The following is a 110,031-nucleotide window of genomic DNA, read 5'->3' as shown; positions in this document are numbered from 1 at the left end:
CCCTTGTTTGTCAGTAGCCTGCTTCGATTGAAAAACTTACCATAAGCAGAACAAGGTCTTGCGTATCGAATCAGTTGAGATATATGAACACCATATGCAGGTGCTAATGAAATATTGCTACATAAATATGGGAAGTTGACAATGGAGAAGCTGAAATCATCCCGTTTGTTGTAAAGTTGAGTTGTTGGTTTGCGGTTAATATCTACTTTCAATAAAATATCTAAGTATGAAGCAGAAGTGGACGACTCTGTGGGATACCAATAAAAGTTTATCTAATACTCTCTTGAGAAAGAGAGAGAGAGGGGGGGGGGCAGTAAAACGTGAAAAGTGAGGACAAATTTCAACCGATGGACAGAAGTTGTGAGGACAGAATTGCACTATGAGGACAAAAAAAATGTCCTCACAATTACGTCCTCATAAATATGACCCAGAACATGTGAAAGGTGTAGACACAAAATATTAGCTTAGTGAGGACAAATGATGTGAAGACATGTCCTTACTAATAACCCTTCTTTCATAATTCGAAACATCGTCGGAAACCCACGGTCGGTCGCTCTACGATTACCTAGGTAATCATAGAGCCAGTCAAATTAAAATCAGATCTTCTCTAACCTTTACATTGGAGCAGTGTAAATGTTAGAGAAGGTCTGATTTTAATTAGATTGTAGAGAGAGAGAGAGAGAGACTGTGTGTGTGTGTGTGTGTGTGTGTGTGTGTGTGTGTGTGTGTTCTACGACATTCCTGGAATACCAACGCACGTGGGATGAAATTCCAGGGGCAATCACTCGCACCCGTCAGAGATCATCGGAGTCCTAAATGTAACACTGATTGTTCAGCACACCAGTGTAACCGTAATAAGTTCCTGACACCCAATCAATCTAATAGTGTGATATGATATTATGTATATTATTTTTCCCCATTAGGTTTGGGTGTACATAATGCAATTTACAAATGCGAACAAGTCACGGATGGAGATAGAAAAGTAGTACTAATTACAGATTGGTTTTGCACGGATGATAAAAAATGTCCGTGCATCTCCGTGAATTTAACACAAATATTGCGTGACTGGTTTATTGAGGAAATAGTTAGTCATTTTTATTCAAGAAAACTTCTCATAAAGAATTTTATAATTATACATGTCACTTACAATCAATATGACTGAATCCATTTGCCATGCCAATGCTAGGCCGAACAGAACACCGCCAAATCCGACTTTTACCGTCAATGAAAATTGCCTTTACAAAGAACTCGCATCTAGAATGTGTATATCAACATTAATCAAATAAGAGTCAAAATTCTTATCGAATAAAAGGTTATCAAAAATAAATCAAAACATCAAAATTTTCACACTGACACATAAATACGTGTATCAAGATTATTGAATATAAAGCAAGATTCATCGAATATAAATCAAAATTTATTAATATGAATAGCAATATAATCGAATATAAATATCAAGATTGTCGAATATAAATTAAGATTTATCACATATGAATCAAGATTTATCGTATGTAAATCAAAATGTGCGCATATAGATACGTGTACCGGTATCACGATTCTCGAATACATATCAAATTTTTTGCATATAAATATCAAGGGTATTGAATATAAATCAATATTTTCGCACATGAATAACAAAATTATCGAATATGAATCAAGATTTGTATTATGGCAACGTTTTTCACGCCACAGACTGCAGTGCGTAAATTCAGCATAAAATGGTGTTCCTGTAGTAACTCAAAACTCTCCTATTATTCAGTTATTGATATCTTCATAGACAATAAACAGTTATATGTCTATGATATCATGAATTCTGTTGAAGATAGCAATATCTAAATTTTCGCTATCTTTAATCAAGGTAGGTCCATCCTCATGTGATGTCATAGTTCTTGCAAAATCATGAAAATTTGTCTATGATAAAAATATATCTTTTGGGAAAATTTTAATCGCCGTGTATAATAATAATAAAAAAGAATTAGTAAGCTATTTGATAATGAAAAGGTTTATATTTTCTATAGATAATCAATTATAAAATGGTGTCAAGGGCAATAACTCCTAAGCTTGTATATCTCTGTTGTGTGTCTATCATATACAATGATTTCTTCATATCCACAATCAATTCATATAATTCTTGATTGAATTAATATGCGCAATAATTGAATTAAAACTATCTTGAAATAATCATAGTGGAGTCAATGTGTGAACTGATATTGGAAAGACTTAAACAGGGTGGGTTGAGAGGTTTTCCCCTCAGAATGTACAGAGAACAATTTTGAAAATTCAATAATAATTCCTGTCATTTTCGGAACATAATTTCTAAGTAAGTCACTACTAAATAGAAAAAGTCCCCCTCCTTCTAACGATAAAATCATTACGAAACTAATGCAAAGTACATGTATACAAAAGATGTGAAATAAAAGCATTTAAATTGAAAAAGAAAAAAGGGCATGGTAATATCACGACTTTTTAAATTTCATTTTGACGTTATACCATCATGTAGGTCATGATCCATGCCGTTTCAATTAGTCTTTACGCAACATGTTGACTTTCAAATGACAATATGTTGTGTTTTGACACTGTGCTTTACTTAGAGAGCAACAAATCCACCTATATTTATCTAATCATTGCGATATACAACGTTATAACCAGGTAACTAAGACGTTATAACGAGATAACTAAGACGTTATAACGAGGTAATTAAGACGTTATAATGAGATAACTAAGACGTTATAACGAGATAATTAAGACGTTATAACGAGGTAATTAAGACGTTATAATGAGATAACTAAGACGTTATAACGAGATAATTAAGACGTTATAACGAGGTAACTAAGACGTTATAACGAGGTAACTAAGACGTTATAATGAGATAACTAAGATGTTATAACGATATAACTAAGATGGTTATAACGAGGTAATTAAGACGTTATAACGAGATGACTAAGACGTTATAACGAGGTAACTAAGATGTTATAACGAGATAACTAAGACGTTATTCAAGAAATATTTACATTTGCGAGTGTTTCCTAGTATGATAATACTATCGAGATTGACATTCAGTTTTTGATGACATGAAGACTTTCTTGTGGATGAATACAATCACCGTTTCAGTATTTGGGTTATAAATGTACTACATTCACCTGGTTTCTTGCTTGTACGCAATTCGCGTAATGACGTCATAACAGAAACAAAATGAAAACACGCATCAGAATATCTATAATGAGTTTGTTTTGTGAACAGACAAGAATTTCAACTGGAGTATATAAGGTAAGGTAAGTTTTGGCTGGACAGGGAATCGAACCCGGGACCCCTGCGATACTAGTCAGGTGTTCTAACCACTGAGCTATCCAGGCCGATACTCACAGTAAAGCGAAGAAATGGAGGAAGAGTTGTAAGGCTATTTTATGATGATTCCGGGCAACAGCCATCACGGACATGAGCGAGACTGGTTTTGAGATGTTATAGGATTTTGATCACGCGATCAACTCAATTTCATGTCCCAATGAAACTCAAAAAATCATATTCTATTTTTTAAATTGCCGTTTATACCCTTGTTATTTCTGATATTTACATTCTACTTTCATTTCTTCAAAATTCCCAGCTGTCAAAATAAACGTAATATATTCATAAAGATTTATACGCACATTGTTAACATCTGCATCGCATTCATGGGGAAATTGTTATCATTTCAATTGATAAAGATATCAACGACGTAAAGATTGGAAGACAGGCGTTATAACGAGAAAGGTGAAAATAACGAACAGTGATCAATCTCATAACTCCCACAAAAAATACAAAATGTAGAGTTGGGCAAACACGCACCCCTGGACACACCAGAAGTGGGATCAGATGCCTAGGAGGAGAAAGAACCCCCTATCGACCGGTCACACCCGCCGTGAGCCCTATATCTTCATCAGGTAATCCGTAGTCAAATCAGTGTACCAAAAACGGCCTAACAATCGGTAGGAAGTGCATCAGACAGCAATTGACCCAATTATAGGTTGGGAATTAGAACGTTGTACGTAACGAGATCCGCAGTTAAATTAAAAGATAACTAATGCGTTACAAAATCGTCAGGAATATTTACATTTTCATCGTTTTTGCCTTCGACATCTTTACCAATTGAAATAATAATCGTTTCCTCATAAATGTGAGCAATGTACGCTAGAATCTTGATATATATTGTACGACTATTTCAAAGGCTGGAAATTTGGGAAATGAAAGTAAAATGTATAGATAAAAAATAAGTTTAATTTTGGAAAATACATGAGGGTGTGAACGGAAGTTTACGTTTCACAGCAGCATACTTTTCACTGAGTGCTAATGCTTCATGTGTGTACTAACAAAATGTCACAGTTCTTAAAGTGTTTTGAAAGCGTCTATATTATCTGTTTTATTTCATGTCCATATGCCTTTACATCGTTGGAAATCCACGGTCAGGCTTCTCTTCTCTGGGAGACAGACCGCGGGTTTCCGACGATGACGTCAGTGTGACCTTCAGAAACAAATCTAAGGTCAAGTTGTACCCTGCTGGCAACTATTCATTCATAAGGTTTAATTCCCCCATTGTTTGGCATTGCTAAGTTCATATATATGTGCAGCGGTCTTTTTTTTAAATACAGGTCATATGTTTACAACACATGTATACCTTTTTCATCAATTTTGTTTTATCTGAGTCTGGTAATGCTTCATTAAATTTACGGTTATTGTACTATGCTATTTTCTATATGCTACATGTATCCCAATGTTCGACTCAGGAACAATTTCTTTTTGTTTCAAGTGCTTGATGGCACTCGGAATCGAACCCCGGTCTGTCCACTTATAAATAACGATCCGCCTTTAACACGTGAAGTCTTATATACATGCACATTTAATACCAATTTTACATCCGGCTGTCGCGCAGGAAGAGGGAAGTTTTAAAGATATAAATTCACTTTTGTATCATTGTACTGTTAGTAACAGCAAGGACACCTTCACTCTGTTGTAAGTTGACATTCTGCTTGGGTAAGAAAAAATTTTATTTTCTTTTTTTTTTATTCTATTTTATTTTTGAGTTTGAGATCTTTTCGAAAAATCCAAGCCAAGACATGTCAAAAATATTTAGAGAGAGAAAAAAATCAGTGAATGAACGTGTACCTTTTTTTCAATATGAGGATACAAACACGCTTTAATAACTTTATAAACCATCAAAAGCTTACAGCAATATTCATAGATCGTTTAACAGCTAATGTTCCGTTGCTAACGTCAGAAAAATTTAAGAAATGAAGAGCTGGGTACGGCAAGCATCAAAATCGGCCCTGTTTGCATGAGAGGAAAACCGTTATCATTTGTTAAGAACTCCTGTGTATGGATATAACTTTTGTTTTGGGAAATGCACGTGCGTCTATATATGTAGAATCCGAAACTGAGTGATAATCCGGATTTTCATAGAATTTTATGGTTTTGCCACATTTAAATAAAGTTTTCTGTGCAGCCACATCCAGGTAGGTATATCAAACTTTCACGAATACTATTTTTTGGTGCCGATTTAGAATGACACATAAAAATCCCCAACAAACATTTCTATTGTTTGTTGGGTTTTTTTTTTGGGGGGGGGGGGGTTCAAATGTGAAAAGTCAAAAACACGAACGTAATAATTGTAATAAAGGAAAGTAGAAACTTTGTGTATGGACTTGTGATCAATCTCACAACTCCTATAAGCAGTACAAAATAGATAGTTTGGCAAACACGGACCCCTGGACACACCAGAGGTGGGATCAGGTGCTTAGGAGGAGTAAGCATCCCGTCTAATTATCAATGCACGTGTCATTTTTTTCTGCGATATGTTTGTACTATAATGGTGTTTTAAAACATTACTTTCATCGTAAATTCAAGCAAAAATAAATAGATTTAAACTTAGTAGTGTTACACAAAGCTGTGAAAGCCGATCAGGATCACTTATAAAGAAAACAAAAAAAATTTAAAGGCGTGATAATGAGAATCAATGGCGTTCTAAAGCAAAATAAAGGCATAATAACGCGATCAAAGGCGTAATACAGCGAATGAAAGGTGTAATAACGCGATCAAAGGCGTAATAATGCAAAACGAATGCGTGGTAATGCAAAAGGAAGGCATACTTAAATCTAATTAAAGACGTAATAATGCATATAGCAAATGCGTTATATAACGCGAAAGAAAGACGTATTGACGCAAATGAAAAACGTAATACCGCAAATAAAAGGCTTGATAACGCGGAGTAAAATTGAGTTAAATACACATATAGGATCTCCCAAGGTTTGTAGCTGGATACGATTACTATCCAACTCGCTGTGTGTTTTCTATCTCCGAGCCTTTTTTATCTTAACAGAACTTTCCATAACACTTGTAATAGATATAACATACATTGTATAAGGAAATAATATGTTCTAACAATAACGCATTATGGACTTAAATATTTTATGTTGAAGACTGGACCGATTTTGATGCTTATCGTATTTTTAAAATGACGTGAGGGCGTGAACAGCGACGCTTCACGCCAGCAGGTTGTATGAATTACGCGTGCGCTTCACGCCAGCAGGTTGTATGAATTACGCGTGCGCTTCACGCCAGCAGGTTGTATGAATTACGCGTGTGCTTTACGCCAGCAGGTTGTATGAATTACGCGTGCGCTTCACACCAGCAGGCTGTATGAATTACGCGTGCGCTTCACGCCAGCAGGTTGTATGAATTACGCGTGCGCTTCACGCCAGCAGGTTGTATGAATTACGCGTGTGCTTTACGCCAGCAGGTTGTATGAATTACGTGTGCGCTTCACGCCAGCAGGCTGTATGAATTACGCGTGCGCTTCACGCCAACAGGTTGTATGAATTACGCGTGCGCTTCACGCCATTAGGTTGTATGAATTACGCGTGCGCTTCACGCCAGTAGGTTGTATGAATTACGTGTGCGCTTCACGCCAGCAGGTTGTATGAATTACGCGTGCGCTTCACGCCAGCAGGTTGTATGAATTACGCGCTTCATGAAAAATATGTTGGTTTGAAATGTTTTAATTGATACTCTCATGTACATCTTCACAACTGAAGTTTATTTCTCTATAATCAATTGATTTGTGTGCGATATGAAAAAACGCATTAACTCAGTTAACATCCTGGTTGGTCGTATATTGTTTAATGTCCCACAAGAGAAGGCGTCGACATCCTGAAAGATTTGGTTAAATAGGAGGAAAAACTTTTTACACTCGTACTGCGCATGTGTAAGCATCGCTCTCGTTGTATTTATTGCTTGATCCAACACTATTTATTCTACAGAATTATTTCGTTTTTCCTTTGTCACACAAATGTGTTTGTAAGTATGAAAAATATAAAATTTTATCAGTGTTATCTTTTGCATGAAAATTATTTTGAATACAAACCATACAGCTTTAATGCCCGATGGATATAATTTTACAAAATCAGGTTTGAATCAACATGCATGGGCGTAGAAAATTTTGGCAGAGATAGCAATGTGACCATTTATAGGAGACTGGTCCATATTGAAAATGCAGGTGACAAACCGCATGCAGAGGTCTGCGACCAGGGAAGGCGGAGCGCGATCATTAATCGAAGTTGTCAACGATGTTCAAAACGATGTACAGCTGCGCAAATCCATGAAAAACGACAAGTCGCTATTCATATTTAAGAGACAATGTTGCATCAGAAAAACAGCGATATGTTTGACAGATAACAAATATCCTTTTACGAGATATTGAACAGATAATGGATATCCTTTGCATATTTTTCTTTTCCTGTGCGTCTGCTGTAATATAAAACAGACTAGCACACACACGTGTGTATATATATATATATATATATATATATATATATATATATATATATTGATGCGATTATTTAGTGCTTTATATATTAATTAATTGATTATCACATGTATCGTTTAGATCCTAGGGGTAAACGTAAGGTTGGGTGTTATAATTGTTTGTTTGTGCTTTATATTAAATATTCTATACAATTACATCGAGAGATCCACTCTCCTTATAAAATATCTTAAACACTGAATGACACAGCGACTGTGTGAGATTACATCAGTGTGTATAAGTAGCGCTTTAGGAGCATAACAAAACTTCCTTTTTAGGGAAGTTGTTGTGGCCGAGTGGACTTACGCACTGGTTTGACAATCTTGCTAGGCGGTGGGTGCCGTACGTCGCTGGTTCGACCCCGGGCTGGGGCGGAAATTTTCAGTACCTAGTTGTGATTATTTAGTGCTATATATATATATATATATAGATCTCTCTCTATATATATATAAGCATATCTCTCTCTATATATATATTCAATAAATTCTTTTTTCTTGGTATCGGGGTAGAATAAAGTCAAAAAATAAAATCCATTACTCAAACAACTTGGTAAGGTGTATTACAATCAAGATTTTCAAAGGAATTTATCTTGGAAGGAATCAAAATAGTTTTGGAAAATAATCATTTCTTTTTTGATAACAAATACTTTCTTCAAACAAAAGGAACGCCCCAACTTACGCAACTTTAGTTTTGGGTTTTCTTGAGGAGAAACTTTTTACAGAATGCAAATCAGTTTTTGGAGAAGAATTTGACCTGTATATTGAGAAAAACTGGAAACGCTATTTGGATGATTGCTTTATTTTTTGGACCAAATCTTTACAAGATCTACAACACTTCCACAACATGCTGAATCACCTACACAATATACGATTTACAATGGAAATTCACGAAAATGAATTACCTTTCTTAGACATCCTGATTGTAAAGGAGGGGGTGAAAATCATAACAGATCTCTACTACAAGAATACAGATTCCCATCAATATTTGAAGTTTAACTCATGTCATCCATCTCACACCAAACGAAACATCTCTTTTAACATTGCCCGGAGAATTTGCACAATAGTAATAGATGAGGATCGCAGAAATACAAGATTATCTGAGCTTAAAATATTTTTATGCAGACAGAAATATCCACCAAAATTAATTGAAACAGCTATACAAAAGGCTAAAGAAACTTCCATCACAGAATTGCGAACTATTAAACAACATGAAGAAACCAACAACAAAATTCCTTTCGTTCTTACACACAACCCGAGAAATCACAACATATTCAAAACAGCCAAGCAGTTATTCCCTATTCTTCAACAATCAGAAACATTAAATGACCTCATTCAGCCCACGGATATACTCCACAGCAGACGTCAACCACCAAATTTGAAAAAAATTCTCACTAAAGCCAAATTTACATCAAACCCCGAAAAACCAGCAATCTTCAAATGCGAGGATCTACGATGCGGTACTCGCCAATTTATACAAACCGACAACTCCATAACTTTCAAAAACGGAATGAATTTCAATGTAAATTCAACTATGACGTGTAAATCTAAAAATCTACTTTATTGTATGATGTGCCCTACATGTGGAGAAAACTATATAGGTCAAACAGGAACCAAATTGGCTGACCGTGTTCGTGTACATAAACAACAGATCAGAGATCCTACAATAAGAAACACACCGTGTAGCGGACATTTTGATTCGTGCGGGGAAAGCGCAATAGATAAAAGTTTGAGTATTGGATTTTATTTTTTGACTTTATATATATATTTATATAGCTAATAAATAGTCCAATATAAAATCTGCGTAAAATCTAGAGAATGTTAGCGTTCAATATCCTGAGAATTTATTGAACGCTAACTTTGCATTGCGTAAATTGTATGCGCCCGAAACATTCCGAATATGAGCGTTCAATATTGGCGTTACCGTAACGACGTAAACAAGCCAAAATGGCAGACGACGTTCCTCCGAATCTGACAGAGCCGGTATTTGATATTTACTTAAGCAAAATGTTTTACTGTACATAAATTACTAGTATGATGTCCCCATTTACAAAATCAGTTTGCTTCATGCATTAATGACGGGTTAAATATTGAACAGCTAGGAAATGCATGCTGTTTTTGTACACTGCCAATATTGATGAATTCTCGTCTATTTTGGAGTAGTTTGATTGAAAAGGGATATAATTTAACAACTAAATACTTTAGATATATAATAAAAGGGTTATTGAAGGAGAATATTGGCACTCGTTGGTTGTCAAAATGCACTCGCAAGCTCGTGCATTTTTACAGCCAATTCGTGCCAATATTCACCCATATAAGTTCAATAACCCTATAATATATATATATATATATATATATATATATATATATATATATATTATAGGATTAAACATTCTTTTTGAAGAATTTATCGATGTGTAAACTCCGGACATTTTACTCACAAACTGAATAAAAGTGCGAAGCACTTTTATGTTAAGTTTGTGAGTAAAATGGCCGGAGTTTACACATCGATGAATTCTTCAAAAAGAATGTTTGATTCTTATAATTCCAATTCATTCACTTAATTAACAATTGCAAATTTGAATAGTTTCCCCGCACTATGTTATTTGTTTTCAGGCGTGTATGAATACATCGCGATTTCGGATTTATTGATGTATAAACTCTTGTTCAGCTTTATTTTTGTCCAATCAAAACACTTGTAATAAATAACATTGGAATTATATATATATATATATATATATATATATATATATATATATATAAAGCACTAAGTAATCACAACTAGGTACTGAAAATTTTCGCCCCAGCCCGGGGTCGAACCAGCAACGTACGGCACCCACCGCCTAGCAAGATTGTCAAACCAGTGATATTTTATAAGGAGAGTGGATCTCTCGATGCAATTGTATAGAATATATAACACCCAACCTTACGTTTACCCCTAGGATCTAAACGATACATGTGATAATCAATTAATTAATTAATATATATATATATATATATTGTTAAATTATGTAGACATATTGGAATCAGTTGCTTGAAGTAAATTTCTTTTATTAGACACGTATTCAATTTTAGACAGGCATTTCAATACACTATAGGACTTGGAATTCAATAATTACTTTGACCTAATATTGTCATCATTGGTCAGCTTATAATCGAAGTTATGTAACATTAATAATTTATTGTATAGGGATTCTCTTTCTTGTTCATAACATTTACACAACCATAGGAAGTGAGTTTCATTTTCTATGTTATTACTATTGCACAGTTTACAAATTCTATTATTATGCTCAACTCCAATATGTCTTCCTCTTTCAATTTCTAAATTGTGTGAACTCAGTCTAAGCTTTGCCAATGCAGACCTATCTGATTTATATGTAAGGATATCAACATAAGCAGACCTTGAGTTCATTTCATATACATTTCTGAAGAATATAAGTTAATTTGAAACAGATATTTTTGAGTTTTGATATTGTAATACTTGGTCATTAATGCGTTGTGAAATCATATTGATAACAGGTTTTAATGAATTATGAGGTAAAAGTTCAGTCAAAGCAGGAAATCTCAAATTTTCTAAGCAGTGCTTGATATTCATAGCCCATGGATTAGAATCCCATGTATAAATCAAGATCTCATGAGCTAGGGAACTTTTTTGACTCAATTAGATGATTAAGAAATTTCATGGATTGTATCATTAATGATACAATCCATGAAATTAATGCTATAATCCATTTCTGCCACAACACATTAATGACCAAGTATTACAATATCAAAACTCAAAAATATCTGTTTCAAATAATGCACTGCCACTATCAAAAAATATAATTATATTTTTTGATAGTGGCAGTGCATTATTTGATGCATGTATATTCTCTCTTTCCACCTTCTCTTCTTTTTCTATTTTTAAATCTTTCTTACCCCTTCCCCTTCTCTCTTTCTTCCATCCCTCTTTTCTCTTTCCACCTTATCTTTCTTTTTAAATCTCTTTTACCCCTTCTCTCTTTCTTCCATCTCTTTTCTCTCTTACCATTCCCTTTCTCTCTTTCTTTCATCCCTCTTCTCTCCATCCCCTCTCCCCTCACTATCTCTCCCTCCACCCGCCCATTTCTACCCGCCAAACCATAATGATTAAATATGAAATGCACCCTTCTTACACACCTATTAGATAGAGTCAATCTCTGTGTAATGATTCTTATAAGATACGTATGTTGGATATAACTGAAACAGCATGCAGTGATTATACAAATATTTGATAACTGTCAGTTTTTCATTTCAGAACTCAAAAGTCAATGCCATACCAGATAGGTTTGCATACGAACTATGTGAGTGGATCAAAGAATCTAATTTTAAATAAATTGTACATGAGAACACTTTTGAAGATTCATTAGGGATGAAGTAAGGATTCCACTCCTTCCCACCTACTCCCACCCCCACTCGCTCTTTTTTCTCCTTCCACAACCCTTTTCTCTCTTCTATCCTTCCCTCCCATCTTCACTTCCTTCACTCCCTCCCCGCCCATTTCTTCACTCCCTCCCTGCCCATTTCTTCACCTTCCTTCCTTCACTCCCTCCCCGCCCATTTCTTCACCTTCCTTCACTCCCTCCCCGCCCATTTCTTCACCTTCCTTCACTCCCTCCCCGCCCATTTCTTCACCTTCCTTAACTCCATCCCCGCCCATTTCTTCATCTTCCTTCACTCCCTCCCCGCCCATTTCTTCACTCCCTCCCTGCCCATTTCTTCACCTTCCTTCCTTCACTCCCTCCCCGCCCATTTCTTCACCTTCCTTCACTCCCTCCCCGCCCATTTCTTCACTCCCTCCCCGCCCATTTCTTCACTCCCTCCCCGCCCATTTCTTCACCTTCCTTCCTTCACTCCCTCCCCGCCCATTTCTTCACCTTCCCTAACTCCCTCCCCCGCCCATTTCTTCACTCCCTCCCCCGCCCATTTCTTCACTCTCCTTTACTCTTTACCACCACCTTGATAATTAGATATGAATTATACAACCCTTAACACTTCTTAGATGTTTCGAAATTTTTATTCTGTGCGTCATCTTAGCTAATTGTATTGTGCTGGCGCTGGCAGAACATCTACCAAACAATGATAAAACAAAGAGAACCATGGAGCTGGTAAGATTTAGACACCGCACGAATTTACTTTATTTATCATGGTTACACATATCTAAATGTATATAGTGCCTTACATGATTGGAATGTACTTTACAAGCTGATGCAGAAGAACCACGTGAACATCTGAATATACATGTAAATAATGATATTGTGAACATAGGCAATGGAGATAGGAAATGTCTGATAAAGAATGAGAGAAACACAAGAGAAAATATGAGGAAACTTAACCTTGTATAGGACTTTTAATTCGCTTTCACTCTTTTCAGGAGAAATCAGAGGTGTATTTTCTGTCCATTTTTACCGTTGAAGCTGCACTGAAAATAATTTCGCAAGGTTTCATAATCGGGAAGACTGCTTATCTAAAGGACCACTGGAACAAACTTGATTTTTTGCTGGTAATTTTGGGGTATGTCCATACTTACACCGATATTTAAAGCTATTGTATTGTATTGAAATGTGTTGTCTGTAGCGAAGCATTACATCATATTTCATATTTTGTTTAACAGCCTTTTGGAATATTGTGTGAATATTATGCTGAAATTCAATTTTACGCTGCTGAGATTGACTCGAGTCCTGCGGGCTATTAGATTTGTATCTAAAATCCAAAGTAAGATTTGCTTTATTTTCAGCCTAGTTCACTTTAAAAATATCTCATGTGATCCGTTCAAACATCGAATCACCATGAAATACACCAGAAACTACTAAAATTCGATGTTTGGATCCGCTCCACGCTACGCCATGCGTTTGCGGCACTTTGTACCATAGTTTGGCGTGCTTTCTTTTGTTAAAAGTGTGAGTTATCTGTACATAACCAACAATATTATATGGGGTAACTACTACACGTACGATGGTAAATTCATCGTATTTATAAACAACGGTGCCGTTTAAGCCCTTTGATATGAATTTTAAAAAAAACCAAGATCCTCGATACTGACTTTTCGGTTTTGAAAAGAATATTGCACAGAAAATATTCATCTCAACACGTCCAATCTTATTGTGAATATTCCATACTTTAAGTGTAAATAATTGTAAAAAGCTCTTGCAAAATAAATCTTGTAAAAATTAATACTTTTCAATTGTGCAGTACGGCGTGTAGTTGTTTGGACATATTTCAGAGATGAGGGGAGTGGCCATGACTATTTTTCGGAGCGTGTCTCTACTAGTGCCAGTATTCGTCTTGGTTATCATGACAATGATAATTTTTGCCATTTTGGGCATGAACTACTACAAGGGTGCGTTCAACAGAACCTGCTTTAATAGTGACTATGAAATGCAATGTCACGGTAAGTATTCGATAAACACATCAAAACAAAGCCATATCCATAACACTTTCCTCGCCTGTTGCATTAACACAGTTGTCAAATTGAAAAAAAAGCCTAATATCTACACCTTGGCGCAAGGCCGAATTCGTCACTGCGATATCTTGCAGAGAGATAAAAGAGTAAAATGCAAGATAACCTAAAACAATTGTTACATAATTCTGTAAAACTTTTCGTAAAGGTTTTAATATTGCTAAAACCCCATATATACCATGAAATTTCGTACGAAACCACCTTTATTTTTGTATTATTCACAAATCTTTGCTTGAAAATTCAATGGAAAACATTGCCTACAATTGAATCCCTTATAAAACGTCTTTTTATTGGTGCATTTCGTAAAATGACCAATTTACATTATTGTTCGATCATATAACAGAAAATCTCACGTAAGCACAACGTATGATACCCAAGGTTTGGATACCACGGAAGAAGTAGGATTTTGTTGTGTTTACGTGAGATTTTCTATTATTTGATCAAACAACAATTTAAAATCGGTCATTGGTACATGAAATATTCCATTAAAAAGACGTTTCTGAAGGATTTTTGGATCATGTTTTCCAATGAATGTACCAGAAGGTATTTGTGAATATTTACAAATAGTTTAACAAAATTCTATAACAAATATGTGGTTATCCCATGTCTTTGAATACGCATTGCAAATAAATGGCATTGATTTAGTGTATGTGATATGCATTATAATTTACGTCTGTTAAATACGGAAACATATCTTTGTGTAAGAAAATAGAATAATGTTTTGAACAGAAAAAAAATGCCATCCTAAGATGGTGGAATCGCGGCCTTGTCAAGAAGACAGAGAGGGCACTGGCCACCACTGCACTGAAAACAGTACGTGTAGCCGTTACTGGGTGGGGCCTAACGAAGGTATTACTAGTTTCAACAACATCGGTGTTGCCCTGCTGACAGTCTTCCAGTGCCTAACCATGGAAGGATGGACCGACTTGTACTACTTTGTAAGTCAACAATCACGAGACATAAACACGAGATAAATTGATGTTTTAGAAGTAGATTTATATCAAAAGTGTCATTGAAAATTATAAAATCTGTTATCAAATACTAAGTGTAATATGTTGTACGGTGTGACCGTTAAGACGAGCGAATTAAGCCCATTAACATCTTGCAACACGACTTATAGACATTTTATCCGCCTCCCCATTTAACGCAGGAAATATAACGCGGTGGATGTAAACAGTTACATTGTGACGTCATATTAGGTGCAATGTTTTCCCCCTTTTAAAACACGTTCCCCTCCAAACTAAGCAAAAACAAAACGTACGAAGCTATGAGAAAGCTAACGTTTATGGTACTTTCTAAACAATTTGATTATTTTAATTTCGGGTGGTCAATGAAGTATACCACAGTGACGGCGACATTTTCCCAGAAGGTCCTCAGTACTCCTTGCTTGTCGTAAAAGGCGACTAAATGGGGCGGTCCTTCGGCGGATGAGACCGCAAAACAGAGGCCCTGTGTCACAGCAGGTGTGGCACGATAAAGATCCCTCCCTGCTCAAATGCCATAAGTGCCGAGCATAGGCCTAAATTTTGCAGCCCTTCACCGGCAATGGTGACGTCTCCATATAAGTGAACAATTCTCGAGTTTATGGAGCACCAATCATCAATTCAATCATTGATCTCTTTAATGGAATTAATGCACGCATTAAATCAATTATTGCTCTCATCAAATGAATTAATGCGCGCTTCAATTCAATTATTGCTCTCATCAATTGAATTAATGTGCGCATCAATTGACTTAATGGGAGCAATAATAGATTTGATGCGCGCATTAATACAATTAAATGCTCTCTTTAATTCAATTGATAAGAGCATCAATTTCGTAGAAATATTGCTCGCAATATATGATTTAGAGCTCGGTATAAATAATTTGATGATATCTTTACTTCACATGAAGATATCTTTAATTGTTTACAATGATTTTGTATAAGGAATTAATCCGCACATCAATTCTATTAAAGAGAGCAACAATTCAATTAAAGAGATAATTAATTCAATTGTGGATATGTTGAATTGAAGATATTTTTAATTATATAGTTGCTCTCTCTAAAAGAATTATTGCTCTCTTCAAATGAATTAAAGATATCATTAATTCAATTGAAGAGAGCAATAATTGAATTAATGCGCGCATTAAATCATTTATTGCTCTCATCAAATGAAATAATGCGCGCATCAACTCAATTATTGCTCTCATCAATTGATTTAATTGATGAGAATTTATTTCAATTATTGCTCTCTTCAATGGAATGTAGCGCGCATCAATTTAATTGTTGATATAATTAATTCAATTAAAGCGTGCATCAATTCAGCTGAAGAATTAATGCTATCATCAATCCAATTAATGCGCGCAATAATTTAGAATTGAAGATATCATTAATTATTTGAAGAGATCTTTAATTAAATTGTTGCGCGCATCAAATGATTTGATGCTATCTTCAAATAATTGAAGATATCTACAATGATTTGAGTTTATTTTATTTGGCTCTCCATACGAGTTGGACATTAAACAATATTTAATCAATCAATTATGGTAGACATTGGCCCGATAAAGAATTCTCACTACTACGTCCATAAACGCCATGCATAGGTGAAAATCTATGGAGCTTCACTTACAGCTTCTTACGAAAATACATTTTTCACATCAGTTCTTGAATCCAAATGACCATTGCTTTTTCGTACAAAGTGGCAAGTATTTGGTATTTGTCCATGATATAAATGTGAATAGGGTTCAAGTTCTGCGTCCGTGTAATGGAATGTTGTGGGTTGAGAAGAAATGGAGTTGTTGCTTTCAAAATTCATTTGGCATAAGAGAGGGACTTCCCATAGACATATGATTTTAGATGTTTCAGACAGAATTTTGGAGGTAAAATTTCTTCTGGGTCTTCACGGTAACGTCATATGCATCGTAATATACGATGACGATGCAATTTCATGTTCGATTATATACAGAATATCCCCTCAATGTCCGTCATTCGTTCGGCCATGTTGTGTACGAATAACGAATAAGTTTCATAACTACTATTAAAAAGGTGAAGATAGCGAACAGTGGTCAATCTCATGAATCCCATAAAAAATTAAGAGTAGAGCAAATACGGACCCCCTGAGATACCAGAGGTGGGATCAAAAACATCCTCTGTTGACCGGTCACACACGCCGTAGTCCCTCTATCTTAATCAGGTGAACGGAGTTATCCGTAGTCAAAACCAGTCGGTCTAACAATTGGGATGACAACATTCGACTTAATGACATTTTGTATTTGAATAAGATCATTATAACGACAATATAATTTGCAAAATGTTGACTTTAAACGAGACTGTTGAAACCCCTGTAAATTCAACTTATTTGTCAATATCAATATCGATTAAAAATTGATCATACACAGAACTTGTCGTTATAATGCTCTTGCGTTCCAAATCCGTTGAGAGACATAAACACCATATGTAGATAGAAGTAATCCTTTTTGATCTGGGAATATAATCTCGCATTATCACAAGTGTGAGATTGACTTTATCTATGTGAGACACCCATGTGAGATTTTTCTGTCTGACACGGCATATGTTCTATAATTTACGTTACACGATGACGTAAAGTTCTTTAAATTTAATGTGATATAGCTCTCTGGTGGACAGCCTTGGGTATTTTTTATAGTGTAAGCCATTTTCGGGTATGCTCTTTCTGCCTGTCTAATTAACTTTTGCATTGAAGTTCAAATAAGCCTTTTGATGATTTTGAATTTTCTCAAAGCTCCTGAATTTATGCACCACACTGTAGGTAAAATGTGAGAGAAATAATCTTTTATTATTTACTCGTGTGGGATAGGGAAATTGTTAATGAAATCTCCACCTTTAAGGACAAAATTTAGATTTTCTGTATTACGTCATTCTAACACAATATCATCAGGTTCTTGCATACACTGTTCTAAACGAACCTCGTTTCTTTAATCAACAAAGGAAAATCGTTTCATAAAGAGGTTTGCACCTGAGATTTAGAGTAATGTTAATTTTTTGGAAAGTGTATTTTTTAATTGGGGTCACATTGCTTGTCATTGTTCTAAACATGACATATTGCACTTAAAATTGACTCGACATTTATTCACATGATTTGTCTGTTGGTGTCAACACAACATAAGCAACATAAATAAATCATTACATAGATACATAATCATGTCTCCTAACACTACAGATAAAAAGTTTGATACACGTATTGGAAATAAATGACATTTTTGCCCTTGATATACGAAAAAATTCATGATATCAAATATAAGAGTTTAAAGGGACATATTAGGAATAGTTTCAATTTCTAAAATTTCACATAATTTTCAAGGTCTTGTCTTAAAATTTAAAAAGTAGTGGGGCTACATATCAATTTTTAGAAATTATTGGCGAAAATGATTTTTTATACAAAATTTCGAGTAAATTAATTTAAACTTTAAGAATCGGTATTCTGCTTGGGAAAATGTATCAACCAAATTAATAAATTACAATATTTGACCTAGTTCCAAGTTTGAACTACTTGTATCATAAGTTATAAAACTGAAATACACGTATAGGAGTATAAAAAGAAATATTGGATGAAAATATAAACTACAATATCATGCAAATTTAGATCTCTTTGATTAACTAATCCTTCCGCCACAAAATATAGTCCCTGCCAAACCCTTTCAAGCTTTGAATGACACATTTTTTTCCAACTGGATAGGATTCAGTACTAGATGTTTAATATGTTTGCACCAATGGGATCAGTATTGAAGCAGTAAATACTTAGTTGTAACATCCTGCGCGGTTGTGCCCAAAAGCTCAGGCCTGGATTTCTCAAAAAGAACTTAATTCGAAACGTGGACTTAAGTTTTGACCGTTCAAATAAAAGAAAACCCAATCTTCAGTTTGATATTTCTTCGAGAAATCCAAGCCAGGAGCTAACTTCCTTAAAACCACAACATTGGTACACATTAAGGCATTTCTGCTGAGACTCCTTTCATTTGAAGCTCTATGTTATTTTGAGTTCATTCAGTGACCGTGGTTAGGGATTGCAGACGCTGTAGTGTAAGAACTTCCGCTGAAAAAAAGCCAATGGGTTGAGGTCTGGTGAGTGAGGATACCATACTGTGGCCATTGGGTAGGATATAAATCTGTCACAAAACGCTTCCTTCAACCAGTTTAAATCTGCAAACAAATTGTGGACTGTCGCTCTATCCTGTTAAAACAATGGTTTGTAGATATATTTTCTAAGCAAGCTAGGTAAGAATTTTGTTCTCAGCGATCGGTATTAATGCTTTGAGTTTAACCGTTGTTGTTTCTCCGTTCTACTCAAAAGAGAAAGGTCCGTCATGCCAAGAGACTGAATCAAATGACCAGTCATCGTAGGCTAATGAGTATCCGATGGCAAGACAAAATACAAGACATCGAGGTTTTATCTCGTGCAAAATAGCCCTCGATATACGTTCCCCTTCACTCTCAAGTTCGTTAGAATGGCCATATTTACAGAATGCTAGACACAAGAATCGCTAAACAACTTGTTTGGAGAGTTATCTTGCGGAACTAGGATGGGGGGGGGGGGGCAGTACAAACATTTCAAAGACTGTCTCAAAACCAATCTGAAGACACTTGGCATCAGCACTGAATCCTTGGAAAACCTGTCAAAAGAATGCACTCCTTGGTGAATTGACACTGTACGGAGCTTGATTCAAGATTTGGTAGTTAATTCTGAAGTAGATGATAAAATGAAGATAACGAACACTTAAACCATGAAAATGTATCATACATCATGAAACGCCCTGCACTCTGTGACTCGTCATCTTCATCGTCTTCCTCCATATTGTTGTCGCTCTGTAACTCGTCATCTTCATCGTCTTCCTCCATATTGTTGTCGCTCTGTGACTCGTCATCTTCATCGTCTTCCTCCATATTGTTGTCGCTCTGTGACTCGTCATCTTCATCGTCTTCCTCCATATTGTTGTCGCTCTGTAACTCGTCATCTTCATCGTCTTCCTCCATATTGTTGTCGCTCTGCATCCTCGAAATTCTCGTCGTCTTCCTCGAAGAGATGCCAGTACTTGGCCAGTTTCATCCTTAATAATGATTTTATTACATACTGCTGACAATGTTATATTTGTTGCTACTTTTGCTGCTGGTCTCACTCTTTCGATGGTGAAATCATACTCCATATGAGATAAATCAACGAACCATTAAATAAAATTTTGGTGAAGCGATCCATACGTCCAAGGAGTCCATGTCTATCTCCTTATTTTATATTCCATGGGGTTATGAGATTCGTTATCTTCGCTGTTCCAACAATGGGAATTAGTCACGGATACTGTTATTCAATCAGTATGATTGGACTGTCAAGTGATTACAGTGTCGGGGGTTCCGTCACATGATTAATTAATGAGGACAATCTGAGTTGAAATTCTTGGACAACTCTAACCACACTGAATACTCCCTATACTGCTGTGATATCCGTCATCATTATAGTAAAGTACTAATGACTGTCGTCAGTTCACTATATTCACAACATTTACTATTCCAGACTAATGACGCTAAGGGGATTTCCTGGAACTGGCTCTATTTCATACCTCTTGTGGTGTTCTGTGCATTTTTCATGATGAATATTGTTCTTGGAATATTGAAAGGGTAAGCTTGTTGATAACCAAAAAAAAAAAAAAAAAAAAAATATAAAAAAAAAAAAACACCCCAAAACAAAACAAAAACGAACAAACAACAAGTCAAAAGCCGGTGATACATAGCTCTACAGTGGGGATGTTTCACACACATTTCAGAGTATTTACGAGAGAACGAGAAAAGATGGAACGAGAACAGAAGACTGAAAAAACGGAATATCTGAACGAAAAACGGCAGATGCAGAACTGCTTTAAATGGATAAATAAAGGGGGTAAGCTGCAATGCATCATATACATGTACCTGATGAACAAAAATGAACTTTTTAAAGAGTAAGGTTTGTGAGGTTTTACTATGTGTGTATTTACAACATTTGATTGGACAACGCTAATGAAGAAAATATGAAGTAAGAACCAAGTTTCAGTTAATTTTGACAAAAATTAAAACAAAAAATAATACCCTAAAAGTGTTTTAACAAAATGTCCCTGGTTTTTTTTTTTTTTTTTTTTTTTGTTTTTTTTTTTTGTTTTTTTTTTTTTTTGCAGAGGAAATCGAGTGTCGAGAACAATCTGCTTTACCAAGACAGTTACCTCGAAACGTTTTAAAAGGTGTGTTTTGAAGATTTCGCTTCAAATTCTCATTTATTTTAAACTTTTATTTTACTTTTTTTCCAAAAGAGAGACTGAAAACATTGTTCCTTTCTTTAGATATCGACAAAAAGATATCGGAAGTCAGGTAGCGAAGTATATTACATTGCATTCATTCTTCCACGTACATCTTCATGATATTAAAACCAAATGAAGGTTATCCGAGCCATGACCCTACGGATGTCCACACTTTTCCATTTTTCTATCAGATTTCTACGCGTGAGACGGTTAGTGGAGTCGGAGTGTTTTTTCTGGGCTACCATGATGTGTGTGTTTGCAAACACGGTGATTGCGGCAACAGAACACTACAATCAGCCTCAATGGTTGGAGAGTGTACAATGTAGGTTTACAGTATAAGTTTACAGTATACGTTTACAGTGTAACGTAAAGTATGCAAATGTCCGTTTCATAGAAGAACACAACTAAAGGAAATACAGAATAATTCGTGTGAAATACAATTGAAATATTGGTAAAACTTGTTCATAAGAATATTCACTGTCTCTAGATTACATGGAAATCGTCTTCGTGGCTCTATATGCAATAGAAATACTACTGAGAATATGTGCGCATGGATGCAGACAGTATTTCTTCTCCAAATTCAACATTTTCGACACGGTGGTAAGCGCATGTTTCTTACATTTAATGGTTTGTATTTGATGACGTAGTTCGTCACTGCGGGCCTTGGATAGAACATGATATGTAGATTTTCATATTCAACGTTAGTCCGATATATTTGGATTTTTGATATTGTTACAACCATTTATCAACGTCTACCCTGTTATTCTAATTCATCTTATAGCAGAAATCGAAATTCATTGAAATTTTGTAAGAAAAAGACAAATTACTTGCATTATTTAGAGGAACTTGTGTCCAAAGTTTATGTTGCACTAAGCAAAAGTAAAAAAAAAAAAATATATTAAGTGACCATGCATGGTGGTGATGCTCCTGACGCTGTGTTTTTTTGTTGTTGTCTTCCCTTATAAACACCCAAGCATGGGGCAAAGTGTTTGACAATCATCATACAAGTATTTTACATGACACGTATGCATTCAGGTTTTGTTGGCCAGTATCCTTGAATTAGCAATACGAATCCTGTGCGCACGCAAACATGGACTGAAATGCAGTGTCTTCAGGGCTATGAGATTGTTACAAGTCTTCAAGAAAACCAAGTGTGTATCATGTTAACAACTTACCTATCAAAATAACACAAAAATGTATTTATATGTCTTGTGTATGAATTATCTCTGTATGCATACACGAACAGTTCTAATGTAACCATTTTATCTTGGAGAAATGCTACCTTTTAAAATGGCAAACAATATCATCTATGCATGTAACATTTTTGACGTTTTTTGCTGTGGACGAGAACCTTAATTTTGCATAGCAGAAGTCAATGTAGTGAAATATTCACTCTCATGACCAACTGTTCCGGGCCAGAGTAGAAGTCAATGTAGTGAAATATTCACTCTCATAACCAACTGTTCTGGGCCAGAATTCATTACGCAAAAATTAAAATCAGTTGAAAATTTGAGTTTTTCTAGTCTTTCATAATTTATCACAATGTAAATAAAATATTAAACCCAAGGAGATATTTTGCGAGAATTGTATTTCGTGCTAGATTTTTTTAAAGTGATATTTTACAATGACTGTGATTTTACTGTGATATTTTACAGTGATATTCACTGTGAATTTTCTGTGATATTTACTGGGATATTTTACAGTGATATTTTACAGTGATATTCAATGTGATATTTTACAGTGATATTTTACAGTGATATCTACTGTGATATTTACTGGGATATTTTATTGTGATATTTTACAGGTATAATGACGACATAGAAAAACTGCTTCAGGTGCTAATCGGAAGTATATCCTACGTGTTAAGTTTGATGTTTATTCTCTTCCTGTTCCTCTTCATGTTCGCGCTGTTCGGGATGGAGTTGTTTGGCGGGAGGTAACGTCTTAGTTTGATAGTCATGCTCCCCCTCTTCTTTATGTTCGCGCTGTTCCAGATGCAGCTGTTTGGTGGGAAGTAATGTCTGTCGCATACAATGTTTTGCTTGAAGCTTTTTACCATCTTTAAAACATGGAATTTGTATTTCGTAGGTTTAATTTCAATGAAGGCAGACCGGAAGCTCATTTTGATTCCTTCACTAAAGCAATGCTAACAGTATTCCAGGTTAGTGTAACTTTCTTTTGTAGAACACTTCTGTTTCACGAGACCTCAATTTATCCATCTAACCTTGTCAGATGTATTATCGAGACTTAAATTTTGCGAATTTTCAATTTGTTAAGGATGTACTTTACATCGTCATAATGGCTGACTATCTTTTAAAATATGAATGAAAATATAAATATCAGCAATATTTGTCTATTCATTTCAAATATCATTGCATAGCTGAGTAGTTTATGATCAGTAGGTTAGCATATCGACTGCTGAACTGTATGTAGATCACGGGTTCGAGTTCAGCAGGGGTTTTATTTTTTTCCAGATTGCTTTCTATTAAAATTGCCTTTTTTCCTACTTAAAGTAACGAAAATTTTCAATTCAAAATATCATTGTATGTATCCTCCACGTTTCATTAATATCAAATTTCTCTGGGTAGCATTCCTCCTTAATTACATACTATATATCAAAATTTATTAATGGGAAAAATTTACAATAGATGTCGAATTACGTCAAACAACCTAGCAAGTGCACGCGATGAAAAAGTTTCGCACGCACACAGACACAAACTCAAACACGCGCACGCGTTTTTTGTGATTCATGATGTAATATCGAATGTAACATTTCTTTTTAAATCGAAGCAGGCTACTGACAAGACAAACAAGTTGATGGTGCAGGGGTTCCAACAGTCCCGCTTAAAGTCAGCATTTCGCAAATTCTATGGTCGTTACAACGATCTACATGAAGTTTGCCAATACAACCTATCATTGGGTCAAATGCTGTCTGACGTGTTTAATACCGATTGTTGGGCCGTTCTTGGCACACTGATTTTGACTACGGATAACTCCGTTTACCTGATCAAGATATTGGGCTCACGGCGGGTGTAACCGGTCGACAGGGAATGCTTACTCCTCTGAGGCACCTGATCCCACCTTTGGTATGTCCAGAAGTCCGTGTTTGCCCAACTCTCTATATTTTTGGGGGTATTGCTTGTAGGAGTTATGAGATTGATCACTGTTCGTTATCTTCACCTTTCACTGTAGATTTGACGGGAGAGGTTTCTTTCTACTGTAGATATTGACGGGAGAGGATTGGAATGTAGTTATGTACAACGGCGTGAAGGCGCATGGTGGTATTGACGGAATAGGCGCTCTCGTGGTGTTCTACTTCATCACCATCGTTCTCTTTGGAAATTGTATCTTTTGTGCTTCTCAGGGTCAATCAATCAATCTAATCGTAGAACCAGATAGGTCTTTTAGATATCACAAAGCAGGTTGGTTTTTGCAGAGAAAAATGTGATAGAATTGACAAGAATATATTTCGTAAAAATTATATTCACTTATTTGTATTTTGTCCCAGTTTTGTAAAAGTAAAAAAATGCGAATTATTCTGTGAATTGAACTTTGCTCAACTTCCTTAGGCCATCACGAACTGCGCGGATGAATTCATTGCATAGGAATTTGGTGTGGGCCTCTTCACACCCTCGTTTTGTTTGAAATAACGTATATCCCAGCAAACCTTCTCCAAGCAACACAATCCTATATTCAAAAGCTATAATCTCAACAAAGAGAGCTTACACAACCCTATATTCAAAAGCTATAATCTAAAACAAAGAGAGCTTACTTCAAATCATAAAATACTATATAAACAGATATGTTCATTTTACAAAATGATGGGAAAAGGTCAATTTACGTGAGCTTTTTTCATTTGTATTTTTAAACGAACATTGCGCGTTAAGCACTATATATTAACGGTAAACTAACAACTCAACTTTATGACAAACGGGATGATTTCACCTTCTCCATCGTCAACTTCTCATATTCATGCAGCAATATTCCATTGTCACCTGCACATGGTGTTTATATATCTCAACTGGTTCGATATGCAAAAGCTTGTTCTGTGTATGGTCAGTTTTAAAATCGAGGCAGGCTACTGAAAAATAAGTTGATGGTGCAGGGGTGTTAGCGGTCTCGTTTAAAGTAAGCATTTCGCAAATTCTATGGTCGTTATAACGATCTTGTTTGTCAATACAACAATGCTGTTTGACTTGTTTCATACCGATTGTTAAGCCGTTCTTGGCACATTGATTTTGACTACGAATAATTTCGTTTACCTGATCAAGATATAGGGCTCACGACGGTTGTGACCGGTCGACAGGGGATGTTTACTCCTAGGCACCCGATCCTACGTCAGGTGTGTCCAGGGGCCCGTGTTTACCCAACTCTCTTCTTTGTGTTGCATGTAGAAGTTATGAAATTGATCACTGTTCGTTATCTTCATCTTTCATATAGAGGAGTTCATTGCTGATTAGAGGAGGTTGAAGGTAAAGGTATACTCTATAAAACGTCTGAGTGTTTGCATATAGTAAATAAATAAATATAAAAAAAAATCATTAAACCAATATTCACTGCGTAAATTAAGTGAAAATAAATCAATAGTAAATTCGTTAGAATATACCAACATAATTACTTTGATATATACAGTAATTGATTATTTTCTTTCTATACATTATCATGGGTTGTATCTGTTAAATTTGATATAACACCTAATGAATATAGATAGAGCAACAAAATACGCTACAAAAATATGTTGGTCTACGACATGACTCGCGATTATGAATGTAATCCCCTTTGCAGATCCTTGAATATTACCTAATATGCGATCTTATAAAAAAGGCACCGCCGCGGTGGTCTAGAGGTAGAGCATTTGCCCTGCATGCGGAAGGTCGGGGTTTGAATCCCAGCCGCACGAAAGACATATATATAAGTCGTTTAAAGGGACTGGTTCACGTTTTTCGAATGAAATGTTTTTCATTTTTGATGTTAAAAATTAATAATATAGCTCATTTAATGTTGACAACCAAAATTTGGACCGTCTGAATGCAAGGATAAGAGCAATATTTTAGCTTTGATTCTGTGTTATGTAAACAAAGACTCGAGTCTTTTTATGTAAACAAAAAAACTAGTGAAACGTTAATTTTGTAATTTAAAGCATCTTCATAAAGTACAATTACAAATTTTAACTTTTAAATGACACATTTTACCTAAAGAATACTTGAGATATGATATATAATAAACTTGGATGAATACCCATTTATTTTGAAAACCCCGTAAACAATAACACCTCAATTTTTGTTTACAAAATAAATAGTAAACTATCTATAATGAGCTTCTGTCATGATGAATAACCTCAATTTTTTAGTGAAACCTTCTAAACATAGTAGACTGTAGATTTTGATTACTTAAAGTGAAGAACAAAATTTGGAAAAAAATCGTGAATCAGTCCCTTTAAACAGGTAGTGACAGTTTCATCGCCAAACGCTCGGCATCAGGTGTGAATGTCACGGATCCTCGGATATGACCTTAAGTGCGGCACGCTAAAGAATCTTCACTGCTCAATGGCAGTAAGCGCCGAGCATATGCCTAAATTTGAAGCCCTTCACCGGTCTTGGTGACGTTTCCATATGAGTGAAAAATTCTCGAGAGGGGCATTAAACAAAATACAATCAATCACATAAAAAAGACATCAAATATTTATATCATTTGCATAATTGAATTCTTTAAACTCCTTCAGACATGCTGCTGAACATTTTGTTCGCTATTGCTGTTGATAGTCTCGCTGAGGCAAAAAGGATCTCTGATTCAGAGAAGACAAAGGTTTGTATAAGATTTTTCTATCCGCTGAAATACAGGTATTTGAAATTGCAATTTTGTATGCACATGAAAGGTAAATTGTTGGAATGTAAAATGCCAGAAACATGTTGTTTTGCGATGACAGATGCATGTCTATAAAGTAACGACAATGAGAGTCTTTCTGCGTTTAGATAAAAGAGATGAAAGGATCCACCGTAATGGACAAAGAAGCTGCTCACGAGAAATGGTAGGGGTATAGCTACTTTTGGTTTTAGCTATAAATATCACATGGATTCTAGCAAAGACAAGTGATATATTGTATTTTTTTTGTTTCATTTAAATCCAGCCGTTCCAGTTGTAACATAAATCCAGACCGAAACCTTCTCGTCTTCGGAAAAAACAACAAGTGAGTATTCATGAGGTTTAAACGTCTGCTTTGGCTTGAAATGAGAAAAAGATCAAATTCGTTCAACGAAAATTCTCCTATTTCGAAACTCTAGTTTAAATAGGTTGAATATATGCAATATATTCACTTGATAATTTTCATTTCTATTTAGATAGAAGGATTTGAGAGTGATCACAGTTCGCTATTTTCACGTTTTTCAAATATATGACAATATAACCAGGCGCCGATGATTTAGTTTTAAAATGCTCGCTCATAAGAATGGAAGTCGTACGAAAATTTTCCAAGTACTTTTCTATCGTGTAAGCCTGGTTTTCACTTGCCAGGGTGCCCTTTCGATTTTATGTACGCTTTTCCGTGCAATTTTATATACCCTTTTCCATGCGATTTTATGTACGCTTTTCCATGCGATTTTATGTACGCTTTTCCGTGCGATTTTCAGGGCATTGTAGGCGGCTTCGGGTTATGACATTTTTCTGGATATCGTACCATTTCTGCACGAGTTCTCGGACAGAAGTCGGATTAAATCAATATGATTGCTGTGCAGAAACTGTTTGAACACCACGGAATATGCAATTTCCGCGATATCCGCTCTTCTGCGATGGAGGTACATTTTGTATTCGCGAATGTATATGAGTTACCGTACCTATACTGGATTTCTAACCTTCACGGAAACCCTTACAAACAAAGATAAATTGCTGGATTCAGTAAATGTTCTACCAAGCCCTATTTATTGATCCTCACGAAAATATTAACAGCTGTGAAGGAGAAACTTCGAACATTTTGTGCCACAACATATGACAGGAGTGATGTGAATCAAATAAGGATTCTAAAAATAATTCTACAGAACGCTTGGTAAAATTGAAATCACAAAACTTTTCTCAAATCAACAACAAAAGATGTGACTTTTCAACACTTTACACGACCATTCCTCACGATAAATTAAAGACTAGAGTTTTTGACATCATAAACAGTTCCTTTTTGAACAAAAAATGGAAAAAGGAAATTTTCATTTCTATTGATCAGTCATTAAAAAAATTACTAAACGTGAAACCCCACTCTGATTTTACACACAAGTACGTTGAAGTTGATATTAAAAAGATGTTGGAGTTCCTTATTGACAATATCTTCGTAGTATTTCGTGATCAGGTCTTTCAACAGTGTGTTGGAAAATCGTATGGGACGAATTGTGCTCCTTTAATAGCTGACCTGTTGTTATGTTCTTACGAGGCAGAATTTATTCAAAACCTTCTACACGAGAAGGAAAAATCTTTTTGCTTTGGATTTCAATTTGACATTTAGATTTATCTATAAACAATCATTTTCATCCATATGTGGATTCGACGGGTGTTTGCATAGCAGCTGGTGAACATCCTTTCAACAATATTTGAACGCAGTGATATGCAATTGTATCCACCACGGTTGGACGATAATATTTTGCACCTCAGGTACGTAAGAGTTCAAGGGAAGCACTACAGGGTAACTCAGAAATTGCGTATTATCTGGTAATCCCCGCGCGATCTTCGGAAAACGTATGGAGGTCTTGCCGCCTCTACTAACGTGATAGAATCGTATTCTTTATCGTTGTTAGTACAGTATAAAATCAGAGGTGTCTGAATGAAATCTAATCACGTTGCCTTGAGACTTTTGATAACATGGCTTCTTCAGAACTTGACCTGTCCTTTAACCTTTTCATGGATTGATCAATAAAATCAGGTCGTTTAAATTACAATAACGTTAGTAGGGATGTTGCAATAGCTGTGCGAAAGCCTTTCGAATGCCCCACGAGACTGCAATCTCTGTAGACTAGTTTTTGCCCATATGTCTTACCGTGCATTTACTGTCCGATGATCGCACTTCTTTCGCGAAATAACCATGTGGAAATCGTGCAATACCTTGTACGACATGAGCACAAACTGCGGGTTGACGATCTTAAGAATGTACTCTACATCGTCATAATGGCTGACTTCCTTTTAAAAACATGGAGGAAAAATTCAATATGAGCAATATTTGACTTTTCCTTTTTAATTTAAATACCTAGCTGAGTAGCTCATTAGGTGAGCATACCGACTGCTAAACTGTAGGTCGCAGGTTCAAGTCCAGCAAGGGTTTTAAATTTTTTTCAGATTACCCTATACTAAAACTGTATTTTTTGACAAAATAAAGTAGATTTGAAAAATTTCAACTTCAAAATATTGTTGTACATATCCTCCACTTTTCACCTACATCAAATTTCTCTGGTGCAAAATACCTCCTTAAAAGGATTAATCCAGGATAACAACAGAAAAGACCCATAGGGGAGAACATTTTTTTTTCCGAAAAAAATATCATTCTTATATCAACTTTCATTGGCATTTTAGCCGAATATATGGTTGAAATTATATAGTCTGTCCTTAATGAAATTATGATATTTCGATGGGTTGCAATCTTTAAAACAATTTAGAAATACGATGCATTGGTGATACTCCTGTCCTGGGATCGAATTTCACACAAAACTTCAGAATGTTTTTAGGGACCATGTTCCTTGACTACCTGGTTCATATCTCGAAATCAGCGTACACCGCTGTCACTGTATGCGGAGGTTCCTTTTAATGTATCTCAATATGCTAACCGCTGTCACTGTATGCTGAGGTTCCTTTTAGTGTGTCTCAGTACGCTACACCGCTGTCACTGTATTCTGAGGTTCCTTTTAGTGTACCTCAGTACGCTACACCGCTGTCACTGTATGCTGAGGTTCCTTTTAATGTACCTCAGTACGCTACACCGCTGTCACTGTACGCTGAGGTTCCTTTTAGTGCACCTCAGTACGCTACACCGCTGTCACTGTATTATGAGGTTCTTTTTAGTGTACCTCAGTACGCTACACCGCTGTCACTGTATGCTGAGGTTCCTTTTAGTGTGTCTCAGTACGCTACACCGCTGTCACTGTATTCTGAGGTTCCTTTTAGTGTACCTCAGTACGCTACACCGCTGTCACTGTATGCTGAGGTTCCTTTTAATGTACCTCAGTACGCTACACCGCTGTCACTGTACGCTGAGGTTCCTTTTAGTGCACCTCAGTACGCTACACCGCTGTCACTGTATTCTGAGGTTCCTTTTAGTGCACCTCAGTACGCTACACCGCTGTCACTGTATTCTGAGGTTCCTTTTAGTGTACTTCAGTACGCTACACCGCTGTCACTGTATTCTGAGGTTCTTTTTAGTGTACCTCAGTACGCTACACCGCTGTCACTGTATGCTGAGGTTCCTTTTAGTGTACCTCAGTACGCTACACCGCTGTCACTGTATGCTGAGGTTCCTTTTAGTGTACCTCAGTACGCTACACCGCTGTCACTGTATGCCGAGGTTCATTTCTTAAAATGTATATATTTTGAAAAATGTAGTTTAAAAGCTGGTTCATTCTTTTTATAAGAGGCATTTAAGTGAAAGCAAATTGTACATTTCCTCTACACAGTCTAATATTGTCATGAATATTTTGGAAAAAAGTAAATAAAAATACCAACCAAAAAACAACAACAAAAAACAAAAAACCGCACACACAAACACACACAGAATAATAGAGAAAATTGTATAAACTTCTTGTCGAAATTGCTGACGTTAGATTTCATACTGCTGTGATATTGTTAACATCCCCGAATTGTTACAGCTATAAATGAACGTCAGCATACTTTATGAATTTAATAGAATGCTTAATGTTACTATTGTCGAATGAAGTGTATTTTTTTTTAATTTTTTTTTTTTAATTTTTTTTTTTTATAATTTATTTATCCCCCCCCCCCCCCCCCACAAATATTGACATAAGACAAACGAACAGATGACATTTTATCTAACCACTTTCACACACTTTCATACTCACACTCATACTTCTGTTGGTAAGTGCTTGCATTTTTAATATAATTGTAGAAGACAAAAAATGATAATAATACTAAATAAATAAATAAAAGTAGCTTCAATAGTAGGGGGGGGGATGCTTAGAACAGCAAAATTATGATTTTTTTATGTTGTCAAAAAGTGTTTTCAATACATGGCAGGTATTTTCAAATTTTGTATTTCTAAGTTCTGATACGCAATACATTTTTCAACCATGTATTTGTTGTATAGATAGAACAATAATTCCAAAAATGTTGGCAATTTGTTGTTTTTTAAACAAGAAAAAATGTATTATTGAATATATGATAAGGAAATTTACAATTCTGTTGCCTTTATACAATGGGAGTTCACCTAACAAAATCTTAAGTACATTGAAACCTATTCTTTTGGAAGTTGTTTAATTAATGTGCGCGCTGAGATTGCTCCATAATATAGATACTTTTTCAAAGCCAATGAAAACATGTTGAATTGCCTCAACTTCATCATTACAAAAGGTACAACAATCAAAAGACACAACATTGATTTTTTAAAGATAATAATTGACAGGCAGAATTCTATGAAGTATTCTATATTGTACCCATTGGATAGTGGAGTCCTTGGTAATCTTAAAACATACAGTAAAAGCATCCTTAACACATATTTCTATTCCATAAGCTACCAGATCTAAATTCCACTTTGAAAGAGAAGTAGGTGTATCATGGTTTACATTTAACTGTTTGTAAACAGATTTAGTACATTTGGTTTGCAAAATCAAAGGTTTATAATATAATTGAATATCAGGTGTAAACGATCTATTGATTAAACCTTTGTTTTCAAACAATTTCAGATGAGTTGATATTGCACTCAATACACTGTTATATTGTAATATACAAACTTGGATATCAAATTTTTGTTGAAAAAAGTTATGTGATAAAAGATTACCTTTGTCATCTGGGAAATCGTCAATGAGTTTCACACCTTTTTTATACCAGCTTTTGTCAAAGGATTCTATTACATGGAGCAGAGAATTAAAAACATCTTGCCAAAAATATTGTTTTCTGGAATAACACAATCAGAGATAAATGCATCTCCAAAATCAAGTAATTTGTGAACAAAATCATGACCATTTCTTGCTTCAAAAATATCTACCCAGGATTTTTCCCCACCAATAACCTTTTCAACCATGAACATTTTAAAGACATGATGAAATTCTTGATATCCTTCATTTTTAGACCTCCATGTTGGTGATCTTGAGTTACAATAGAAGTTTTACTTTGTCACATTTTCCATTCCAAATAAATTCTAAAATATCATTACTAAATGATTTAATTATCTCCTTTTTCGGTGTTAATAGTGATAAAAATAAATGGTTTATTTTCGGATTAATTAATGTTTTAACCACTGTAACCCGACCAATTGGTGTTAGAACTCGTCTTTTCCAATGTTGTAGCATGCTCTTTATTTTAGGAAGCTCTATGTTGTAGTTTGAATCTATAATTTGTTGTATGATTGATTGATTGTATCTTGCTTAACGTCTCGCTCGAGAATTTTTCACTCATATGGAGACGTCACCAAGACCGGTGAAAGGCTTCAAATTTAGGCCTATGCTCGGTGCTTGCGGGCATTGAGCAGTGAGGGCTCTTTAGCGTGCCACATCTTCTGTGACACGGATCATCCGTTTATAAGGTCATCTCTGAGGGCCCGTGATATCCACACCTGATGCCGAGCGTTTAAGAATCTTCACCCGAATTACTAATCAGAATATGTATCTAAAATGAAATATCAAAAACATACTGTAACTTGCTTACCAATATTTAAAGTGTGTTACCCCGAACTCCTATCAAGGGCTCAATCATATAAGCTAAGCCTGTTGACCAATTCCATCAATTTATTGAATAAATATTGATTAAATTATGAACCTATCATTGGGCCAAATGCTGTCTGATGTATTTCATACCGATTGTTAGGCCGTTCTTGGCACACTAATTTTGACTATGGATAACTGCGTTTACCTAACCAAGATATAGGGCTCAAGGCGGGTGTGACCGGTCGACAGGGATGCTTACTCCTCCTGGGCACCTGATCCCACCTCTGGTATATCCAGAGGTCCATGTTTGCCCAACTCTCTATTTTTTGTATTGATTATAGGAGTTATGAGATTAATCACTGTTCGTTATCATCACCTTTCATGAATAGTCTCTCCAAATATCGTGCAGTAGTAGTTGATCATATTGGTGGACTCCTTTCAATATTGGGCTTGTCTGTTGTTGTTAGTTGGTTGTATATTGTTTATTATCACGCCTCAGACAAAATTGTTGAAATCTGATTGGTCAGATCTTGGTCACATGACGCCGTGAAAAAAACCGTATCATGCGAGTAAAATCCGTATTGGGCGAGTAATTTTATTTATCGTCGGGTTCGACTTGCAGCCGTTTCAAAAGGAAAGACATTTGACTAAGTTGTATGATATAGACCCCCACATATACAGTTAGAGGTCTTCGACGTGATAAATTCGTTACACAGTCAGTTAGTGACCTGATACGGAAAAATACATGGTGTGAAAAGAAAACCCGTATCGGGCTCGGCTTCGCCTCGCCCGATACGGGTTTTCTTTTCACACCATGTATTTTTCCGTATCAGGTCACTAACTAACTGTGTAACTAATAACGTCCCGCTTGAGAATTTTTCACTCATATCAAGACGTCACTGTTGCCGGTGTCTGGTGTACAGTAAAATTTAGATAACATGCAAACAACAAACTATTACCTTGAATTACTAGTACCTTTACCGTAACCTTTGAAGTGATGCTCATATTCCAGTCACTAGTTGTTCAAGATGTGACTTGTTTATTTCATTAAAGTTTCATTTCATGCCGATTTTCAAAACTTCCCATGCATTTTGTTTCATTTACATGTATATCTAGGCTTTGTGCAGGTCATGTTAAAACAAGAATATTATTGTCTGCTTTCCAGGGCTGCGTTCAAGATCGTAACGGTTAGCTATGTATGGTGGCTGATTGTGCCATTTCATAATTTATCATCTTTTCGTTATTTTGAGGCGAAAAGCAGTTAATATTATCAATTTGTTGTTTTTTCTACATTTCGGGACGAAAAGTCGCTGAATATTATTTTGTTTTCTCTCATATCTACGTATGTAAGATACATATATTCTATTTCATATCACGTGACGTTTATCTTACATATCCCGTGACGTCATAATCAATACACAACTAGCTTGCAACTTACCTCACCTCGATTGACAAACACTAGCGTCTGCAAAGCTCTTGTACAAAAAATGACAGATTGTAATGTCCCTGATAATCTCCAGGTGTATGTGACCGGACACAAATATACACATTCCTTGAACAATTACTGCACACTCAACAACAGTCACAAATTCCTCGTACACCTATGTCATCCGGTGCATTATGCCAGTTCACAGAAACCTAGCCCACACGGTCTATTAGTTCTAGGCCTACCTCCACATTCACTCTGTCAACGTCTACTGTCCGTGTCTCAGGTGAAATAAGTGCCTTCAATGTCCATGAGACTCGAGTCCTTGCACGCGTGGAAAACAAAAGTCTAGTCATGCCCATATTCACCAACAAAAACCACTTGGAATCTCTCTTCACACACTCATCATTAAATAACTGCTCAATTAATATCAATATCAATGCTCCTCTAAGAAAAAAAAACCCCGTGGAGTTGTGGCTTCTTATTCTGATTTGGTCTGTCAAAATGTTTCGCGCTGATGGACTGTCGAGTTACGTCACGCATCACCCTGATTATTGATTTATTCAAAGAGGAATAACTCTAATACAATTCACTTATACACTCGTCGGCCGATTTTTTGTCGGCAACTTAGTTACCAAAATGAAGGTCGTAGAATTCGATTCTGGTGTTATTTTTAATGTACAGCGAAAAATTAATTAATTGGAAAATTCTCAAAATGGCGTCGCTGGGCACAAAGAAAACGGAAAACTCTAGAAATATGAGAGAAAAATACTCTCTTATGAGTTGCCATGAAATATTAAGGTGATTCCACCCTCGGGGTTGCAAAAAAGCGGTAAAACTCTCGGCAAACCCTCGGGTTTCACAGCTTTTTTGCAACCCTCGGGTGGAATCACCTTATATTTCATGGCTACTCATAAGAGAGTCTTATAATCTTTTCGCCTCGAAAGAAATAGACGATAAAGTGTAAATTGGTACAAATCAGTATCCACACCTAGCCCCTAGACTAGCCGCTACGATCTCGAACGCAGTCCTGGCATTACACTGGAATTCTGATAAACATTGTAAATATCATAAGACCTGCATAATTTGATGCACAAGTGTGAGTTGCATAGACCATTTAATGAATCTCATTACCATTATACACAGAGACATAAAAGAAACAAAGAGTTGTTACATACTATTATCAAGTAATGCATGAGTGAAAAAGAGTACGTGTAAAGGGGGAAAATCGCCTTATTTTAAAAATAAAGCGGTTTCCTTTAAAAATAATAATGATGAAATTTAGTGTTTGTTGTTAGACATAATTTGTTTAATAGTAAAGATATTTTGAATCCTATTTGTTTAGTTGAAAAACATTGCATTACTAATACGTTTTATATTTAGATTTCGAAAAAAAGTCCACAAGCTGGTCATCCATGATAGGTTCGAGAAATTGGTGTTGATCTGTATCATATTGAGTAGCATAACCCTGGCTTTAGAAGATCCTACTAAGGAGCACAACTCAGTCCGTAATGAAATCCTGTTTTGGGTGGACGCTGTTTTTGCCTTCATTTTTACAATCGAAATGATACTTAAGGTTTGTGTTCGTATTAAAATATAATTATGTAACTAAAATACACATCAACTTGCGTGAAGAAATATATATATATATATGTGCACGAAAACCCAACAACCTCTATTTTCTTAGTGTTGTATCTATGTTCATCATTCTTGTTAACAATGTAGACGATTAAAAAGACGCGGGTAACGTCCAAAATTTGAATTTTAAATAAACAACAATGTCGTGGTGGCCTTTTCAGTGCTCTTATATATATATATATATCTATATATATATACTACTCAAAATTTGATAAGGATCATAGATATTTTTCTGTTTAAAAAACTAATAACTGCATAACTGGCAATATTGTGTCCAAGTGAAATCAAAAACGTCTTCAACAAACTTGCACGTGCATTTCATGCCATGGGAAATGCGTTTCTCATCACAGTTTATGTTTTTTCTACCATTCCACGATTTTCACTCAGGCATCGGTGTCTGATTCTTTCTAAATTTTCAAACTCAATTGAGTGTTTACACTATGTTTATCAACACAATGCCCCCTCAACGTGTAAGGCGTCGCCTGACGACAGAACAACTGGGCAGAATGCTTGACGCTGGCTATTCACAACGTGACGTTGCAAGTGCACTAAACGTCAGCCAGAGCGTTGTAAACAGGGCCTGGAACCGACAGCAAACTTTTGGTACAGCAGCACACCGACATGGGGGTGGTCGTCAGAGGTCGACAACCAAACGCCAAGACCATTTTGTGGCTCTTCAGGCACGACACCATCCCTTCTGGATAGCAACCAGCCTACGTAACGATCTCCTTAACGCCTCGGGGGTGAATGTGTCCACTCAGACGATACGGAATCGGCTTCACAATGCAGGTCTCAACTCGAGAAGGGCATGTGTTCGAGTCCCTCTGACTGTTCGACACTGGCGGGAGCGATTGGACTGGGCTGAAGATCATGTCACTTGGACACAGAACGATTGGGTTCAAGTTCTGTTCACCGATGAGTCCAGGTATTGTTTGGACTTTACAGACAGGAGGCACCGAGTGTGGCGACGACAACGTGAACGTTTCCATGATGCCAACATCAATGAACATGACCGTTATGGTGGTGGTTCCATTATGGTCTGGGGTGGAATCAGCAGGGATGGAAGAACAGATCTTCATGTCCTGGAGAGAGGAACAATGACGGGGGTGCGGTACGGGGATGAGATCCTCGATGTTTACGTCAGACCCTACGCTGGTGCTGTTGGCCCTGAGTTCATCCTGATGGATGATAACGCCCGTCCTCATCGCTCCAGGGTGGTGGAGCAGTACCTTCAGCAGGAGTCCGTATGGACTGGCCAGCGCGCTCGCCGGACTTGAACCCGATTGAGCATGTATGGAACATGCTGCAGGTTGCCCTTTCACGCCGTAGAGCACAACCCACGACTTTGGCAGAGCTCGGAAACGCCCTCGTGGAAGAGTGGAACAACCTTCCCATTGGAAACATCCGGGTGCTTATTGACAACATGGCTCGACGTTGTCAAGCCGTCATTGATGCAAGGGGAGGCCATACCCGGTATTGACACTTCATCGACTAAGTGTAATGATGGACTATCCCCAAAAACTGTGTAATTCTTTCTCTGGTTTGCTGTTAACTTTTTGTAATGAAATGCCTTTTGGTGTTGTTATCAGATTTCAAGCATTCCGTATTGATAAAAGTTCATGCCGTTCATGAATTTTCATTCATAACCTGAGTAAACACGTTTCTGAGTCAAATTTATGTCTTTTGTTATGTTAGTGGTAAATTACACACATATAACCTAGTGATCCATATCAAATTTTGAGTGGTATATATATATATATATATATATATATCCATATATATTTAGCTATAATATATATATATATATAAATATATATATAGCCATGGAACCACTAAATGAAATACATTTGGTACAATTTCACATTTTTCGTAAAGTTGATAGACATAGGACTGGTGCTTCATAAAGGATCCTATTTACGAGACAGATGGAATTTTATGGATGGTGTTATTGTTATTGCTTCCATTGCGTCCTTATTCATAAGGTAAAGAACCGTGAATTACTGTAAGACACCATCATTGCTATTGTTTATTTGATATTTAAGATTTGAAATACACGAGGGTTTGAACTGCAACACGACACGCCGACATAATATTCTTCTTTAAGAAGAGTGTTAAGGTTTGCATGTATCTTTAAAAGTGAAATTTATTTTTCAGATTTCCATTCTACTTTCATTTCTGTTGAAATTCTTAGCCCTTAAAATGGACGTACTATATTTATCAAGATTCATACGTTTATTGTTCATAACTGCAACGCATTCATGAGGAAATGATTATCGATACAATTTGTAAAGATATCAAAGGCAAACGTATATAAATATAGATTTTGGTATATGACACATTATTATACTTCATTCTCTACATCCAGATCATGAATAGAAACATGCTGTACACAGTACATGTAAATTTCAGCGACTCGAGTGCAAAAACATTGAAGGTCTTCCGAGTGTTACGAGTATTAAGAATTTTAAGAACCATTAAAAGATTTCCAGGATTAAAGGTAATCAATCTCTTTTTTCTTATCACATCAATGTTATAAGTCGACATAAAATGGCACTGAATTGCAATTTACAAATTTGAACATTTATATAATGAGAGGTGAAGATAACGAACAGTGATCAATCTCATAACTCCTATAATCAATAAAAAACACAAGAGTTGGGCAAACACGGACCCCTGGACACACCAGAGTTGGGATCGGGTGCCTAGGAGGAGTAAGCATCCCCTGACGACCGGTCACACTTGCTGTGAGCCCTATATCTTGATCAGTTAAAAGGGGTTCTACGTAGTTAAAATCATTGTGCAAAGAATGGCCTAACAATCGGTATGAAACACGTCAGACAGCATTTTACCCAATAATAGGTTGTACAGGCAAACTAGATCGTTATAACGACCATAGAATTTGTGAAATGCTGACTTTGAACGACACTGTTGAAATTATGCGTTGATGTTTTTTACTTCCTACAGAAAGCGTGTGTGATGTTTCTAAAGTCGATACAGAGCGTAGGTCCCTTAATTTCGATCTATGTGCTATTGCATGTCACATTCTCCATTATGGCGGTTCAGCTAATGAACGGGAGGCTCTTTTATTGTACTGACCTCACAAAAATGACACGTGATCAATGCAGGTAATGTCAATTATTAAGATTATAAAGTAGCTACATGTATATTCATTTTCATAACTTTTAACTAAACTTTATAATTAGGGTGATGTTCGGTACTGATTGCTAAGTTTATTTACAGAGGGACGTTTTTCCAGTATACAGAAGCAAATTTTATGACACCGAAAATCTCAAAGAGGGAGTGGAAGAGACGAGATTTTCACTTTGACAATGTTGGAGCTGCAATATCAACCCTTTTTGTCATAACCTCTGGAGAGGGATGGCCATAGTAAGGATATGTTCTCTCTTTCTCTCCAGATTTACATTTGATTGTGGCCATAGAGTCATCTCAAATGTTTTGAAAATCTTTAAGAGAAAGAGACACAGTGGTTATTAGCTGAGTGTCATGTGATTAACAAATATGAATAAGTTTTGATTTTGTTTCAGTATTGTACACACCGCGGTGTCAAGCACCGGGGTGGACAAGGGACCTAAAGACGAAGTCAATCCAGAGATTTCCGTCTTCTTTGTGGTGTACATGACTATTGCCCCCTTCTTCTTTCTGAATGTTTTCATTGCCATGATCACAGTGGCATTTCAAACAGAAGACACCAACAAGAACATCTGTGGTTTAACAACAAGTCAGGTATCGTACGTTATAGGTTTCATTTTTCTATTGAGAGGAAAGTGTTAGAAACTCGTTCTTTTAACAAATATTGATCCTGACTTGAAAATGGGTATCTACAAATAGCTCAGATGAGCTATAAGCTCAAGTGAGCCTTTCTGATCACCCGGAGTGCGTTCGAGGTCGCCGTTCCCGTTGTTCTCGTGCTCCGTTCTTAGAGTCGAAAACAACGAGAACATGTGCTCACGAGCGTGTTCTTTGTTCTTGACCACACTACCTACAAAGGTGGTGTAAGTTCTTGCACTTCGAACCACTTCTCGGATTGCGTACTCGGCGTTCGGGATCGACAAGAATTTGTACTCGTGCGAAGAACGGCGATATCAAACGCACTTCCAATGTCCATAGCCCGTCTGTCTGTAAAGGTTACGCATTTTCGACTTCTCTAGAACCACCGGTCCAATTTCTACCTAACTTGGCAAAAACATCCTTGGGTAAAGGCAATTGAAAATTGTTCAAATGATGCTTCCTGACAAGGGGATAGAATTAAGAAAGGGCAAAACTAGGGTGGAGTCGCATGAAAATCTCCCCATGAACTACTGGGCTAGAAAAGTGAGATTTATGGGAAACCTTCCTGACATTGTGTAGATTTAAGAAATAATTATCGCGTTTTCGTGAATGTTGCAGGATAACCGAGGTCGAGAAATGTTGTTTTGAAATATAAATGCCGAGGCGTTAGTCGAGACTTTTATATTTCTAAGAACATTTCTCGACCAAGGAGGTTTTCCTACAACATTCACGAAAACAAAAACTTTATTTCTATTTTAGTACGACTCAGAAATATACAGCCGTTTGTTTTCCTATAAAGCTACGAATTAAGTCACTGTGACGTCATGACCGATTCCGAAACGGTCTACATAGTTTTGTGTTGACAAAAAAGATGAGATGGTAGGGATATTCTAAAAAAAAAAAGCATTTAGTTTGATTTTAACGGATTATATCAATTGCTTTGAATACAGTTCAAGAAAAACTTGTCAGTGCATCGCCATACATTGTCTATATATGCATCGCTCTCGAAATGCAGGCGATTGATTTATACTGAATGACAAATGTTCTTCAGTCATTTATGAATTTGTTTTACAACATATATCGATTGATATTTATGATTATAAAATTTGATTATCAGTCATCAACTTTACTGTTGTATTAGCAAAACTCGAATTGCAAGCTAAATGCGTATCAATTTTCTCATAATCATTAATACGTATGAAGGTATATCATAGAATAATGACCGCAGCATAGCTTTGATCTTTTAATAACCGTGGTAGAATCTAAATTATTCACTTCATTTACGTCCATCATTCACTAGTCCCACAGTACATCGTCGATCCGTGTAGGAAGTGTGTAATGTCCCACAGTTTTGTATCTTTTTTGCAGGAGAATTGTATACGGTACGTCGTCGAAGCTGAACCAGTTCAAATGAGATTTATTTCGAAAGATGCCTCGAAGCTTCGAAAGTTACTATGGAAAGTTATCATATCCGATCACTTCGAAAATGTTGTCATACTTTTCGTTATCCTCAACACGATATGCTTGGCAATGGAGGTATGTTTTAAAATAGGTCGTGGTATTTATGAAAATTTTTGTGTGTGGCCCTAAGAATTTAAGCATTTTAGTTCTTTCTTTTGTAAGTGTATATGTTTTTATAGCATGCATACTGAAAACATCGTGACTGGAGCTGATTTTCATTTCAGTATCAGGATCAGTCTGAGGCTTACACATTCTCCCTGCAGTACTCCAATCTGGTGTTCGTGGTTGCCTTTGTTCTTGAAACAGTGCTGAAAATGTTTGTTCTACGCAAGGTAGGGATATTCACTGCAATTGTTTAACATTAAGCATTGTTAAATAGCAGTTTATATGAAAGGTGAAGATAACGAAAAGTGATCAATCTCATAACTCCTATAAGCAATACAAAATAGATAGTTGGGCAAATAAATATAAGGACCATGCGAGGTTTGGCACACTGGTGATCTCAGATTTTGATGAAATGTTACACATTACTCAATATAAATGATTAAAGTGGACAGGCAATGTAAAAGAGTCATACAGGAATGGTTGTTATGGAAAAACGTTGATTGCAGTTTTCATAGCAATCGTTCTGAAAAAAATGATGCATAGCTCAAAAAACGCTCAAGGTTATCAGAATAAGAGTAAAAACTCAATCACACGTTTTCAGAAGATTTATACTATTCATTTGAATTTATGAAGTAAAAATATTTTATAGAAATAATTCAACTAATTGACAGCAAGTCAATGCAAGCAAGGTTTCAAATTTTGCAGAAACACATAATTTTTAAATTTCATCTATTGGAAAGGTACCAAAGCACCTCATTTATTTATTGAAAATAGTCAATATCTATCATTTGCGGGAAAAAAGATCCAAAAGAGTCAGAAACTTAATACATTCTAGTTGCTAAGCAACTATTTAACAATCTAGTTTTCGTTTATCAAAATACTATATAATGATATATTTTGTATTGCTTGTAGGAGTTATGAGATTAATCACTGTTCGTTATCTTCACCTTGCATATTTCAAATTTCTTGTTAACACAGAAATACTTCTCGGACAATTGGAACCGTATGGACCTATTCTTGGTTTTGGGTAGTGTTGTCGACACCACATTAGATCTTCTGAAGGTACTGTGTAAACTTATTCTTGGTTTTGGATAGTGTTGTCGACAACACATTAGATCTTCTGAAGGTACTGAGTAAACTTATTCTTGGTTTTGGGTAGTGTTGTCGACACAACATTAGATCTTCTAAAGGTACTGTACCATTGGAGCATTGTAAAATCAGTAATTCTTTTTCAAAGTATCATACAGTAATTGACTAAATTATTCTGAATTAATAAAAATCTATTTATAGATTCAAGGCATCAACTTCCGGGTGTTCAGGGCAATTCGAGTTCTTAAACTATTGAAAAAAGTCAGATCCCTTAGATTCTTGCTATGGAGCTTCTATCTGTCCTTAAAGGTATTCTTTCTAATTTTAGAGTAACTGATATTTCTTTTGATTTCCCTTTGCGGGAGCAAAACAGTGCTTCCAAAATCCTTTCTTTGTGAATACAATCGAGTTGAACCATTTACCCTACTCTGTTATGCATGCCAGCTGGATCAGTTGAGACCTTTAATGGACCCTAAAGGAGCATCTCTCTCTCTTTCTCTCTCTCTCTCTCTCTCTCTCTCTCTCTCTCTCTCTCTCTCTCTCTCTCTCGTTTAAACAATATTTATTCGTAAATAATTCGATAATGTTACAATGTCTTATACATGAAATAGATTGAGAAACAAGCCAAAAGACTTATATTAATCTCTCTCTCTCTCTCTCTCTCTCTCTCTCTCTCTCTCTCTCTCTCTCTCTCTCTCTCTCTCTTTCTCTCTCCGTAAAAGCCAAATTGTAAAATTGATATACATTTAGTGTTTCATTGATTGTTAATTAACAGATATTGAAAATTAACGTTATTATAAGGGGCATTTGTTTAGGAAAAACACCCTTAACACGTTCATTCAATTTGACAAACTTGGTTTAGCATTTAATAAAGGAGTTTCATCAGTAGTAAACTATAAATTACAGATTGTCAACTGCAATCAATGTTCTGTAAACTATAATTAACAAATTGTCAACTACAATCAATGTTCTGTAAACTATAACAAATTGTCAACTGCAATCAATGTTCTGTAAACTATAACAAATAGTCAACTACAATCAATGTTCTGTAAACTATAACAAATAGTCAACTGCAATCAATGTTCTGTAAACTATAACAAATAGTCAACTACAATCAATGTTCTGTAAACTATAATTAACAAATTGTCAACTACAATCAATGTTCTGTAAACTATAACAAATAGTCAACTACAATCAATGTTCTGTAAACTATAACAAATAGTCAACTACAATCAATGTTCTGTAAACTATAACAAATTGTCAACTACAATCAATGTTCTGTAAACTATAACAAATAGTCAACTACAATCAATGTTCTGTAAACTATAACAAATTGTCAACTACAATCAGTGTTGTGTAAACTATAACAAATAGTCAACTACAATCAATGTTTTGTAAACTATAACAATTTGTCAACTACAATCAATGTTCTGTAAACTATGATTAACAAATTGTCAACTACAATCAATATTCTGTAAACTATAAAAATTGTCAACTACAATCAATGTTCTGTAAACTATAACAAATAGTCAACTACAATCAATATTCTGTAAACTATAACAAATTGTCAACTACAATCAATGTTCTGTAAACTATAACAAATGGTCAACTGCAATCAATGTTCTGTAAACTATAACAAATTGTCAACTACAATCAATGTTCTGTAAACTATAACAAATAGTCAACTGCAATCAATGTTCTGTAAACTATAACAAATAGTCAACTACAATCAATGTTCTGTAAACTATAAAAATTGTCAACTACAATCAATGTTCTGTAAACTATAAAAATTGTCAACTACAATCAATGTTCTGTAAACTATAATTAACAAATTGTCAACTGTGATCAATGTTCTGTAAACTATAATTAACAAATTGTCAACTACAATCAATGTTCTGTAAACTATGATTAACAAATTGTCAACTACAATCAATGTTCTGTAAACTGTAATTAACAAATAGTCAACTACAATCAATGTTCTGTAAACTGTAATTAAAAAATAGTCAACTACAATCAATGTTCTGTAAACTGTAATTAACAAATAGTCAACTACAATCAATGTTCTGTAAACTATAATTAACAAATTGTCAACTACAATCAATGTTCTGTAAACTGTAATTAACAAATAGTCAACTACAATCAATGTTCTGTAAACTATAACAAATAGTCAACTGCAATCAATGTTCTGTAAGCTATAACAAATGGTCAACTACAATCAATGTTCTGTAAACTATAAAAATTGTCAGCTACAGTCAATATTCTGTAAATTATAGTTTACGCTTGATAAACTTAAACTGTTTCTCTCATTTTGTTAACTCAATTCTTAGACATTCATGAACTATAATTCTCAATCTTAAACTATACGATAAAACATGGAAATTATAATATGTATCAAAGGTAGTTTGGCGTCACGGTTAAGCATTGTTTATACAATTAATGTACACTATCAGTAACTATAGTTTGTATCTGTGAACTTACATCTAACGGGTCAAATTATTGTTTGTCAAATATAAAATTATCTACCACTCGTTTTTGTGAAAAAGGCGTGCCAAACATTCTGCCTTCAAGTTAAATATTTTCACTGTAGAGATAACCCGCTAATTGTTTGAAATCAACATTTATATAGAATGGACAAAGAACATAAGCCTGCAAGAAACAGTGAAAATCTTAAGCAGGAACGAATATAAACTAGTAACGCAATATTTACATGTATGCAAACTTTCCTTTCATTTCAGTCGCTGCCATATGTTATCATTCTCAACTTGTTATTGTTCTACGTGTTCGCAGTTCTTGGGATGCAGGTTTAGTTATTTTCTCACCGGGTTCAACGCAACAATTGGAGAAGGTGGGGGAGGGGGGAGATGTTTGGAGCGAGGGTTCAGAATTTTTCTATTGTAATCGCTTTTGCGGGTAATTATATAAGAAATATTCACCTAAATATTCCAGATATCAGAAAAAGGTGTTCACAGGTAACGTATAGTCTTTCTTCCCATGCTAACAATGAAAGAAATATGTAATCAATGATAATTTAAGATCATTCGTGGATATTTGGGGTACTATCCTCTTCAGTCGTATAGGTTCTTGATTTTCTCATTAGAATCATTAGTTTTGTCCTTGTGATTTGGTGGGTCTTTTTAATAATAGAAATTATACAACTACTCTGAACAACTTCCTTGTACATTGTATGCTCAACTTCCTTGGAAAGCCCATGTTGTTGTCAGGGTTCGGTTCAGAGATGGTACGGGAATTCGATGCCTTTATATATTTTTTTTAAGTTTAAGCCAGATTTTTAAAAGGTTAAACGAGTTCTGCGGTTGGTAGGTTGGAGACATAATATAGATTAGCACATGTTGATATGGGAATATAGAGGGGAACCTTTTATAAAAATATTTTTGTCAAGAGCAACAGCATGATTATGACCTCTCCTAAGTGAGCTTGTCTGATCATCTGCTCTCCGGCGTCTGTCCGTCCGTCCGTCCGTCCACCCGTCTGTAAACTTTACATATTTTTCACTTCTTCTCCTGAAGCACTGGAACAATTTCAACCACACTTACCATAAAGCATCGTTTGGTAAACGGAATTCAAATTTTAGAAGAAAAGGATCACACCCTTTTCAAAGGGGAGATGATTAAAAAATAGTGAAAATTAGGTGGTAATCTTCTCTAGTACCACTGAACCAGAACTGACTAAATATATGTGAAAACTTCCTTAATGGGCAGAGATTCAAATATGTTCATTGTTCAAATCATGGTCTCCAAGGATAGAGTGGGACCACATTAGGAAATTAAATTTGCATATGGACTTATATATATATAGGAAAAAATATTTTAAAATATCCTTAAGAACAGCAGGGCCATGATAAATCATTAATATGCAATCGTTCTTGGTTAGAGTACTTTTAATTTTTTTTTCTTAAAATCACGGTCGCAAGGGTAGGTTGGAGCCACATTGGAGGATCAAAGTTATATGTATGGGATTATATAGGAGAAAAACTTGAATTTTGAAATATTTTCCTGAAAGATACTCTTCCGCAAAGCAATTTTAGTGGGAAAATACCGAACCATCGCTCAAGCAACGTTGAACCCCCAATGTTGTGTTGAACGTAGTGTTTCTGCTTATTTACAATCAATTTGATTGTATTATTCCAAACTTTAAGAAAAATGAATTATTTATACCTGCATGCAATTTTTGTTTCTACAGATCTTCGGGAACATCGGAGTAGATGACGAGACGTCCATAACTAAATACAACAACTTCGGCAATATTCTGACATCATTGCTAGTCTTATTTCGGTGAGAACACACGTGGAAATAAGACATCATACTACTCTGAATTATATATATATATATATATATATATATATATATATATATATATATCATATACTTTCAATTTCATCTCTTCTGTTTTCTTTAAAAGTTTGCGGGCATATATCACACGATATATGCCCGGAAACATTCCGGCCCGCAAACAATACGTCACAATCAATACCAAGCAAATTACTACGTCGTTAATTTTCAATTTTTTCGTGTTTTTCATCTTTTACTCAGTTAAACCAATAATGAAATTGTTAAAAATAAATCATTGTTAGTTTCTAAATGAAATTGAAAGTATATAATAAAAAGGTTATAGACTTTGTATGGGAAAATATGACCTCGTTTTTTGTCGCGAATTTGCATATGGACTTATATATATATAGGAAAAAATATTTTAAAATATCCTTAAGAACAGCAGGGCCATGATAAATCATTAATATGCAATCGTTCTTGGTTAGAGTACTTTTAATTTTTTTTCCTTAAAATCACGGTCGCAAGGGTAGGATGGAGCCACATTGGAGGATCAAAGTTATATGTATGGGATTATATAGGAGAAAAACTTGAATTTTGAAATATTTTCCTGAAAGATACTCTTCCGCAAAGCAATTTTAGTCAATAAGGCGCCAAAAATAAAGCAATGACTTGAAATGTAACATCCAAGTTATAATAATTAATTTACATTTGGTTTGAATAACTTTACAAAATAGTCCTCTTTTGCTCTTTGACTTTAACTTGCGCCAATTTAGTATGCTGCCTTTGTGACGTCATAATAACGACGTCTTAACTACAATGTCATAACAAGTACATTGTACTCTTTTTGTAAAACTTGTTACACTCTGAAGAGCCGAACTAAACGGCGAAAGCGCTAAGTGTAATTAATTAAATGTGGATCATGTGTACTTAGTCATCGTTGGATATATTTTTTCTACTTATTATCTATACCATGGACATTTTGCGCAATTTTAATATATATATATATATATATATATATATATATATATATATAGTTTGTAAAAGGAATTCAGTATTTGATACAGTAGATATATCCAATAATAAAAGTCAAGAAACACAAAACTCGAAAAACAATTACTAAGTAACACACACACACACCCACACACATATATATATATATATAATTAAGAAATGAAACTTATGATTCTTTATTTGATGCATGTATCAAACGAAACCTTGGACGGAAAACTTCATCAATGCGCGTAGTGCATTGATGAAAAAGTTTTCCGTCCAATGTTTCGTTTGATACATTCATCAAACAAAGAATTATAAGTTTTATTTGTTATCATTTAATTATGTTTTTAAGATAGAAAAACAGATAGTTTCTCCCATCAAAAAGCTTGAATTAACGTTTTTGAAATGGCGCGTAGGAATACATATATGTAAGAATGAATCAAAAACAAAACGACATGGCTGTGCGTTTAGGTCAGGAACCGTTACTGTGCAGATTTAAATGGATTATACGCCAAATTAAAGGTGCAATGGTTAAAAGCTGAATTAAATATAAAGGAAGATAACAAGTGGTGACTGGATTTATGCTGCATTGTGTTGGAGGAGACGTTGAACACTGGTTGTGTCGTTGGAACGGTGGAATGCAACTCGGCTCCATTTCAATATCGAGTAAAAAGTTCAACACCTCTTCATCTAAAACGCACTCGTTGACTGAGCCCCATATAACGCAGTTCAATTTCATTAATATTTACCAGATCAGAAGTCGCCACTTGCTCCGTAATGTTATCGATCTCGTAAAGCAGACGATTCATACCGGGAACTCGTGTAATCTGTCTACTTCTACCAGTATGTGGTCTACGTCATCAAGTTGACTATTCTGTCACGTCATCGCTTATGTATGTTCTTTCTTTAAATTAATTTGTATTGTATTCATATCTTTAGTTGTGCTTATTTTTGATAGCAATGAAAAACAAAAATCAAACGAATGCATGTCGTTCTATAAATGCTTGTGTGGAAATCCCGTTCTGTAAATAGCGCTAGAATTAGAACGGGGAAAACGCATTCCAGAGAAAAGTAGTCCCGCGTGCTTAGTGCAGATGAACTCCGAACGAAATTTTGACAGAGAAATCAAACGAATTTTTCAATCAATCAGCATCGTTGATAAGTCATCACTTTAAAAGTTATTAAATGATTTTCAAATAAAGGTAAGGAATCGATACATTTGATAGGTGTGCCACTGGTGAAAACTGGCAGAATGTGATGCTGGATTGCCTGAGTGGTCGGCCTTGTGAGAGTGGTGGCGCTTCCTGCGGCACGGACGGGGCCTACTTCTACTTCATTGTATTTATTTGTTTATCGTCGTTTTTGGTGAGTGAAAGACTTTCTCTCTTACTGAAATATCAACTGACGTCCTTGTAATTTAATATGTGTGTGCATTGATTTTGGATGAATGATGATGTCGATGAAATATATTTACAGTTAGCTATAGGATGTCAAAAAATCTTTCAGTGTTCAGATTTTTAAAAAATTCATTAGAAAATTTAAACACGTTTTTGGAAGTTTAATAGTTTTTAATACACAATTAAGACTCTTGCACTTTCAGAACAAACGAACATGATCAGACATATCACTAACTCCTGTGGAAAAGTAGTCATTCACATTTTTTTCATTTTACTCAAGTAAAATCATCATCCTTTCTTTCTAGTCCCTTACCTACGGAGCCGAAGGGGACTTTATGTCTACACTCCGTCCGCCAGTCCGTCTGTCTGTCAGTCCGGCAAATCAGTTTTCCGCACTTTCTTTTTTTTTGGAAACGCTCGCATATATATATATATATATATATATATATATATATATATATATTCATTTGATATTTCGTACATTGCTTTACTGTGTCAAGTTCCAGATTAATTAAGTTTGGAATTTGTTTTTCGTATTTTGAATTCTAAGGAATTCTAGGAATCTTGGAGATACCAGTACACTGTAAGTAATTTGTATTAATACCTTTAATGGTGGATGGATGTTGTTTATTTTCTGCACCATTTCAGAGTTCTTAATTTGTTACTATCTTGATTTACAACTTGTGACAAAATGGAATTTGAATCCGTCAGTGACCGTCATGTATGTTCTTATTTAATGGGACCTGGTTATTCCTGTGCATTAGCTGTTGAGGTATTTTTATACACGTAGAATATTACACACACGATATGACTTGGGACCGGACAAATATTGCTATATGCAATACTTACAGAATGCTTGTTTAGACGTAATTGAAGTGCCACAAGTTTTGTCTAAGAAAATTGGATAATCTGCTGATATCAAAAGAATGAATGTTAAACTAGAATCCTCCCAGTGGACACATAAATAAAGATCCAATATTGGAACAGCGTTGAAACTTGGGTTGGTCTAAAATTTGAAATGACGTTGAAATTCTGACATTGAAAGAACGTTGGTTGTTTTTAAAACGTTGCAGTCACGGCGATGGTAGATCGAAATTACATAAGGTATTATGAACAATCAGTTGTTATATTTGGCCGTAAGTATTTTCCCAAAGTCAATTTCCTCTATGTAAAACTTATACGGTACCAATTTTGATGCACCAGATGCGCATTTCGACAAATAATGTCTCTTCAGTGATGCTCAACCGAAATATTTGAAATCCGAAATAACAATGAAGTTTTAGAGCTATTATAGGGGTAAAGAGTGTGCCCAAAAAAAAAAAGTGGAGTCAAATTCGTCTAAGGATAAGAGTTATGCGTGAGGGAGATAATCCTTAATTTTGAAATGAATTTCTAAATTTTATAACAGCAATTACATGTAAATATACATCCGTATTTTCAAGCTAGTGACGAAGTACTTAGCTATTGGGTTGTAGAGACCCTCGGGGACTAACAGTCCACCAGCAGAGGCCTCGACCCAGGGGTCATAATGTAAAACTTATATGGTACCAATTTTGATGCACCAGATGCGCATTTCGACAAATAATGTCTCTTCAGTGATGCTCAACCGAAATATTTGAAATCCGAAATAACAATGAAGTTTTAGAGCTACAGTATAATTTGTCCAAACCGGCCTCTGAGTACTCCGGCGCTCTGTCAATTCCGGCCATAAAATATAGTCCCTAACATTTCTTTAACAAATCCTTTATTAATAATTCCCTGTACTCCGGATACTGCGTATTCTGTATATCGGCCGGCTTACACAGTCCCAACTGCTATCAATTAACTTTAATTATCCTGTGTAAACCGGCCTCTCGATGATACACCACCCTAATTGTTGCGGTCAATTGTAGTCGGTGTACACGAGGTCCCAACTGCTCGTAATTAGCTCTAATTATCGCATTTAAACCAGCCACCCCACTATGACCAACCTGTCGGTATTCGGTCGATCACATGCAGTGTACACAAAGGGTGTCTCAAGGGAAGCCACAGGTAAGTAAAAGAGTGCAACTGGTGATGAGTCGCGATCAGTTTAAAATAAAACCTGATTTTTATGGGGTCCACTTTTCAATTATGACAGCACCACGCACGAGGTAATGGCGCCCTCCCCCTAACGTCAGAGACGAGAACTGACATTAAAAGACAAAGTTCAATTAATCGATGAATTCGATACATTCTTGGAATGAAACAAAATCGGCAACAATCCCGTTATGTTTTCCAAAAGCAGGGTTTCCCCTCGTGGACTTCTCGGAGCTCTACAGCGAGTCAGACAGTGATGATATGCAGTTAGTTAGCACAACTCGCCATGTCCGGTCGATCACTCGGCATTACATTAGATTCCGTTTCACAAATTGAGACAGTTGAAAGCGATACATTTACAATGAAAGCTGGGAAAGACAAATTTTAAACGAACACAACACAAACTTGACGAACGTACATAATGTAGCACTTGATAACGGCGATGATGTAGACGAAATCGACAATTTACCAACAGAAAATTGCACGAATAATTCCCAGATTTTAAACTGTTTAATAAAAATTGAAACTTTTTCAAATGAGCACGACAATAAAACACTGACATTTATATTTTTACATTTTGAATTCTTTTGTGATATATTAAAACGTTAGCAATCATTACACACGTATGCATAGATAGTGAATACAAGGGAAGCAACTCTCATTCTTGTCAACATTCTGCACTCCGGACTCTGTGCAAACCGGCCAATTTCTTTGGAACCACACATAGCCGGTTTAGACAGATTATACTGTATTATAATTCATACAAAAACATATATTTTCAAACAATTTTCCTGAACTCATTTCTTTATCAATTTTGATGAAATAAAAAGCACTGATCTCGGACGTATTCACGGTATCATATAATAACTTCAGAATAATTATATCATAATCATAATAACATATGACAATTTTGATACGAAGTTTGATTTGAGAGTACTTAATCTTTATATACATGTTAAGTATGGGTAATTTTGGAATTAAAATATCAACATAATGAATAAAATGTTATCTCTCTGCAATATTTCATCGTAACATTTTCTTTCTCTAAATTATGACAGTTTAGCCTACTTCTGATATTTCTGAAGAAAAAAATTGGCTCCAATGAAAGATTTTGAAAATATATGGTTTTGTATTAAATATATAGTGGAAAGTTTCTTTGGAAATTGATTGATATTGCGTCGATATTTGAAATACACAGTGACTTCAGCCTCTCCCAGTTATCACGTTCGTAACACTTGAGAGTATCAGGCATCGAATTAGAGTTATTCATTTAGTATACGTTGTTTCAAAATATTTTGTAGTCAATATTACCACATTAATTAAAATTCAAAATGTTTCGTAGTTTTTTGTAAGTAACAAAGGGAAATAATAAAAATACATGTGTCTTGATTCAACGTTGAAATATCCATGACAGTCCAACAGTTGTTTCAGATTAAAAGTATATTTGCTCTTTCAACAAACTGGTTTAAACGTTGAATTTAGCAAATGTAACATTTTCAACATTGAAAAAATCGACTAAAATTTCTAACGTCATTTCAAAGTGGAAAAGCGATCGTAAGTTCAAAGATGAAAAATGTACCTACTATGTAACCCCAACGTTGGTTCAGCTTTGGATTTGGGTTGTTTAACATTTTAACTATAATTCCCATTTGGCAAACTTTGCAGATTCCGGAACACCTCGGGCCTTTTACCGAAAAACACCCTACATCTAAATGGAATCGACCGAGGTGATCCGAGTGCTATAATTCCAATACATGTAGCATTGTATTTTTCAAAACAACATGGTGTGTCTGCTGGGAAGTCTCTATTCAGTAAAAATCCACTGCCTCTAAAATCTGTTATCGGGCTACTCGTATGAATAGATTTATTATTTGAGGTTTACCGAATGCGACTTCTAATTATACAAAATGATGCTATCTCAGATGGTTATGTGACTGGCACACAACACAATAGTTGTTTGCGACTATCCACGACAAGGAAAGGCTTGAATAAATGGTGAAGATAACGAACAGTGATCAATCTCATAACTCCTATAAGCAATACAAAATAGAGTTGGGCAATCACGGACCCCTGGATATACCAGAGGTGGGATGAGGTGCCGAGGAGGAGTAAGCATCCCCTGTCGACCGGTCACACCCGCCGTGAGCCCTATATCTTGATCAGGTAAACGGAGTTATCCGTAATAAAAATCAGTGTACCAAGAACGGACTAACAATCGGTATAAACACATTAGACAGCATTTGACCAAATGATAGGTTGTATTGGCAAACTAGATCGTTATAACGACCATAGAATTTGCGAAACGAGACTGCTGGAACCCCTGCACCATCAACTTCTTTGTCAGTAGCCTGCTTCGATTTAAAAACTTACCATAAGCAGAACAAGCTTTTGTGTATCGAATCAGTTGAGAGATATAAACACCATATGCAGGTGATAATGGAATATTGCTACATAAATATGGAAGTTGACGATAGAGAAGCTGAAATCATCCCGCTTGTCATAAAGTTGAGTTCATTGTAATCATAAGAGCAGCTACGTGAAAGCTAGGCCTAAAACATAGTAACAATATTCATCCAAGCCAGGTATTTGATAGATTGGCCTCCACCCCTCTCTGCGACTGACTAGACAAGGCCACCTAAGACATACAAATCGACTTCTCTCGCAGAGAGTCGTCAATTTTCAGTTGCATCATAAGTGGCCTGACGCAAAGTTGCTGTAGTAAGACTGAGTCTTGAACGTGCAGTTCAGAAAAAGTTCCAACATCTTCAAAACAAATTTCTTCTAGATGATGAACTTGTTTGAGGCGGTGATTGTGGAAAACTTTAACTATCTACATCGCGACCCTTCTGAACTGGGCCCACACCACCTCGAAACCTTCACAGATTTGTGGCATAAATATGCCAGTTTAGATGACCCGTAAGTATATAATATTTTTATTGCTGAGTTAAAAATCTAAAGAAAGACAACAGCTTATACCAGTAACAAATGACCAAACACAGATAACCACTGAAATGTACATCAGTGTCAACATTGTTCCACAGATAACCAATGAAATGTACATCAGTGTCAACATTGTTCCACAGATAACCAATGAAATGTACATCAGTGTCAACATTGGTCCGCAGATAACCAATGAAATGTACATCAGTGTCAACATTGTTCCACAGATAACCAATGAAATGTACATCAGTGTCAACATTGGTCCACAGATAACCAATGAAATGTACATCAGTGTCAACATTGGTCCACAGATAATGAAATGTACATCAGTGTCAACATTGGTCCACAGATAACCAATGAAATGTACATCAGTGTCAACATTGTTCCACAGATAACCAATGAAATGTACATCAGTGTCAACATTGGTCCACAGATAACCAATGAAATGTACATCAGTGTCAACATTGGTCCACAGATAACCAATGAAATGTACATCAGTGTCAACATTGTTCCACAGATAACCAATGAAATGTCCATTAGTGTCAACATTGTTCCACAGATAACCACTGATATGTCCATTAGTGTCAACATTGGTCCATAGATAACCAATGAAATGTACATCAGTGTCAACATTGATCCACAGATAACCAATGAAATGTCCATTAGTGTCAACATTGTTCCACAGATAACCACTGAAATGTCCATTAGTGCCAATATAGGTCCACAGATAACCAGATATGTACATTAGTGTCAACATTGGTCCACATATAACCAATGAAATGTCCATTAGTGCCAATATTGGTCCACAGATAACCACTGAAAGGTCCATTAGTGCCAATATAGGTCCACAGATAACCAGATATGTACATTAGTGTCAACATTGGTCCACAGATAACCAATGAAATGTCCATTAGTGCCAATATTGGTCCACAGATAACCACTGAAATGTCCATTAGTGCCAATATTGGTCCACAGATAACCAGATATGTACATTAGTGTCAATATTGGTCCACAGATAACCAATGAAATGTACATCAGTGTCAACATTGTTCCACAGATAACCAATGAAATGTACATCAGTGTCAACATTGGTCCACAGATAACCAATGAAATGTCCATTAGTGTCAACATTGGTCCACAGATAACCAATGAAATGTCCATTAGTGTCAACATTGGTCCACAGATAACCAATGAAATGTACATTAGTGTCAACATTGGTCCACAGATAACCACTGATATGTCCATTAGTGCCAACATTGGTCCACAGATAACCACTGAAATGTCCATTAGTGCCAATATAGGTCCACAGATAACCAATGAAATGTCCATTAGTGTCAACATTGGTCCCTGATAACCACTGAAATGTACATTAGTGCCAACATTGGTCCCTGATAACCAATGAAATGTCCATTACTGTAATCTATCCATTACATAGCTCATTCAAAACGACGTTCTCCGGACATTTTCACCCAAATTTCATGAAATTGACTTGCTTATGTCAGAATGATTTTTTAAAAACAATTTCTGAAAATTTGAGTAAACCATTCACTTCGAAATTCCCTTGATTATACTTACTCCCAGGGGACTAAAGGAATCTTATTTGGACAGAGAGATTAAACTGGTTCAAAGACCATGTGACGATTCCTCTATCTGTAATATTTTCTGCAAGCTGCATATATTTATATCATTAAAGTAAGTTTACAAACAAAATAAGAGTCCACATTGATGGCTATGTAGCTATATTTTATGAAAAATATATGTGGATTTCTTGAGGCAATAATTATTGAAGAGAGTTACTGAATTACTCTCTAACACACGTAGGGATTACCTCCCTTAAAACATTGGTGGTTTTTTCTTTCTTTAATTCTTACCATTTTAAAAGTTTAAATGACCTGATTTTAAGCTACAATTTACATCTCGATACATTTGCGCAAATATATTCATATTTACACGAGTCCAAAAAAGGGTTATGACATATATGGCTACATCAACTTAATTATAGTGACCTTGATTTATGACTCGATCGACACACCTTCTGTCTGACTCATTAGTGGACAATTATTTGGTCTAGAATAATCAAACTTGGTCAATTAATGCATCTTAAGATTGAGTCAGACAGAATTTTGCGATATCGTCTTAATCAAAGGTCACAGTGACCTAACGTTAAACTGCGACACACCTTCTATCCAAGATGTATCAACTGAAAAATTTGATTATTATAGGTCTCATCGTATTTGAGTTACGAGCCGGACATGAAGCGGGACGGACGGACACAATCGCCATACCATAATACGTCTAAAGACGAGTGTATAAAAATGAACAAAATGCTATAATGTATACAACTGTTTGTTTATGTTAATGTCAATGAAATTATGAAACAAAATTTGTATATTTCCGACAACGCTTAGGGTGACTGAATGGTAAGAATAAAGTTTTGTAGATGTTTTGTAGAAAGGATCGATCCTTCTCAGTAACAGCGACTACGTTTTATACAGAGTACGTGAGATGAAACGAGTAAAAAGATGAACACCCTCCTGAGGGATATGGATATATTACTTAATGGGAATTAAAAGAAGGAATTTTGTTGTGAATTTAGATCACATCATTTCACCGATATAAGATCAAGTCCTAAGTATCCAAATTAGATCTTCCATTTCCCAGTGACCCAACAGCTCTGGCTAACCCCACCAGGGCACTGACCTGAACCCGCTGTGAATCTAGCTTGTCCCCATACCCCAAGTCTTCTCCGCGCGCCCTAAATTCTGGTCTTCCATGTAACGCTATAGTGTTTCTGTATCAATATTTTTGTCTTACCAGGAATACTATGGAAGTCAAGCATCTAGAAGATTTTGTCAAATCCATGGATCCGCCTCTTGGTTTTGGTCGTAGATGTCCTAGGACACAAATGCAACGGAACTTTTTAAGAATGAATACAAGTATAGACGAAAATCTTCATGTGCACTTCGTAAGCGTCATGTTTGATCTCGTAAGCTTAGCACTGGGTATCCATAGCAAAGGTGAGGCTTTAAAACATTTACCAAAATTTGGAGAACACTTCAAATTATAATTAATTTCATATGCATTTTGTAAACCACATTTTATAAAATTATCTTTTGCTTTGAAGCGTGGAGGAACGAAAATTACGAGAATCTTCGAACTGTACTCAAAGGAAAACTGAATGTAGACAGTGACAAACTTAAACTTATGTTACCAGGTAAAATTGATGATAGATAAAATATCTAAATAACGCTCTGTTGAATGCCAATCACGCTGTACCCATGATAACACCCAATTGTTGTAATACTCAGTCAGAAATCAGTTTAAGACAGGTTCACAGCATTTCAATTGTTGTTATACTCAGACACAGAACCAAAGCTCAGTTTAAGACAGTTCGCAGCAGTTCAATCGTGGAAGAAGTGGACCAGGAAAAAAGCGTCTTCAGCAACCAGGAGAAAATCGTCTTTATCAAAGAGAAATCCAATTAGTAGGGTGTGTTTCATATTTGAACAGTATTTCAATTTCGCATTTTAGGTCACCCGAATCACTCAGGTGACCTGTTGCCATTGGTCTTCGTCCGTCGTCGTGTCGTCAATTAACAATTTAACATTTTTAATTTCTTGAAAATTCCAATGCCAATTCTTACATTTTTTGGTGTGAATCATCTGTAGATAAGAGGAATATAAATTGTAAAATGCATCACCTTACATCCCTTTGGCCTCACAGGTGGGGCCAAATATGCTTTTAAAATGCCATATATATTTGAGAAAAACTAATGGCATGATTATGATGTCCATGATTGTATCTTGTTAATGTATCTTGTTTAACGTCTCTCTTTCGAGAATTCTTCACTCGTATGGAGACGTCACCAAGACCGGTGAAGGGCTTCAAATCTAGGCCTTTGCTCGGCGCTTACGGTCATTGAGTAGTGGGAGTTCTTTAGCGTGCCACACCTACTGTGACACGGGACATCCGTTTTTAAGGTCATCTCCGAGGACCCGTGACATGCACACGCATGCCGAGAGTTTGGGGATGGAATTGTCACTATCTGTTTTAACAACTTAGATCTGTCGCGGCCGGGATTCGAACCCCGGCCTTCAGCATGCGGGGCGAACGCTGTAACCTCTAGACTACCGTCGCGGCATGATGTCCATGAAGCTCTCTACCTGACTTGTGAAATTCAAGGGTCAGGGGTTCAGGCTCTAGGCAGAGCCAATATGGCCATATAGTGAAAATGTATTAAATCTTACAAAATCTTCTTCTCTACTGCCATATACATTTGAGAAAAACTAAAGGCATCATTATGAAGTTCTCTACTAATTTGTGGAATTCATGACTCCTGGTAGGGCCAATAGGCGGAGGCGAGGCCACATAATAAAAATATATAAAAAAAATTACTTTCTTCTCTACTTTCAGTGTTATGGGAGATTAAATGCACGGTTATGATGTCCGTAAAGTCCTCTTCTTAAATTATGAGATTCACAACCCTTGGGCTCGGGGTTCGGGGTTGATTTATAAGCTTCAAACGTTCCTAATCTTCTGTAAATGAATAAGAATTGTATGCATATTTTGAAAGATCATAAACATTTGCATAAACATTTGCATAAAGGACTGAAATTGAGACGTAACCTTCATTTCCAGCTGATCGACTCATCACGTAAAAGATTGTCTAAGGCAAAACAGAAGAAAAATGTCAGGAATGACGAGAACAGTTCTATAATAATGGTCGAGGACATTTCTATGATCGAGAACCATTCTATGGTCGAAATCAATTCCAAGAACCATTCTATGGTCGAGATATATCGTCGTATCAATCCGTGATAGACTTTTCCAGTTTTGATCAAGACAGCAACCTACTTCTGCACCACCTCTCTGTGAGCTCTGCACCACTTCTCTGTGAGCCTTTGAAAGTTTGTATGTACAACATTGTGGCATGTACACACTGTGGACAGACATTCATACGATCTTTAAATGACATTCTGTTTACTTAAAACGCACTCTACGTGCCATTGGATATGTTCATCATACTAAGAAACATAACATTCAGTAGAATTGTAGTTATGTTACATTACAAAAAGACTAGATTGTCGTTTATATACAACAGCACCGTTCAATGAAACATTAAAAATATGACTTGGAAAATCTGGACGGTTTTTAAGATGTTTTAAGATACATGTATATTTAGTCTTTGAAAATTTCAGTGTTTGTTCTCCTAAGGGGTGAGAGAGTCTTTACGCCTTGTACGCATGGTTTTGCATTATATCGATTCAAAATCAACCCATCCTCATGAGTCAGACCCTTCTCTCTCCGGCGGCCAGAAAATTTCTCATCATCAGAAAAATCATCACTACTTCCAGAACTGGAGTCGTCGGCTGATCTCCATAACGGATGCTCATGACCTTTCAACCAATTAAACTGAGTCTTGCCTTTCATGCGGACCTGTTGTAATAAATGTTTAATCCGCCTCTGTTCATACAAGTGAGCTCTGCCGGGTTCTCTCGTTTCATGAATTGGTTCCACCATATCTTTAATATACTTGAGTCGAGGCATTTTAACCCTCGGTTTTTCTTTCGGTTTGTTAACAGCCCTAAGTAACTCCAGTTTTTCGCACCACGTCAATTCACTCTTTGTTGCAGGGACTTCAATCTATAACAACAAGCATTGCCTTTGTATTATACATTATATACACTCTTATTCAGATTGCGATACACGTTGTACACGTCAGCGTATTACATTTACTAAACGTAATTAGCAAATAACCACTAGATTAAATGTACTGTTTTATATCACATTTTGAAATACATCAAATCAACAAATTAAAACGTGTGGAGTTATAGATCAAGATTGATTGATTAAATATTGTTTAACGTCCCTCTCGAGAAGCTTTCACTCATATGGAGACGTCACCACTGCCGGTGATGAGCTGCAAAATTTTGGCCTCTGCTCGGCGCTAACAGCCTTTGAGCAGGGAGGGATTTTTATCGTGCCACACCTGCTGTGACACGGGACCTTGGTTTTTTCGGTCTCATCCGAAGGACCGCCCCATTTAGTCGCTTCTTACGACAAGCAAGGGGTACTGAGGACCTATTCTAACCCGGATCTCCACGGGATTATATATCAATAATACTATATATATATTCAAAAGTTAGTGACATGCCAGCATGCAACCATTAATCATAATTAATAATATTAATATGACATACACATAAACATTCATACATATAACTCAAAGTCTGAAAATAAAACATGTACATTAGTTGATTATTAATGTTATCAATTATAGAGGAGAGTACATATGGCACCATTTCCCGCTTGACTTCGAGAGAAACAATAGGAAGCGAAAGAAGCATGTATATGTCTCGTGAACATACCGATAGACACAGAGTGATGTCGCTAATAAGGACTATACAGTGTGTGTATATATATATATATATATATATATATATATATATATATATATATATACATATATATGAAAGAATGAAAATCTATATATAGTGACATTCCATGTAAAACGAGTGTAAGAAAGTATTTACGACAGATATACAGTGTCCCATGCTCCTCTGTGCGAGTTACTAAGTCTACAAAGGTGTCCTCTGTCATAAAGCTAAGATCTAAAGAATGTTAATACTGAATAATGTCCACATGTTAGTAAGATGACTACGTCATAAAAACTACATGGAAACCCTGATACCTTAAAATGAAATGAAGTCTATTTTCTGAGGGGGTCATAACGGGCCGCTAAACTGACGTAGGCCCTACCGCTGGCATCAAACCACATCTGAAAACGAGTCAAAAACATGATGCTCACTGGTAACTGAAATACAATCACGTGACTGATGCACTTACTATTCAAAATCGTCAGTAGGAACTTTATAAAATGATGATGTAAAATAACTTTTTAGTCAAAAGTACTGGAAAACAAACGTGAAGAAATATCAACTTGTGTATTATAGTATTGTGTAACAGATCCACCGAGGGAAGGCACGGGTTGTTTCGTTAGGAAGTGAGTGTGTTCAAAGAAGGTACATGCAATGTACATATTTTCTAAATAAAGAAAAAAAAACTCAATGTTCTGAAATGAGGAATGGTAAAAATGAGAATAAACATGTATACAAATACATTTTACACTAAAAATAGTACTGCTACTTGTTCTTGAATGATGACTAGACCTGCCCTAATGGAACTAATACCCCTACGGGAGCTTCAACATTTATGTCTCAACTGAATGCAAGTTACGGTCGCACTACATTCCTTTGACTTCGACTAATGATATACATGGAATAATGAAAGGAGCGGTCACCAACTTATCTACATGTATATCTTCACCACCGGCAATCTTCAATCCATACAATCAGGTATAGAAATTGAGATTCCAAAGACTTTAACCGTATGGGTGACCTTGAATTGGGATATTGCCACACCTGACATGCCAACGGAGTAACAGATCGTCAATATTAGTATATCACGAACGGCCTAACAATCGGTATAAAGCATGTCAAACAGCATTTGACCCAATGATAGGTTGTATTGGCAAACTAGATCATTATAACGACCATTTAATTTGCGAAATGCTGACTTTAAATGAGACTGTTGAAACCCCCTGCACCATCAACTTGTTTGTCAATAGCCTGCCTCGATTTAAAAACTGATCATACGCAGAACAAGCTCTTGCGTATCGAATCAGCTGAGATATATACACACCATATGCAGGTGATAATGGAATATTGTTATATAAATATGAGAAGCTGACGATGGAGAAGCTGAAATCGTCCCGTTTGTCATAAAGTTGAGTTGTTAGTTTGCCGTTATTATCTATTTTCAATAATATATTTGAGTATGAATCAGAAAGTTTCAAAGATTTAACTTTGACAAAATTGTACATACTTTTTCTCCAAGCGACCTTGATATTGTCTAAATGAAACGGGAAATAAATTGGAACACATCAATGTTTTGAAAAACACCTACAATAGTGTGACTATCTGGATATCTTCAGATACATGATTTATACATGTACATGAAATATATATGGGTTTCCCCAATTACCTTAGTATTTTCCAAATGACCTCGACCTCAGCTGGGATTAGGACGTCATTATATCATTAAAAACATATATCAGTGTCAAGTACAAGCATTTCTATCTTTCAATGTTGCAAATGTAAGATAGCACTGACAGAAAAATCATTTTTTAAAAATTCAATAAAATCTAAAATTACCAACCACAGATTTAAAATAGAATACATTTCTACAAAATCTGGGGAATAAAAAAAGTATCCAGAAAAAAAAAGTTTAATGATGAACAGACAAGGTGATTCCAATGTACCCCTCTAAATTTTGTGGGGGGTATGCTATTGACTTTATCAAATCATGTTCATTATTTAGACATCAAATTGCGTTCATACAAGTGGAAAACACGAGGATTATCTACTTGACCCAATGAAATCATTGATATTGCAGAATTAAAAAAGAATGATTTTGGTATGTTTTGTAAAAACTACACGCATGCAAGTTACACGCAACTCGTAGGTGAATATAAGCATTCCTAGCTAATACAGTTAGTTTTTCAGGTTAATGCGGTATATTGGAAAAACTGGTTTGTGGTTATTATCAAAGAATTACATCTTAGTATAGCATATTCCTCCCACAGCAGTCAAGTGACGTTAAGCAAGGTTAAGTGGGGTGGGAAAACGCAAAGCCAATCACCCCTTCAGCCATGGACACGTCACGCTTGTGACCTGACGACTGTTCCTGTTGACGCCCTTGGGTGGCCAAAATGTTGGAATCACTAAGCAAATACTCGGCCACTTTGATCATGGATTCCTCGTCAGCTTCCCGCTGCCTACTGCTCCTTTGGGACGTCACAGACTTCCGGTCGTTTTCCTTTTGGTCGAACCTCCAGTAATGCAGTGTCGGATCAGCCGTGTGAACATTCCTCTCCTCTTTAATAGCACTATGGATGGATCCCGTCCTGTCCGAGTTCACACTCTTGGCGCTATGACTCTCCGGCACACCTGTCGGTTTATGAACTGGCTTTTTACCTTTATTATTAATATACCCAGCATACTTCTTCCGAAGGTTCTTCATAAGCTTTGTCTTACTTTCTCTTAATGACATTATTCTGGGAGTTTCAATATCAGTTTCTAGTTCATCTGTTAGACCAGAACCGGTTCTGTTTGACCCCAACTTAGCCTGATCTCCTATATTTATATCAGCCGCCACTAGCATCCCTTTCACATCTTTCTTTATCAAAGGAAAGTCTATTTTGTCCTCCGTCCTTGATCGAATCAAACGCGGACTATAATATTCAGCAACTGCCACTGAGATCTCTGGCATAGAATGGGACGGGTGAGCATCAGCTTTGGAGTGTTTTGCCCGTGACTTCGGCCGCGGAGGAGTGGAAATCGATGGGTACCATGTCAAACTCCTGGTATTCAAAACAGTCACGTTGGTATCCAGCATCATTTCGTTTGGAAACACGTGGTAAGTACAAGAAGGTTCTAGATTCTCGCTTTTTACACGTAAATCTGCACCAAGACATGCGGTGGATAATCGGCTCATACTTATGGCGTCACTGTCCGAATTGTCCACTTCTTCGTCTTCGGACACGGACGCTCCAATGTCCAATTCGATCCTGTCAGATTTCGGAGTTTCACAATGGTGTGTTTTTATCTATATTTGAAAGCAAAAATTGTAAAGCAAAACATGTGATAATTCCAACAACTTAATGCGTTCCGAAAAGGTTAAATACTGACTCAGCACCACCACCATATAGTTTTTACAAAAACATATCAAAACCCACAGCTATTATCAATTTACTGTATTCAAATTTATTTTTAAAAATAACAAAATCAAAATTATATGTATAATGCCACTTCCGCAAATTTTCAAATTCTAAACTAGAAGCTTTATTTAAGCATATGCTAAAATTGATACACGAAACGGCTACATGTAAAACCTATTTAACTAGTATCTTGTCAGTATAAATCTGGCCTACTGACATGGAGCAACTACCTACATATATTTGAAATACTTTCAATGTTTATCTACATGTCAATGGCTAGGCTGTGTGTAATATCTTGGTATAAAATAGAGAAGAGTGACAATATATTGTTACACCTTTTGCCATTCCAAAGATTCCCGCCAAAAATCTGTGCATCCTGCAAGGCAACACTTCTACCATTACAACATGAAACGTGCATCAATATTCGTACATTACGAAAACACCTTATTTTAATCGCACTGATTTTCACAAAGTTCTTATTTATCAACTTGATATTATTTGGCAATGAATGGAGAATTCGGTTCAGGTGACCGGTTGGATCATTCTAAATTGTGGATTGTATGGGAGTGGTTTATCAAAAAAGATTAAGATAGGTAACATGGATAATAAAATATTATTAGAGCTTCTAGTTATTACAAGATCACAGTTAACCTTCAAGCAATACGATCTAAGGATTAAACACAGTTCAAGGAATTAATACTCTCAACGATTTAGGGGTCTTTCGGATTATTGAACATTTTTCCTACAAGACATAGTTACTGAAATTCAGTTACAGGTGAACAATCAAAATAAACGCTGAAGTGATGCAGGTTTCATGTGCACTAAGTAAGTCTAAGTCAGGAGTGTAGGGAAAACTCTAGAGACAAAATATACTGCAGGATATCATGTTCATACGTTATTCGGATGTTCATACAACTCGGTGGAGGAAACTGTGGACGGTCGCAGTATGGTGCGACCCCTGCTGACAGACAAAACGTGACCTAGTGACCTCACTGACACGGCGGAAGTGAAAGGTCGCTGCCTCTGATTGAATAAAATATATTCAACATATCAATTGTCGGAGGAAAAATATCAATGAAATTGAACAAGGTTTTAAAATAATTCACATAGTGATACAAAAAAATCCTACCTGTTACTAATTACCATATCTTTAGTCTATTTGCTTTAAACAGAACAGATTTATACCAAGTGATTGCAGACTATTATATTAATTGTACATGTAAATATACAGGAAAGTAATGGAGCTACCCAGGATTGGATTACGGACAGAAACTTAGTAATAGAATGGGGGGGGGGGGGTCCTATATTTCAAATCCTATGATTTTTAGTAATCGACCATGGATCCTTCTAGGGTAGCCTCGAGAGCTTAAAACTTTGTAATCAATTGTGGGTCCTACATGTATCTACTGGGGTGGGTTTCAGAGCCTGAGACTTGGCAATCGATTGTTGTCCTGTGTGTATCTACTGAGGTAGGCTTCAGAACCTTGAACTTATTACTTGACAGTGGGTTCCTACTTCCTTTGTCTGGACTGAACTTAGATTGAGACCTAGTCATCAATTGTGGGTCCTATGTGTGTCCACTGTGGAAGGCTTGTGAGTCTAAGACATTGTTATCGACTGTGTCCTACATGTGCATTGGCATATTAAAGAACCCTCACTGCTATTTGTGGTTAACTTCTTGACAGGATGTAAAACAAGCAACCAAAGAACCTGGTTGACTATTGGCTGGTTGCGTATCTGTAGTTCACACAAGTACAGCTCAGTGGTTGATCCACGAATCACATAATTCTGAGCCGTTCTCATTTCAGTCCTTCCTGCCTGCAGTGCCTAGATCTGGATTCAAACCCGGTATCATTGATTGGGGGTTTAATCCTGAGATACACAACTGGCCATATGAGTCAAATATATGTATCTACTGGGGCATGATTTAGAGCCTTAACTGAGCTTATCATCTGAGTATGGGTTCCTATAATTATGTGTCTATTAAAAAAAAAAATATATATATATATATATATATATATATATATATATATATATGTGTATATATATATATATATATATATATATATATATATACATTGTATCTTACTAGAGCAGACTTCAGAGCCTGGGACTTATAGTAATCAACTGTGTCCTATATGTATAGATCTACTAATATTATTCATGGTCAGTTCCATCACTTTCCTGCCTTTACTGTGTATATGATATTACAGGAGTGCGTACCTGTCATCAACATAATCAACTGAACGATTTATTTTTGTGGGATTATGACAAATCTTCTTGTACTCTCTTACAAAGTGAGCCCTCTGTTCAGTTATCAGTGTTTCCTTAGCTTACACAGCGCAATCTTTATATATTTCTATCTGAAACTTTTCTCCCCTAATTCCTTAAGGCCAATCGAGTTATAGTGAACTTTGTAGGAGATATCTAGGTCTTTGCTGGTTTATGAAAAGACTTAAAATGACAGATCTCTAATACAAATATATCGAACAAATGTCCCAGCAGAATATATTTTAAAGACCTGCCCGATAAGAAATACACATATTTGTGATATATCAGTTCATAAACCTGTGTGTTAGACTGAAATATGGTCGATAATTCACGTGTACCTGTTTGTCAGTCGCGACACATGCAAGTGTGTCTAACGTGCGGATGTTGGTGGATGGGGGCGTGACAGACTCCACAATTTTGTTGGGGTTGTTTTGTCTGAAAGAAAGAAAAAGAACCAAGAGATTCACTTTATAGGAACAAGAAAACTCATTTCATTTTTACAACAATTCTATCAGAAGTTGTTAGGATCTTTAAAAATGCTAAAAAAAAAAAAAAAAAAAAAAATCAAACAAACTTTGTCTTCAATAGAGAAAAACATCATATGCATATTATATCAGAATCCAAACAAAAACATTTTCCTCCCCTTATCTACTAAAGAGAACAAAATCCGGACTTTTCATGTGAGTATGAAGCTTTGAACCACATTATTTTTATAAACCCATAATTCTGGCAGATTGAACAACAAAAACAGTGAAAACAACACAAACCATTAATCCTGTCTGCATGACAGTATCATGATCAGAAGCATTAATCGTACAATTATTGGCCCATTTCTGACACAATCTTAATAATTACACAACACAAAACCAGTGTGATTATATACACTTCAAAAACAAAAATAACAATTCAACACTAGTTTTCTCAACACAAAAAAAAAAAAAAAAAAAAAAAAAAAATTTCATTGAACAGCCAATGACCATACCAAACAAATGATGTCAAACATACATAAATTGAAAATAAACTCAAACTGTATTATATATAAATATCTCCATGGTTTTAAATACAGTGATCTGCTGTATTTGCTGACAAACTTCTATTACTGTGCATATAAAATACAGCAACAGTCATCTTAATTAAGAAGTATTTTACTATAAACATCAATGAAATGCTGTTTTACCCACAGTTGGGTTTCAGATTTAAAATAGAAGCAATGTAAAATAAATTAAAAATCACAAAAATTCAAAAAGGCCTAAAAATTCTACAAAATTACCCTACATAGCATAAAGTAGAATTTCAATCATTTTGTGTGTCAAAAAGAAAATAAAAAATAATAAAAAAAATTTGTTATGGCATTTGCAAGCAAGATAAAAAGCCTCTATAACAAACAATCTGGAAATTACAATAAATTGATATACTGTTTATCCGTGTCCTGTATACCAACCCTGTAAAGCAGAAGATTGCAGTTCCTTCTTTTTTTTTTTAAATTTACTTTTGGACCTACATTTAATGCTGTAAAATCACTGTATTTGTGGGTTTATGATTTTCTGTGTTTTCCTGATAACATGTCTTTGGACTCAATGCTTTTACAGACACAAGAAATTAAATTTCAATACAAAATCATGACCCACAGAACATGCAATTTTGTAGCAAATCATGATATTTTGACCTCCCAAAAATAAGTGATTTTACACCATACATTTTACATGACTCATAGCCATGTAGGTGCTCATGGACAGGACCCATTATCAATATGATGAAAGGTGAAGATAACGAACATACTGTGATGCAATTTCATAACTCCTACAAGCAATACAAAATTAGAGAGTTCGGCAAACATGGACCCCTGCATAATTTTTGTTTTCATGGATTTTTTTTTAAGTAAAGATTTTTTTTAAAGAATAGCTTTACTCGGCATCTGCTTGTTTGTAAAGGGATGTAAATATCATGACTGTTGAATTTCTTGTCCATTATGGATATATTCTCATATAAACTACATGTATATTTAATTATAAAGACAGTCTTTGAAAAAGTGAGAATAACAAATGGTGACCAATCTCATAAATACTACAGTACTATAAACAATACAAAATTAAGAGAAGGGCAAACATGGACCCTGGAAAACACCAGAGGTGGGATCAGGTGCCTATAGCAGGAGTATATAAGCATCCTGTTGACCAGTCACATCCGCCATGAGCCCTATATTTGATCAGGTAAACGGAGTAATCTGTAGTCAAAGATTAGAATGTAAAGAACAGTCTAACATTTGGTATGGAATATGTCAACAGCATTCAACCAAATGACAGGTTGTTACTTGCAAATTTAACAGATCATTAAAAAGACTAAAAACAATAACTGTAGAATTTTCGAATTCCCGACTTTAAATGAGAACGTTTAAACCCCGGCCTGTAACATTAACTTCTTTGTCACCTAGCCTAGCTGCCTAAGAATAAAAATTATTCATTCGCAGAACATGCTCTCACGTGTTGAATCATTTGAGAGACATAAACACCATATGCAGGTGATAATGGAGTACTTGCTAAATTGATATGGGAAGGTGATGATGGTGGCGAAATTAAAGCTTTCCCATTTGTCATAAAGTTTTGGTTTTTGTTGTTGTTTTTTTTTGTTTTTTTTATTTCACTCAATCGACATACATTTGCACAAAAGTAGATACAAAAGAATATGAATATATTTAAGCGTACATATATATATTATAATGTTCATTTTCTTTTTATGAGAGAGAGAGAGAGAGAGAGAGAGGGGGAGGAGGGAGTCAATTGACTAATGGAGACCATTTTTCCCAGTCCATTTTAAATTTATCTAATTCATTTCTTTCCTTATAACTATCCAGGTTGATTTGATACAATTGTTTCCAATCATTTATAATTAAGGGCTTTAAGTGTTAGCTGATTTTTTTGACATCTATTCCTATATATATATTTTTTGATTATTATAAGTAATGCATTGTATGACCTGAAATGTTTTTGTTTTGTATCACCAAATATAAAAGTTTTGACATCAAATTCTATTTCAATCTCCTTTGAATTGCAATATCTGATAAATTCTGATAATAATTGTTGTACTTTTGGACAATCCCAAAGTAAATGGTAAATTGTTTCGTCTTCCCTATCACAAAAGGTACATAGTTTAGAATCTACTCTACCTAATTTGTACATATAGCTATTAGTAGTTAAAATGTGGTGGTTAACTCTGTATTGAAACCATAATAATTTAGAATCCAATGTAGTCAAGAATGGCAGGTAAAAGATTGCCTTCCATTGGTTATCAGAGGTAATGAAATATCTACTCCATTTCTTTTTTCCTGTGGGTATAGCATCTGATTTATTGAGAGTATCATACATAGGTTTCGACCCTTTCTTTGTTAAAACAAATAGTTTGATATTCAAGGGAATAAGGGGTTTTTGCACAGATGCTTTATTTGTAAAGTTATACTTTTTCATATCTGTGGCTACTACTTGTGTTATACCCATATATGTTAAAAAATTCATTTGTAGGTTAAATCTGTCTTTAAATATTTTAAAATTTATAATTTCTCCTTTTTCGTCAAGTAGATCATGTACATTTTTTATTCCTTTATCATACCATGTTTTATAGAAGATGGACTGACTTTCTATCTTGAACTTATGATTATTCCATAAAGGTTGGCTCATATAGTCCTCCCAAGATTTAATGACAACTTTTTCTTGAATTTCCTTAAAAGCCACCATGACATCTTTCCAAAAGTCATTTTTTACATTTTCAACTATCTGTAAGATATAGTCTGAACCTGTATTTATTAATTTGTCCAAGTTTACATTATTTCTAAGGAGACTTTTCCATTTTGAGTTGTCCTCCATAACCAATCTCCTTATCCAAGTCGACTTTAGTCCTTTGATATAACAATCTAGATCAACCATTTTTAGTCCCCCATATGCATACTTTTGTGTGGCAACTTTTCTTTTAATTTTATCAGATTTTGAATTCCAGACAAATTCAAATAAAATAGTATTAAGTTCTTTTATGAAAGCATTCTTTGGGTTTGGTAAGGCAATAAATAAATGATTTAGTTGTGAAATTAGGAGTCATTTCACTAGAGTTATTTTCCCAATTGGAGTCAACTTTCGTTTACTCCACTGGTCAATAATTGACTTAATCTTCACAAGTTTTTTGTCATAGTTCAATTTCAAAATTTTATTTAAATCCACATCATAATGGATTCCTAGTAGTTTAAATCGAGTTGTCCATTTGAAATTCATATCAGAACATAATCTTTCATCTGAATATTTTTTACTTCCTATCCATACAATCTGAGTTTTATCTCGGTTTATTTTGAGACCAGATAATTTATAAAATTCATCAAGTTCTTTCAAGGTTTCTCTCAATGAAACCTCTGATCCGTCAAGGATAATGGATGTATCATCTGCGTACTGTGACATTAGATATTCTGTGTTATTGATTAGAATTCCCTTTATACTTCTGTTATTTTTAATTTTTATAGCCAAAATTTGTCATAAAGTTGATTTGTTAATTTGTTGCACACCTATGTTCAATACAATATATCCAAATATCATGAAGTTGAGTCTTTTATTTCAAGTTCACTGTAATATGTCAAATCGACATATGAATGAAAATAAGAATTGTCAATAGAAAAATTTTTTGATATACTAGCTAGTATCTAAATGTCAATTAAGTTAAAAGCCAATTTAAATCAAGAGATTTTGTCTTCTATTCTAGAAGCTTTTGAATAAATTCAGCCTCATTAGAGGGATATAATATAATATGAGATATCCACTATAAGGAAAGAAATCCAGTAGAGTATTGATATTTACATCAATGTGTAAACAAAAGCAAGCAGATGAAGGGGGTGGGGGGTGGGGGTCATATACTATAAATATACTATATATAGACAAGGTCCTGTCCATGAGAACCTGAAATGCCTTAATTTACAAGTTCAACTAAAATTGTCATTTTATGAGTTTTAGATATGCTTATAATGCAGTAAAATAAAATGTTTTGAAACATACGATGTGGTGAAAATGAAAACTACTGCTTAATTGTATGAAACATACAATGTTCACTTTGTCTGAACAAATAGCATATGATCGTGCTATATGTGAAAAAAAAAACAACGTGAAAAACCAACAAGAAAGCTGTGATGATACAACATGGGTTCACAAGCGTAACAACGTAAGCAGACAGATAGAAAATATGAGACAGTTGTGGATTTCCATGACGATTATACAGGAAACAACACAGAGAACAAGACAAGCTGAGAATCAGTCCAGTGAAACATAATGGTAGTTTACAGCATTCACTAATTAAGTACAGTTTTGGTTAATTTATTTTTGGCCTGAACATTACAAAAGTAAGAATTCCAATGGATTCCATATACATGTATTATTTAGAAGAAGATACCCATATTTTTACGATATAGTTTCAGTAATCAAAAATATATGTTTCTTGTATAAAACAATTAAAACTTACCGACTCGGCAATCGCCACGCACTACAGAGAACATCAGAAATACATAAATACATTGGCAATAAAATAAATCCTGTTTAGGCCAAAAATATTCAGTAGTACTGACATTTGTTTATTCTTTCTTTCTGATTGTCTGAATTTTTAAGACTTTTCACTAATGAATAAAAGACCAATAAACGGAACCACAACACTTACTCCAAGTCACCTAGCATGTCTATCTCATAAAATATTGAACCATTTAGTGAAGACCTGAGTTGAAATCCTAACCCTGAAGACTATATGGTTTGAAGAAACTACTGGAATGATGTATATATGTACTGGTCGGTATTTTCCATCTTCAGAGATTTTGGGTCCTAATTAACATGATTTAAAAAATAAAAGACCCTGGCCATGGTTTGAACAATGAATCTACTCTTAGTCTAATTGAGTATGCTTGTACATGTATATCTGACAAACTTTATCTGACAGGCCTTAATTAGTGTATTGTACTGTACAGCATTTTTTTTTTTTAAATATTCCACTAAATTTCAATATACATCTTCAAACCCTTATCATGATCATACCAATGGACTTCATCACCATGCAAAGGTCCAAAATTTGAACAAACCTGATTCTATATATACTAAATGAGGATGCATGACTGTACTACATTTTGACAAATAATTGTGATCTTGTTCTTCACTAAGATTTAAAATACACACATACATTTCAATGCTAAACTGAATACACTTCATACATGGTGTATACTCCTGTCCATTAAGGGTCATTATTTGAACAATGCCAAGAATATGATGCACAACATTTACCACTCCTATCTCAAAGGTTCTAATTCAAAGAAAATGTTCCTATGAATTAACCCCTCACAGCTTTAATTACTTTATACTTTGATCTCATTGTCAATTAACTATACATGGCCATTTATGTTCAAATATAAATTTTCATTTATTCATGCAAATTGAGCCATTTTAGTCTCACCCTGTCGTTCTGGAAAAGAAGTTGAATTATTTGATGAAAAGTGGAAAAAAAAAACACATTCCAAGATAGATTTCAAGACAGTTGGACAACAATTAAGAGCTCTCTCTAGCATCTGCTGAGTCGGAAGTACTAAAAATGGAGACTTCAAAAAATTGTATGGTAACTTGTCTACATAGGCAAATGTCAAAAGACTATTTTTGTTTTTTAATTTTCACAATCAAGTTAATAATTAGGTTACAATTAATGTGAGTAAGAAATATTGGGAACATTTTAAAATTAATTGTTATCAATTTCAACAATGCTCATTAAGAGGAACAGGAAATAATAAAAATGTGACAGTTATTTGAAAAAACATAGGGTTTGCAAGCACAGTTGAATAGAATGGGGTGAATTCATCTGATAATTTGATATTTTGATTAAAATAAAATGAATAGAGTTAATGGTGAATGGTCATAATTGTTACATCCCTGTACATCTGGTTTGTTTTTGTGGATAAGTCACTCTTCCACTAGGGCGTTTTGGTCAGGATTTAACCTGACAGTGGATGGTTTGCTTCTCTGTTTGAAATTTTCAAGTAAGACACTGATAAGGCAATCAATTGTCTGCTTTGTTGAGCTATATAAAACCAACACAAAGTTCCAACAACAATAAAAGACTCTGTACAGAGCACAACACTGTTTTTACAGGCTTTGTCCTGGGACATTTAATAATCTTTAGCTTATTAATCCATCTTATGATGTTTTATTTAATGAAAATCAAACCATTCAATATTTTGATAACATTGATATTCTTGGCAACTTTAAAATCTAGCATTATGTATTAAAGGATAGCAAAATTACACATCTCGATTTGAAGAAAGTGGTACATACTTCTAAATTCCACAGACTGCTTGCTTATATAGTTGTAATGGAGGTGTGTATGTCAAATTGCATGTAATTGTTAAGGTGTTTTCCCGAATCAGTTATTTCCACAATTGATAATTAATCAACATTTTCCCAGTATAGTATGAGCAATGCAAAGTAGTATCTATATAAACCTAAATAATTGTTGTCTTGGAAAACTATGTAATGTATAGTCAATATTTAATTCTGTATTTATTCACTCTGGTTTTAAATAATTAAATATTTAGATGCACAAATTGTATGTGATATTGGCATTTCCTGAAAATCAATCTGTGTAGACCAATTTTTCCCACTAGGAACTGGAGACACTTGAAACCTGAACTTATAGAAGCCTCAGAGGAGTTACTAAAATTATAAAAGACTGGTTCTTCAATCAATATACCCATAAAACCTATTAGATAAAAAGACGCTCTAAAGACATTAACACAGCCAGCCTCAATCCCAATGGTTTCTGGGGCTCTAAATGATTACAAAAAATGGAAAAAACAATTCGCTCAAGAAATAGCACATGAAACATTGATTAATGCAATGTATTTAATCTCTAATTCTCAGGTAGGGGAATAAAATTACTAATACCAAGGTGCTGCAGGAATTCACATTGCCATAATAGCTTTCAAAAAGGCTTTGTCATCTGACTCCCCATAAATCTGCAGAATGGCTTTCGTCATCTTCTGAAAGTCCAACAACAGTTCTATTGATCTTTGTCAATACTAGCTGTGTGTGATTTCTGTGTGTCTATAGGGGAAGATACCATGTGAGAGAGACTATTTTGTGCATATATCTTCCTAAAACGAATCTGTCTCAATCTACTTTTAGTCTCCATCTAGATTTCTTTTCATGTTACCTTAACTGCTGTTCATTGTTTGTCTGTCTGTCAGTACAGCTTTGAAACTGTAAAAGATCTTTGATATTTACAATGAACACTGATGCCCTTGCAAGTGACACTTTGTCTTGTTTTGGAAACAGAATATCAATTAAATCCATTGGTTTTAGTCTGACTACATGGGTATCATGTAAAACAGATGTTATAAATAATGAATATTTTTCATTCATTGTATTTAATTCTCTGAAACAAATCAATACCAAAAAATGCCTGTAGTGTTTCTTGAAAAGAATAGCATATATGTCATATATAACTACAATGAAACTTTGTAAAGAAATCCGATTCACATGCAGCCTTATGTTTTAGTACAGACCTCAATCATTGAACACTCTGAAATACAAACATTACAACAGACTGTCAGTATGGGGGATTTGTTGAATGATCAGTGGTGAAACTAATATAATTCTATGAATGGACTAGCTGTTTAATTCGATACCTTCTACAGCAACAAGCATGACTTAAATTAAAAGTCAATATTTTACTGAAATCAAAGACCAATTACCTTGTTTTGAAAGTGGTTGTATTGTGAAGGGGTTCATAAATTTTCACATTTGTGACTGTCACATTTGAACATGGTAAATCAAGAATTTAAGAATCAAAGTTAAGTAATACAAATTCTTCTTAACAAGGAATTGGAGCCTACAGTATAATCTACCCTGCAATGCAGGCATTTAAGAATAATCATTTTAATCCCTAGTGCATTATACTGCATATATATACATTTTTTTTCTTTAATTACTTTCAAAAAATGTGCTATACTCTGCTGGGCAACCATCCAATGTTTAGTTTGTTTGTAGGATTCATTCAAAAAGAAATATAATCTATTTTCTACTGTGCCTAAGTAAATAGGTTTTAAAACTCCAACACTTGAATTCTATATAAGATGAACTATTAAAGAAACCAAGGAATTTTGATTGGTGTCAATTTAACATTGATTACGCTGGTGTTCATAATAAATACTTTTGATAAATCATTTGATAAAGTTAAGTGAATGTAAGTGCCAAAAAATAAAAACAATTTGTTTTTCTGGTGCATATTGACCAATGAATCGTTTTAAATGTAACCAAATTTGCTGCTATTGATCAAGTCCTCCGTGGGGTGCCTTTTTTCCTGCAAACTAACAATGAATTCATCTCAAAGCAGTACCTGTATATTTACATTTAGAATTCTAAATGAAACCACAAACAGCAATATCCCTTCTAACTAAGTGAAATATCAGTACATGTTGAAACATAGATAAAGTGATAATTGCCCGATTGAATGCTTTAAAAAACAGACAATCTAAGTTGGTCACTGTGTACACAAATTTCCATTCCTCACATAATGTTTGTCAATTATTGTAATGGTACTCTCTCTCTCTCTCTCTCTCTCTCTCTCTCCTAGCTCTCTCTCTCTCTCTCTCTCTCTCTCTCTCTCTCTCTCTCTCTCTCATTGGTGTTCTAGTGAGGAAAGTTAAGCATGCAAATTAAACTTAAACCGATATAACAGGGACCGACAAAAAGCTTGGAGTGGGATATATATCTGGTTCTAAACTTGGCATGCATTGGGTTTAAGACCAAGCACTTTGTTAGCCCCTATTAAAATTGCAGTACATATATGCATACAGAAGAATGTGGGCTAACAGTGTTTGATTATACAAATACTTAACAAAAAAGTGCATATGATAAAACTACAAAGTAAGTACTACCTGACCCCTAGGAAAGTGTTCCTCAGTTTGGGTCTGCTAAGACAAGAAGAGAGAGACTTGTTATACACTTAGAGGCCCTGAGAACATGCAGTGTATGCCTACCATTTTATGCAAGCCAATCATGCATCTCACCTACTTAATTCAAGAATCCTTTTCATGCAAATAGTTAAAGATATATATACTAGATGTGTTTTTTAAAAAATTCATAATTCCAATATGATGTGACATGCGGATGTAACAAAAGTATTCATATAATACATCTGTACAAACATTGAATTTTAGAGAAATTATCATTTAACCAGCTGTGATATACACAATTTTACATGATACATCTAACTACGCTGGGAAATCAAACATTTATCCCATGCTTAAATCATTGGATGGCTGCAGTGAACTAAGCTTTCCTAGCCCCAAAAGATACATTTGTAAGAACTGAACCCAAGTCAAGGCAAACATGTGTACAAAATTTGTAAATCAGGGTGACATACACCACCATAAATTATGATAATTATGATTATACAAGACAGCATGTGCCCAGTGTGCAGTCATTGTCATAGTCCTTCCCAACACCTTCAATTTCCTTACTTGTTTTTATAATCATTTGAAACCTACAAAAGCACTCTACCAGTTAATGTACAGTAGTTGTACTTTCAACCAAATTCATTTAATGATTTCAAGCTGTTGAAAACAAATATCTTGGTAAATCCTTTTAAATAAGATACAAAATCGACAAATTATGCTCATTCTTTCTCTCAAAAGATGTTCACCGGAAAAATCTGAATTGAGTATGTGATCACTGTATAAAGTGTACATTTGACCATCATACTTACACGGATACAGGGGGTCGCTTGACATGACCATTGGGTGGGACAGCAGGCACAGACACCTTGGTGGGAACTTTTCCTGAGGGGTACACTTTGGCAGATTGCATGCGAGGTGAAGGCTGTTCAACTCGTTCCGAATTCTGAGATTCTGTCCGACTTGACCACATCACTTGGCAGTCTGGTGACAATTTGTATTTATATGCTTGGCTATTCTTATCCGCATGTTGATGGTGATTGTGCTTGGTACAGATGTGCCCATTATGGGTATGTGGTTGGTGAGATGATTGGTGGGGATTGGCACTTTGAGCTCCCTGAGAGGGGGGATTAGAATGATTGGTCAGGGAAGTAGGCTGTCTGTTTGTGTACTGCAGGGCAGCTGTGAGGTATTTCTGGACTTCTGAAGCACATGGTGGGGCACCACAGTTACACGCATTCTGCTGCTGAACATGAATTTGGGAGGGTGAGTGGCCATACCTTCGAATGCCATCACCCTGCATCCGTTCCAAAGCACTATGTGACTTAAAACCCAGTCCATTGGTATGATCCCTGCGGTACTGTTCTATGTATGCACGAATATCTCCATAATGTTTGAATACAAAGGGGTCTTGGATAGGCACTTGCTTGTTCCTGAAATCACGCCATGATGGCTGTGGTTGTTTGACGCTCTCTCTTTCTGGTTTGCGTAGTACAACTTTAGGTTCACTGACCCAGCCTTGTATTTCTTCATTCTTCCCAAGTACTTTGGAATTCACAATCTTTAATTCCGAACTATTGATGTTAAACTGGGAGTAGAGTTCTTCTGCGTGGAGAATTTCGTCTTGTTCTAACAATTTGGTTTGAAGCTGTCTATCCAAAAAGAAGTTAAATTCGTGACTACATTCTGTATTTTCTTCCGGTGTCATATCCCTATGAATTATGGAGATCGTCATTTATGCCTTTTAGCAAGAGAGGTTTAAAGCACCCTTTTACCACCATTGCCTGTCCTACCTACTTCTGTTGGCAAGCAGACAGCTTTGTTTTGGCTGTTCCCTTCTCTAGGTGCGCGAACGAAAAAACACGTTTGTTTCTGTAAGCATTCCTCATAACACAATATGAATTTTATGTAAAAGGCAAATTTTTACATGTAAATAAGCATTACATAACCCAGACAATAGTCATCGAAAAAATTTCTTCAATTTTCCTGTGATTTTTTTCTTCTCAAAACAATACAAGGGCGTTAAAAGAAAGTTACTATACTCGGTTCTCGTTTGTCGTAAAATTATATTTATTTCAGTATGTGAATATATGCAGATTGAATTCTTTTTGCTCTCTTTTAAGCATGAGTTAATATTTGCAAACATGTACATCCAATATAAGTGAAAACCCCTTTTCTCTCATGATTTTGCGACAACAGAACTGTACTCCAGGCACCGAGAGCTGTAGAGACGACAATCTTGTTCTGTAGTTAACACACACACACACACACACACACCATTTTCATTACATTTTATTTTCATCTCCATTCAATTACTTTTCATAAAGTACCATAAATCTAGAGGTCTGGTCGACTGAGATACTCCGGCTACTATCTTGGCCTATATAGGGCCTATAATACCTGTTGACCAATTTTCTCAGGTATCTTGATTTTGTGTATCTAATCAGTTCCCAGAAGAAGAAGAAACGAGAAACTGGTAGATACTCTTGAAAGACATGATCAGTTCCCAGAAAAAGAAGAAGAAGAAGAAGAAACCTTGAAACAGGTATAGATCTATACTCATGAAGGACCCCAGTTCTCAGAAGAAAATCGTGAAACAGGAGCTCACGATCCCCAGTTCCTAGAGAAAGCCATGAAGCGGGTACATACTCAACTGAGATCCCCAGCTCGGTGAGAAAAAAGTGAAACGGGTAGATACCCGAGACCCCCAGTTCTCTTGCAGAGAAAAACGTGAAACGAACAGCTACTCATCTCCAGCCCCCTAGAGAAAAATGTGAAACAAGTAGATTTATCTAATATTATGAGTCTCCCAGAGAAAAACGCGTTCAACTTCACGTTTTTCTTTGGGAACAGGAGGATCAACCTGTTTCACGGGTTGATTTTTTTTATGCGGGGGGTGGAGGATTTACCTGTTTCACGATTTTCTTTGGGCATGGGAGGATCTACCTGTATTAAGTTTTGTTGTTGTTTTTTTTTGTTGTTATTATCTTTATGTATAGTTACTGCAGATACATGTATATTATATCAATGTAAATTTTCACACAAATATATTTTATCCATGTGAAATGCTCTCTATTCTATACCAATGAATATTTAATTGAGGATATCTGGAATTAAAAATACTGTTTTTCATCTCAAGAAAATCCCTCATAAGGTTAATTTTTTTTCTTCATATTTTCATTGCACAAAACAAATATAGCATTATTTGAGACTAATAGTGCCCATGATGCCTGTTTGTCACACACGCGTGCGCGCGATGCTACATTACTGACACAGACTTGAACTGACATCTTTGTCAGTCATTTCTTCTATTGTTTGATGCATACCGGGAATCAAACTTACTTTTTGAACGACATGGTTTGGTTCTATTTTTAAGCTTTTTAAATATTTTATTACCAGTATATTGAAGGAGCGGATCTGTCCTGTATATAGCTAATACAAGTTTTAATAGGCTCTTAAACAACGTTACATCAAAGAAAGACATTCACACTAAATCAAACTGCTAAAAAACTTATTAATTAAGTTGCTTTTCCACTTTTGAGCAAAGGAGATGTCCAACAAGTTTTCCTCTATCAGCACATCAATCTCTCACCAGAGGGCGTATTACGCTGCGCTACAACACCTCTGTCAACGTCTGAATGTCAAGATTCTTGGCAAAACTTATTTCTACCTATTGCATTATAAAGTATGATTTTACAAGTTTTAGTGTTAAGCTTAAAATTTTACAGTAAGTTCACAAAAAACAACGAATTCCATGATTATTCTAGTATTATTGGATGAATGTATATTTATATAAAACCTTTTAATTCGCTCAGGTGTCTCATATTTACCAGCTTCTAATGTAATGGAGATTAAAATATCCTCATCCAAATTAGTAAAATGGTTTTGAACAGTGGAAGATTTACTACAGGTATTACATGTACATGTATCTACACATCATTGCATTATTTGCACACATGTTTACTTTTTTCCTCATGTTTTACATCTGTAAGCTGTCATTTTTACTGAAAATACAATGGTTTGGTATAAACATTGCCAGACTGTGTTAACAGGCATTGTCCCTTCGTGCCCCTTACAAGTAACCAGGCCAACAAAATGTGCTTTCTGAATCATGAGTTTTTAAAGATATATAGTACAATTATTTTCATTTATATATTCTAACTTATCTGCCTATAGACAGGAATTAAACAATCGGAACATTTGGATCCTGCGTGTATATGTATTCATATGCTTGCAATCTAAACTTTAGGTATTGAAACTGAAACTAGCTGACACTGCCCTTAGATATGTATTAGTTAGCAGTTTCGTTATTATATAATATATATATATATATATATATATATATATATATATATATATATATATTATTAATCTCGTTATGTAACAGTTTAGTAGCTTAGATTTCATCTTCACTACTTGTCAATGGCGGATTTAAGGGGGGGGGGGGCTAAAAATTTTCAAATTGATGGTAAATCGTGGTATCTTGTTCAGAAAAAATGTACTAAACGATAAAAGAAGCAATAATTTCTTCCACTCCCGGAGAAATCAATGACAAAATCTTTTGATTTCTTGAATTACTCTATTGGGAGAACTTAATTTTTTTTTTTTTTTTTTTTTTTTTTACAAAAACCCTAAAAATTTGCTTCATTTGATTAATTTCACCTTGTAAAAAATGATAGAAAATAGTACAAATGACTAAATAGGAGACATGCATATTTCAAGCCCTATAAAATCAGTAAAATCCAGGAGTTTATGAGAGCTTCGATCGCCCCCTCGGCCCCCATCAGGGCTTTGCACTAGACCCACTGGAGGCCTCAAGGCGCCCCCCCCCCCCCCCAGACCCCCTTGCCTTAATATAAAGTGCCCCCACCCCCAGTAATCGCAATTCCTGGATCCGCCCCTGGTTGTTATATTTGTTAAATCTGTGCAGTGCAACAATACGAACTCTGACACAATAGTAGTTCATCTGAATGATTAAACAAGAACTATTTATTTACATATAACTGTATAGTATTACTAGTTTTAAAATTAAAGTCCCACCCCCACCCACCGAGGGCCCTTAATTGGTCAATTAAACTAATCTGTTCTATACTTCTCATATTCACAAATATGTATTTTATATTTATACATTATATAAACTTATCACTTTCAAGTTTCGTAGTTCTGATTTCTGTATGTCATTTTCACCAGGAAAGCTGTTGAGAAGGAGATAACGTACGAGTTAATATTGAGTATACAAGTTCCCGTTTTTGGTAAATCGTGCATGCGTCAACGATTCAATATGGAGTCCCACCGACGAAAATAATGCTAGTGTTGCAAAGTGTTTTGCAGCTTTCTTGGAATGCGTGTCAAATATAACGGTAAGATATAAATTAATGTTAAATATAAGCAGTGACAAGCATCTACATGCATCTATACAAACTCCAATTTATGCATTTTCCTTGCTTTTTGCTTATATTTATGAAGTTGCTATGAACACTCTTGCATTGTTTACAAATAAAAAAGTTTCTGAATCACACGTGGTGAGTTACACGCCTCTTCATTAAGGAAAGACTGTATCATGATCATCATATCAACAGCAGAGGTTGCTTTTAAAGGTATTCACAGTAAGTATGATAAAAATAACACTGCTTTCTTTATATTTTATGTGTTTGTATCGATAATTAAAATCATACAACAGGTTAGGAACACTTCCCCTAAAGCGAGATCTTCTCGCTAAAACGCGATTTTCCCTCTTTAGTGAGGAAGTAAACATTACCATAAACAGGTGTTTTGGTGTCTCTATTAAAAACAATGGCAAATTCCATGCAATGCTGAATAATTGCGACACACACTCAGCTAATCTCGGTTGAGATTCGGCTTGGCTGAATATTTGGACTGACGCCTTCACCGAATCTCGGAGCAGTCCTTCATAATTCATGTCTGGAAATTTACTTTCAGTTTCGGCCAGTTCTAGCAATTAATAAAGTGCACTTAGGTGATCGACACTGGTGTTCGCTTCAAATAAGTAATTTGACTGTTAAACTAACTCTCTATCACTATAAATGCTGGTATTACTTACCGTTTAGGTATAAAAATCCCTAAATGAAAACAGGCACTACATTTTCCGTTCAAATGAAGATTTGCATGACACAATATTTTATCTCCTGGAATTGAAGAGTTCCTATTGTCTGCTTTATCTAGTTACTGATACAGTATAATCTGTCTAAACCGGCTATATGTGGTTCCAAAGAAATTGGCCGGTTTGCACAGAGTCCGGAGTGCAGAATGTTGATAAGAATGAGAGTTGCTTCCCTTGTATTCATTATATATGCATACGTGTGTAATGATTGCTAACGTTGTAATATATCACAAAAGAATTCAAAATATAAATGTCAGTGTTTTATTGTCGTGCTCATTTGGAAAAATTTCAATTTTTATTAAACAGTTTAAAATCTGGGAATTATTCGCGCAATTTTCTGTTGGTGAATTGTCGATTTTGTCTACATCATCGCTGTTATCAAGTGCTACATTATGTACGTTCGTCAAGTTTGTGTTGTGTTCGTTTAAAATTTGTCTTTCCCAGCTTTCATTGTAAATGTATCGCTTTCAACTGTCTCAATTTGTGAAACGGAAACTAATGTAATGCCGAGTGATCGACCGGACATGGCGAGTTGTGCTAACTAACTGCATATCATCACTGTCTGACTCGCCGTAGAGTTCCGAGAAGTCCACGAGGGGAAACCCTGCTTTTGGAAAACATAACGGGATTGTTGCCGATTTAGTTTCATTCCAAGAATGTATCGAATACATCGATTAATTGAACTTTGTCTTTTAATGTCAGTTCTCGTCTCTATCGTTAGGGGGCGCCATTACCTCATGCGTGGTGCTGTCATAATTGAAAAGTGCACCCCTAAAAATCAGGTTTTATTTTAAACTGATCGCGACTCATCGCCAGTTGCACTCTTTTACTTACCTGTGGCTTCCCTTGAGACACCCTTTGTGTACACCGCGTGTGATCGGCCGAATACCGACAGGTTGGTCATCATGGGGTGGCTGGTTTAAATGCGATAATTAGAGCTAATTGCGAGCAGTTGGGACCTTGTGTACACCGAATACAATTGACCGCAACAATTAGGGTGGTGTATCATCGAGGGACCGGTTTACACAGGATAATTAAAGTTAATTGATAGCAGTTGGGACTGTGTAAACCGGCCGATATACAGAATACGCAGTATCCGGAGTACAGGGAATTATTAATAAAGGATTTGTTAAAGAAATGTTAGGGACTATATTTTGTGGCCGGAATTGACAGAGCGCCGGAGTACTCAGAGGCCGGTTTGGACAAATTATACTGTACATCATATCTCTACACACCTACTTGCATTTCGCTAATTCAAAAGACAAACTATAGAAACTCTTCAATTTTGGGAGATAAAATATTGCGCCATAGAAGCCTTCATTTGAATGGAAAAATTAGTGATGGTTTATTTTATGGAATTTACATATTTATAGATGGTAAGTAATATAACCTTAATAGTGATATAGAGTTAGTTTAACAGTCAAATCACTTATCTGAAGCGAACACCAGTGTCACCTAAGTGCACATTAATTGCTAGAAACGGCTGAAGCTGAAAGTAAATTTCCAGACATGAATTATGAAGGACTGCTCCGAGATTCGGTGAAGGCGTCAGTCCAAATATTCAGCCAAGCCGAATCTCAGCCGAGATTAACACTCAGCATGAAGCAAATTGTCTCTATAAAATTGACAACACAGTCAAGAAATTTCATATCAAAGTTGCTGTGTGAGAGGGAAGCAGTCTGAAATCCAATACACATCGTTCGTGTTTTTGTTTTGATTAATAAATTTGCAGAAGTATCAGACATTTTAGCACTTTTTCTTCTTTTCACGTGAAACACAAAGAGAAGTACTCCATGGGTGTTTTTCTCTGTTGTACGGGATATATTTACTCTCGCTAGAGAGGGATAATCGCGTTTTTGCGAGAATATCTTGCTAGAGGGGAAGTGTTCCCAACCTGTACAAGTCTAAGGCTGTGGACTCGCTTTAACAATAACATTCGTCTCTCGTGTTTTCAAAGTGCCAAAATTAATTTTTAAAAAGCTTATGTCTCTGAAATATTCAGCTTTTCATAATAAATACTGTTAACTGGTTAAAATTGAAATTCTTTATTGGCACAATAGGTTATTGCCCATATGATTGATTAATTGAATATTGTTTAACGTCCCTCTCGAGAATATTTCACTCGTATGGAGACGTCACCACTGCCGGTGAAGGGCTGCAAAATTTCGGCCTATGCTCGGCACTTACGGCCTTTGAGCAGGGAGGGATCTTTATCGTGCCACACCTGCTGTGACATGGGACCTCGGTTTTTGTGGTCTCATCCGAAGGACCCATTTAGTCGCCTTCTACGACAAGCAAGGGGTACTGAGGACCTATTCTAACACGGATCCCCACGAGACGATTTATTGCCCATATGTATTTAACAAATAACAATAATGATAATAAATAATGGTAATGCATAGCAAGAGTGTTTCATACTTATGACAATAGTATTATTGTATGTATGCTTTTGTCTGTCAATGGCAATTATGATGAAAAATACATACATATATATACTTAGGGCTGAAACAATTCACCGAAATGTCAATACTATTCAATATAAAAGCTCGATTCAATGTTTGATTCATGGCTTCGATTTTTGGTTCAAAACGTATTTTACAAAAGGGTTCAGTAAAAGACATCAGACCTGGAGGTTATAAAACTTTTACTGTACTAATACTCAAACTCAGCCATGTTTGTTTTGATTACAACTCTGAGCAAGCTCCAGGCATACTCGAAAAATCTTGAGCATGTACTCCATTTGAGTATGCGAATAATTTTATTAAGTTTTATAACATTCACTTTTGAGTATGAATACGATTTAGAGCACGGTGTTTGAGGCTGAGAATGAAAATGTGCTCAGAAAAGTTTTACAACCTCCAGGCCAGGCTTGGCCTGTACTTATTATTATTACCAGCATGAGGTACAAAATAACGTCAAATAACATTCAAACTGTTGTTTGCTTTGAGTCTGATGAAAATAATGTTGAACTTTATCAGTTAAAACCACAGGCATTTGTATCGCTTGGGGTCGTCTATTAAGGGGACTGGTTCATATTTTTCGGGGGGAAAAACAATATTCATTTTTTATGTTAAAAATCAAAAATATAACTCAGTTAATGTTGACAACCAAAATTTGGACTGTCTGAATGCAAGGATAAGAGCAATATTTTAGCCTTAAATCTGTGTTATGTAAACAAAGACTCGAGTCTTTTTTTGTAAACAAACAAACCTGTGAAATGTTAATTTTGTAATTCAAAGCATCTTCATTTTGTACAATCACAAATTTTAACTTTTAAATGATACATTTTACCTAAAGTATACTTGAGATGTGATATATATAATAAACTTGGATCAATATCCATTTATTTTGAAAACTTCATAAACAATAACATACCGCAATCTTTGTTTTGAAAAAAAATAATAAACTCTATAATGAGCTTCTGTCATTATGAATGACCTTGATTTTTTTGTGAAAACTTCTAAATATATTAGACTGTAGACTTGGTTGACTTTTAGCAAGGTCTGGCACTATATGACTATACAGAATGTATGCGTATTGCAACAAGCTATTACATAGAATGTGAGAGCATAAGATATCATTTCTAAAAATGAATTTCCTACCCCAATTCATAAACTGAAGTCTGTCGTAGCTCCAATTAACTGAAAATTGTAAAACCGTCTGCACTTTCACTATTGCAGCCATTTTGCAGAGAGTTTGAAATGTGATATTTGTCAAAAGGCAGGGCTTGAAATAAAAATTGATTTGTTTGACAAATTTGGTCCAACCCGATCATTTTTTCAGCACTTTGACTGAATTTTAATTTAATTTTTTTTATTCCTTGGAAAATAGACATTCTCCGAATTAGTTTTAAACTTTATGCCAATGTTTTAGTAGGACTAGTTGTTTTACAGAATTTTTAAAATTCATTTGTCATTTGGGAGGTTCAACATAAACATGATAAAAGTGTAAAACATTATTTTCGGTTGTACTTTCACGTTGAAACTAGCCTAACCATTTGTGAATCCAGGGACATTTGTACAGATGTGCCAGACTATGAGGGCAAATGTGCAGTAAACTGTGAAAAGTGATTGGGAAGCTGTATTTGTGTCATTGAAAGTCCAACTAAAGTAAATAAAATTTTGTCCCTTTGACTTTAGTCGGGACATCTTATTTTGTCTGTCCATCCCACTGAGATTACATGGTTAATCTTGTTACTTCCTTCTATAATTTTCATGTTAGAACTGTCATTTTATGATGAGTGTTAGTACATTATGAGTCTAGGGCTGTCCATATTGTCAGGATTTAAAGTAGCTCCATCCTCATGTGACTCATAATATTGGTTCAAAGTAGTAAAACAGTATTAATTTCCACTTGTTATAGTTTAATTTAATCATTAACCAAAGAAAATGTATATGTTGCCATCTTTTTAAAGATGTCGGACATGATAAATAGACAGAAGTATATATGTAAGCATCAGGAAATTACACATTTTCATTAAACAGTAATAAAAATACAAAAAACTGCTATTTTATAAATATATACAACTTAAAGTGAATATAATACTCAGACATACAATAGAAAAAATACCAGCATAGGAGTTATTGCCCTTCTTTTGGTTTTTACTAATTTAGCCGAGTTGCAACGAAGTTGAACTCGGCTATTGGTTTGGTGATGCGGGCGGGCGGTTGGGCGTCAACAATTGGTTTCCGGATGATAACTCGAAAAGTTTACAATCTAATCAAATGAAACTTTGATATATTGTTGGGTACCTGGTAAGGAAGACCCCTATTGATTTTGGAGAAAAATTGTCAAAGGTCAAGGTCACAGTGACTGAAAATAGAATGAAAATTTCAGAAAAATTTGGTTTCTGGATGATAACTCAGAAAGTTTAAATCTGAATCAAATGAAACTTTGATATATTGTTGGGTACTAGGTAAGGAAGACCCCTATTGATTTTGGAGAACAAAGGTCAAGGTCACAGTGACCGAATATAGAATGAAAATTTCAGAAATATTTGGTTTCCGGATGATAACTCAGTAAGTTTAAATCCGAATCAAATGATACTTAAGGCCAAAAATAAAAATATGTTTGTTTCCCCTCGCCCCGACCGGGTCAAAAAAAAGGGCCCGGGTCAAAAGTTTTTTTGCCAAAAAATTGCGATGTTTTTTTTTTTTTATTTCCGTAAAAAAAATCGTGTCCGCTCCGTGTCGGTTCTAGACGTTACTTCTGCTTTTTTCGGAAGTTACCGGGATTTATCGATACTTGAAAAAATGGGTGACAGAATAGCGTTGTCGTCTACTGTAAAGATAAAATACAAACACACATCTAAAGTTGTGCCCATAATAGTCAACAGACTCTACAGTTTCTCCAAACACTGTACATGGAATGAGGTTTTGAATGATTTGACAGCGGACGGCGACCATAACATAGACAAGTTGGACGAAGTAACTGTCACCGTGTCGGACAAACTTGCCAACGGTGTAACTTTTGAGCCAGATTTTGAAGAACAGATACAAGTGGTTCACAACTTTGATAAAATTTGAAATATGTACAATTTGACGTGATAAGAGACTTAGAACCAAATAACAATGTACCAAAAGGTCAAAATCCTCCTACATGTCCTACAGCTTTCGATGTTTTGATGAGAAAGTCCAGCACACTGACAAAGCTCCCTCAAAAGATTGATGAAGCCTCTCCCAGATTTACAGGTAATTTATATGCATTATTATATTTCTATCAAGTAGGTTTGAGATGGTGTATGGCTCATGTCTTAAAGTTATAAATGAGTCTGTCCCACACCATTTCATTTCTTTCTTCAATGTTCCCAAACTTTTGGTCTGGGGAAATTTATGGTAGGGGGTGTAAAAACGGTAAATTCCTAGGGGAAGTGCTGCCCAAATTTTTTTCATTTGTTTATCATCATGATGATCAATATCATAAACAATGGATACATGAACTAAGATGAATATTCACTGTTCAAATCTTTTTAATCAAATGACAAAATGTCAGAAGAACAGAAATTGGATTTGTGTGTTTGTCCACATTCAATCTGTATCCTTGCATTCAAAAATTTAAATGCTTTTTGTAGGCCTTATATACATGTGCAGGATAAAACATGTTTGCATCTACCATGCATATTCCCCTTTTTCACTCTCCAAAAGGACATTCAGTATTAAATGCACAATCTGTGGAAATTATGTTTTTGGCAGCCTTTATATTTACAGTCATTGAATGATAACATCTTTATAATATTTGTATCATTGAAGTAATGGAAGTAGGGCTGAATCTTTGAATTTAACCTTGGGTAATCTGAAAAAGAAAATAAAGAGCACAAAAACATTAAAATCAATTTTTTTCTCTGACAAGTGTTTTTTTTGTCACTTTCAGGGGATGTTCTACATGGAAAAGTTTTCACAAGACTCCAGCTTGCATGTACCAGTCACATTGAATTTGCATACTACAGCTCAGATGTTGGCCGCAAAGACATATGTGCATATTGTGTTGCAACAGAGATCCAAAAGGACAAGGACTTGTGCAAAAACTTTAAAGTTGTGCTGCCAGTTTGTGACTTGTGTCGTTCAAAAAAATTGGAAGTCCCAAAGAGAAATCCAATTAAGAAATAGTTAATTCTAGTCTGACAATCAGTTAATTCTAGTCTGATATTCATCCTCTCTAAGTCATTCTTTTTAACATGTTGTTTATGATTTTTGTTTCTACTTGTTTCTAGTCAAGAATAAATGTTTTTTGTTTATTTTCATTTATTTCTTTAAATGTTTTTTAAAGAAATGTCGGAGTAAAGAAAACAGAAATTACACATCCAGAGCATTCATATTAGCATACAGATTCAACGCCAGCAAGCCATTCCAGGATTTTAATACATAAAACATTGAAGCTCAACCAATCCTCAACATAGAAGTATAAATGTTCTCTTCTCCAGATGTTAAGCATTGAAGACAATCAGTGCCCTGTTTGACAGATCTGCTTTTTTTCCGACAATACATATAAAATTATATGAATTTAAAAAAAAAAAATATATCACCTGCCTGCCTGGTCAGTTTCAAAAACTAGACCCGGGGGAGGGGAAACAAACATTCTTTTAATTGTGGCCTAAAGATATTGTTATGTACCAGGTAAGGAAGACCCCTAGTGATTTTGGAGAAAATGGGTCAAAGGTCAAGGTCACGGTGACCGAAAATAGATTTAAAATTCCAAAAAAAATTAGTTTCCGGAGAATAACTTGAAAATTTTTAATTTAAATCAAATGAAACTTGGTTATATTGATGGATACCAGCAAAGCAAGGCCCCTATTGATTTTGGAGAACAAAGGTCAAGGTCACAGTGACCAAAAATAGATTGAAAACTTAAGACAAATATGGTTTCTGGACAGTAACTTGAAAAGTTTAAAACTGAAATTAGTTCTTCACAATTATAAATATGCCACATCATTCCTGACTTTACAATGTATCCCATGCAACTCGGCTTATGCACCCCTGGGTGCATATATTGATTTTTTCAAATTTAGATGATTGATTATTCATAGAAAATATAAATTTTATTAGCATCAAATAAATAGAAGAGGAGTCCTATTGTTTTTCAGGTGAAAAGGTCAAGGGTCTCTCCACTCTGGACGCTCAATATCTTGAGAAATCTTTCCTTGACAGACATTAAATTTGGTACACTGATACATTGTGAGGAGTAGATGACCCCTATTGATTTTGAGGTCACATGGTCAAAGGTCAAGGGTCAAATTGGACATAGGAATATACTGACCGCTCAATGTCTAGAGAATCCTTTGCTTAAACAGACATCAAACTTGGTACATCTTCAGGAGAAGATGACCCCTATTGATTTTGAGGTCACATGGTCGAAGGTCAAACTGGACATAGGAATATACTGTCAGCTTGATATCTTGAGAACCCTTTGCTTGACAGACATCATACTTCATACAATGGTACATTTTAAAAGAGTAGATGACCCCTATTGATTTTTAGGTCACATGGTCAAAGGGCATACTGGACATAGGAATATACTGTCTCCTATATTTTAAGAATTATTTGCTTGACACCAAACTTGGTACACTGGTACAACATAAGGAGTAGATGACCCCTATTGATTTTGAGGTCACATGGTCGAAGGTCAAACTGGACATAGGAATATACTGTCAGCTTGATATCTTGAGAACCCTTTGCTTGACAGACATCATACTTCATACAATGGTACATTTAAAAGGAGTAGATGACCCCTATTGATTTTTAGGTCACATGGTCAAAGGGCAAGGGTCAAAGGAATATACTGTCTCCTATATTTTTTAAGAATTATTTGCTTGACACCAAACTTGGTACACTGGTACAGCATAAGGAGTAGATGACCCCTATTAATTTTCAGGTCACATGGTCATATTCCACTCTGGACATAGGAAGATATTGTCTGCTCAATATTTTGAATTGGTTTGACACCACTATCAATTAAATGATGCATGTGTATAACCCTTTTCAATTTTGCACCATGGGGGGCATATATGTTTTACAAACATTTCTTGTTAAAATTAGATGTTAGATCTGCTCGCATACTCGCTTGATATGTGAGCAAGTATGCCAGCAGATCTAACATCTAATTTTAATTAGATTGGAATCACAAGGGTTCTATGTTTAAAAGTCACAAATATCCTCATGTAGACTAAGTTTGATCTCATCATAACCCAAGAATCTTGGCAAGGCCATAAGAGAGGTGTTAAAATTTTACAGAAGAATGTAGGAATTCCTACAAATAATTTCTGTAACCAAAGCTCAGTCGTGTAAAACATATTTATTCCTTTTCTGAAAAGCTCTCCATAAAACATTTTCTACAAAATGCAGCAACAAAATGAGATTTTTCTGTAAGTTACACAATTGATATAATTAAGGAAGTATAAAACCTTTTCTGTAAGTTACACAATTGGCAGAATTAAGGAGGTATGACACACCTTTTCTGTAAGTTACACTATTGGTAGAATTAAGGAGGTATGGCACACCTTTTCTGTAAGTTACACAATTGATAGAATTAAGGAAGTATAAAACACCTTTTCTGTAAGTTACACAATTGGCAGAATTAAGGAGGTATGACACACCTTTTCTGTAAGTTACACAATTGATAGAATTAAGGAGGTATGATACACCTTTTCTGTAAGTTACACAATTGATAGAATTAAGGAGGTATAACACATTTTATTTTGAATCGTATTGAATTTAAATCGTAGATCTGATCACACATACCTTACTACACAAGGATCTGAAGAAGCCCAATTAAAGGTCACCTCCTGTCCCTTAAGATCTTCACTTGCATGACTCTGCCAGGTCTTTGGAAGTTGTAGGCATTTTCATTCAATGTTTTAAAAAAATATATGAAAACAAGCTTTTATAGTGTAGTTTTTCTGTAACTATTTTAATGAAATATTTTTTACAAATGATTTTTACTAACTCCCTATATAGTACTTGTACATGTGAGTATGTGTATATATAAATTATTATTTACATGTATGTATATATGTATTGTTTTATCATTATTGTTATCATAATGTTTATCATTTTTATTGACAGGCACATTATTATTTTTATTTACAGGCACATTTCATGTCAAAGATTCAACATCATGGAGATGGACATCAGTAATCTCAAACCCCCTACTGGGGACACGGCATCCATCTCCTCCACTGGCCGAAAATTCAAAAAGAAAAGTGCTCTGACAAAACTTGCCGAAAAGAAACGTCGTTCATCAGAGAGTGGGAGTGAATTTGGGTCATGTGCATCTCTACAATCTAACCAGACTCTGGAAGTCACAGGGGGACAGAACACAGCATATAGCAGCAATCAGAATGTATCCAATATCGAGGAGGACACAAACATGAAATTAGACATCACATACCCGTCTGACGACACACCCGAAAATAACAACCAAGCAGAAGATCAGTCCAATAATGCAAACTACGCACGGACTGGCTTACAGCGTGGAAAGAAAGTCTATAACGTCAATGTGAAAAAGAATCCCAAACCGGTTCCCCGATTAAAGAAACCAGATCCCGAGAAGTGTGACTGGGACCCCCCTCCTCCTCTGGATGCCAACGACAACGGGAACATCGGAAGCAAGGCGCCATCAGATGCCACCATACACAGGTTCAGGGCCCTGAAGATGGCTAATGATCCAAAGGGGTCACTGGAGTCATTAAAGAGTCTTCCTTTTCAACCCAAACCACCACAGACGCCCAAATCTGAAAGAAAAGTGAAAGGAAAAGGAAATCTTAAGGGAGAGAAGAGAAACCGAGATCCTGGTTCTTCAGGGGAGGAAGTGGAATCGAAATCAAAGAAGCAGACTCCGTCGTATATAAACCTGCAAACAGGGACGGAGAAGTACGAAAGGGAAAAATCGGAGGATGAAGTATTCATGACAGATAATTCTAACAAGACTGTGGGCACAAGTGCTGGTACATTGGAGGTAAACAAGAAGGACAGTGAAATTTTGCTCAGTAACAATGTAGAAATGGCAAGTCCTAGAAGTGCCAAGTCCTCCCGCGGTCTTCTCCCGCCCCTCATTCCGAAATCCTATCTTCCTCCTCTCGGAGACATCACATCGACAGCGCTTAAAGTCTCCATGAAAACCGACTCCTCGTACCCTCATCAGAAAGTTTCCTTAGAAGACTCCCGTATAGGTGACACTCTTTCACAGAGGTCACTCTCAGCATCTAGTGCCATGTTACCGATCACCATTAGAGAGGCCAGGGCAAGGTAATATAATACTGTGTGTTATACGTCTTGATGCTATTGGTAAAGAACTACGTGCAGTAACAGTCTATTCTGGCCATTCTTTTTACGAATAACAAAAGTTTATGAATTTTTTTTTGTGGAGTAGTTTTTATATACGAAAGAAATTGCAAGAGTGAAAATTTAGTAAGGAACCATGAATTTACTATTGTATAAAATCACAGTGCCTTTCCCATCTTTCAGATGGCCAACATTTTCTATCTCATTCTTAGACTGAGTTGTTTGAGTTTAAAAAGTATAGGTTGCATGTCTCCTTTATGACCAAGTAAAGAGTTGTCAATTATCATATAACAGTGAGAATGGGTTTCATCAGCTCATACAATCCAGGATTGCTCTTTAGAAAAATTGTCTGAAAAGTGGACATTTTGAAATTTTGGGGGGGGAAATTTATAATGTTGCCAACTTTGTGATGTCATATTTGATAAAAGGAATCATTTGTGTTGAAAATCATTTTCTTTATTTATACCCCACGCAACAAAGTTGAGGAGGGTATAATGTTTTTGACCCATCCTTCAGTCAGTCTGTCAGTCTCTTTCTTGTCAGCAAAACTTCTCTGAAACTGTTCAACAGAATTTCGAGAAACTTTGTACAGTAAAACTCGAATACAGCAAACACAGATATAGCGAAATTACGGCTATAGCGAAGTGAAATCTATTTCCCCGGCAAATTTTTTATCTATTCTATATAAAAATGTGTGTTTATAACGAACACGGATATAGCGAATTTACGGATATAACGAAGTAAATTCATATTCCCTTTGAATTAAAAATGAATGTAAAAATTACCTTTTATAACGAATTTTTTTTTTTCATTTTAAACTCGTAAATTTTAACAATCGCTTATTACGAAATTTCTTTTTGTATTTTTTCACAAGAGTTTGTTAACGCAAAACAATACTTACACATGCATTTAGCAAATATATTGTCGGTATTGTTTACTATTCTCGTTAATTAAATTTGAAGTTTGATTGCGTTTATTATTTATATCGTACACTCGTTTATTTGTGTAAAGCAACAAGTAAATGACAACTGCGATAGACTGTTTGTATGAATTGCACATAATTTGTTGATATTTTTCTTTCGACATGTTCTTGCGTGACTTAAATATCCCTAAAGATAAATTATCATATATAAATCAGTGTGTATATATCTTGTACAAAAATATTTCTTCTCGAAAATACATAGGCTTAATTTCTCTTAGAGACAATACAAACTCAAGTATATCGATTGCTGCTTTCTTATGCAACTGATATACATGTAGAACAATCAGTTTTATTACGAATTTGTTATATTTTAATTATGAATTCGCTATAAACGTATAGCAAATTACGCTCATAGCAAATTTTTAGTGTCCACAGGAATTTGCTATATCAGAGTTTTACTGTAGTTAATAAGGACACGATGTGCATATTCCCAGAAAATTTTGATTCAATAATTTTTATGGGAGTTATGCCCCTTTTGAACTTAGACTTTCGAGCCCATCTGTCCTGTTCATGTCAGCGCAACTCCTCTGAGACCGCTCAACAGAAAGTTATCAAATGTTGTAGTTAATAAGGACACACTGTGTAGATGTGCATATCCCAGAAAATACTGATTTGATAATTTTTCTGGGAGTTATGCCCCTTTTGAACTTACACTTTCGAGCCTGTCTGTCCTGTTTTTGTCAGGGCAGCTCTTCTGAGATCGCTCAACAGAAATTTGTGAAACTTTGTAGTTAATAAAGACATACTTTGTAGAATAGATGTGCATATTCCCAGGAAATTCTGATTCATTAATGGTTTTGGGAGTTATGTCCCTTTTGAACTTAGAATTTTGAGCCCATCTGTCCTGTTCTTGTCAGTGCAACTCTTCTGAGACCCCTCAACAGAAAGTCGTTAACCTTTGTAGTGAATAAGGACACACTGTATAGATATGCATATTCCCAGGAAATTCTAATTCTATAATTTTTTGGGGAATTATGCCCCGTTTTGAACTTGGACTTTTGAGCCAGTGTCTGTCCTGTTCTTGTCAGTGCAACTCCTCGGAGACCGCTCAATAGAATTTTCTGAAACTTTATAGTTGATAAGAACACACTTTGTAGATGTGCATATTCCCAGGGAATTCTGATTCATTAATTTTTCTTGGAGTTGGGCCCCTTTTGAACTTAAAATTTTGAGACCATCTGTCTTGATTGATTGTGGCTTGCTTAACGTCCCTCTTGAGAATTTTTCACTCATACAGAGACATCACCAATATCGGTGAAGGGCTTCAAATTTAGGCCTTTGCTTGGTGCTTACGGCCATTGAGCAGTGAGGGTTCTTTAGCGTGCCACACCTACTTTGACATGGGACATACGTTTTTAAGGTCATTTCCAAGGACCCATGACATTCACACCTGATCCCGAGCATTTTAACGACTTAGATCTGTCACGGCTGGGATTCTAACCCCAACCTTTCGCATGTGGGGCAAACATTATACCTCTAGGCCACTGCGGCAGCCTGCCTGTCCTACAGGTTCTTCTGTAATTGAATAGGAATTGTATGCATATTTTGAAAGATCATGCACAAAAGACTCCATATTGAGGCTGAAATGCAAATATGAGACTCCCTGTATGGGCTATAATACTCAGGTGACCACTGAAGTCCGTGGGCTTCTTGGTCTTCAAATGTCCACTTTGTTGGTTTTTGTGTGGGGTTTTTGTGTGTCATTATTTATGCTTATGTCTAATTTATTTTAAAAAAATGTCCACTTTCTGTTTTACACATGTCCACTTTGTCTTTGTGGAGCTGTCCAGTACTGAATACCGAAAAAATCATGCAAGTTTGACCTTTGTTCACCTCATAAGAATCTGCAAACATGAATTGGTCGCATGATCCGATTTTACTGTGCTTATCTTTCCCATTTTGGCTGAAAAAGCGTAAATATTTGCAGGAGTGATAGTATCAAAAATCAATGACAGAGACATAATTGATCAAGTCTTGTCTAAACTTGATTAGTTCACGTTAAGTAAAGTAAAACATTTAACACAAAGCTAATTAAGATAATTAACTTTAGAAGAACAGGTGATAGATATTGGGTAATGCATTCCCCCAATCTAAACACATTGTGAGGTGGTTTTATAGGGGGTATTATTAACCCAGGAATTTGAACAATAAGTGGATCATGCTATATTGATCAGCTGTAACCAAAACACACTTGAATACTGTAGTTCTTGACATTTAAATTCTCAGGTATAGTGCAGTTTCAAACATGGTACTCCATGCATTGTGAAATACGATGGAAATACCTATTAACCACTTTCATTGAGTTGTATTGATCAGTTTGTACTGTTATTGACAACAGGTTAGAAATGGAATACACAATCCTCTCACAAGTGACAATTACTCCCCGTAATATAGATGTGGATTTGTGATTTTTACAGACCTAGTGGTACTGTGTGTCTATACCTCAGTGTTGTGTAAGGACAGCTGATTATACTATGTCTATGTTATACCCTATTCCAATCTGTAGGACCGGGTCACGGGGCAATGTGAGTGTCACCTCCTCCCTGGTGGGGGCCCCGGAGCTAGAGAGGTACTTCCCGGACCACCAACTGAAAATCTGGGTTGGAAGTTGGAACATGGGAGACAGGAAGGTGAGTACTGTCTGTGATACCTGGAGACAGGAAGGTGAGTACTGTCTGTGATACCTGGAGACAGGAAGGTGAGTACTGTCTGTGATACCTGGAATTTTTATGTATGTTGATCAATGCTTAATGTGAACAAAACTTCATGCACTCATTGAATGGTGAAGTGTGCTTTTGTTGTCCTGAAAGCATTGTAGGAAAATTAAAGGACACATGTAAACAAAAGAATTTGTGTAAAAGCAGACTAGCTGTTATCCAGTCTAAATGTATTGACAGCAGTTCTATCATACATCAATTTGGATTACAGAGTGAGCTCAGATATATACAAAAATTTTGAAAAATATTGTACACTTTTGGATATTTTAAATAAAAATTAGACAAAAATATTATAGCAATATGTTATCGTAATGTACAAACTAATGTGAAAATCGTGTCCTAGTGATGGAGCTTTAATCGTAATGCACTTTCCAAATATTTTTCATGCAGATTAGCGATAATCGTCAATGTTGATTTAAGACTCTATATGTGAACAGAAGTTAACTTCATTCTTTAGAAATATTTCATAGAAAATTTGATACCTGTCATTTTCATTGTTTTGCCAAACAGGTGCAGAGCATGGGTGGGAAAAATACACATGACTCATGCAGTACACACCTGTACATATACCTGTAACCAATATTGCAGCTTTCTAAGGATGCACAGAGAACACAGGGTTTGACATTTACCCCTTTTCAGCACTAGACCAGTCGGGCTACTTCAAATGATTTTTACTAGACCTGACTTTATATGCACTAGCCCTGACCAACTTTCCAGAAAAAAACCCTGATAGTTTCTCCATATTTAAATACTTCATGTAAATGACAAACGTTTACAACGTAATTTATTAACTTGATAAACACTTTATTATAGTCAATTCAAATAAACTGTTTAAAATTAACATCGAGTAGATGTCGTAAAACATCACTGCCGACCGCAACTTATTTATTAGAACTAAAAATAGAGATTATTCCACCACACGGTTCAAGATTGGTAGTTTCTTGTTTATTATTCAACACGACCAGTCGGACTAGTAAAGCGACATTTTACCCGACCGGACCTATCATTTAGTAGACGTGCCTTAGTGTCAAACCCTGGAACATTGTATATAGATGTAAATGTGTGTGTGTGTGTGTGTGTATATATATAATGTGGTCTGATGTAATGATTTTTATACACCAGGAATGTAAGGATTCTCTAGAAGACTTTATCTTACCGGTGGAGAGTGAAATTATGCAAGATATTTATGCTGTTGGAACCCAGGAAAACAATATCATCAAGTAAGGATAGCTATTTCTAGAAAAAAATGGAAAATCTATGAAGGTTGCCTTCCCTATGCATATTTTAATCATTGGGTTTTAAGAGCAAACTTTCATTTGATAATTGTTCTCTCCTGCGGTAGAGCTGCAAAGTAACTTACCCATTCATTTATGTGTTTACTTATTTAAGCTTGTGTACAAGATTTAAGTCATATCTCTTGCCCAATTATTATACCCCCCGCTACAAGTTGTGGGGGGGTATACTGGAATCTGGAATCGGGTTGTCCGTCTGTCTGTCTGTCCGTCCGTCCGTCTGTAGACGCAATGGTTTCCGGGCTCTAAAGCATTATCCTTTCCACCTACCGTCACCATATCATATATATGGACTACCCATGGGATGAAGATGTTCCCTATCGATTTTGGGGTAAAAAGGTCAAAGGTCAAGCACACTGGACATCGAAGTAGCAATATGGTTTCTGGGCTCTAAAGCGTTATCCTTTCCACCTACAGTCACCATATCATACATATGGACTACCCATGGAATGAAGATGTTCCCTATCGATTTTGGGGTAAAAAGGTCAAAGGTCAAGCACACTGGACATCGAAGTAGCAATATGGTTTCTGGGCTCTAAAGCGTTATCCTTTCCACCTACAGTCACTATATCATACATATGGACTACCCATGGGATGAAGATGTTCCCTATCGATTTTGGGGTAAAAAGGTCAAAGGTCAAGCGAACTGGATAGCGAAGTAGCAATATGGTTTCTGGGCTCTAAAGCGTTATCCTTTCCACCTACAGTCACCATATCATACATATGGACTACCCATGGGATGAAGATGTTCCCTATCGATTTTGGGATCAAAAGGTCAAAGGTCACGCGCACTGGACATCGAAGTAGCAATATGGTTTCCGGGCTCTAAAGCGTTATCCTTTCCACCTACAGTCACCATATCATACATATGGACTACCCATGGAATGAAGATGTTCCCAATCGATTTTGGGGTCAAAAGGTCAAAGGTCACATGCACTGGACATCGAAGTAGCAATATGGTTCGGTTTGTCATGCCATTTGTTTTTTACACTCAGAAAAGAGGTAGTTTATACCTATTACCAACACCCTTTGGGAGATTGGGGTAAGTGGGGGGTATTCTTAGTGAGCATTGCTCACAGTACCTCTTGTTTAGCCTGGAACTGAAGCTCAAGTGATCTTTTCTGATCACCTGTTGTCCATTGTCTGTTCGCCTGTCTGTCCAAACTTAACACATTTTCGACTTCTCCAGAACTACTGGGCCAATTTCAACCAAACTTGGAACAAAGAATCCTTGGATGAAGGGCTTTCAAATTTGTTCAAATGAAGGGTCATTCCCCCTTGAAAGGGGAGATAATGACAAAAATGCAAAAATTGGGTGAGGTCATTTAAAAATCTTCTCAAGAACCACTGTGTCAGAAGAGCTGATATTTACATGAAAACTTCCTGACATAGTGCAGATTCAAGTTTGTTAAAATCAAGCCCCCTGGGGTAGGGTGGGGTCACAATAGGGGATCAAAGTTCTACATGTAAATACATGTATATAGGGGAAGGCTTGGGTGAATGATGTGACCCATGGGGCTCTTGTTTTTATCAAACTTGCAATAATATTACATTGTATAAAGACATTTGCTTTCAAGGTTACAGGTGTAAGATCAAGGTCACTGGTGTACAAGATTTAAGTCACATATTTTTCATCCAAATTTTGTCAGACTGGTAGGAGCCTTTTGTTTTGTATTTTGTATTACATTTCAAATGCACTCACAAGGATGCTACATTTCATCAAGATCTTTATTCCTATTGATTTTCAAGGTCAAATTTAGAATGTCCAAGTCGCTGGAACAAAGAATCCAAAGACCCCCTATATTCTGATTTCAATAGCACTTTCAGGATTGCTGACTTACAGATTGTCACGATTCGAGGGAATGTCCTGCTTTGTGAAGCCCTTATTTATAATGGAATCTTTGATTAGAAGTGTATTGATTGAATATTTAGTACCATGCAGTGTTAGGCTGAAAGCTGTTGGTTTAAGTCAATACTTTCTTTTTTCCATTCATTTCAGATTAGATATAAATTGAACTATGAAGTCTGATTTGTAGTCATGTAGTAAACTTCAAAAAGCGGTCATCAGAAGGAAATCTGTACTTGTACATTTAATAGACTGGAAAAAAGATAGCAAGAATCATGTTAAATTGATAATTCTAAACCAAGATGTGCATCTAATAAATCAATAATTCTAAAACCAAATTGTCAATTAAAAATTTATAATTTTAAACCAAAATGTCATGTTATCTATAAAAATTACAATTGGATATAACAATCGATTTACTGAGCACTTGTAGAGACGTGTATATCATTATTTTCCAGAAAAGACTGGGAGGTGACAGTACAGGCCACCCTGGGACCTACGCACGTTCTATTTCACTCCGCCTCTCATGGATCTCTACATCTTGCCATATTCATACGCAGGGACCTCATCTGGTTCTGTTCTGGTACAGTAATATGTCAAATGTTTAATAACATAAACAATATGCAGGGACCTCATCTGGTTCTGTTCTGGTAATATATCAAATGTTTAATAACATGAACGATATGCAGGGACCTCATCTGGTCATGACATGTTCATAGGTCACCGTATATTAATGGAGAAATAAAATGCAATGAGACTGTGGAGATATTTTATTGATGACATTGGTAAAGTTTGCTATTCCACAATAATATTACAGGATTTCACGAATCATTAAAGCTGTGTTATATGGAATCCATTATTTCAGTTGATCTGTGTAGATGAATTATGTACAGTTGTTGTTATTTTTAGTCCCAGATGATGAACAGGTGTCCACTAGGGCAGTTACCATGATGAAAACCAAAGGAGCGGTAGCAATCTCATTTCATTTTTTTGGAACCTCATTTCTATTTGTCAACTGTCATTTAACATGTAAGTATAAAAATCAGCTCTCGTCTAACGTTAAAGTACTGTAAAATCATAGTAATTAAATACCAATTTGAAATAATTGAAATAACATCTCAAGACGCTAAATCCCTGTATTGTTATGCCCCTGTAATTAGGCATATAGTTTTTGATCTGTCTGTCCACAAAAACTTTAACCTTGGCCATAACTTTTGAGTGGATGGTGATACTGATAGGGCTTTCATATTTCACATGTGCATTTCTTGTGACATGGACTTTTTTTTTTTGGTACCATACTTGACCTTGTGACCTTGATCTTGGTGTTTGATCAACTTTTGAAAAATTTCAACCTTGGCCATAACTTTTTTTCACATATGTATTTATTTTTTGGGTTACCAAAGTGTTTTATTTCATGACCTTGATCTCGGGGTTTGATTTACTTTTGAAAAAAGTTTTGACCTTGGCCATTATCAACTTTGCTGTCATACAAGGGCATCAATGTTTCACATACATATCTTGTTTAAAATGTCAAAGTCCTGTTCTTTTTTTTCCTCTAATTTGTTCTCATGAGAGTGGTGAAGCAATTACCTATTGAGTAAACAAAGTGACCAACAGAACTTGAACATTTTCTATGGGAGCTGTATCGTAACAGGATTAGTAATACAAAACAGTGCACTGGGACACAGGGCTACCTGAACTTTATAGATTATCATTATCTCTTTCAGTAAACAGTTACAATCACAGACTTATTGATTAAATTTGTTTGTCTGTTTGCAAATACATTAACCTCAGCCATAACTTTTGAATTGATGGTGATAGGCCTTTCATATTTCGCATGCATACTCCTTGTGACAAGACATTTCTTTTGGTACCAATATTTTTGACCTTATGACCTTGATCTTGGGGTTTGACCAACTTTTGAAAAACTTGAACCTTGACCATTATAAACTTTGCTGCCATAAGGGGGCATCAGTGTTTCAGAAACATATCTTGTTTGTTTTAAGTTAAAAGGATACAGTATTAAGCATTTTATTTTATAAATTCAATAAAAAACTTTTTATTCTGTCTATCTAGCTCCTCAGCTGAAAAAAAATATGCATACTCAATAGATAAAGCCAACATGAAAAAAAGTTAAAGATTATACCAATTCTATATTACAGTAACCAGCTTATTGTGATAAAGATTGTTTGACAACAAAACTATTATAATAAGAGGATTCTGCTATATAACTTAAGCTTATCTAAAGATTTGTGGCAGTAGTTGTTGAAAATATCCAGAATTGGTGTGTTCCTGTGTTGTAACCATCCTTCTCTGCTTTCAGCTGATGATGGTCGTTTAAAGGACCGGATAACAGATTATCACAAAATCTGCTCCTGTCTAAAGATGCCCAAGTATTCTCATAAAGACCAACAAAGTGTTCAAGGTATCCATACATGTAGCTCCATTTTAGTCACAGTTTGTTTATAGTTTGATTTTTCTATACTTGTTCATTATGTCATTTTTTATATAAGATGTGAAAATTAAATTGCAAATTGTGTTGTTATTGAATCATAATATTAAATGGCCTGTTATTGGCTCATTTCCTTCAATTCTCATGGAGAATGGTGCCATTCACATGCTCTCCTGTAAATGGTTTATATGTATATAGGCTGTCATATTTGGCTCATGTCCTTCCCAAAGTTTGTTTGTTCACAGATTTTGATGAAATGTACTTTGATGAGAAATCCTAATCGTACATTGTATAGACTGCATGTATAATTCTATCTAACCAGGTGATGCTCTCAGTAAATATGATAGTGTGTTTTGGTTCGGGGACCTTAATTTCCGAATCGACAAGGGACGTAACACAGTGGAAAGCATGGTGGAGGCAATTACTGAACAGGAACATCCAAACTTTGAATTTCTTCTGGAGGGGGATGAACTCAATGATTGTATAGTTAAAGGTAATTCTTGTCATATTGTATAAATGTTGATTAGTTAATTAGTTATGTTATAGAGTTCGGACAGACCATGAAAAGGGCTTGAATTTTGACGCAGTCCTTGAAAAGTGCTTTGAAATGCATAAACAGCACAAAAACATGAAAAAAGTGCTTAAATTTGCAAAAGTACTTGAATTCTTACTAAATGGGGCTTGAATTCTTATCATGTTTTACTGTGTAAGCAAAACTTCAAAAAAACAAATCCGGTTGATTCTATCTCCTTTATAATAATAAATAATAATACCATATTTATATAGCACCCTTTTCATACACTATGTACGCTCAAAGGTGCTTTACAATGCATATATACCTTACAAGAGAATGTTATACACATAATACATAGAAAATAAATAAAACATTAAAAGCTGTACCTATCCTCATTGTACATATAAAACATGAAAACACAAGATACCATAAATATGCTAGATAAGAATAAACATCAGTTTCAGGGCGTATTAAAACAATAATAATAATAATGAAATACACACACGCACACACAGCATATAATATCTCAGGTATAATACATTAAAACATACAATTCCCCCCCCTTTTTTTTTTTTTTTTTTTTTTTATAAAACATCACAAAATGGTACCCGAAAGCTAAGACACACAGTCTTACATTCATTGCCAATATTTTTTTTAAATATGAATTAATATTTATAAATTTCTTGGAGACACTTTAGTATATACAATGTTTTTGTAAATATCGGAAGTGTTTGTGGGACTTAGTTTTTCATTTTAAAAAAGCACATATCGTCAAAACACCAGTGGTAAGAATGAATTATTGCTGTTTTACAACAAAGCTAACATCATTTAATTGGGGGGGGGGGGGGTTGCAGCTCATAATTCTCTTATGCAAAGTGATGAATATAAGAAATGACTAGGGTTGAGTTCTGACAATTTACCCCTTACAATGTTTCTAAAACTAAAATGTAATTAAACTGAATTGAGCTAAGCAACAATCTGATTAAAACCAGATCCTGAGATCCGCTCACTTAGATCGCTACACTAGGATCTGACGTAACCCCATATAGGGTCACGTCCGCATGACCTTTCGTTAAGCCAATCAAATTGACCCTGTCGATTTATACCAACGATAATTTTTCTCCCATGAACCTTTGCGTCATTATTTACATTAGAGATGCAAAAAAAAAAAAAAAAAAAAAAAAAAATGGCTGCGCATTTGACAGACAACTGCACACCTGTCAAAACATGCGATTTAAACAACGTCTGTATTCTCTGCGGGCTTTCTTTCATTCAAACGTTAAAAATTCCCGATGGAGTTCACAATTCAAGGAAAATGGCTGCGATTGTTTGGTTTGAAAGAAAACATATCGCAGTTAGATGCGACGTCACAATGCACTGTTTACGTCGACTGGCGTTATATTCCTCGCGTTATTTAAGTAAACCATCTTGAAAACTATTCAATTCGTACCCGTCCCTATTCATACATAAATCTGAATTCACAATTAATTTAATTTGGGTATATTTCATATCGTACGTTTTGTTGTTTTAATGAACGGAATAGATTAGGCATTGTTGCGAAAGTTTAAAATTCGTTATGCGAGAATATACAACTTTACAGTGTGGAATAAACTTCGTGGGAGAGAGATTTGTTTACGAATTGCCAGGAACCCCCTAAATAGCCATCATTGTCTGTATGGCGCCATCTGACTGGCTGATAGTTCTCATGAATATTCCAAGCGAAAGGTCATGCGGACATGACCCCCTATAGGGTTACATCAGGTCCTAGTGTAGCGATCTAAGTGAGCGGATCTCAGGATCTGGTTTTAATCAGATTGGCTAAGCAACTCATGATCTTCAAATGTTGGGGGAAAACACACCGGAAAATGAGAGGCGAAATGAGCTGAAGAAAGGATTAAAATTTCCAATCAATATATTGTATCAGGTTGTTTTTTTTCATTTACATGATTGTATTGTCCAGAAGTACTTGAAATATGGCTTTAAAAGTGCTATAAAAAAAAATCCAGAAAAGATATGATTCTGGGATGTACAAACCCTGTATGGTATATGTCTGTTAATCACATGATAGTTGTACGAACCCTGTATGATACATGTCTGTTAATCACATGATAGTTGTACGAACCCTGTATGATACATGTCTGTTAATCACACGATAGATGTACCAGACGTGTTCTTGTCATAACCTTATTTTTTTGTATATTCTTTGCAGATCAAATATTTCAAGGATTTTTAGAAGGAAGAATAAATTTTAAACCCACATATAAGTTTGATTTAAATGTTGATAAAGATATTTACGACACATCCAGTAAGCTACGGATTCCTTCATACACAGTAAGTATAGGACTTATGGATGATGATTTGAATTTAGACGAGTATCAAGCTTTGTTTGTCTGAACTTTTATCTTTTATCTTTATTTGTAGGACAGAATATTATTTAAGGCACGTAAGAAGAACTCTATCAGTTGTCTTCACTATGATGCTGTTATGAACCTACGCTTATCGGACCATCGTCCTGTGTACGGTCTCTATGAAGCTGTGATAAAACCAGGCGGGGACAAGTAAGTTATGCTTCAAAGTTGTTAACACTTCTGGCTCCAGGGAAATGAAACATAAACCAAGCTCACTTTCTATTTAAGTCTTATGTTTTTAGAAGGAACAACGAGTGAAAAAGCGAAACTGAGATCACAGATGAGCTTGTTTGAGTTATAGACCCTGGAGCTTGTAAATTTTATGTTGTTACGTGAACACCTATTTATTGTTGCTTGACTACATTTTGTGCTGTAGTACACTTTAACTGACACTTTTTCTTTTACAGTATTCCAATAGCAGCAGGTCACTTTGACCGCGACGTTTATATGGAGGCTAACAAGAAATGGGACATTAATATAGGACAGAAGAACAAAAATCAGAAAAATAGTTTGGTGTGTACCATACAGTAGTCAGACAGTCAGCTAAGGAAGGGAGGCAACTCATATAAAAGCTTCAAAAAGAAGGAAGAGATGCTCCAATTGTAAGAATGCTGAGCATTATGGAGTACCTAAAACTTGTCGGAAATCAAGGAAATTAGTACAGGAAAAAGGCAGCTACCATTGATCCTTCTTGTGGATAAGTTGAAGGACTTTTTGTTGGAGATTACTTTATAGTAAAAGAAACCCACAGTCCCTGATCACAGTCCCAGCATTCAACAGTGCAGGAAGTGATGCTGATTCCATAATGTGATGGTATATCTGGAAGTCTTTAAGATTGTTATTTTCATGTGTTAATACAAAAAAAATACTCAGTAAAGAGATTGAAAATTTTCTGAGAATTAGACATCTGTCAAAGTTCAGATTTGTTAATTGAATCTGTCCCAAATATTGAAGACCAAGAACCACTGCTCTGCATTTGTCTATCAATAATGTTTATGATGACTGTATTTTTATTACGTGCACATATTTTGTCAAGACTCACGGGTAATGTTTACCTTTATTTTGGAGAAAGGTATCAAAAGTAGGCTTTAAAGCATTCTTAATCCGAGATCATGTGACTCGTGCCCCCATTTGTTACATATGTAGTCTCTGCAATTGGAACAAAGTGTCGGACTTTATTAAAATTAGTTTTTTTCAGCAAACACAGCTGGAAGTCTTTTCCAACTATGTAGAGCCAGAATTTATACTAGATTTCATAAAAAGAATATTTCATTACTATTTTGTTTTTTCCTGTACAGTTACAAGAGCAAATTAGAATTTGGTTCGAATCATACATGTACTTTTGAATAAGTTATGAATGCATTGCTCGATTATTGCTAGGATTTCTGTCTAATGTGTGTGATATTGTAATCATTTTATATTTTCAACCGACGATGTCCATCTTTTGTACGTTTTTCAGATAAATCTAAACTAACAGAAAATGCAAGTTTGCTGTAATATCTTAAAAAATTGTCTTTGATTAGAAAAGAGTATAAGCAGTTATTTATCGTAGATTGTGGATACTTGAACTCATTGTCAGCTTAAAGGCTCAAAAAGATAATTGTATGATTTTCTGAAACTAGTCAGACTTGCATCTCCATCATTTTAACATAATGCATGCATTGATCATTTTTAGTTATGTGATTTTAATTTCATTATAAGTATGGTAAAGACATTGGAGTACTTAGGGGATTGAATTTCAGTGGTTTTCTCCATTATGAATTTGCTTGATTTCAGTTTTATTTCTGTCAACATAATTTCCTACCCAGGAACAGCTCCTGGGGAGACAATCATGGTTTTATTTTGTGAACCTAAAAATTAGTACTTTGTTGCAAAGTGTAATTCTAAGCTTGTTTATAAAATTTTCTTTTTCTTAATGACACTTGCTACAAAACAAGCTTTTTTTCAAAAATGATGAAAATGGACCCTGAATTTATGTTTATAGAAGTAGAAGGAATACATTTCACTGAATGGAATCTTACTTTTGCCATCCATTTCTCAATTATGCCTAATACAGTTTTTAGAGTTATACAGAGTAGGGATTTTGAACATCACAGGAAATTTACAAGTTCCTTAAACTTTACGAATTTGATATTGGTGCAAATTAAATCCAAAATATGCAAAGAAATATAATGATGAACATCAGTGTCTCGAACATTGATATCTTGAATACCATGGATCTGTCAAAGCAAGTTGAAAGTCACAACTACATTTTTTTTTTGTATTTTTACTTAAATATCTCGAACCCTTTGATATCTCAAAGTTTTTTATCGGCTCCATCAAGTTCAAGATAACAAGGTTCAACTGTATATCAACTCGTGCATCAAATTTTTAAAAAAAAAATTTGGGTAGCAAGTGTCCTTAATTTTTAATTCTTTATTATGTCATCAAGCTGTAAAGTTTGTTGTGTACTGGTAAGGAAGTGGTCTGATGTTTTATGTTTAAGAGTGCTATTTTAATAGAACGCTGAGTAGTGCCAAATATTTAAATGTACAGCAGTTGTATTTGGAATGTGGACACAAGGTGGGTGTGTTCAGTTGTCGACCTTGTGGTTTTATTTTTGTCCGTCCAGAGGTTGTGTGTAATATTATATATCCTTAGTTGCTTACAGTGTACAGTCAGACATGCCTCTGTTGCATGTAAGTTAATTCACATCTATAAAATATTCTGTCCAGAGATTGGGTTTTTGAAGCTTTCAATGCATACTAGAGATTGGATAGAGTTTAATTTTGATCTATGTATTTTGTAAATGAAGTACGTGTATATCAACAAAGGCCATTTACAGGGAGAACCTTTTGTCTGTAAGTTAAACCAATTTTTATTGTTGGACTCTTCTAGTTGAGATTCCTCTATTTGTCAATAAATTGGGGTTCTCTAGAGAAGGTGGTTCATGGTGTAACTACCAACAAACAGACAGACAAAAATGGCCTCTTCATCAAAGCTTTAACAGACAACACAAAAATATTTATTGACATATTATAATTTTGTTGTCATTGATTTTATTTTGAAAAGCTTGTGAGCATATTTAAGAAAATCAATAGTGATACCATGCTATCATATATGCATTTATTGTGGTATTTTATTTTGTTAGAAATTGTGACAATTTCTATACAGTGCTAATATACATGTACCGGTTTACCTGTTAAATATACTTTTTATTGATTGAAATAACAAAGATGTTTTGTTTAAGTCTAAACTATTTATAGCTTAACAAAAAGTAATGAAATATAAAATTCTTTTCTTGTTTGTTGAGAGAGAGAGAGAGAGAGAGAGAGAGAGAGAGAGAGAGCAGCATTTTCTATACCTGTACCACTATACCACAGGCCCTCTGAAGGTCTGGGTACCCTTGATGTGTTTAAAAGAGAAAGACTTATAACTCTTGTAACAGGGTACCCTATTTCGGTGGGGAAAAAATTTAATAAAAATTATTGTATGCTGCATTCCATAGTTTTCGACTTACACAGAACTCATCTAGATTGTCACCAAATTTCGTCCAAATATTCCAAGTACTTTGTGAGATATTCGAGAATCAATTTTAAAATTTGACCTCTTTACTTTAGTTGGCTGGCAGAGTAATCCCTTATTTCATGTAAACACAGGCAGTATTTGCAGTGCAATTAACAAATGCATCCTTATAACCTAATAACATTTTGAAGTTGAACTAGAGTACTACAAACGGTACAATATACGCCCATCAGACAGTGAAATTCAACCTGGAAGCATATCATGCACTCTAAATTGATACAACACACATTCTGAATAGAAAAGCCTTAGAGTGGGTCATGTTGCACCAATCCATCTGACATGTGAACTGATTATATAGTTCTCGAGAAGGAGGTTGTGACAAAACATCGGTGCAATAACTATGATGATAACAAGAGGCACATGGGCCACATCGCTCACCTGAGTCACCTTGGCCCATATTTAAAGATTTTGCATATATATTCGCATGTAAAACTTTGGTCCTTATTGTGGCCCCAACCTACCCCCAGAGGGAATGAGTTTTACAAACTTGAATCTGCACTATGTCAGGAAGCCTTCATGTAAGTGAAAACTTCTTTGGCCCAATGGTTCTTGAGAATAATTTTTTTTTTTAAATTCTATATATTAGTATGTAAAATTTTGATCCCCTATTGTGGCCCCATCCTATTTCCGGAAGCCATGATTTTAGCAAATTGATTCTGCACTATGTCATGAAGCTTTCATGTAAATCTCAGCTTTTCTGGTCCAGTGTTTCTTGAGAAGATGATTTTATACAAAAAATTCCTATATATTTGTAAGTAAAACT

At 35.4% G+C, this 110,031-nt stretch overlaps 3 protein-coding genes across 23 annotated transcripts; 2 read left to right on the top strand and 1 right to left on the bottom strand.

The window, feature by feature from the left end:
- Positions 1-4,899: 4,899 nt before the first annotated feature.
- Positions 4,900-59,745, top strand: LOC125678290 (voltage-dependent P/Q-type calcium channel subunit alpha-1A-like). Of its 7 annotated transcripts, none has more exons than XM_056155413.1 (38): positions 4,901-5,004; positions 7,434-7,706; positions 12,847-12,950; positions 13,217-13,356; positions 13,457-13,557; positions 14,066-14,233; positions 15,032-15,240; positions 20,824-20,927; positions 21,074-21,186; positions 21,458-21,520; positions 21,620-21,647; positions 21,769-21,899; positions 22,065-22,177; positions 22,613-22,728; positions 23,382-23,513; positions 23,666-23,738; positions 24,801-24,921; positions 27,300-27,382; positions 27,550-27,605; positions 27,705-27,764; positions 36,227-36,419; positions 38,357-38,463; positions 38,891-38,978; positions 39,446-39,606; positions 39,722-39,868; positions 40,027-40,225; positions 41,639-41,806; positions 41,956-42,063; positions 42,815-42,898; positions 43,127-43,234; positions 45,661-45,726; positions 47,126-47,217; positions 49,434-49,572; positions 54,448-54,578; positions 57,420-57,619; positions 57,727-57,816; positions 57,964-58,091; positions 59,241-59,745. In XM_056155413.1, the coding sequence occupies exons 2-38, from the start codon at positions 7,517-7,519 to the stop codon at positions 59,418-59,420; spliced, it is 4,494 nt and encodes a 1,497-aa protein (XP_056011388.1). In that variant the 5' UTR covers positions 4,901-5,004; positions 7,434-7,516; the 3' UTR covers positions 59,421-59,745. The 7 variants fall into 7 exon arrangements, with proteins under 7 accessions (XP_056011393.1, XP_056011392.1, XP_056011388.1 ...); XM_056155414.1 differs by having other exon boundaries at positions 4,904-4,983; XM_056155415.1 differs by lacking the exon at positions 4,901-5,004 and adding an exon at positions 7,306-7,323.
- Positions 59,746-60,161: 416 nt separating this feature from the next.
- On the bottom strand, positions 60,162-78,595 carry LOC125678294 (uncharacterized). Of its 13 annotated transcripts, none has more exons than XR_007371468.2 (8): positions 77,410-78,581; positions 76,580-76,615; positions 72,136-72,156; positions 68,052-68,093; positions 66,990-67,086; positions 63,219-64,268; positions 61,294-61,380; positions 60,162-60,245 (listed from the first exon to the last, which is right to left on the bottom strand). XR_007371468.2 is itself a non-coding variant. In XM_048916634.2 (8 exons), the coding sequence occupies exons 1-7, from the start codon at positions 78,330-78,332 to the stop codon at positions 61,312-61,314; spliced, it is 2,154 nt and encodes a 717-aa protein (XP_048772591.2). In that variant the 5' UTR covers positions 78,333-78,595; the 3' UTR covers positions 60,162-60,245; positions 61,294-61,311. The 13 variants fall into 13 exon arrangements, 11 of the variants coding, with proteins under 11 accessions (XP_048772591.2, XP_048779034.2, XP_048772592.2 ...); XM_048916634.2 differs by having other exon boundaries at positions 63,303-64,268; positions 77,410-78,595; XM_048923077.2 differs by having other exon boundaries at positions 63,303-64,268; positions 68,067-68,093.
- A 3,250-nt stretch (positions 78,596-81,845) lies between these two features.
- Positions 81,846-108,976, top strand: LOC125682469 (phosphatidylinositol polyphosphate 5-phosphatase type IV-like). 3 transcript variants are annotated; one of them, XM_056155412.1, is made up of 12 exons: positions 81,861-81,957; positions 82,103-82,203; positions 92,300-93,457; positions 96,982-97,105; positions 98,315-98,412; positions 100,789-100,913; positions 101,240-101,359; positions 102,654-102,755; positions 103,105-103,275; positions 105,506-105,627; positions 105,718-105,854; positions 106,112-108,976. In XM_056155412.1, the coding sequence occupies exons 3-12, from the start codon at positions 92,328-92,330 to the stop codon at positions 106,233-106,235; spliced, it is 2,253 nt and encodes a 750-aa protein (XP_056011387.1). In that variant the 5' UTR covers positions 81,861-81,957; positions 82,103-82,203; positions 92,300-92,327; the 3' UTR covers positions 106,236-108,976. The 3 variants fall into 3 exon arrangements, with proteins under 3 accessions (XP_056011386.1, XP_056011387.1, XP_048779031.2); XM_048923074.2 differs by having other exon boundaries at positions 81,865-81,957; positions 82,145-82,203; XM_056155411.1 differs by lacking the exon at positions 82,103-82,203 and having other exon boundaries at positions 81,846-81,957.
- The last annotated feature ends 1,055 nt before the right edge of the window (positions 108,977-110,031 follow it).

Source organism: Ostrea edulis, chromosome 2 (assembly GCF_947568905.1).
Source record: "Ostrea edulis chromosome 2, xbOstEdul1.1, whole genome shotgun sequence".
NCBI lineage: Eukaryota > Metazoa > Mollusca > Bivalvia > Ostreida > Ostreidae > Ostrea > Ostrea edulis.
The sequence above is the reverse complement of the archived record's forward strand: the minus strand, read 5'-3'. Positions and strand labels throughout refer to the sequence as shown.

Bases quoted from the DNA above. Each gene is read 5' to 3' on its own strand.
- LOC125678290 (XM_056155413.1), top strand. From the start codon at position 7,517: ATGCAGGTGACAAACCGCATGCAGAGGTCTGCGACCAGGGAAGGCGGA. The intron at 21,900-22,064 runs GTAGGTTTACAG...CACTGTCTCTAG, and splicing joins ATGGTTGGAGAGTGTACAAT to ATTACATGGAAATCGTCTTC. The intron at 27,765-36,226 runs GTGAGTATTCAT...TTTTATATTTAG, and splicing joins GTCTTCGGAAAAAACAACAA to ATTTCGAAAAAAAGTCCACA.
- LOC125678294 (XM_048916634.2), bottom strand. From the start codon at position 78,332: ATGACGATCTCCATAATTCATAGGGATATGACACCGGAAGAAAATACA. The intron at 72,157-76,579 runs GTAGTACTTACT...TGTTCTCTGTAG, and splicing joins AACACTTTCCTAGGGGTCAG to TGCGTGGCGATTGCCGAGTC. The intron at 61,381-63,302 runs GTGATTGGCTTT...ACTCGTTTTCAG, and splicing joins ACGTGTCCATGGCTGAAGGG to ATGTGGTTTGATGCCAGCGG.
- LOC125682469 (XM_056155411.1), top strand. From the start codon at position 92,328: ATGGAGATGGACATCAGTAATCTCAAACCCCCTACTGGGGACACGGCA. The intron at 102,756-103,104 runs GTATCCATACAT...CTATCTAACCAG, and splicing joins AGACCAACAAAGTGTTCAAG to GTGATGCTCTCAGTAAATAT. The intron at 105,628-105,717 runs GTAAGTATAGGA...CTTTATTTGTAG, and splicing joins TACGGATTCCTTCATACACA to GACAGAATATTATTTAAGGC.